This window comes from Hippocampus guttulatus, chromosome 5 (genome assembly GCF_054856545.1).
Source record: "Hippocampus guttulatus isolate MCC_2025c chromosome 5, RoL_Hgut_1.0, whole genome shotgun sequence".
NCBI classification, from domain to species: Eukaryota; Metazoa; Chordata; class Actinopteri; order Syngnathiformes; family Syngnathidae; genus Hippocampus; species Hippocampus guttulatus.
The window spans coordinates 1928725-2068765 of record NC_141265.1 but is presented as its reverse complement, the minus strand read 5'-3'; the positions used below and the strand labels follow the sequence as shown (position 1 = coordinate 2068765).

At 43.5% G+C, this 140041-nt stretch overlaps 13 protein-coding genes across 17 annotated transcripts; 8 read left to right on the top strand and 5 right to left on the bottom strand.

Moving 5' to 3' along the window:
• The first annotated feature begins 3736 nt into the window (after positions 1-3736).
• npr3 (natriuretic peptide receptor 3) lies at positions 3737-31795 on the top strand. 2 transcript variants are annotated; one of them, XR_015101031.1, is made up of 9 exons: positions 3737-4749; positions 17560-17682; positions 17838-18013; positions 25704-25839; positions 26282-26376; positions 26458-26575; positions 26676-26760; positions 30401-31573; positions 31615-31795. XR_015101031.1 is itself a non-coding variant. In XM_086112409.1 (8 exons), exons 1-8 carry the CDS (start codon positions 4089-4091, stop codon positions 30510-30512), a joined length of 1506 nt encoding a protein of 501 aa, XP_085968535.1. In that variant the 5' UTR covers positions 3737-4088; the 3' UTR covers positions 30513-31795. The 2 variants fall into 2 exon arrangements, 1 of the variants encoding a protein (XP_085968535.1); XM_086112409.1 differs by having other exon boundaries at positions 30401-31795.
• Positions 31796-41626: 9831 nt separating this feature from the next.
• hmgcra (3-hydroxy-3-methylglutaryl-CoA reductase a) lies at positions 41627-56010 on the bottom strand. 2 transcript variants are annotated; one of them, XM_086111942.1, is made up of 20 exons: positions 55881-56010; positions 54072-54248; positions 53023-53134; positions 52847-52934; positions 52654-52738; positions 52441-52546; positions 52122-52228; positions 51919-52038; positions 51645-51805; positions 50849-51102; positions 49157-49314; positions 47936-48130; positions 47702-47860; positions 46644-46801; positions 46444-46549; positions 46134-46304; positions 43805-43945; positions 43571-43729; positions 42888-43042; positions 41627-42666 (listed from the first exon to the last, which is right to left on the bottom strand). In XM_086111942.1, exons 2-20 carry the CDS (start codon positions 54234-54236, stop codon positions 42612-42614), a joined length of 2655 nt encoding a protein of 884 aa, XP_085968068.1. In that variant the 5' UTR covers positions 54237-54248; positions 55881-56010; the 3' UTR covers positions 41627-42611. The 2 variants fall into 2 exon arrangements, with proteins under 2 accessions (XP_085968068.1, XP_085968069.1); XM_086111943.1 differs by having other exon boundaries at positions 49157-49305.
• A 590-nt stretch (positions 56011-56600) lies between these two features.
• LOC147204625 (uncharacterized) lies at positions 56601-70262 on the top strand. Its single transcript, XM_086112540.1, has 13 exons — positions 56601-56696; positions 58102-58205; positions 58392-58468; positions 59029-59172; positions 59265-59407; positions 59578-59737; positions 60044-60108; positions 62584-62671; positions 63595-63661; positions 65479-65711; positions 67527-67648; positions 69496-69613; positions 69864-70262. Exons 2-13 carry the CDS (start codon positions 58189-58191, stop codon positions 69995-69997), a joined length of 1368 nt encoding a protein of 455 aa, XP_085968666.1. The 5' UTR covers positions 56601-56696; positions 58102-58188; the 3' UTR covers positions 69998-70262.
• Positions 70263-70650: 388 nt separating this feature from the next.
• On the top strand, positions 70651-73540 carry gcnt4a (glucosaminyl (N-acetyl) transferase 4a). 3 transcript variants are annotated; one of them, XM_086112545.1, is made up of 3 exons: positions 70651-70895; positions 71722-72759; positions 72849-73540. In XM_086112545.1, exons 1-3 carry the CDS (start codon positions 70831-70833, stop codon positions 72925-72927), a joined length of 1182 nt encoding a protein of 393 aa, XP_085968671.1. In that variant the 5' UTR covers positions 70651-70830; the 3' UTR covers positions 72928-73540. The 3 variants fall into 3 exon arrangements, with proteins under 3 accessions (XP_085968671.1, XP_085968670.1, XP_085968669.1); XM_086112544.1 differs by adding an exon at positions 71229-71380 and having other exon boundaries at positions 70656-70895; positions 71722-73540; XM_086112543.1 differs by having other exon boundaries at positions 70656-70895; positions 71722-73540.
• A 9737-nt stretch (positions 73541-83277) lies between these two features.
• Positions 83278-96303, bottom strand: LOC147204620 (uncharacterized). Its single transcript, XM_086110459.1, has 5 exons — positions 96042-96303; positions 95464-95565; positions 90286-90375; positions 86358-86673; positions 83278-85898 (listed from the first exon to the last, which is right to left on the bottom strand). Exons 4-5 carry the CDS (start codon positions 86668-86670, stop codon positions 84850-84852), a joined length of 1362 nt encoding a protein of 453 aa, XP_085966585.1. The 5' UTR covers positions 86671-86673; positions 90286-90375; positions 95464-95565; positions 96042-96303; the 3' UTR covers positions 83278-84849.
• Positions 87216-89236, top strand: LOC147204623 (uncharacterized). Its single transcript, XM_086110458.1, has 2 exons — positions 87216-87540; positions 87757-89236. Exons 1-2 carry the CDS (start codon positions 87462-87464, stop codon positions 89088-89090), a joined length of 1413 nt encoding a protein of 470 aa, XP_085966584.1. The 5' UTR covers positions 87216-87461; the 3' UTR covers positions 89091-89236.
• On the top strand, positions 89581-92368 carry LOC147204622 (uncharacterized). Its single transcript, XM_086110456.1, has 2 exons — positions 89581-89790; positions 90288-92368. Exons 1-2 carry the CDS (start codon positions 89694-89696, stop codon positions 91874-91876), a joined length of 1686 nt encoding a protein of 561 aa, XP_085966582.1. The 5' UTR covers positions 89581-89693; the 3' UTR covers positions 91877-92368.
• On the top strand, positions 92888-95113 carry LOC147204621 (uncharacterized). The gene is made up of 2 exons (XM_086110457.1): positions 92888-93085; positions 93236-95113. The coding sequence occupies exons 1-2, from the start codon at positions 92992-92994 to the stop codon at positions 94621-94623; spliced, it is 1482 nt and encodes a 493-aa protein (XP_085966583.1). The 5' UTR covers positions 92888-92991; the 3' UTR covers positions 94624-95113.
• Positions 96304-97319: 1016 nt separating the features above from the next.
• On the bottom strand, positions 97320-101356 carry LOC147204619 (uncharacterized). Its single transcript, XM_086110455.1, has 2 exons — positions 101127-101356; positions 97320-100465 (listed from the first exon to the last, which is right to left on the bottom strand). Exons 1-2 carry the CDS (start codon positions 101233-101235, stop codon positions 98703-98705), a joined length of 1872 nt encoding a protein of 623 aa, XP_085966581.1. The 5' UTR covers positions 101236-101356; the 3' UTR covers positions 97320-98702.
• Positions 101357-102031: 675 nt separating this feature from the next.
• On the bottom strand, positions 102032-104378 carry LOC147204618 (uncharacterized). The gene is made up of 2 exons (XM_086110460.1): positions 104155-104378; positions 102032-103932 (listed from the first exon to the last, which is right to left on the bottom strand). Exons 1-2 carry the CDS (start codon positions 104252-104254, stop codon positions 102962-102964), a joined length of 1071 nt encoding a protein of 356 aa, XP_085966586.1. The 5' UTR covers positions 104255-104378; the 3' UTR covers positions 102032-102961.
• Positions 104379-105270: 892 nt separating this feature from the next.
• On the top strand, positions 105271-107205 carry LOC147204617 (uncharacterized). Its single transcript, XM_086110461.1, has 2 exons — positions 105271-105427; positions 105975-107205. The coding sequence occupies exons 1-2, from the start codon at positions 105412-105414 to the stop codon at positions 106961-106963; spliced, it is 1005 nt and encodes a 334-aa protein (XP_085966587.1). The 5' UTR covers positions 105271-105411; the 3' UTR covers positions 106964-107205.
• A 9-nt stretch (positions 107206-107214) lies between these two features.
• fbxo21 (F-box protein 21) lies at positions 107215-114097 on the bottom strand. The gene is made up of 12 exons (XM_086110454.1): positions 113831-114097; positions 113345-113480; positions 112928-113037; positions 112658-112779; positions 112292-112438; positions 112072-112211; positions 110681-110817; positions 110424-110603; positions 110089-110221; positions 109757-109947; positions 109515-109672; positions 107215-108724 (listed from the first exon to the last, which is right to left on the bottom strand). The coding sequence occupies exons 1-12, from the start codon at positions 114085-114087 to the stop codon at positions 108534-108536; spliced, it is 1902 nt and encodes a 633-aa protein (XP_085966580.1). The 5' UTR covers positions 114088-114097; the 3' UTR covers positions 107215-108533.
• Positions 114098-114864: 767 nt separating this feature from the next.
• nf2a (NF2, moesin-ezrin-radixin like (MERLIN) tumor suppressor a) lies at positions 114865-130166 on the top strand. Its single transcript, XM_086112009.1, has 16 exons — positions 114865-115349; positions 115825-115950; positions 116410-116532; positions 116742-116825; positions 119142-119210; positions 119293-119375; positions 120859-120934; positions 121101-121235; positions 122636-122710; positions 122880-122993; positions 123506-123628; positions 123861-124078; positions 125722-125824; positions 127269-127387; positions 128076-128235; positions 129547-130166. The coding sequence occupies exons 1-16, from the start codon at positions 115236-115238 to the stop codon at positions 129595-129597; spliced, it is 1773 nt and encodes a 590-aa protein (XP_085968135.1). The 5' UTR covers positions 114865-115235; the 3' UTR covers positions 129598-130166.
• Positions 130167-140041: the final 9875 nt, after the last annotated feature.

The window sequence follows — 140041 nt, the reverse complement described above, 5'->3', positions numbered from 1 at the left end:
TACAACAATACTGTATTTTAATGTTACTCGAGTATTTTTTCTGTAAAAAGTTGGATAGCCATTGCTCTGAATGACCAAAAGTCTTGGGAAAATCATTGGGTTGGGCTGGACTCATTATTAACTCCCGGTGCACGAGACAAGAGCGGAAGTGACGAATGCAAACAAATGGCGATGTAGAAAGCACGTATATGTTTTGCGCATTTTTTATGATTCTTGTTGCACGCACATTGATGGCAAAAACAGAAGAAAGTGAAGAGGAATCCATCAGCAGGAGTCAGGATGGGCCACCCTTTTCATACCTGTCAACTCATACGGTTTAGCCATAATTCATACGGATTTTGTGGTGAATCTTACGTATATGGCCGTATCGCACAAATCATACGGATTCTGAAAATTTCCGTTCCCCCCCAACAGGTAGTTCCGTTTGCTTTTGCCCATAATGGTGCTAGTCTACTCGAATGCTTTCATTTCCGGTAACTTTCCACGGTATGTCTAACCAGACATTGTATTATGGAGATCTACATTAAATATCATTGAAAATTTCGTGGGGTTTTTTCTGCCGTTATTTTGACATATAAAATGCTTTGGTATGTTATAAGGATTTTTCGCTCTTTATAAGGATTTTTTTGGTAGTTTATACAGGTTGGCGCTCCGAAAAGTTGAAAGGTATGCCTTTTACTTATCTTAGGTGAGATTGATTTACCCCTTCAACTCCCACCCCCGAGTGCTTGACCAGATTGAGCTGAGCAAAATTGTTGTTGTGCACTCGTGATATGTAAATATCGCTGAGGCGTCGGTGGCACAGAGCATGTCCGCCTCACAGGACAGAGGTCCAGGGTTCGATTCCAGGCTCCGATCTTCCTGTGTGAAGTTTGGATGTTCTCCCCATGCCATGGTGGGTTTTCTCCGGGTGCTCATGTTTCCTCTCACATTGCATGGCAGGTTTTTGGAACACTCTTAATTGCCCCCAGGTGTGAGTGTGAGCGCGGATGGATGCATGTTTCTGTGTGCCCTGCGATTGGCTGGCAACCAGCACGGGGTGCACCCCGCCTAGAGCCCGGAGTCAACTGGGATAGGTTCCAGCGCACCCGTGAACCTTGTGAGTATAAGCGGTTCAGATTATGGATGGATGGATGGATGTGTGGATAATTTGTCTTGTAATTGTTGAATGCTGATCCAGTTCCCACTGGGTCGCAAATATTTACATCTCTCATTCAAAAAATGTACTGCCCGGGCACTTCCCTTAGCAACATTTTGCCACTTTTCCGTGTCTGGCGCTGAAAAACAAAGAAAAGGCAATATTAAACTAATGACAGGAAATTTCAGAAACAAAGTCACAAATTCTTTATTTATCCTTGGAGGAAAATACTGTTTGTTCGTACAGTCGTGTCCACACCAAACCAAGATGCCAACACTCTTGTAACATGTCGGTTGATACGTACAGTAGAGTTGAAAAAAGTGTTTGCCCCTTCTGATTAATTTTATGCATGTCTGACACACTTAAATGTTTCCCAAACGTATTAAACAACATTTAAATATTCGTCAAAAACAACACAAGTCAACCAAAAAAATTGTAATTAATTAAGATTGAGAGGCACGGTTGTCAAATGGTTAGCACAGCCGCCTCACAGTGGAGTTTGCATGTTCTCCGCATGCCTGTGTGGGTTTTCTCCGGGTACTCCAGTCCCCCCCCCCCCGCCTTCATTCCAAAAACAAGGTCAATGGAACACTCTAAATTGTCCCTAGGGTGTGATTTTGAGTGTGAAATGTGGTTTGTCTATGTGTGCCCTGCGATTGGTTGGCAACCAGTTCAGAGTGCAACCCGCTTAGTGCCTGAAGTCAGCTGGGATGTGCTTCAGCACACCCGCGACCCTCGTGAGGATAAGTGCTGTGTGTGTGTGTGTGTGTGTGTATATATATCTATATATGTACTGTATATATAGATATATATATATGAGAGAGAGAGAGATGTTCGTAATGAAAGGGCATATGTCGTGATTCTGTTTTTGTTAAGATTACATTTGGATTTGTTTCTTAGTTTTGTTTCCTCATGTGCTTTTGTCTTCCTCATTTGGTTTTGTTTCCACCTGTTCTTGTCATCCGGGTCCTTTTTGTCAACCAATGAGCTCCCTCAACCCTCTGTGTCTTGTCCAGGTGTTCCTTGTTGTTTCGACAATTAGCCTGTATTCCGTTCCCTCGGTTCTGTCAGTTTTTGTCGGATCGTTGTGTTACTGTCATGTTTTGTTTCTGTTGATGCCATCTTCTGATTCTCGTAGTGAGTGGTGTGTTTTAGTTCTTAATGTTTTGTCATTTTGTTCTTATCATGACTTTATTGCTTTTGATTTTGTTTTTCCAGTGTCCCCCGGAAAGTGTTTTTATGAATACATTTGGTTCAGTACTCACTGGTTCTCCTGCCTCCCTGCTGTTTTGGCTCCACGACCATCACGCAACTGTCTGACCAAAAATTGTCCCTGCAGGACCAGATGCCTGATCCCATAGCCATCCTATTCCAGCTGTGCACAGCCTGCAGCTGCTACTCGTCGTCTTTGTTCCAGAGGCGCACGTCCTGGAGCCGCCACTACTTGACTTTGGGATGTCTGGGATCTGGAGCATTGTCATGATTCTGTTTAGTTGTTTTTTTTTTCATAGTTTTGTTTCCTCATGTGCATTTGTCCTCCTTGTTTGGTTTTATTTCCACCTGTTGTTGTCATCCGGATCCCTTTTGTCAACTAATCAGCTCCCTGAACACTTTGTGTCTTGTCCATTACCATCACGCAACATGACACAAAACAAAATGTATTAAATTACACCCTCCCACAATACCACTGCCCCATTTGTAAACCAGCATATTCATTCATTCATCTTCCGTACCGCTTGATCCTCACGAGGGTCGCGGGGGGTGCTGGAGCCTATCCCAGCTGTCTCCGGGCAGTAGGCGGGGGAACACCCTGAATCGGTCGCCAGCCAATCGCAGGGCACACAGACACGAACAACCATCCGCGCTCACACTCACACCTAGGGACAATTTAGAGTGTTCAAACAGCCTGCCACGCATGTTTTTGGGATGTGGGAGGAAACCGGAGCACCCGGGGAAAACCCATGCAGGCCCGGGGAGAACATGCAAACTCCACACAGGGAGGCCGGAGCTGGAATCGAACCCGGTACCTCTGCACTGTGAAGCCGACGTGCTAACCACTGGACTACCGGGCCGCCCCCAGCATATTCATTCATAACTAAATAAATCATGACATACAATACTTGATTGTGTACATGTGTGTGTGTGTGTGAGAGAGGTTGTTCACGTTTTGATCATTCGGTTTTAAGAATATCTGCGATTGGCTGGCAACCGATTCAGGGTGTCCCCCGCCTACTGCCCGAAGACAGCTGGGATAGGCTCCAGCACCCCCCGCGACCCTAGTGTGGATTAAGCGGTTCGGAAAATGGATGGATGGATGGTTTTAAGAATATTTCACAGATTAAGTTTGACATTAAGAAAATATACAAAAATGCAAAATTAAATATCTATTAATTACAGTAATACAGTAATCAACTGTTAGCCACCACCTATTTTACCAGGAAGGCTAACAGTCGAATAAGGAGAGCACCCCGCCTGCGCCCCCCCCCCCCCACACACACACACACGTCACACAATTCTAACAGTACTGAGTACAGGTTTTGTCGGGTTGACCGGGCACTGCTGCCTTGTAGCTTTAAGAAGGAGGTGGGGAGCGTTCCAATGACGCACGACGGAGCCCAAGATGATGCTTCAAAACTCCAGGCCACAGTCAGCGTGTGCGGACCACTGGCTGAGTAATCGGGCAAGGAAAAAGTGGAGAGAAGACCATTTGAAAACAGGTTGAGGAGTTCTCGATGGACATCTAAATTCAAAATAAAACACGCACTTCGAAAGATTTTTTTTTTTTTTTTTTGAAGAGTAAATTCTAACTGAACTACTGTATTTCGTCACCGTGGTTCTTTCAGTTTGCGTCTGCAAGTGCACTGGGCAACTGGAGCCTTGAGGGGAAAGCGGTTGAGTCAACAATTTTTTTGGTTTCACAGACTTGCGACTTGAAGGCGCGCGTCGCAGCATGTCACTTTTCAGCACGCTGTGGGTGTACTTTTTTTTCTTCTGTCACCAAGCTCTGACCAATATCATGAGCGATGAAATAGACGTGGTGGTATTTTTGCCCAAAAATGACACTTATCTTTTTTCATACGCGAGGGTCGCCCCGGCGATTCGTTATGCGCAGTTGAAGCTGAAGACTGCCGGAGCCCCCTACTCCGACTTCCATTTCAACATCCACTTTGAAAATTCCAATTGTGTCAATGATGCGCTCTTCCACTTGGTGGACAGGTCGTGCGTGAAGAAACCCGATCTGATTTTGGGTCCGGTATGCGAGTACGAAGCGGCAGCGGTGGTGAGACTGGCGTCACACTGGAATATTCCGGTGATCTCAGCAGGTGCCTTGGCCGCAGCTTTCAGCAACAAAAACACCGAATTCTCCCACCTCACGCGCATCGCACCATCCTATGTAAAGATGGCAGAGACCTTCAGCGCAATTTTCAAGCACTTCTCATGGAAGACCGCCTTGCTGATCTACGAAGACGACAAGGAGGAGCGGAACTGTTACTTCACCGTGGAGGGGATATATCATCTAATGACTGACCTAATCAGTAAAACATATGCTTTTTCCCATGATGACCCGCTGGACACTGACGACATCATCCAAAGCATATATGACACTCAAGGTAATGCACCAATTCGTTCTTGAAGAAAAGAAAAATACATATCTCGACCTCAAGAATTGTGACGCAATCTAATTACATTTTTAATTCATATTTCACCGTATATTTTGTGCATTTTATTCTAAGTGGACTATATTTGATTCCGGTGTAAGCCGAGTGAGATTTACACTTGGAAGGAAGTAAAATATTCAGTCAATTTGACCCAAAGTAAAGTGGATTAGTTGTACTCCAAACTATTTCAACCAACATTTATTTGATGAGAACAGAGGTTATACCTCCTCACGCACATTTTGCAATGGTAAGAGTCTTATGTCTTACTCTGATCCATTCTGATTTGATTTCTGAAGACATACTCCCGCTTTAGTGATTTACAGTGAATATTTGACTCCCCTTTCACTTGTCTGTTAGTCTTTTAAGAGTAAAGTGTAGTCATTAACAATGCCTTCACCAACTGATTATTACTGAGTAGTATTGTAATGCCACAGAATCGAATCACCCCTTGTAGAGATATATACGGAATTGGCTTTGATTGGAGAGATGCATACCTCTAATTAAGGGTGCAATGGATTTAAAAAAAAAATCCACTTTTGGATCGTATCACAGTTTTGAGTCATGGATCGGATCGTTTTTTTCGAATCAGCCTTAAAAACACACATAACAAATAGAACTTTTGTGTTTATTTATTTTATAAAACACCGTTAAAAGAAAGTCAAATGGCTTATAACCGTTTACATTTAGAGAATACATACGATCCCAATATGAGAGCAATATTATCATGCTTGGTACCTTCGTTGGGCCATAAATGAAAAGGACATCAAAGTGCAATTTAAGCACCATCAGTTTCCTTTGACAGGCATGAAAATATAACCACTTGTCAGCAAAATTCAGAATTTTGACACCCAAATAGGTAACCTGCTTGAATCGTGGAGCGATTAATTTTTTGGGGTTATGGGTGAGACGCGAAGGTCTAACAGAATTTATCATGGATCTTTGAACATGTTTGAGTGTCTGGCGAGATACTGGAGTTAAAAAAATAAAATAAAAATCAGCCTTCACTGCAACAAGTGGATAAATTGTCATCATGTAGAGTAGCTCAATGGACCGCCTGACTCCAATCCCGCAGTCGTTCTGAGCAAATGGTTCTGATTCTACTGTCAAGGGGAGTTGCGGGAACTGAACTGAAGCAATGGTATTTCAGGGACAGCGGTTACTACAGTAGACATCTTATCATGTGAACAAGATACAGGTTCTCATTATTGGTGCATGAAAGGGTTTAAATAATATTTACAAAGTAGAGTTTGAGCTTTGACTTGTCTGTCAAGAGTCCTCTGGCGCTGTGCTTTGGTGGCCCTGGTTGCATGCTACCTCACCGCTAATGTGAGTTCCACTTCCTTTCCAAATCACACACAGATTCACTGTTTAAATTCCATAAGTGTCATATCATAATTAGTGTGCGTGTGTGTGCGCGCATTTGTGTGTGTGTGTGTGTGTGTGTCAAATGTTGCCTTCATAAGCTCAATGTGTCCAGTTTTTCCCATTTCACACATTGTAACAAAAACAAGCAAGCAAATCGACTTGCCCTCATCGGATGGATGAAGCATCTACTCTATCTATCACTCCATCCAAGCTTTGTCTGTCTCTTGTTTTTATTGAATTTTTCTTTTAAAATGCATCAGAATAATGCTTTAAATGAGTGCCCATTACATCGATCGCGATTGAACCAGTAGATCGCGGGCTGGTCCCAATTCAATCGCGAGGGGCGTAGAGGAGAGAAAACAAACAAACAACCATTTGTGTGTCTTTGTGCATGTCAGTAATATAGTTTTGTGTGTTAATATAGACTGCGCCCGAATCATCCTATCGGTCTCATTTTCACAAAAAGTATTTAAAAAATAAAATAAAATAAAGCAGGTAAATCTTTAACCTACGGCGGTGCGTGACCTGTGTCACCGCAAGTTGTGAGCGCTCAACAGTCTGCAATTACAGCTTGTGATCAGAGCTCTTGCGCTATCTTTTATCGTTATCATTATTCTCATTCAGAGTTTGTTTCGTGTACAATTCACCGAGGACACGGGCAAAGAATAGAAATCTAGAAGGCCGAGGGAAGCACAAAATAAATTCTATGGGGGCGTTTGCGAACTCACAACAAAGGAATTAATAACATATACAATTCTGAGACAGTCCAGTCTCCTACATGCATACAGCATGTATTTCCTTCATTGTAAGTTTTATAGAAGGCTTTTATTTTTTTGCGGCTCCAGACATATTTGTTTTTTGTTTTTTTTGTCCTATATGGGTGACCAAACGTCCCCTTTTGCTCGGACATCACCACATTTCTACACTCTGTCCAGGTGTCCAGCGGGGCTTTATACATTCATGGAAATATCTAGCTTGAATTGGTTTTCACGGGACCAATTTTATGCGTTTAATTTGACTGATGTTTTGCATGACAAATACGGTAATAGGATTTTTTTTCTTTTTTTTTCTCTCAGAAGTAGTGGAGTGCACCGTTACCGCCGTGTGTTAATATGTATTTCTCTCATTGCATAATAACATAATAATAGATCATCATAATGAAACTGGCTGAGGGTGTTAGGTGCTGAGGTGTTGCATAAGCAGCTGATTTGTCCTTCAGAAACGGTAGACTACAAACATAGTAGTGTTAGTTCAACTCCTTTCTTCATCTCCCTTTGCAAGTATATGTCACGAACTCTGAGAGCAAACCACAACATGAGATTTTATGATTGATCCAAGCACACATGCCTTTTTGTCTACTTTAAGTGTATTTTTCTCTTCATATCATCAACACAAACCTTCTTAATCTACACCATTAAAGCAATATCACTGGGTCATGAAAACTTTTAGCCAATGTGGCTAACCCAGGGGTGGGCAAACTTTTTGGCTCGGGGGCCGCATTGACTTTTAAAATTTGACAGAAGGGCCAGGTCAGCACGAGCTATGGAACATTAAAACAAAAACTGCATTTGTTGACAGTCCATATCAAACATCAACAGAACAAAAGCATGAAAGTACGGTATTAATATACTTTTTTTAAATGACAAAAGTGTTGTTGACCTATTTTAGCCTGTGCATCGCTGCAGATGGGTTGTGATCAGACCAGTAGAAGTAGAGCGATACAGAGGTACTAGGTGGTCGAAAAGATTGCCCCGCCCCCCCCGTGTTCTGCAACTTCAAGTCAATGCGCCACCTGGCGGTGAAATGCCTGTCATTACAAGTCCAATTGAAATGAATGCAATCATTCACATCGAACCTTAATTATGCACCAACCTTCGGCGGGCCGTATTAAAAAGACCAACGGGCCGGATTCGGCCCGCGGGCCGTAGTTTGCCCACCACTGGGCTAACCACTATATTAATCTCCTCGTCACACTGGTGTGTAGTTAGCCGCAACATCACGTATTTATGTGGCGGTGGTGCTGCCTGTTTCTCTGATATCTTCCGGCATGCGCTGCTCATTCCACACCGCAGAAACATTGTAGCCCAAATAAAGAAAAACACATAACACTTGGGCGGCCCGGTAGTCCAGTGGTTAGCACGTCGGCTTCACAGTGCAGGGGTACCGGGTTCAATTCCAGCTCCGGCCTCCCTGTGTGGAGTTTGCATGTTCTCCCCGGGCCTGCGTGGGTTTTCTCCGGGTGCTCCGGTTTCCTCCCACATTCCAAAAACATGCATGTCAGGCTGATTGGACGCTCTAAATTGTCCCTAGGTGTGAGTGTGGGCGTGAATGGTTGTTCGTCTCTGTGTGCCCTGCGATTGGCTGGCAACTGATTCAGGGTGTCCCCGCCTACTGCCCGAAGACGGCTGGGACAGGCTCCAGCACCCCCCGCGACCCTAGTGAGGATCAAGCGGTTCGGAAAATGGATGGATGGACATAACACTTGAGGGAAAATGTATATTTTCGGGTTGTGGGCATAGCTTAATAGCTAACTGCGTGTTGCAGTGGTAGAATTGGGGCAAGTTGTTATCAATAAAGAAGCGCCGATTGCGCCAAATGGCCACAGAAATTAGTCAAGTCAAGTCAAGTCAACAGTATTTATAGAGCACTTTCAAACAGCCATCGCTGCATACAAAGTGCTGTACATGGAGCAATTTAACATGCACAATAAACAGTAAGACAAATCGGTAATAAAGGCGGTAGAAAGCACCAAACAGTAAAACCAAGAACAAATCTAAGTCATGCTGAGTCGAATGCCAAAGAATACAAGTGAGTTTTGAGGAGGGTTTTGAAGATGGGCAGCGAGGAGGCTTGCCGAATGTTTAGTGGGAGGTCATTCCAGAGAGAGGGACCAGCAACAGAAAAGGCTCGATCCCCTCTGAGCCTCAGTTTAGTTCTTGGTACTTCTAATAAAGTCTGGTCCACAGACCTGAGGCGCCGGGCGGGTGCGTAGGGGCGGATGAGCTCAGAGAGGTAAGGTGGCGCGAGATTATTCAGAGATTTGAAAACAAATAAGAGGATCTTGAAAATAACTCTAAAATGAATGGGGAGCCAGTGAAGGGATGCCAGAGTAGGAGTTATGTGCTCCCTCTTACGAGTACCAGTCAAGAGGCGAGCGGCGGCATTCTGGACCAGCTGAAGGCGCTTAATGGAGGACTGGCTGACTCCAAAGTAAAGGGCATTGCAGTAATCGAGCCGGGATGTGACAAAGGCATGAATTACCATCTCAAAGTGTTCATGTGAGAGGAGAGGTTTTATTTTGGCCAGCTGTCTAAGGTGAAAGAAGCTGGATTTAACAACGGCACCAATTTGCCGATCGAGTTTGAAATCACTGTCCAGTTTAAGGCCCAAGTTTGAGACTGTTATATATTATTATACTGTTATAAATTAGGGCAGTTATATAGTGGGAAGGGGCTCATCCTGTTCCTTGGTTGCATTAGGTCGTCCTCGTTTTACCCTGCCACTCCATACCCCCCCAAAATAGCTAAATTTAAAAAGACGGTGACAACTGAGAGGGTGAAAGAGTTTCACAGTATCTCAGCATTTCAGTTCTAAATTGATCTGAGTCTTTGCACGTTTTCAACACTTATCTTCCAATATATCGTATTTTACAAAAAACACAAACGTAAATTTAGGTTAATGGGACACTGTACATCTCTAAATTATCCCTCGATGTGATGGTAGGGTGTGAATGATTGTTTGTCTGTGTTCCCTGCAATTGGCTGTAGTACTCCACCTACTGCTTCAGCACGCCCGCGGCCTTCGTGAGCACACCCAGGGACAAGTTAGAGTGTTCAATCAACCGACCATGCATGTTTTTGCAATGTGGTAGTAAAACTAAATACTTGGAGAAAACCCACACGGGCACGAGGAGAACATGCAAACTCCACACGTAGGAAGGTCGGGGGCCCAGGATCGAATCCTGGACCTGCACTGCGGACGTGCTAACCATTTGCTGACAGGCGGACTACATACAATCTGAATTGGTCACCAGTCAGTTGCAGGGCACAAACAGAGGTGCACAAGCATTCACACCCACATTCACACTGTCACCGAGTGGGAACCGATCCCACGCTGCCCGCACACAAGTCCGGCGAGTGTACCACTACACCATCAGTTTGTATATACAGTATATGTCTGCGCTAGACACATAAGACATTCCCCAGTCACTTCCTTATCTGCACGTGGCCTCACATTTAAAATAAAACATACAGTAATTTGTGCAAACATTCACATTGAACATTGGAACTTTATTTTCTAATTGTCAAACTTATGAGTCGTGCTGTGTTGTAAGTAAAGCTTCCTGATTACAGTCGTATTATTTAACAATTAATAAAAATCAAAGGATGGAGCAAACACATATTGTCGCACTCCCCTCTGATGTTACAACTCCAGAATCTGCACTCCTATACACCTTCTGTTGGAAATCTTGCGAAGTTAAAATCAGTAGCTTACTTTCATGGTAAACCCCATAACTTGCATGGTACTGCCTAGCGGGCCAAAGACAGCAATATCATTCTGCACATACAGTAACGATAAACAGGAAATGCATCACTCAACTTACCCAGCAGTCATTCGGTCAACACTAACTGAGACGGAATAATTTAAAAGCTTTGCACCGCTTAAATGTCTTTTCTGTCCTCTGTTCATTTGGAATTCAGCAACACACTGTACATCCTTGTTTTAGGACTAATGATATTACAAATTGGTACAACAGTCCTTTATATCAATAAACTCTTGTGTTACAAGTTCGAAACCAACCCGGCACTTGAAATATCTCATTCACAGTCAATTGGTGTACCATGTGCAGCCAGTGGAGACAGTTTCGAACTAGTATTGATGCTCCGGTAAAATGGAAATCTGAAAGTTTTGAATGATTGCCGGTTGCCAGAGTTGACCCATGGAATACCTTACAGAGCATACACAGGGCGAGCTGTGTGTGGAGAGCTCAGTGTAATTAAAGGTGCTGTAGTGCTGGCAGGACTGAGGTGAAGTTTGTCCCACTGACTCAAGGCATATTTCAGGAGGTGTGTTTAAGTGACAGAGTTGTGAGGAATGTTCCAGCCAGAGTCTGAATCTTCCTTATTAATGCTAAGGGTGTGAGGGGTTTTCCATAGCTTGGCTTGTTTGTGTCTTTTTCGAATTGATTTATTTATTTGTTCATATATTTCTTTCTTTATTTAATATTTATTAAATGGCACACCAAATAAAAAGGTTTATACTTCAAAAAATAGAAACGGTTTTATGCTGAACCCTTTCATGCACCCTGTAACCTGATAATATGATAAACTGTCCACTGTCGTAAACGCTGTCCCTGAAATGGTTAACATAGGTCAAAATGATTCTGTGGCATGGTGCAAGTTTGACATCTATTCAGTTTACTTGTGCAATAGCCTTGGAATGAAAAAAGGCCTGCAAAAACTAGCTGATTTGAATACGGCATTGTTGTGATTATTCCAGGTCCCGCCCACTTTTTGGTTGCTCAATTCAGGCAAAATGGCTGAGCAGCGACAATGTAGCTGCACCCTGTGCAAAGCTAAAACTTTGCATCAGCTACCAACCTCAAAGGAGTTGAGGAATTAACCGCTTCAATTTATTTGGGGAGAATCTTCTCATCATTTCTGAACCAGAATTGTCCTGTGTCAGACATTTTGTGCAGGATGGCTTCGTCAACATAAGCTGTCACGCACTCAAAAAAAATTGGTTTCATTTTTTTAAGCAACACATACTGTACACACATACAAACATACACATTGATCACTCAGCCTCAGTGTGTTCGCTCAGCAGCTACAAAATGACAACCAGCAGGGTATTGTGATCATGTATGGATGGATACATATGGTTGCACATAAGTGGTGTGCCGGTGCGCATGAACACTCCAATTTGAATATTGTGCTTCCGTTCAAATCCGTCACCGAGCTTTTGCGCACCGTAACAATGCAATTCAGTCTTTTAGCTCAGGCTCTGCAGCCTTAATTTGAAGTCAAGTCAGCCGCCACAACGATTGATTCCGAGGATCAACTTCAAAATAAAAGTGAAGTTAGGCGTTGCTATCCATGTCCGATAATGCATCAGAATACGTCCTTGCGGTCCTTGGTCGAAAAAAATGATTGGCCACAGGGTCCCATGCAATTCATATGTGTTAAATATGAATTGAATGTATTTTTCTGAAACTGTATATTTTATTGTTTTTATAACCTGCCATTGTGTAGTAGCCCCAGTAGCCTGTTGTAATTAGGAAATAAAAAGTGAAAACTGAAAACAAGTTTATTCAGTTCTATTAAAATGACATGTCCATCCATCCATCCATCCATCCATCCATTTTCCGAACCGCTTGATCCTCACTAGGGTCGCGGGGGGTGCTGGAGCCTATCCCAGCCATCTCCGGGCAGTAGGCGGGGGACACCCTGAATCAGTTGCCAGCCAATCGCAGGGCACACAGAGACGAACAACCATCCACGCCCACACTCACACCTAGGGACAATTTAGAGCGTCCAATCAGCCTGCCACGCATGTTTTTGGAATGTGGGAGGAAACCGGAGAAAACCCACGCAGGCCCGGGGAGAACATGCAAACTCCACACAGGGAGGCCGGAGCTGGAATCGAACCCGGTACCTCTGCACTGTGAAGCCGACGTGCTAACCACTGGGCTACCGGGCCGCCCGATGACATATCCACACATATTAAAAATTAACCTTGCCCAGATGTGCCACAAGGCTTTAACGTCGTCCAAGACGTCGGTGAGTTGGGGAAAAAAAATTGAGTTCGAAACAACAACCTCTGGTGCTCATGTAAGGACCACGGGACAATTTTTTATGTATTAAAAAAAGGATACGTTCTCCCAGTGGTAATGCGTGCCCTACTCGTGAAGACTGGACTGGCCGGGTGTGGAAATTGAAGTTGGGTGGATGGAAATCTGTTGATGTGATTTGAAGCAAAACAACCCATCTGCTGAGTGGAAGCCAGGTGGAAAAAAAACAAAAACATTTGTACTCACAATCACACCAAAGCTTTTTAACTCAGCGGCGCAGTAGATCAATTAAACTCTATTGGATTTAGGGATTTTGACTCAGCTCAAAAGTAAACCAAAATGGGTCAAACATTTCATAACCCCACACTTGGGTGGATAAAACTACCCAGGTTTTTAGTATGTACCCATTCAGAAATAATTATATTATGATGATCTAGGAGCAAGTCAGTGAATCATTGAGAGGGGTCTTGAATTCTGGAATACCATTTGTACCAATTCTTGCATTCATTTGACATTGAAAAATGACTATTGGACTAGATATCAACATTCCAGGTTTTATTTTCAAAATAGCACAGATAGATAGCATTGTTTGGAACAAAGTGCGTTCCAGAACTGGAACAGATACACTGCATCCAAAATACATCCACGGTGCTTCACCACCCCTCCACACACACACACACACACACACACACACACACACACACACACACACACACACACACACACACACACACACATACACATTTTGTGAAATTATAACCTTATTCCAAAATGTAATTCATTTATACTTGTTGGTGAATACTTGAAGCCCTTTTTTCTCTTCTTATGCTCTCCTGCCACCACCTTTTCTACACATAATCAATGCCACCTCTGTGCACCTGCATCCGCTCTTGTCAGTTATTTGTCTCTCTTTTGACAATTGAGGTACTCACCACAGCTGTTCATAGCAAAATTCACTACCATTTGCCTTTCCAAGCTCCTTTCCTTCATACTAAACCTACCCACCACCTCCTAGCCTCGATGCCCTTCACCAACATGCTCAATGAGGTCTCCTCCAATCAACACTCTCTGCCCTTGAGGACTACTCTCTATCTCCTGATCCAACTTACTCCAAAATGTCTCCTTCCCGTCCCAACTCGGGGGGGCATCACCACTGACAAAATTCACGATGACGCGTTCAGTTTCTGGCTTGACAACCATCACCCCTCTCTGAGTTTCATTTCCCCTCGGTAACATTCTTTACATACTTTTCTGTCAGAATCAAGCTTGCACCATTCCTCTCTCTATCCAGACAGTGATAAAACAGTTTGAACCCAACAACCCGCACACCCTTTTCCTCCTCATCACATCGGCCAGCTCTCGACTGACATTTAACGTTCCGACTCTCAAGACAACATATGTTGTTCCTCCTAACCAAAGCACTCTAATGACCAGTAAGTATCGTAGATTGAATGCGTGGAAGGCTCAGTTGTCTGTTTCTCACACCGACGCCATTGCATGTCGTTTTTTTTCCCCCTCTAAATTAGCCCACAGAAAGGTGCAAAAGAAAGCAAAGCTTGCTAGCAATAGTGTTTTTCGGAAACCTGATTGCGTTACAGTACTTTCAAAAAAGAAGGAAATAGCTCAACAAGGCAGTGGTGTTCATGTTTGTGATCAGGATTATGAATATTAGATTGACCAACCACATTTTTATAGATCCCCAATTATGCTAAACATAGGTACACACAAGCAAAGAGACAAGTAAAACAACAAAAAAACCTTGCACTTCGGTGGATGCAGCAAGGCGAAGTTGGCCGCCCTCAATGGCTCTCTCTCTCTGTGAAAGGAGGTGACACTAGCCAGCAATGGCAAGCTTGCAGGCTCAAGGTTGCACCCGTGTAAAGCAGTCAGTGGTCACCGCAGCGAGAAAAGGTTCCATCTTTGACCACTGTATAACACAAACTGTGTTGTGTTGCATTGGTGGACAACAAACATGGACGGTGTTTGTTTGTTTTTTCTTCTTCTTTCTGCCTACATTCTTGCTGCTGGAGGCTATAAATTTCCCCAGTGTGGGACTAATAAAGGATATCTTATCTTATCTTATCTTATTGTGGGATGCAGTGGCCATTTCGGGCCAGTAGATCGTCATGGCGAATGTACGTACACAGAAAGGCTAAAACTTGGCACAGTTATTCGCTAGCAAACACAATGTGGTATTTCTTCATAATAAAAGTGTGTTTTGACTCATTTCTACATTGTACTGTCTCTATAGGGGTGTTCACACGGCACACATTTGCTCCGGCGCTGCACCGATGTATTTTGTTGCGATATATTTTGCACCGCAGCAAATTGTGTGGAGCGTTCACACGTACAAAGCCGCTGAGCGTGTCTGCACCGGCACAGCGTCGGTGCAGCCCCACTTGCGTTCACGCGGCAATTTCTGCAGCGGGGCAAAACGACAGAAAACAAATGAGCTGTCGTGTTGGTTCTTTTTAAAACGTATACACAACTCTGGTCAGGCACGTCCTTCTCCTTCTCGGTCTCGGTGCCTTCTGCTCGAGAGTGACCGCCCCCGAGAACGTAAATCAACGATGACTTCAATGACACTCAGAAAAGCAAACACGTAATGCGCCAAACAGAAAATCAAGAGAGGAAATCACAAAATAAATTATATGGGGAGCGGGGGGTTGTGAACACACAACAAATGAACAAACTACACAAACAACTCCGAGACAGTCCAGTCTTCTACAAAAGGGAAGATGTTACCAGCCAAGTCTTGTGTCGTTATTAAACAAACACATGGCGGAAGTCCGACAGAGCACGAAAGCAACGCATTCTCGCCGTACGTAAACTCTTCACAAGCATTTGCTCTGGAGCAAATTTTTAAACCGCCTCCCTGAGGTGGATCAAATTTGGTCCGGTGTAAGCTGTTTTCCGGGGCTACGCCGGAGCTAATTTGCACGTGTGAACGCTCTACTGGGGCAGCCCCGGCGTAGTACCGGACCAAATCTTGCCGTGTGAACAACCCCTTGTTTTTAACCACACAACTAGAAAAATAAGGGAAATATGCGTTTGTTGTGGGGCTGGAACAGATTAATTACATTTTCATTCATTTCGATGGGGGGAACATTACCCCAATTTTTGAACGTTTTGGTGTGTGAACGGAACACATTAAATTCAGAAACCATGATTCCCATAAAATTGGTCAAATTACAGCCTCAAGGTTTGTTTTTGTTTGTTTGTTTGTTTTTAATAACGCCACATTTTGCTCATTGTTCTTCGCAGCACTTCTCAAGCTCCATCAGGTTGGATGCACACCGTTGGTGCACAGCCATTTTCAGATCTCTTCAGAGATATTCAGTCGGATTCTGGTCTGGGCTCTTGCAAGGCCACTAAAGGACATTCAGAGAGTTGTCGTGAAGACACCTTTTTGATATATTTGTCGTGTGCTTAGGGTAGTTGTCCTGCTGAAAGATGAGCCAAGTCTGAGGTCAAGAGCGCTGTGGAGCAGGATTTTATTCCGGACGTCTCTGTCCATTGCTGCATTCATCTTTCCCTCAAATCTAAATACCGGTAGTCTCCCAGTGACTGTTGCATCCCTAAACACACTGACATTGTCATTATGAAGTGTTGTAAGTATAATTGTGAAAGGAAAAATGGTTTATTTTGGATTATTGTTGCAATCTAACAAAATAAAGAAAACGTGAAGCGGCGAGAAAATTTTCTGGATGCACAGGATTACAAATTACAAATGATTACAAGTTGCACATAGTTTGCACAACAGCAAAAAAGAACGAGATTACTTCCGAATTATTTTTAAGTGGCACATTTAAAAAAAACAAATATCCCCCCCCACTTAATATTCAAACCAAAATAAAGGTTTTCAAAAACAAAATACAGCCAAATGCCCAATACACCAAATCAATCAATCAATCAATAAATCAATAAAGTCAGACAGAACTCCCAAAACAAAATCAAAACCTGTGCTATCTTCTGCGACTTGCCGGGCTTGAGCCCCGGAGCCCCCGCCAGAGAATCCACTCTTTCCGAGATTGGCCCTGAAAATAACAAACTAGAATTGAAGTGATGCCTGACAAAAATCACAGCACACCACAAAAACCCACTCCTACTCCCACAAATTCCATGGCTGGTTCAGACCCCGGATGAGCCCCCAGTTATGACAACCCTTCCTTATACTGGCAACAAGAAAGGGTGTAACAAATACTCACACAAAACTTGGAGTAAACACTCCCAAAACCAACTGCCTTAGTGCAGCGCAAAAATGAAATGAACAAATGAACCAATGGTTGTTATTGCGAAGGTCCTTGACCACACAAATCAATTAAGTGGCTAAACGGGTGAACTAATGATCCTAATTTGATGCACTTAAAATCAAAAGACGGTGGTACAAAAACACACAACGAGACAACATTCGACACAGCCAGCCACCCGTGAAAGCAATGGAGTGATTTTTAAACTGTGGCAATTGATGAGTGTAGCTGGTGGCACACCCAGAAACCAAGAACTGATTAAGTCACTCTCGCCTACACTGATTGGAAACGACTCCCCCCCACCCCCCCACCCACACACACACAATTTTGATCATACTTTGTTTCTTTGTCTTGCAGTGGTGATCTTGTGTATGGAAGCCAGAAAAATTCGAGAAATTATGCTTGCTGCACACAGGCGTCGACTGACCAATGGCACTCACATGTTCTTCAATATTGAACTTTTCAATGCATCCTCTTATGGTAAAGCCTCCGACATTTAAGATTCTGTCGAACTGATACACGCAGTTCATTTTTCGAGATCATGTTTTTGTGATTAATTTAATATCCAAAATGTGTCAAACATACATCATATTGTTTGTTGCTTGTTTTCGGGATGTTCCTAAACTGTGTTTCAGGCAATGGGTCATGGAGGAGAGGAGACAAATTTGACAACGAAGCAAGGCAAGCCTATGCATATTTGAACACTGTGACGCTGCTTCGGACAGTCAAACCGGAGTTTGAAAACTTCTCAATGGAAATTAAAACGGCCAGTGAAAGTATGGGACTGAACAACTGCCAAGACTGCGGAAGTGTAAGTATCTCCTTCCCGTCCCAACTGTACAGTTTATTCACTGTATCAGTGAATAAACCAAATTGTCATGGACTGTATACCAACCGGAAAATATTACCGACTCTTTTGTGGTAAGTTTACAGATGCTTTGCTGCTCACCTGCTCAGCTGCTCGCTGGCCTGCAATGATTTGGCCTTTAGCACTTTTACGTACATCATCAATTTGGCTGGATTTTCACTGAAGTTCCCATTTCTGATGTCGTGTCTACATTTTTTTTTTTTTTGTTAATATCTGAAACAACCCACACACTACTCAAATGCATGTCGACAACCACAACTGCATAATTATAGTGAATAAATAAATCAATCAAATATTTCATGTTTTCGTTGGACTGCACATTGACTCATTGGTTTACATGCGGGTATTGTTTATTTAATTCATTTTCCACAGGAGTCAGAAGATGTTCTATAGTTGCGTTACACTGTTCAGTAAGTGTGCAGGTCCATGTATAGGGCGCATGCAGTGCTTCCATCTGCGGTTACAAATATCCCAAGTCAATTCATCATGTCTCTTGTGAAATTAGTTTTGTGATCATTGCTTGGTACAAAAAGTGTTGGTGATGTTCAAGCAACCGGATATAACCTCTCATTATCATTCCTGTACTCATCTAAATGCATGTTGGGCTCTATTTTTGTGGACAGTATGTTAAAACTGGGGTATCTTGATTTTGGTACTGGCGCAAGACTGTTTTGCATATTTGGGAATTTTGCAGAGTGTGCTATTCTATTCTGGGTATTCTTGCGGACTAAGGGCATTTTCTTTTATACAAGAAAGTTGACTAAAGGTGGTGTAATGCTGTTTTGGTGTATTTGATCAAGGTGCATGCTCTCTGGATATGTGAGGTGGATGTCATCTTCAGTGTGCATTCAACCCTCCAAATTATTGTAGAACTCAACTAACTGAGTTCCTTATGATTGTCTTCATATATTTTAAATCACTCTCCTTGGTCGTGGCACAGCAATGGAGGAGGGTGGTGGTGGTTTACACAATGACACATACGAGTGGGTTGGTTTTCACTTCACAGCAGTGATCTGTGATTCCCAACTTTATATCGGCCATCCATGGAGGTCTGCTTGGTGTTCCTTATCAACATACTTTGTGGACTTCGATCTTTTGTATGGACTCCAAGGAATCTATTTCGACTTCCGCAATGTCAAAGACTGTGTGCCTTGAGTACGCTGACTTTATAGAAAATGAGAGGAGCCGCTTCCATTGACCAGAAGGATAGTTGGCTGTGTTCACGCCCTCGACGGCGATAACGGCCATTTCCAGGTATGCTTTTCTGCAGGAATACCAAAAGAAGGGAAATTCTGTGGAGCTATGGCGCAGTTGCTAACACGTCTGTCTATGGATCAGAAGGCGAGAGGTTTGACTCCTGGCCAGCTTGTGTGAATTTAGCGGCCCGGTGGTCCAGTGGTTAGCGCGTTGGTCGTGGGTTTGATCCCGGCCTTCCTGTGTGGAGTTTGCATGTTCTCCCGGGGCCTGCGTGGGTTTTCTCCGGGTACTCCGGTTTCCTCCCACATCCCAAAAACATGCATGGCAGGCTGAGTGAACACTCGAAATTGTCCCTAGGTGTGAGTGTGAGCGCGGATGGTTGTTCGTCTCTGTGTGCCCTGTGATTGGCTGGCAACCGGTTCAGGGTGTGCCCCGCCTACTGCCCGAAGACGGCTGGGACAGGCTCCAGCACCCCCCGTGACCCTTGTGAGGATAAAGCGGATTGGAAAATGGATGGATGGATGGATGGAAAATTCCACCCATGCAAGGGTGTGCAAAGCACAGGAGATGCCTGGGGCGAACGGCTAGTTTTGAGGCCTCCTAATTTTTTGGGTGGGTCGACAGGGGTAGGATGTGTGTGGTGGTTTTCAAACATAAGCAGATTTTCAGCATTTGCGTTTTTACTCTTATGGAACCTGCACCGCCGGTTCAGGATCGCAGAGTAGAGGGTGACACAGGACTAGATTTTCACTCCCATCACATCCCCCTCCCATTGAAAAAATCCTGTACTGTCCCAGTCCTGGACCTTTTTTTTTTTTTTTAATGGCTCCTATCCTGTCCTGCACCTGGTCAAAACAAACTCTCACTTGGCTCCCGTACAGAATGGTTCCCACCGCCATATCACTCCCATTTGGGAGGTCAGCTACCGTACATTAAAAACGGCTGTGCATCTGTCCGAGGTTTTTATTTTATTTATTTATTTTTAAATACTGGATCATCCTACTCTCGTTTGCTCCCGTGAATTTTTTATTCTGTGTCATCCCTATCCCACGATTAAAGGTAAAATTAACTCCCACGAATCGTGGAATTCCCCCAAAAATGTCAACCTCTAGTGCAGCGCACTAACCGCTGAGCTGAAATGGTAAAAATAAAACAGTGTATTACAAGGTACTGTACATGAAATAAGCCTGCAAGATGACATCCCATTAGCCTTTTTCACACTGCATTTAGCAGGGCGCTGCGTGCTGTCGTCAAACCCATTCATTGTGTATGTGGTGAGGAACGGAGACCACAGAATGGAGCGTTGCTGGTGGTACGAAGAACCGCGACAAGAGGACTTCTGTCGTGAGAAAAAGTTCAACTTGAGAGCGGCATCAGTGACGTCAGTAAACAACCTCCAATTGGAGAGGAGCTGGCAGAGTGATGTTGTGTTATTTGGGCAGACCTATTTACAAGTAATGGCACGATTACATGATCCAAGTTCCCAAAGAGATCATTAGTTTTTGCTGCTGTTTGTGTCCCTCTTAAAATAAGAAAAGGCAGGTTCTTTTTCTGAGACAATGACAGACACAATCTTGTCGAAGTATGTTCGAACCAGCGGCTAAATCTCAGTTTTTATTTTCTGGTAGGCTGCTACATCAGCACTTCCAAATATGGGCAAGCTGGCAACGTGTCATGTCAAGTTGCTGCGTAACTCTTTCGCATCAGAATCAGAATCAGAATCATCTTTATTGGCCAAGTATGTAGAACACACAAGGAATTTGTCTCCGGTATAACACGCTGCATTAGTATCATCATAAACAAGGACATGACAAATAGGTATGGAAGGACATTTTACGTAATGTAAGTGAACCGTAGTGCAGTGGTACCACCCAGTGACAACTGTGAGACAATGTGCAAAGTATCAAGTAGAGCTAAAGTGACCAGTGGTAGAATACAATACTATGACAGTTGTACAGTTGGTGCAGAAAATCATTGAGCCATTTTAGAGTGACCAGTAGCAGTATTTGTTGTACAAGAAGAGTGACTACGTCAGTGACTGTTTAGAGAGTTAATGGCTAGAGGGAAGAAGCTGTTTAAGTGTCTGCTGGATTTGGTTCGCATGGATCTGTAGCGCCTGCCTGAGGGCAGTAGCTGGAAAAGGTGGTGGGCAGGGTGCGGGGGATCCAGGAGGATTTTCCGTGCCCTTGTTTTGATTCTTGCAGTGTGCAAGTCCTCAAGAGTGGGTAGGGCGGTGCCAATGATTTTTTTTCCGCCGTCCTAACTGTCCGTTGAAGTCGGTTTTTGTCCTCTTTTGTGGCGGCCCCAAACCAAACTGTGATGGAAGAACACAGGATTGATTCGATGACTGCCGTGTAGAACTGACGTAGCACCTCCTGTGGCAGGCCATGCTTCCTCAGCAGCCTCAGGAAGTACATCCTCTGCCGGGCCCTTTTCACGATGGAGATGGTGTTGACTTCCCACTTCCTGTCCTGGGAGACTGTGATACCCAGGAACTTGAAGGTCTCAACGGTTGACACGGGGCAGTTGGATAGTGTGAGGGGCAACTGTGGTGAAGGATCGATTGAATGAAGTGTGAAGAGGACTTAATCGATCACCCCAAATATTTTCTTATTTGGAGGGGAATGGTTGTTTCTTTATCCTAGCAGGATGACCCTTTGCATTAATTTATTATCAACGTGCACCTAATACATTTATGTCAACCAGGCGATTGGGGAGGGGTGCTGTGGATGCCCCCTGCCAGGTGGGTGCCCCTCCGCCCCCACGTTGTGCCCACCCTCCGCACACCCCTGCATCCATGCACACAATTGGACCACTCTTGACACTACACTGGCGTTGAGCATGCTGGGCGGTGGGCGTTATATCTTGCTTCCACTTTTCTGTGAAGTACAGGCCCCAAAACATTTACAGGAGGAAAATAAATAACTAAAATGAGCTTGCAGGCCAGATCGGTAAATAACTTTAAATATTGTATTTGTCATTCAGGTGATGTGTATTTCTGTTCTGTGTACCTCCTGTTTTGGCTCCAATCAATTAATTTGAACACATTGGCACATCACCTGCAGGTGCATTGCCTAAAAGTGCGACTCCAGTAAATTGACTGCATGACAGTAAATGACTACAGTCGAGCACATGACTTGGATAATTCAAGTGTTGTTGGCTCCCAAATGAATAATTCTTTGTCCAATTTTATATTTATTGCCCCAATTGATATGGAACCGATGATGAACTGTCCATCTGACAAATTAAGGACGGATTTGTGCGACATTGGAACCTCCAGTTACGAACGTAATTGGTTCTGTGAGCCTGTTCGTAACTTGAAATGTTCATGAATCGAGGTCATATTTCCCATTTAAATGAATGGAAATGCAGCTAATCAGTTCCAGGCCCCAAATTAAGTTAGATTTTACTGTTACTTCCAAGTTTTACCAGTGTGTGGTAAAAAAAATATATATAATACAGAAAGAAGTGAAAACACACACCATTATAAAGAAACAAACCACATAAAAAACATAACTATTACTCATTAACTTTACCAGATTGGGGGGGGGGGGGCTACAGTTCCTAATTGAAGAAGGTCGTTTTCCAAAATAACATGGAAGAAATCTGATTCAAGTGGGGCGTCACATAATTTTAAAGATACATTTCTTTTTATCATTTTTAATTTTTTTTAATTGCCTCACTCATGCTCTCACCATCGAGTGCTTTCTTAAAACTTATTTTCATTCTTTGGCTTTTGACTAGGCATGAGTCCGACTTGCTTTTTATTTTTACTGTTTTTGTGCTTCTGTTGTCCTCGTTATTAATTTATTGTTTTATGGTTTGTTGTTGTATGACTTATTTTTGCTCCATGTATTGCACTTTGTATACAGTGGTGGTTGTTTTGAAGTTGCTCTGTAAATATAGTTGAGTTGAGTCATTTACAGAAACTTAATGGTAATCCCATCAGACAGCGAGTATATTCGGAGGAGTCGGATCGTCTCGTTATCGCTAGCTTTAGCTGAGAGACCAGAAGTTAGCGTCCTAACGTTACCCAAATGGGAAAATGAGGGATGTTTAGAGGACATGATGTTAATGTTGATGTTATTGTTGAGCTGAAAATGGGAGTCGTAGGAGGTATGTCACAGATAAGAGTTCACAAACATACTTCTGTAAACTGCAGTACAAGTGTTTTGGAGGATAAACAAGGAATCCAGCAGCCCACACACGTGGAGCATACAAATCAGTCATTATATCCATGGGGGAATTGTCAAAAATACCACATTGTTTAAATATAATAATGTAATGAAAGTACAACTTTTTCACAAATGCTAGGAATCAGGTAAACAAGTATGCTATGTATTAAGTTTCATATTTTCCCCAAACCCTATCCAGATACCGTGGTGCATAGTCTCCTGTGTTAAATAATAATAATAAACAATCCAACATTAAATGTAGTCTAAATATGGTACATTTACGCTGCATCTGGCATTAAATAAGAATAAAAATGAATTTGCTAACATCACCTATTTTTATTCTTGTGTGTTTGCAATTACCTGTTTGTCTAGTTTAAAAATGTTTACAATTTTTGGCTTACGATTGCCTGCGATTGGCTGGCAACTGATTCAGGGTGTCCCCCGCCTACTGCCCGGAGACGGCTGGGATAGGCTCCAGCACCCCCCGCGACCCTAGTGAGGATCAAGCGGTTCGGAAAATGGATGGATGGATGGATGGCTTACGATTGCCTTTTTCGGGCATCCCAGTGGTTGACTAGTCAGCACGACACCCTCACAGTGCAGAGGTGCAGGGTTCGATGGCCTTCTTGTGTGGAGTTTGCATGTTCACCCTGTGCCTGCGTGGGTTTTATCCAGGTACTCCGGTTTCCTCCCACAATCCAAAAACATGCCCGTGCCCATGCATGTTTTTGGATTGTGGATAGGTTAATGGAACACTGAATGGTTGTTTGTCTGTGTGTGCCCTGCAACTGACTGGCAACCGCTTCAGGTTGTCCCCCGCCTGCTGCCCGAAGACAGCTGGGATAGGCTCCAGCACTCCCACGTGACACTTGTGAGGATAAAGCGGATCAGAAAATGCATGGATGGTTGGATTACATTTTTCTTGTTTGATTTGTGTGTGTGTGTGTGTGTGTGTGTGTTTACAATTACAATTACAATTACCTGTTTTGTTTGTTTGTTTGTTTTTATTTTGTTTTAGTGTTCTTTACTTTACCTTCCCCATTTGTTCTGTTTTTGTTTTTGTGTTTGCAATTACCTTTTTTGATTAAGATTTGTTTTGTTTTTGAGTTTATGATATGAGTTTAGTTTTTGTGTTTGCACTTCAGGGATTCCGGCTTTCATAAAAATGCTTCTTTAGCTAAATGAAGACTCTATCAAAACTGCTGGGAATGTCAGCATGAGTGATTGTTTGTTTATTCAATAGGGGCCCAGTGTGTCACTGGCAACCAGTCCAGGGTACGGGTCCATCTTGGATTGGCTCTGACACACCCTTGATTCCAAAAAATAAAAAGTAGAAAATATATTAAAAACAAATTTGTCAACAGATTGGTGATCGACTGGTTAGCACTTCCGCGTCACAGTGTAGAGGCACAAGGTTTGGGGTTTGTATGTTCTTCCCATGCCTGCGAGGGTTCTTTCCGGGTTTCCAGTTTCCTCCCACGTTTCAAAAACAAGCATGGCAGTTTAATGGAACACTCCAAATTGTCCCTAGGTGTGATTGGCTAAGTGTGCAAATGGTCATTTGTCGATGTGTGCCCTGCCATTGCCTGGCAAACAGTTCAGGGTGTACCCCGCCTACTACCCGAAGATAGCTGGGATAGGCTCCAGCATACCTCCGACTCTGGTGAACATAAGCCGATTAGAAAATGAATGGAGGGATAATGCTTATGTGGCCTGTAATCTTTTTCGTGCCATCTTGTTCGAAAGAAAACAAGACCCATAGGCCTAGTTCAAGTCAGCACTCGTGCAGCAGCATTCTGGGTCCGCTGGAGAGTCTCTCAATCCTTGTTGCAGCATCTTTTTAATCTGATAAAATATACTTGGTATTTATCTTTGAAATATTGTATGTTTGGGACCTTGGCGATGTCAGAAAAAAAATGGAGTTGGTCTCTGGGAATGTGACAGGGTTTCTAAATGCTCAGTTGGTCAAAAAGAGGCTTGATGTTATCTCTGATTCAACATTTGCACAATTTCCTCTTGATAATTGAATTGGATGAGCTTGTCCTCATAGGACCCACTGACAAACCAAACATCCATCCATCCATTATCTGAACCACTTATTCTCACGAGGGTCGCGGGCACGCTGGAGCTCATCCCAGCTGGCTTCAGGCGGTGGGCAGGGGACACTCTGAACTGGTCGACAGACAATCGCAGAGAAGCCAAACAATAAATTAGAAATACTACCGGTACATCAAAATATTCTGTCTCATTTGCCATTTTAGGTCAACATGTTTGTTGAGGGATTCCATGATGCCTTGCTGCTTTATGCTGTTGCTTTGAAGGAAGCCATGAAAAGTGGATACAATAAGAAAAATGGATCCGAAATCACATCAAAAATGTGGAACAGAACTTTTGAAGGTAAAATGTGCTTTCATGACTGAAAGTTGTCATTTCACCGTCTGTGATAAATCAGCTGGACATCTCCTGTCGAAACTGGTGCTACAATACAGTTGTTTGAAATAGCTCCAGATTACATTGTAACGTGGATCTTTACGGTGACAAGTTTAAAGTATAGCTCGAGTGTGGAAAGTTTCATAAAATAGTTGAAAATGCTGATTAACCTGTTGCTAACATTATTGAGCCTGTTTTTGAAAAAACGGAATTTATTGGCCTCCCTCCTTGACCTCAGTGATCACTTTTTTTAACCATTCCAAAATGACATTTCAATTTCACTTCATTCTTGGGAGAAATGCTAGCAAACTCATTGAGGAACGTACAGCAAATGATTTGGAGATAACCTCCAGCATGTCGAAAGGTGAGTAATATCTCAATTGTAGATTGTGTTCATTGTGGCACACAGGAATTGCTGGGCAGGTATCAATGGACGTCAATGGTGACAGAAATGGAGATTTCTCTTTGATGGCAATGACCGATGTTAATGCAGGAACATATGAGGTAAGAAAAAGAAAAAACATCACCTTTGCAAGTTTGAAATATTGTATGTACCCCTGTAAAATTTTCATTCCATCATTTCAGGTTGTGGCTAATTACTTTGGTGTGAATGGAAGCTTTCAGCCACTGTCAGCCTTCAAGTATGACCACTTCACTCTGCAAGGAATACAGAGAACACATGCAGAGATATCAGACACATCATGTAAAAAAAAAAAATCACTACCTCACTGCGATATTCTTGTAAACTTGTACTTATATGTATGTAACGTGTTATGGTCAATTATTATTGTTTTTCTAACCAGGTGGGCTCGGAGTGTCAGCTTTGACTGGAGTCATAGTGGGAGCTGTTCTGGGAACCGTAATGCTTACAGCATTCTATTTTTTCAGGTAATTACAGTTAAACATGTTGTGATGCCTCGACGGACAATACAGACAGCATTGCAAGGACCCTTGCAAAAATGAATGAAAACAAGATTTTACTCTTCTTGACTTGATTTTCAACAAGACATTAATCACGTGGCACATGAAGCTGCACAAAGAAAAGAAAACATCACCAAATGGAGGAAAACTGGTGTTTATAGATAAAAGGTAAAAAAGAAAACGTGTGCACTTGAAAAGCACAACTCAAACATATTGGGCTTCATATTCATAGACAGCACAGTTGTGCTTGCCCATAAAAACTGGCATATTTTGATTTTTGTGCCGGTGTAAGCCTTATTTTGACTGTATGGGAATTTGGCAGAGCACCTTGCACCATGGTGGGCGTTCTTGCATAATGACGGCATTTCCTTTTACGTGCGCCCGGCGCGCCTGACAATATGGTGCCTGAAAGTCAACTAAACTTTTACACCTGCTGGAATGCATGTCAAGCTATTGGTGTTGGTTGTGTCATGCGAGTTTGCCGAATTTGATCAGCGCACAGGACGACAGATTATCCGCTCCTTGCATAATTATTATTACCATCTTAATTATGTTTTTAAAATCACTCCCTGGGCTGAGGCAGAGTGAGAAGGGATCGGAGGTGGTCACATCCAGACACGTACAATAGGGGTGCAGGACGCCGGCCTCCAAGTGCCCAATTCATGGATTTGTGCGGTAGTCTGTGATCTCCTTCGGCTGCCTGTGGAGGTCTGCTTGAAGTTCTCCTGCTTGGACTCCAATAAATCCGTTTCTACTTTCTGTCGATTTTAAAGGGACTGGGGGGAGCTGCTTCGATTGGCAGCAAATCCAACCGGCTGTGTTTATGTCCACAATGGCACAAAAATATCAAACTAGGTCTAGCCCAGGAGTGCTCATCCAGTCGATCGCAATTGAGCTGTAGCCCGCAGATTGGTCCCAAAATGATCACGAGGGGTGTAGGGGGGAAATGAAAAAAAAATGCATCTGTGTGCATGTTATTAACATTATATTATTTTGTCTTAGTGCACTGCAGCCTAAGCATCCTATCAGTTTCACAAACAATTATTTCTTTTTAAGAAAAAAAAAAGCAGGTCACTGCTACTCTATGGTGGCGCCTGACCTGCATCACCGGAAGTTGTTAGCGGTCAGCAGCCTGCAATTGTAGCTCGTGATCAGAGCTCCTGCGATATCCTTCTTTAAAATTCTCATTCAATTCTTTCAAAATGGGAATCTGGAGCGCCAAGAGAAGCATTTTAAAACGGGGCCATTATGGCTGTCGCTCATCATGGCATGTGCGCGTATGCGCGTGTGTGCATGTGTGTGTGTGTGTGTGTGTGTGTGTGCGTGCGTGCACGTGCGGTGGGCAGGTCGATTGGGGGAGGTGTGTTGCTTTAAAAGTAGGTCTTTGGTCAAAAGATTGGGCACCCTAGGTCATTGTCCTCATCCCCACTATCATGCGAAACTGAAAAGATATACTATACAATAAATCAATGATCCGATATGTATTATTATTATTATCATTATTATTATTATTATTATTAAACGCCATCTGTCTCCATAATGACTTTTGAGCACAGTGGGAATATATTCCGAACAACTTACTTCATTTTGTTTTGCTGCTGAGGCTATATCGCTTAATTTTGAAGTTCTACTGTGTACATACTGCATCAAAGAAGGGATACTGAGTCCTTTGTTCTCAGAGTAGCTAAATATGGTTTTCGTGAAAATAACAATTTGGAATGGCAATACGGGTACTCCGGTTTCCTCCCACATTCCAAAAACATGCGTGGCAGGCTGATTGAACGCTCTAAATTGTCCCTAGGTGTGAATGTGAGCGCGGATGGTTGTTCGTCTCTGTGTGCCCTGCGATTGGCTGGCAACCGATTCAGGGTGTCCCCCGCCTACTGCCCGAAGACAGCTGGGATAGGCTCCAGCACCCCCCGCGACCCTAGTGAGGATCAAGCGGTTCGGAAAATGGATGGATGGATGAATACTAACCATTTGAAATGGTTTCAAACCGTAATACATGTCCAAACGCCTCACCATCATTTAGTATTTTGATTCCAAGTTTTTAAACTTTTGCCAAACTTTCGAAGTCATGCACTGTCTTTGACCATGTTGTTCACCTTCTTCCTACACATCACCACAACATTGCAGTTATAGCCAATCGACCTAATATTTTTGGTAATGCAAATTATCAAAATTATCAAAATACAGCTAAGACCCCCACAGCGACGCAGTCCTCTCTCTTGCAGATCCTCTGTAAAATTACAAACCGCCGCATCTACGCTGGTCATGAAAGAAAGAGCCCGATTTCTTTTAGAGACCATCCAGTACCATAAAAGGACGATATTTTACTCTTAATATCGGCCAGGTTGCAATGCGGATTGCAGATCCGTCAGGTCTGAATAAGCACAGCTCAGCGTTCGTCTCACTTTACTTTCTGGTCTAAATCTCACATGATTTTCCCACGAGATTATCCAACACTGCTTTTAAAGTGACAGTTCTCCATTTATCAAACGAGGCAGCGTTCACTACAGCAGTCATAGTATTGTTCACCTGGTTGCATATGCCAAAAGAAAACCTCCCGAAAGATATTGTCGTGAAAGTTGACACGAAAGCGTGGATGGTAGAAAGCCTAATGAAGGAATGGTTGATCAAGTGTCGCGACAGGGAACGGGGCCTTTTTTTTTTTTTTTAAACCAGCCGCGTGAGCGCTGTTTTACTGCCGTGCTGCAGCATTAACAGGCAAAGAAAAGTTAAGGTTAAGTTAGTAAATGTCGAAACCTCTTTCTGTGTCCCAACTATTTTTGCAAATATCTCATGTTACATTATGGCCACCTGCGGCTTATAGACAGGTGCGGCTTGTGTGTGTACAAAGTGGTTTATAATCAGATGTGCTTAATCGTCCGGAAATTACGGTATTTATTTAGGCTGGTGAACTGGCGTCCGTCCCTTAGTGTCGCAACATTTTTATGAGAATGAGTACAGACATACAGTACAGGCATCCCCAATATATACCGTATATTGTATATTTGGACAGACCTGGGGCGCTTGTGTTTTTTGCGCCTGTAATGGGCAGCATTTTTCACAACCCCGTTTTGTTCAGTGGAGATGTCGGCGCTGTCGGTCAGTCGGCGTCGGTGCGGCTGGATGGATGGCTGCTGAAGTTGAGGATGAGGAGAGAGGAGCGTTGGCGCAGAGCGCCGCTCCATGGGACAGGAGAAGTGAACCAATCTCTTTTTTCGTCAATGGATGCTACAGCTTCTTGTTGACTGAAACTTAGCTTGTCGCCGACGTGTGCACATTTTGAGCGAGACGTCTCTGATCCACTGGTTAAAGAACACTTTGATTCTCTCCTCTTTTGTCTCAAACTGCTTCAAACAACAAAGCGTGTGACGGAAAAGCGGTTAGGACTGCACGACTCTCCGTGTTTTATGTTATGTGTTGTGTTTATTATTTTACTTTACGCTAACTGTTTTGTTAAACGCTTTGTTACAGCTGCCGCTGTTGTGAAAGCGCCACATAAATCAGCATGTATTGTATTGTATCGTATACTGTGTTCACATTTTATGACAATTGAACTGCAACAACAGGGATGCCGTAAATATGATTTACTCTCTTTCAGAAAAAATTACAGGATTACCATCGAGCGTCGAGCCCACAGTGAAGAGTCTACCAGCAGGAAGCACCGCCAGTTACGAGAGGACTCCATCAGATCAAACGTGTCAACTGCTTAGTCAGCAGCAGCACCAAAACTCTTGGAACAAACTTACATCTGTGTGGTTGGAGATTATTACGGCTGTCAGTGAGGAAATGTTTTTAGTATTAGATGATGTCGTGTTTTTAACTGTTAACTGTTTCAAATGTTTCACTTTCAAATGTATTATGACTCAGGACAACTGTAACTGTCTCAAAGCACCACTTGGATTTTCTTTTTTACAGGTAAAGATTTGTGTGTCCATTTTCTTGTGGAGAATTTTATAAAGAATTGCTTTTTGTAATACACACACAATACACATTTTATGGCTGTAAAGAATTGATTGCATACAATCGTACTAAAATTTAGTATGATTGTATGCAATCAATTTCTTTTTCTTGCAAATGATTTAGTTATGGCTGTAAAGAATTGATTGCATACAATCATACTAAAATTTTGTATGATTTAGTAACTAAATCATTTGCAAGAAAAAGTATGCAAACACTTTGGAATTCCCTGGATTTCCGCCTAAATTGGTCATGAAATGTGTTCTGATCTTCATCTAAGTCACAGCAATAGATAAACAGTCTGCTTTAACTAATTCCTCACAAACAATATGTTTTCATGTCTTTTTATTGAACACACCATATAAACATTTCACCATGCATGGTGGAAAAAGTATGTGAACCCTTAGGCTAGAACTAATTGGAGTCAGAAATCAGCAACCTGGAGTCCAATAAATGAAACAAGATTGAAGGTGTTGGGTAAAGCTGCCCCGTCCTATAAAAAAAAACAGACCAGTTTGGAGTTTGTTATTCTCAAGACGCATTGTCTGATGTGAACCATGCCTCGCACGAAAGAGCTCTCAGAAGGCCTACGGTTAAGGCTTGTTGACATGCAGAAAGCTTGAAAGGGTTACAAAAGCATCTCAAAAAGCCTTTATGTCATCACTCCAATTAACTCATTCAGTACCAGCCAATTCTAGACCAAGTCTGAAAAGACGTTTAAAAACGTCTTTGGGAGTGAATGAGTTAATACAGAAATCCAAGTAGTTCCAAAGGGTTCACATACTTGCAACTGTATCATAAAATATACATATCAGTGGGTATTCAGTGACCTTTTTTTACACCTCTTAACAACAGAAGGACGTTACAAAATAATGTACAACCCCCGCAAGATAATGGCTATGTTCACACTTCAGAGTGTTTTACTTAACTGTTCCTAAAAACAACTTTGCAGATTCACAGACGTTACCTGTACAGTCTCCCTTGAGGAATTGATGAACACAATGATATCATGTTTAAAGTTTTATTTAAGACAATCCTTCCTGAGTCGAGTCTGTTTGTTCAACTTATTCGAGCCAAATCTCTGACACACTCTCACCTGCATGCATTGCATACACGTTCGATTTATATACACATCCAAAAGAGTGGCATTAAAGAGCATTTCACATATTTGAGGATATTACCAAAAGATAAAAAACAGTTTATCTTCCAGTACATCACCTCAACAACTCCAAACCTCTATAGTACAATATAATACTTCACAATCAAACTTTATCAATATAAAAAAACATTCAATAAATAAATGACATTGTACTCACCACCGAGTTTAATGCGGAGGCTACTGCCTGTCTGTGTATGCGAACTGTTCCACTCATAACTAATTTGAAAGTGTCTCATAAAGTCATATTTTTCTTGAAAAGTGGTCCTCAATATAAGCCAGGGATGCCAACCAGTCGATCATGATCAACCGGTAGCCCGTGGACTGGTCCCAAATTGATGGCGAGGGGTGCTGAGGGAAATGGAAAAAAAAAAAAGACATTTGAACTATGATAGTCATGTTTGTGCACTTAACAAAAGTGTGTCCCATGCCATACATACGTCAGGTCTCTACTAAGGTAGGCAGTGATTTCCTTTTCACAAATTCTCATATCTACTTTGTTTTTCCGTTTTGTTCATGTTAGGGGCCCGTTATAGCTGTTGCTCATGATGGTGTGCGTATGCACACGTGTATGGGTGTGCACACGTGTGCGTGTGTGTATGTGTGGGTCGATGGCAGGAGGTTGGTTGATTGAAAAGTAGATCTTCTGTCAAAAAAGCTTGGCACCCGTCATCTAAATCAAGCTTCGGTAAACACGATAGGAGCTGAACCAGTGAGAGGATGGAGAATGGCAGCAGAGAAGACGTAAAGAGGCAAATCTCTGATTGGCTAAAAGAAGAACGAGCGAGTCCAGTGGTGTAAGTGTCACCAATGCCTGCACTCGAGATTCTGAAGGCGTTGGGCAAAGTAACACGCATGGCAACACAGAAGCTGAAATCTAATAGGACCACAAAAAAACCCCACACACACAAATGACTAGAAGTCGCGCGGTCAAGACACACGCGATGAAATGAAGACAAAAGACTGTTGGACATAAATTATTACCACTTCATTTACCGGTATGTTGTAAATGTAGATTTGTGCTTCTGATAGTGGAGAGCGGTTCACTGTAGGGGTTTTGAAGGCTCTGAAGGCATGCCGCTATGATAAAGATGGATGGATGGGTAGATTGATAAATAAATGATGAATTGACAAAAAAAGGAACAAAATGCAAAAGAGATTCACCACCGGCAGTATGAGGTGCATCTGGCTATTGAGATGATGAGCATGGCTTCTCAGAGTAGCCAGAAATTAATCAAGCATAACATACTGTACATCCATCCATTTTCTGATCCGCTTTATCCTCATAGAGGCTGGAGCCTATCCCAGCTGTCTTTGGGCAAGAGGCGCAGGACACCCTGAACTGGTTGCCAGCCAATTGGAGGGCTTGCTGAGACAGAACAACACCTAGGGACAATTTAGAGTGTTCCATTAACAAGCCACGCATGTTTTTGGAATGTGGGAGGAAACCGGAGTACCCATAGAAAACCCACGCAGGCACAGACAGAACATGCAAACTCCACACAGGAAGGCCGGAGCTGGAATTGAACCCGGTACCTCCGCACTGTGAAGTTGACGTGCTAACTACTCGACTACCGGGCTGCCATCCCGAATATATGTACAGTATATTGATAAAAAGACTGGACCACTATACCTAGCATTGGTCTAAGTAAGACAGGGGTGTCAAACTCATTTCACATTGTGGGCCACATACGGCCTCGGTAGATGTCAAGTGGGCCGGACCATTAAAAATGATACCATACTTTGCTATAAATAACCAAAATAATATGTCTTTCCTTTGTTTTGGTCTAGAGAAGCACAAGAACACTAGGAAAATGTTGACATTTAATGAACATATCTTTTACAAAACATTTCATGAAGCACCTAAGATTTCCTTAGACAAATGTGCAATTTAATTTTATCATTCACATATACGCATTGCAACTGATCCCACTGACTGTACAAAGGCACAAAACCTTAACAAGTAATTGGTATTGAAAAATATAGTAATGCACTTTTAAGATTAAACGAGATTTATAAAGAAAGGAATTTTTCAACCATTTACACGAGCATATAAAATCTAAATGTAATCCCTGCCTACATCATACAAACTAAGGAGAGTGCTATAATATGTGTAAAGAATAAAGTATTCAAATGTCCTTGATAGCGTCTGCTGTGTTGGGTCTGTTTCAGTGACAGACTGAGGCTGCTGTTGTCTTCTTCGGTGTGTCCATGAATTGCACCTTGTTTAAAAATATTCATTCCGTGTCTTTTATGCATTTTTTCCCTTTTAAATGATCCTGCGGGCCTGATCAGACCTCCTTGTGGGCCGGTTCCGGCCCGCGGGCCGTATGTTTGACACCACTGGTCTAAGAGGTCAATGCTGCCTCCTTTCCAGGCTCATCAAAGGTTTTCACCAACTTGGCCCCTCGGCTTATCGTGTTTACCATTGGAAGAAAGAATTTGGAGCCTGGCTTCATCTTACAATCTCTTTTTGTGTGTATTCAAATTAGAGCGTGTTTCATCATATACAACTTGAAATGAGTTTAAAATACACACCCTAAAAATATAGCTAATTTTGCTCTCATCTTCACATAAGGGCAAAACTGTTTTCAAAATTTAAAAAAAAATTCATGATCCACTGAACTGCACAAAACAATTGTGGTGTCCCCACAACGCATGTGACTCGCACAAACAATGTGAAGCAGGTGCTTGCATGACCTGTATGAGACCACCATGCACATCGTGTCGGCTTGGGCGACAAGTGCAAGTAGAACAAGGCGGAGAGGCTGAAGCGAGTTGACCTGTTAATTGTGCATTGCAAAGCCCAACAACCAGCCAGGCAGGAGCAGAGCCGAGACAGACCTCCGGTCACACATTAGTTTGACTGGAATCAATGCAATGCCGAAGAAGTCACTCAGGGTAAGCCTCAACAAAGAATCCTCCTATCAGTCATTTCCCTTTAAACATATCAGTCATTTCCCTGTAAACCAATCAGAAAGTGGTTTGTTGAATGCTGATTTGGAAAGTATCCATCTGGCCACCGTCTGTTGATTTGAATGACGTCAAAAACATTTTATCAGATAGAATGCTCACACTCTACACGGCCAAGCTGGCAATCTGCAACGACTGGAATGCCTTCCCTTTCAGCTATGGAAGAAATAGCTTCCTTCCTTCTTTACTTTATACTTCCTCTCATTACTTTGTTTGACTTGACTGCAGCACACGATGTTACTTGCAGTGTTTTTGTTGCATTTGCATCACCAAAATATCTCATTGCACTTTATTTTGTTAAGGTCATCTGTAAAAATTGGGTGTTTAAAAAAATAAAATAAATAATCATTGGATCGATCAATTCATGCTTTAAAAAGTGATACGCACGTACCAGTGTTCAGGTTTAGTTTGTGGATTATTCTTCTCTCCTGATGTTGGATTCACCTGGCGCTTTAAGAGGGGCGGGGCTGCCACTGACAGGTGACCGTTCGCGCGACGTATAAAAAGCAGCATCGAATTATGTTACGTTAGTGAATACACTCGCTTCGTCGTCGGCATGGCCCAATGGTAAGCTACGCGTGTGCGTTTCTTTACCAGATACTGTATGTAAAGTTAGCTTTAGATTCGATCATGATCGGTTGCTTTGTTTGTCTGGTTTGCATTGTGTCTGTTGTGTTTGCAATCACATTCAGTTACCGTTCGCAATCGGCAATTTAGACAGCGTGGGCTAAAGTGTTTCTAGAACAGTGGTGTCTTTATTTAGCTCATTTTTGCATAGTTGTTGTGTTTGTCCAGCTGCAATTTGATGTTTGAACGAAGTAAATTGCGTTGCAGCTGGGTTTAATCATGCCGGCGCTCCACTTCCGGGTTGGACCTTTTGGGACTTGTAGTTCTTTTGTTCGAGTCGACTTGATATGTTTGTGATGTATGGTTTCTTACGTTTAAAATAATGACGATAATAATACATAGTGAAATCATGGTTGATTAAAGTGTTTAAATGTATTGTTACAATAAAAGTATTGTCAATTCTATAAATATTTACATCGTGATGCAGAAAGATAGATATATTCATTTTTTACTGCATTTGTGTGCTTTAGGTTATTACCTGCTTCTGATACTGCAACTACTTCGGTTTCATCTGCTACTACGACTACTTCTGCTGCAAAGTGTTCCAATAAATGTATCAAAAGTACAGAGAGTGATCCTTTCATGCTGGCCGATGATCCCTATTCAGAGGGCTGTGAAAAACGGAATTAACTGAACACCTGATCAGATGTCTCCAAAATATTGTGAAGACTGATTGTGTTATTGTGCGGTGTATGTTGAGAGAGAGGTCAGCCCCTCCACTATGAAATCAAAGCAGCACAAGAGTCGGGTTCAGGCGAACAGTTGTAACAGTCAAACGTGATCATTTTACAATTGCAATCCCAATGTGTGACGTCAACTCCAAAGTCAGCCACGCCAATGACTAATCGTAATATTAAATGTAATGATAGCCAACTTGGAAGCCACCTGTCGCTTGTGCTTTTGCGAGACACAAATGGCGGAACAACTGGTTGTGTTCCCCCCAAGTCATTCCGCATCATAAAAATGAGCATGTATGTAGTTACCGGATAAGTGGTATCTGCTCAGGCCCTAACAATATCAATAATATTAAGAAGAATTCCTACAAAAACAACAGAGACCTCTCGGCGGTCACTGCTCAGGCACCAAATATGGACTCATGAGACTACGGCACGCTTTGAGTCAGTCTGTCTCAGATGAGCTTGGATGCAGGAAAGCCTGCGGCATTTCAGAGTGTTGTTGATTTACGGCTTTCGCTTTGCATGGTAGAATGTTAACTTGCGTTTATAGATGTACGTAGCGAGGAAGTGTGTTCACTGCCAGTGGTTTTCAGAAGAGTTCCACAACAATGCCGTTTTTGTAGGCAGTGCCACTTGAGGTATCGGAGGTCAGGGGCACTCACTGTTGGTTTTTCGGCCTTGCTGCTTTCATGCAGAGATTTCTCCAGATTCTCTGAACCTTTTTTTATGAGATGGACAGTAGATGATGAAATCCCTAAATTATTTTCAATGGTATGTTGAGAAACGCTCGCGTAGTTTTTCCCTAGCTGCATTCTTTCTCAGTCGCCTGTTTCCAAATAACCTGTTCAGCTGAAGAATGTTACAAGCAGCCGTTTTGTGAGTGTTCTAAGTCTTCTTTGTATTTAATCAGTAAATCGTTTTTTTCCGGCAGTTTCTGCTTTTCATTTAAAATGTTTTAGAACAGATCTGGAGGTCACTTGAGGTTGATAATTAGTTTTATGTGCACAGTGTTTATAATTAAGTTACTTTTTTCTTTCTAATTTTAGTTATATCCTTTTTTATTTCCAAATAGTTCTAGAGAAATACAAATACACAGGAAAAGAGTTGAATAAATCAGACATTGATGATACTGCACTCTGTTTTAAGCCCCCCCCCCCCCACCCATCCACAATGACTGGATGGCGGGTACTTGGCTGGAAAAAAAAAAATCTGTCAAGGGGGTACATATTTGAAAGAGGCTTAAGAACCGCTGCTCTATGGGATCTACATCTGGAAGTTGTCTCTTTTCATTTTGAAATCTTCTCCAAACAGACTGTGATAGCATCACTCCTGTCCTCTGGGCATTGTTGCTATTGATTTATTTGCCATCTTCTTTAAGCTTAGCAAGTGCTTGTTTTTCATGTCGGTTTAATGATATGCGGATTACACCGCGAACTGTAATGGAGTCTTCAGGCAAAACCCCAAATCGCCGTGATGACATTCGGTGTCATTTATTGCTCTCAGATTGTCTCGTATTTTTCTGTTTGGATTTCAAAGCCAATGTTTTCAGCCGACAGAAAAAAAAAAAGAAAGAATTAGTCTTTAAACATCCTCATTAGCCTTAGAACATGCACCCGCACTTCCTCATCCTGTGAATTGAAACAGTTTTTCCTTGCTGCCAGCCCAGGAAAATCAGCTTGCACACATCACACATCACGCACAATGCCAACTATGTCTGACCTGAGATTGATTCGGGATACACCAGCCTAAGTGCCTGTTTTTTTCCTTTCCTGTTGTCTCCAAATGTTGAAATGACGTCTGACCATAAATTCTGGTTACTTTGGATAAAGTAAACACAACTATTGTCCTCTGTGTTGCGACCTGGAACTTCTGCATATGTTGCGATGACTGAGTGATGAGAGCAAGCGGTGAATAAGGTCAACAATACACTCTTTTGGCTAATATTTCGGAGTATCCTTTCTTGGAATCCCAGTTCCAACATTCGATTACACCAGGGGTGGGCAAACTTTTTGGCTCGGGGGCCTGCATTGACTTTTAAAATTTGACAGAAGGGCCAGGTCAGCACGAGCTATGGTACATTAAAAAAAAAAACTGCATTTGTTGACAGTCCATATCAAACATCAACAGAACAAAAGCATGAAAGTACGGTATTAATATACTTTTTTTAAATGACAAAAGTGTTGTTGATGACCTATTTTAGCCTGTGCATCGCTGCAGATGGGTTGTGATCAGACCAGTAGAAGTAGAGCGATACAGAGGTACTAGGTGGTCGAAAAGATTGCCCCGCCCCCCCCCCGTGTTCTGCAACTTCAAGTCAATGCGCCACCTGGCGGTGAAATGCCTGTCATTACAAGTCCAATTGAAATGAATGCAATCATTCACATCGAACCTTAATTGTGGACCAACCTTCGGCGGGCCGGATTCGGCCCGCGGGCCGTAGTTTGACCACCACCGGATTACACCATTGTAAGAGAGGCCATTGGTTTCCTCCGGTCAGTTAGGATTTTCTTGTCCTGCGTGCTGTACGTTATGAACAGGCATACTGATCCTGCACGAACAGGCATCATAAGAAACGTAGCTTATGTGCCATCTTCTGATGAGACGACTCCTCTGTCGTGACACCACGCTACCATTTTGTAAAGCCCCCCCCCCTCCCAACCTCTTTTTCGTACTGCACATTTCCTTTTAGTTGCACATTTGTCTTTCATTTTGATTCATGGCATCATGTTGTTTCACACGCACAATCAGTGAAATAATATTCACATTTCGACAGCATTATTGCATTCATAAACGGCGTCATATGGCATTTTATTGTAGTTTTTGGCAGGGTGTGTGTTTACTTAAGTCTGCTAACTGGGACTCAATCTTCATAAAAGTACAAACCAAACATTTTTGCAGCCACGTCATCGATCCTGGGATTCTTCATTCAATGAAACAAAATAAATCAGCATAGTTTTTGGCCATAAGTAATTATTGTTAATAACCAGACTTGTTACTATTTAATCGCACAAAAGCTGTTTCACTACAACAGCATGCATCCTACCTTTCATACAAACAAGATTTGATGTGACGCTGCTATTTATGTAATGGTTCTAGCTAGCCGCCACATACAGTACAACAGGTGGCACGCTCGATGAATAGTAGTGGAGAGGAGAGCATTAAAAGCTTGGGGGGGGGGGGGGGGGGGGGTTCAGCCTGACATTACTGTGTGACTGCCTTTGAGAAAGTGCACACAACAGTAAGTGCCTGGGAAATGTCAACAGTGTGGCCTCGTACTTTCTGGACCGCACTAGTAACTAGTCAATTCTATTCAAACATTTACCAGCACGTTTTTCTTCACAGCAGGCTTCAAGATGATGTGAACTTTACTCTGAGCCATTGTGTTTTCACAGAATGGTCTTTCTATTTCAAAGTTTCTGGGAATTGCGTGTTATTTTGTGCGTGCTTATTTGAGCTTCATTCTATTTTTTTTAACTCTTAAAATGATTTAAAAGTAAAGAGGAAGCGTCTTTGCCACTTACGATTGTAAATGTAAACTGTAAAAAGTAAGTCCGTTGAGCTCTTGGGTACTTATTTACAGTGTCTTGTTAAATAATGAAATACACTGATGACTTCATGATTTTGTGAGTTAGACAATGCTGCACAAACCTTGTCATGAAAATTTCTCTCACCTTAGTGTAGGCTACTTCTCCCACATCTTAGGAACGATCTAAACCACGCAAATCGGTCATCACCAAGCAAACCAAAAGGAAGAATTTGTCAGCACATCATCAACACCACAGTGCCATCCATCGACAGTTGTCGAACACCACTTTAGTCCCTGCCTCTGTCCTCTCTCATGTTGCTTCCCTTTCTGCCTTTGTTCACCACGTTGTTTGCACAACGGGTCAAATTCCTCCACCCCCGCACGTTTGTGTGCAGAGCTAGTAAAAAGAGAATAAAAGTGAAAAGAAAAAGAACGCATCTCTTCTTGGAGTAGACTATGCAGTATGTTACTGTATTACCATATATATTTAAAATGCTCATATAACATCGATGTGAAATTATAAATTCAGTTTTAATACATTTAAATGAAATGAAATCCTCCTAGTAATAATATGCGGTACATAGAAAGAATGGATGGTTGAAATTTTTTTTTTTTTAAATATACTTGGCAGCTGAAGCTGGCTCTCGGAATCTGGAACGTCACTTCTCTGACAAGAAGGAAGCCTGAGCTTATGCGAGAGGTTGTCAGAACTTTGACCATGCCATGCAGGGGACATTGAATCTTAATGGTCTACCTTTCTTGAGGCAGCTGAGCAGATACTGTATGTAGCCATAATGTTGTCAGTGGCGGTAATTCCCTAACTTGTCGGTAGACATTGGCTGTGAGGGTTGCTGTCCATCTGAAGGCGTCCCAATGAGAATATTTGTGACCCCAAAGGCAGCTGATGGGAACAGGCAAACCAAGTGGAAAGTGGCTTTGGTGGTTGCCACGGCTAACATGCGGGCAGGAGAAGAGTGTGGCGAGGCCATGGACAATGACCTCCCAAAACCTGCAAATCAATTCTTGTCCATCAATTTAAGAAGAAGTGCACCATCAACACTGGTGGTAGATAGCCGCCGGTTTAATGCAGCCCCCACATTTTTGCACTGTTGTTTTCCAGACCAATATATTTTAAAAAAAACATCTTATGAGCAGTCACAGCTCAAATGCATTCGCTTTGAGCGAAACCTAATTCTGAAGCGACACCAAGTGGAAGGAAACAGTCCTGTCACCCCATCCCAAAATGTCTTTTTCAAAATCGACCACAAAGAGGAAGGCTGGTTACCAACAGGCAAAAAAAAAAAAAAAACAGTTTTTTTGGGGGGGTTGTTAAGCACAGGAGCTCCCCAACATGTTTTTAATGCACAGAGAAAGTGGCGGTGCTCAATAAATCGGATGTCCTTATTCAAGTATATATGCCGAGGAGGATGCAAATTAACAGGGAGATGAGAGCGAGGACAGGGTATGAAATTCATGTTCTGAATGTTACGGGCTGTTATTAAAAAAGACTGAGAAGATTATATCAGATATACGTGAACCCATTTTTTGTACTTGATGTGGCCCAGACACACTTAAAACTATCTCCAGCAACACACACACACACACATACACGGGTAATTGAGTTTGAAAGCCCAGGTGTGTATGCTTATTTTTAACACTTATAGAGGAAATGTGTAAGAGTAAATTAATGGGATATAAATACCTATCATAAATGTCATCTAATTGTTAAAGAAAATGTGGTTCCTTGTTGATCATTGCATATTGCAATAATTGTCATTGTACAATTGATATTTGCGGGTGAACTGCTGTATTCCTAGTTAAAAGAAAATAAAACGAAGCAAAACAGAAACTTTGAACCTGCTACTGCAGTAGCAACAGTATTTCGAAGACACAAATGATAATTGATCATATGGAGCAAAGTTTTTTTTTTAATTACAAAATATTTGGAACAGGGAGACTGTGTTATGAATTTATAACATTGTTTCCCAAATATGAAACAATGGAGAGGTGAGATGGAAGTGTCTTTTCTACAACATCCACACATTTCCTTTGCTATGTCACCCGTTAAGGTTCATGAGAAAGCTGTAGCCCATCCCAGCTGGCTGCACCCCGGACTGGTCAGTGAATAGCGGGGCAAGTGAGAGACGGTCATTCATGTAAACTCAAGACATGACATGACATGGCAACTAGTTGGTTGCCGCCAGTTTACAAAACGTGTACTGCAAGTAGTTTGGTGCTAGAACATAAATATAAAATAATACAAATGAGTGCTGTGGTATCTTACAATAATATATTGTGGTGCAATATTAAAATGTTTACTGTATGATATAACTCTCTATCGCCATTTTTGGATGTGGGGTATGAGGTTCTCTCCGGCGCTACTCTAATGATCTTTGTGCCTCGCTCACCAATTACAAGTAATGAATTCAGGCTGAGTCCCACAGTTAATCAAATGCATCGATTGGATTAAGCAAGAGAAAATGAAAAATTTCCCATATCGCACAGCACTCAAACAAATGGCATTCCTTCATCATGTTTCAGCCCTTTGCAGTCTTTGATGCATACGGTACCTGTACCTGCATGTGGAACCCACGTTCAACATTCAACTTTTTTTTTCTTAGTTTTTTTTTTTAATAAAAGTGAGGATGTGCATTTTTTGTTGTTGTATGATTTTATACAACCTCAATTCACATGGAAATGAAATCATTTCATGGTAAAAATGAGACAGCAGCTTGGTCAGACCAACTACGTGCGTGTTGTTGTTTTGTTTGTTTTTTTTAAGCACTTTTAAGTCGGTCTTCATTTCAGTCCCTTATTTGCCCATACGGTACTGGACAAGCTGATTCGGCAAGTGACAGGGCACACGGAGGGGAACCATGCTGCCTTCATGGTCTCAGGAGGCTTGCTTGGTGCAGGTTCCCACGCTCTCTTGGAGGTTCATCTTGGATCTAGAGACAGAGTCATTTTTTTTTCTGCACCTCCTTAACATAAGTTTAGGATTTAGCTGGGAGGTGCCTTGTGATATCCAATCACTCTCAAATCAAGTCTTACAAGGTCTTTTAGTGTGCTATTTCAATCATGGATTGAAATACAACTAAAAATGTTTACATTTCAAGAGAAAACTACTCATATTAAATGATAATATTAGATATAATGACCCCCCGATTACCTGTTATGTGTCATGTGACTCTTGACCAGGTGGCCAGCTGCCAGAGCAGACATGAGTGACAGCTCTCCAGCCAGCACGGTGGCACACACCACTTTGGCAAGCTGCCTGGCATTCTCCCCCGGACAAACCTGACTGGCCCCCTGTACTCCCAGCATCTGGACGCACGCACAGACAAAATTCCTGACTCAAAGATTTTTTTTTTAATGACTACCTTGGGCAAATCATGCATCGGAAAAAAGAATCCACAAAAATCATTTTAAATGATGAAATGGTCAATTGTGCTGCTCCAAATTCTATATGCAATCGTTCTGACCATCACAAACTGTCATTGTCAACATCGGACCAAAGGTTGCTTAGAAAAATATGGATAAAGTCCCAATCCAACTGAACACCATTTGTAAACTACTCTGACAAATTTCACATTTTAAAACAATCACGGTGCGCTAGCGGTTTTATTGCGAACCTGTATCTAGTGGGCATGTCCCTATTCTGTCATTTTTAAGGCTGCTACGTGTCTGAATTCACTCTAGCGATTTTGAAAAACAAAAAGAAAGGACAAACAACAAATCTAGCTACTGTTTAAGCCGGTGACTGCTTGCAAAGGAAACGTATCCCAATATTTCAAGATTCATACTTATTACAGCTACCCTGTTATTCCTCATGGTCATGGCATGTGAGCATACCTGCAGGCAAGCTTGTTGGGGAGGCAGGTTGGTTCCGCCCCCTACAGTGCCGAGCTCTATGGAGGGCATGGTGCAGCTGATGTAAAGGTCTTCCCCCGTCGGGCCTGAAACCTCCATCAGGGTGATGCAGTTACTGCTGCTCACTGACTGGGCGGGGTCCTGACGTGCACACATACAGCTACGTTGTTACGTTGGGGAACGCAATGAAAATGAGCAGAGATCGAATGTTCTTACCTGTCCGCAGGCAATGTATATGGCTGCTACCAAGTTAGCCGCATGTGCGTTAAATCCGCCGATGCTGCCAGCCATGGCCGAGCCCACCAGGTTTTTATTGATGTTCACCTCCACCAGAGCTTCTGTCGAGGTCTTCAAAACCTACAGTAGAGTACCCAATATAAGTCAACGGCAACACGTCTGTGTGAGAAGCTTGAGCTTTCTTTCGGCAACCATTAGCATCCAACCATTCGCACACGCACGCCGCCGCAGAGCAGGATGCGTCCTTTGCGGAGGTGTCCGAGTGAATGAGAACTACTTTGATAATCGATTCATCGTTAAGAGCCGTTGTTAAACTTAAAATTGTTCACATCTTCTGGGTTTAGCCTCTCAACAGTTAATATCCTGAGATTTCTGGCATTGCGTCATGAAGACGGACCTCATACATTTCATCTGCATCTGTCATTTGTTCCCATTTCCTGACATGTTACAGACTAAACCAGTGACGGAATCTTCATCAATTCAGGGAAAACAATAATAGTTTAAACTATTATAAAAATAATTATTTCCAGCTTGTAGTATGAATAACCTGTAATTGGCATGTTGAACCCGAAGCAGCCCCAACTAGTAGCTTTTCGCATTAATCGGTACCCAAGAAGTAGCTTTCGGTTTCAAAAAGTTTACAACATCACACCCTCTCGTGTGATATTGCTTCAATGTTGCTGATTTGGTTTTGTTTAATCATTAAACAATACCAAATGAACAACAATTCGTGAATAAACAAGAACTGTGGGGAATATATATGTATTTTTTTGCAATAAACCTTACTGCAAAAAAGTAATTGAATTATTTCCTCGGGTAGTCTCTGTGTGTAATTAAAATTGGTTTGATGAACTGGAACGGGGGTCTTTAGCGCCGCCTTAGTGGCTCCCCGACGCTTTCTCAAAAATGTTTGAAAATGGAAAATGATGGGGGTGGGAAATATATTTTTTGTTTTAATATGGTTTATGTAGGAGGAAAAAACATGACACAAAAATTCTTAATGTTTTCTAATGCTGTAAAAATGCGTAGAATAAAATTTAAACGTCAACATTTCTGTCAACGAAGATCTGCGTCATAGCTTGCGACACATGTTTCTAGTAGCAGAGCGGGATACCAGGCAGGTGGCAGTTGCAAAAATAAAAATAATAATATAATAAAACGTCTTTTCAAAGTGCGTTGAATGCCTCCTCCGCGTCTGATCGTGCGGTAACGGGTCGATCTCGGGAGGCCGGTTGATCGAAAAGTACATCTCCGGCCAAAAAAGGTTGTGCACCCCTGCTCGACGGGATGCAGTGCAGGGAATAAAACATTTTGTGTAAAGGCTCATCGTGTATTGTAGCCAACTTAGTCATTTTGATAGTAGGCTATACATACGGCATTTGTTGCCTTCATTACAAGGCTTTTGTTTGTTTGCGGCTCCAGACATATTGTTGTTTTTTTTTGTCCAATATGGCTCCTTCAACATTTTGGGTTGCCGACCCCTGAACTGGAACCTTTGTATGTGATAAATATGCAAATAACAGTGAAATCAGGAAGGGGGAAATTGTTTGTGTGGGTGGTATCAGTTGAAGCAAACGATGTTGTCCGTAATGTCTGGGGCTGGGTTTAAAAACACCGATGAATTGAATTGAATTGATTTTCCTTTTCATAGCCCAACATCGATTCATTAAACCATCAAATCGATCCTTTTAATATGTCTTTTTCCCATAAATGTGTGTGCCATTTTGCATCACAAGAGATCTTGTGACTGCGCAAGAGTAGCGTATCAGAACAACATCGCGGATGCACTAAAAATCAGCGACGACAAGCTTGAAGGCAGATGTCTGGAAGTTAGGTGGTTTTAAAAAAAAACACAAAGACAGTCAAATTTTGCGATGCAGGCTGGAACATGAATATCGTGTGTTTTTGCCATTTTATTTACGACAATTGCGCTGTGGTTGGAATTGATTGAAATCATTATATAATGTTCTGATGAGGTAATGTTCAATAAAACATACATGTTGCATGTAACGGCATTTGATTCAATTCTCAATGTAAATATTCATATTTTTAAGAATAGAGTAAAAGATTTCCAGCATTGCTCCTTCTGAGAATGTCTTCCATTGAGAGTAAAATTTTGTCCACGGGGTTGAATCGAATCGGGCCCTAGTGGATCAAACTGATTTTGGAAATCTGAACGGATACCCAGTCCTAACTACGTCATCGATGAAGCTCAGAAATTCAGGTAGAGCAATTTTAAAGGTGTAACCTACATCTTGCAACAAGAGGTCTGCTTCACAAAATGTCTCACAAACGGACTTAAACTTACCTCTCTGACCACACGAGCGGGGATGGTGGCCTCGCAGACTGCTGATTTTCCTCTGCCTTCTATCCAGTTGATTGCAGCTGGTTTCTTATCTGTACAGTAGTTCCCGCTGACTGCCAAAACATGCAGCTCTGGAAAGCGCTGCTGAAGTTTGTTCAAAGCTTGCTCTGTACCCTGCAGCGCCAAACGACACACTTTCAGGATGTGTGGTACACTTGATTTTTTTTTTTTTGCCAAGACTTTTAAACAATGCCAGAACAAGACTTGAGTAACACCGACATCATGAATCTCATCCAGTTCTCTTGTTAATTACCTTCGAGATCATATTCATTCCCATTGCATCACCGGTCTCCGAATGAAAACGAATGTAGAGATTTCTTCCAGCCAGACCAACAAGAAGCTTCTGGAGCCGAGCAAACCTGCCAAAATGTCAACCGCGGATGTGCCTCATCATGGCAAAGAAATCATGTGGACCATTCATGCACATGTCAACAAGCGTGCTGCTCGGTTTACCTGCTGGTGCCGTCAAAGGCTTCTTTGATTGCTTGGAAGCCATCATTGCTCTCGAGCCAGGCTTTAACCTCGGCAGCCTGGCAAGCGGAAGGCAGCCTCACCACAGGCCCACGGGTCATGCTATCGGCCAGGATGCGACTCCTGGCTCCACCTCCGAGCTACAGAGTACAGAAAACAAAGCCACTCAGACGCACACAAAATGGAAAAGTAATATCTGGCTCCCTCCTATTCTTTCATGGTTCAAACAATTGTGGTGTGAAGACGAATTCTTTTGCAAAATTACTGGATAGGATATAATAATAATGCATTTTATTTATAAGCGCCTTTCAAGACACCCAAGGACACTTTACAATAACACAAAACAATACGGGTTGAGCAGCGGCAGCCAAAACGCGCCAGCGTTATAACCGTAGTTAAACCTAAGGTACCGGATCGCAGTAATCCTCCCTCTATTGTAGGCTTCGAACAATGTGAGTGAATTAGAGAGGGAGAGAGAGATCGATCCCAGGGGAACCGCTGAAAGAAGTGGCTGGGGAGAGGGAAGTCTGGGCTTCCCTGCTAAAGCTGTTGGCCCCACAACAAGATTCCGGATAAGTGGTAGAAAATGGATGGATGGACACACACACACACACACAGAAATATCATTCATTCATTCATTCATCTTCCGAACCGCTTCATCCTCACTAGGGTCGCGGGGGTGCTGGAGCCTATCCCAGCTGTCTTCGGGCAGTAGGCGGGGGACACCCCGAATTGGTAGCCAGCCAATCGCAGGGCACACAGAGACGAACAACCATGCACACCCTCACTCACACCTCGGGACAATTTAGAGTGATCAATCAGCCTGCCATGCATGTTTTTGGAATGTGGGAGGAAACCGGAGTACCCGGAGAAAACCCACACAGGCCCAGGGAGAACATGCAAACTCCACACAGGGAGGCCGGAGCTGGAATTGAACCCGGTACCTCTGCACTGTGAAGTCGACGTGCTAACCACTGGACTACCGGGCCGCTCACAGAAATATCAGTCAGTGTTTATATTTTTAAAACTACAAAATTCACCGCAATTGCCCGACATCCTCGATTCGTGCTCGCCACAAGGCATCCCTCGGTTGTCGCCATGGGAACTTGGAACTGCTTCCCATCCAGATGTAGCGGCCCAGCCACGCCCACCGGCACTGGTATATATCCAATGACATTCTCACAGCAGGTGCCCATAACCTGGCGGACGCATTCATAGCTTTGCATTACATGCACCAAAGGATATTTGTGTTGACTTCATGTAAATCATCTCACCTTGGAGTAGTCATAATCTGTGAATGGCAATGACGAGAGTGCAGAGGGAGAGGAGAGCTTTTCTGACAGCATCCGTCTCCGTATGGCCACACCTCTCTCAGGCTTCTCCATGACACCCTCCAGTTTGTAAGCGGGAATGTGTTTGGAGTCGACCAGCATCATCACCTCAGCATCACTCAGGAAACGAGGCCCCTGCTGCAAAACAATTGTCTCGTTGGTGTTTGGAAAGCAGATATAAAATGTGTGAGAAAAAAAACCAAAGCTGGAACATGGTGTTGGGGTGCAAAAAGCATTTCTGTGAGGTGAGATTCACCTTTTCTATGTTTGTTAAACTTGCTTGTGTTTCCCCCTGACATTTTCATGATTGACTGCACTTGTGACAACGTTCATTGAGAAGCCATGTTGCGACGTCATCCCCCCGTCCCTCTGCAGTCTCCAGGCGTAACAATTCAAACCAAGAAGAACCAAACTTTCATTTGTGTAACGGGTGCATCGAGTGGAAATCAATTAGTCAGGCCTAGAGTGAAACACTCGGCTGCTAAAAGAATGGGAACGTAGATGGCTGAGAGAAGCATTTTAAACGCGACACGTGAGCTATGATAGTTGACGCTGCAAAAGTGCGTCCCGTGCCTTGATCATCTTAGGGGCCGTTATGGCTGTTGCTCATTACGGCATGCGTGTGTATGCACGCGTGCGGTAACGGGTCGATCGCGGGAGGCTGGTGGATCGTAAAGTAGATCTTTCGTCAAAAAAGGTTGGGCACCCCTTCTCTAGTCTACAGGATGCATCGCAGGGGGAAAAAAAACATTTAATTATGAAGGCTAATATAGATTCATACAGCTTGTATTGCCTTCAATGTAAAGCTTATATAAGGCTTTTAATTTTTTGCGGCTCCAGACATATTAGTTTTTTGGGGGGGGTTTTTTGGTCCTATATGGCTCTTTCAACATTTTGGGTTGCCCACCCCTGGTATAACATATCTGTGGCATACAGTGAGTTCATAATTCATCTGTGCTGTATGTTTCACATACAGTACATTTGACAATAAAGTTTAATCCAATCCAATCCAATAACCTCATACAAGGCAGGACAATGGGCCAATCATCAGTCGCCCGGGGCCAAAGCTCCTTAAAACGCAGCTAAACGACTGACTAACCATATACGATGACGAGATTTGCCGACACTGTCTTTAGATTTGAAACTAAGTCGGGGGTGCCTTACCTGTGGATTGTTGAGAATGGCCACACATTCAAAAATGCCTCTTGGCTTCGTGCTATCAGATTTGGTCTCTTCTTCTCCTTCACCAAGAATGAAGTCATTATGTGACCCAGGATCATTAAGAGGACTGAGCAGGGGCCGGATAACCTCATCTGGAGAACCTCATCAATGAGAAGAAGCAAACTGAGATAGAAGCATGGTTGTCCTGTGTCATCGGAATGAAAGTTTCACTGACAAATCATGCTAAAATATTAAGTTACTGGTCAGTTTTACAATTGTATTCATTCTTGTGATTTTACTGGCAAAATGTGTGACGTTTTAAAAGGCTTAAGAAGTGTTTCTAATTTAGCAATTTTGTCATTACATCCAGAATGCCGCCCGCCCGCCTTCTCGCCCACACCCGCACACATGATCGCATCACCCGTCCTTAAAAACCTCCACTGGCTCCCCATTCCTCAGCGTATCCAATTTAAACTCCTCCTACTTACCTATCAGGCCCCCTCCTAACTCTCCGACCTTCTTCACCCACAAACTCCTCGCCGCAACCTCCGCTCCTCAAAGACAAACCTCCTCGCCATCCCCGTGATCAGGCTCAGAACATGGGGGGGACCGAGCCTTCTCTGTCGCCGCCCCCCCCCCCCCCACCCTCTGGAACTCTCTACCACAACACCGCCGCAACTGTACTGACCTCTAATCCTTCAAATTATTTCTTCCGCACTGCTTTCAACACCTTTTAATCTCTTTTACCTATTTCTGCTTTGTTTTTCTTCCTCTAAATATGTTTGTTTTAAATCATGTATGCTTGGCTTTATAGTGTATATTTCATCCCGTTTTAAACTCCTCTAAAGTGTCTTTGAGTACGATGAAAAGTGCTTTCAAAATTAAATGTATTCTTCTTCTTATTATTATTATGCACATAGTGGGCATTTGGAACGAGAACATCTTCATAAAAAGTAACAATGCAACTAGCAACTTCTTCCTGGTGTTCTTGTAGACTTTTAAAGGCTCCGAGACTCCCCAAAAGTTACAGTCAGATTGGGAAGATGTTCAGCCGCTACTCATCCAGACTGCAAGGTGACTGATGTAATATGACTTCAGGGTTGCTCCAGCCATTTTTTTGTTAACTTGCAAATTCGTTCTGCAGGCTGGATTAGAACAAGCAACAACAAAAATGACTGAATGTTGTTGATGTTCGCATCCATTCAACAACAAAAACTGCTATATTTCGCAACTTTTCCAACCCCTCCAATAGTTTTAATTGAATAATGTTATCATGTCAATTATTTTTAGTTGATTACATGATTTAATTCCATTGATGTTTTCATATAGTCTTATCCCTCTTAGATGTAGCGCTCTGATCATTGTCATTTTAAGAACATTTTGTGGGGTCTTCCATGCATTAAAACTAATTGGATTGGATACAACTTTATATACGGCGCAGATGAAATTTCTTCCCTCGCAACATAAAATCACTTCCGTTTTTGCTGTTTGCAATTTCAAAATAAAATTTGCTGCAATGCTCGCGGTGATTCTATCTGTGATTTTGTCTTTGTTTATATTGAACCTGTTTTCGCATGAACATTGATTTTAGTGATATTGCGATAACGCCGATACATGCGATGATTTCGGTCATGATGCCGTACTCGGTATCTCTATCTAAGACTGCGGAATAACTGCAACTGAGCACAGACATACCTATATCTTCCCCGTTGGATGGTGTGGTGGAAGGCAAGCTGGGAGAGGGTGTGCGGTGTTGGAGAAGCTCAAGTTCCTTCCTGCAGCAAGTCTCCATGGCCTGCCGTGGAGCCAGGGGCAGGTTGGACATGGTGATGGGGTTCCTTATTGATAGGGTCGACTCCGTCTCCGCTTGCTCAAAGAAGATGTACTTGATGGCCAGAAGCAGAGCCAACGACAAGCAGATCACCTGCTCAATGTCCATGGTGACCATTCTGTCAGTAAAAGAAAAAAAAAAAAAGGAAACCAAAAGCATTTTGCGTTATACCTTTTGTCAATCGATTTACTTGCGATCTATATTTTGCAAATGAACAAAGGCTTACAATTACATTCAAATGAATCTAGAAAAAAGGGTGGAAAACTAATCGGATTCTTCGATAAATCACAATTCAGACGCAAATGATCTCTGGTCTCCGACTGCTGGTCTGTGAAATAAGATGCAATCTATGAGCAAAAAGGTGTATCATTACAAAAAAAAAAAGGGTATTACTACAAATTAGCAAACACTATGCCAAAATATCAAGCCATCTCAGTCGATATCTCTTGATATTAAATTCTACCCATCCAATTTCTATATCGCCTATCCTCATTAAGGTCACAATTCGGCTGGAGCCTATCCCTATTTGCCAATCATTTGAATACACACCTTTGAAACACCGTTGCTGACTATTTCCAATGCTGAGAAACGTTTTTGGACGTTGATTTTTGTCCTGGTGTGTTGTTTAAGACAGAAGCTGGATTTTTCGTGTCCACTCACCTGGTAAGGTAAAAATGCCACAGAGGTATCTCTGGTTCGATCCTCCTGGGGGACGGGTGTTCTTCATCAATGGCACCCTGTGGAATTCCCACTGTAGCATTGAGCAACAGGGGCTCAGCAATCCACCTACTGTGAGCGTGAACCATAACGAGGCCCAGAGACTGCAGACAACAGAGATGCACAAATCATCAAGCACATTCTCCGAATGAAAAGAAAAGAAAACAATACGGGTGACACGCCGAATAAACAAAATAAGGAAATATATGAGTATTACCATAATCATTTTTACTCTCTGGGTGACAGGATTTGGTTTGTTATCCTGCTCTTCCTCCAGCACCCGAGAGAACTGGCTCAGCTGCCAAATCGGATGGCCTTCCTGACTCTCGCGAGAAAGCTTCAGGAAAATGCAGGCGTCATAAATACAATTGCAAACACTCTGAGTACATGAAAACCGACTGAGATAAACGCAACTCTTACCTCCAGAACAAGTGACACACATGCGGGGAAGAATGTCATGAAGACAAAATAGTTGGCCAAAATGGACATGCAGCCAAAGCAGCACATTATTTCTAACTGTCGAACACCTGAAATATACAAAGCGACGTTAGAATAAACCATTTTTGGGATGTTTTTTTTCTTTTCTTCTATTGACTAATAGCCTTTTGCCACCCGGCACTGACTGATCAATCACACATGAAACTTTTTTTTCAAATTAAAAACAACGGTCAATCTCAATTCTTCAGTTATGTATCATTTGTTCTGTACACACAATCTAATAAACTCAAAATAACAGTACCTGACATGGTTCCCACACCGATCACTAAGCACTCCACCAGAGCATCTAAGGTGAATGTAGGTCCCAATACTGCCATACCTCGAGCAATATTTTCCCTAACTTCATCCTGGGGGGAAATGTTTTTTTTAAAAAAATCAATGTCCCCTATGTTCATCCTGAAAGAAAAACTATTCGATCAAACATTTTCTGGGTTCCACTGGACATGTTTTGTACCTGAGAATTGGAGCTAAGGGCAAACTTTGCAAGGGCGCATGCTTTGGACAGGTCGATCAGGAGCAGAAAGAAAGGTAGCGCCTCGCTGGAAAACGCGCCAGAGAAATAATAAACCACTGATGTTTCTCAAATGGAGACAGTGACAGCACTAAGTATAATAATAATCATAATAATAATAATAATAAAAACCTACTTAAGGCCAGTCAGCTCTTTATCAAGGAAGTGAATGACCACGGTGCTGAATACGAAGCTGGAAAAAATCGTGAAAAGCCCTGCAATGCCTGAAGAAAAAAATGGATGAATCAAAAATCACATACAGAACTCATTTCAGTCATTGCCCTTCTGCGTAATATCAACAAATGTTCATACCTAAAATATATTTGGATCCCAGTTGTCTTAAGTTCTGGAACTGGAAGTAAATGTAGACGATGGCAATGCAACGTGTGATGGTCAGGATGATGATGTCACTGCTCAGAATTTGCTGTCAAAAGAATGTGCAACACAATTAAAAATTAAAAAAAGGAATGAGCTGTAAAAAATAAAATGTTAAGATACGGTGCACAGGGATATGCTACAAATAAATAATGTATCTTTGTACCACATCACGACTCCAATAAAAATGAAAAGCATGACATGAAAAATGCAGCATGGCAGACATCTGAAGACTTTCACATAATGAAAGAGTACACAGTGGTACCTCTACTTAGGAAATTAATGGGTTGTGGAAGAAATTTCTCAACGAGAAAATTTTGTAAATAGAGACGCGCTTTCCATGTTAATGCCCTAATTCGTTCCAAGCCCCCCACCCCAACCCCCAATTCAGACATAAATGGTTCCTAAAGCATTAAAAACGCATCAAAATATGTAACAAATACATGTTACAATTAGATTATTGCACAATAAGTGAGAGTTGTGCACAATGTAAAAAACAAAGAATAAAAACGATGGTCATTTAACTTTTAACTGCCTTCCTCGTCATTTTTTTTGCCATTTTTAGTTCATGTTCTCTCTCAGAAGTGGTTTTTGCCTGCCGTTTTGTAAAGAACTGATCCATGGACATTTGCTTTTGTCGACTTTTAACAATCCTTTGAAAATGTCCAAGGCAAAATATCAGCATAGTGAGCGATCGCCCGACTGGTGAACACTTTTTCCGGGTGATTCACATTTACGTAAACTATCGGAACACCTCATGGCCCGAGGGGGCGAATGATGACGACGCTGCGTGGACACACATCTATCCATCTACACACATAGACGCATTCGGTCTGATAATTATGCAAGGTTGGAACTTGTGTTTTTTATATTCTTGATTCATGTACATATGATGAGGTATCAAGCCATTGATGTGAAATCTCTCCTAATTGTAATACGGTTATCACAGTATTTGAAGGTAGATTGCAATCATTGTATTCACTCACCTCATCTGTTTTAGGGCAATCAAAGTTCCAGCCGCAGATTTGGTCGTTTCCAGTGAACATATTCATCGACATCATACAGACCGTGAGGGTGACGGTGCCTACGATGACCTCCCATGGATGGGAAGCCACCACATGGCCGTGAATACGGAACAAGTGGGTCAGCATGGTGGACAAGCACTGTTGAATACCACAATAGGAGAACCACAACACTTTGAGAAGAAAAATCAAGTGCAATTTTCCAAATACTATATGAAAAAGAATTACTGAGAAACACAATCTGAATATATAGCCACAGTAGGGAAGTAGTAACAATGCTCAGTGTTCCCGAATCAATTGCGTGATTTAAATGTGCTTTAGTCGTGAGCAGGTTAATGAAAATTGTCCTGCCAAACTTTAAGTAAAGATCATTTCCCATTTCCATGAACACTCCATGTCTTTTATGCACTCTTTCCTCCTGGCTCGCCATATTGCTCTATATTGCTAGGTTGGGTGGTAACTTCCCCAATTTTCTGAATTGTGTGCGTGTAATTGAAAAGAAAAGGAAAAAAAGCTCCAGAGATCAACCAAAAATGTTCCAAAAATGTTGAGACAGGTGGCAAAAAAGTAAGTTGAGAAGTGCTCATCAAACACCCGTTTGGTACAGGCTAACTGGCAACAGATGGATGCCGTGTCTGGGTATAAAAAGAGCTTCCCTGAATTCGCAAGCATAGATGGGGCAAGGTTCACCTGTGGAATAATTGAGGGAGAAAATCGTCAATCGGAATTTAGGGATTTCATCATTGACAGTCCATAATATCACCAAAAAGTTCAGGGAATCTGGAGAAATCGTTGTGAATGCCAAAAACCAACATTGACTGCCCGTGACCTTCAATCCCTCATGCTGCACCGCATCAAAAACCTACATCAATGTATAAAGGATATCATCACATGGGCTCCTTAACACTTCAGCAAACCAATGTTAGTAAATGCAGTTGGGCACTCGATCCACAAGTACAACTTAAAACGCTACGATGCAAAGCAAAAGCCATTTATCAACGACACTCAGAAACGCCACCAGCTTATCTGGACCGGAGCTCATCGAGTGGGACTGTTGCAAAGTGGAAAAATATTCATCACCTGAGTATTTTTGCCGATTTTCGGTGTTTTTTTTTTTTTACATACTGTATCGGCAACAATCAGTGTGGCGTCCGTAATGACGGAGCGTTCAGTGGTTTCCGAAAAAAAATAAAGCCAATGAGTGACAGTTGGCAGCCCTGCACTTGTAATTTTTTTTCGTCCGCTCTAAAAAAAATTTTTCATCCAATTCAGGTGTTTAGATTAAATGTCAAATGATGTAAAATGTTTTACATTAGTTAGTTTTACGTTAATTACATTAGTTCTTCATAGGAGCTATCATGCTCTGTCTGCATCATTCAGACATGCATTTAGGGAAAATGTAATGATGGCATTATGCATTTTAATGTACATAAAAATATTTCTATATTTTTATTATTACAGGATTCTCAATCTTTAGTGGTGTTATTGGATTTTAAAAACACTTGTGTACTTAAATTATTCAGATAACACTCTACTTCCAAGATGTCATAGAATTGCTTTTGTTCAATTTGGTTTGCCTAGCCACATTTGGCAAGCAGCGTTTACTTATACAACTTCTTTAGTTGTACCTCTGTAATCAAAGTATACGTTTTTAAGGGTGCTTAGTCTCGCGTGTACAGTGTGTTCAGCTTTGTAATATGGTCGTGGAACACGTAAACAGTCCTTGTCTGCGATGCATAAAGATCTCTACAAATACTAATAAACGTGACTTACCTGTGAGGGTGAAGACAGTGGAGTGCGACAGAGGTTTAGCGATAAATTAAGAGGAGAGGGAGTGGGCTGGACTTGAAACTCCCGACATCAATTTCATCCAAGTTGAGCGGATTCTGCAATTATGCGAGACCACATGGAACCATGGCACGCTACTACATCATACGAGACCTGGGCCAATCACAGCGCCTAGCTCCTTCAGTGACGATTATTCCACGCCCCGTTTCCTTAGTGACGGCAGTGTGGGCGTGACCCGTGTGAAAGCACCTCATCGCACCACTAAAATTCAGTGATATCACTGTCAGGTCAGCCCAGTGAATTGTTGAAAGTGTGAATTCTGAACACAGGTCGGATTTTGGCACATTACAAAAGTAAATACGTAAGACGGTAAAGAAAGAAATGCAAGTCTCTGTGTCATTCTTGAAAGCATTCCTATGGCTCATTTAGTTATGCCACTAATATGTCTCACAGTTGAACACACTCGTGCTGTGTGTGTGGCTCACTTTCACTTCATGGCTCTCTGACAGACGGTTGTAATCACGCCAGTACATTACCACAACTTCTCCTATGACAGAGAGAGGAAAGACAGACGTTGATTCACTGTACTCAAAAGTTGAGTACTGTAAATGAAAAAAAATCACACGCTTTGTTGGATGGTTGGACGGTAGATTTCCTGTGCCCATGCGTAGTGAGTCTGAGCTATTGATTTCGCGCCACTTGATGGCGACATTGTCCTCCTAGTGGACATCATCGACATCGACATGATGTTTTGATTTGCAGTTTGATCTTCGGTGAAGGACAAATCCGTTAATTTTTCAGGTAATTTTAGCTAATAATATCCCATATTTCCCATACACTAGGTGGTTAAAACAGATTAAAGATGAATAGCCGAAAACTGAGTGAAAATTGTCTATTTGTATTTTGCTAGCAAGCTAGCTTGTCTGCACTGTAAGTTGTACGTTTTTACATTTTTTTATACATTGGACATGGAAACAGAGCGTTCGTGTCTTTTTAAAAATATGTACTATTATATATGTGTCTGGAGTTTACATTTTAATTAATTTACACAAAACTATGAATCTTAAGATTCTAACTTTCATAAGTCTCTAACTTTCATTCTATTTTTGAAATGGCTGGTATCGTTGCAAAGTTTGGTAAACACATAAACGAGAATATATAACCTTGGTCCTAGTTATTAGTAACTAATTAGTACTTTTAGCCGCTATTAATCAATAGAAAAATGTCAGGATACGACCATTTGGACTGAAAGCCGACTTGACGATAACTTGTGATATGAAATGAGATGTAGCCAATCATGGAAGCTCCCTGACCAACGAAGTAGCAAGCAGTGTTACATAAAACAAAATATGTACGTCCGGATGTTGTGTCTTGTGTAAAAGTGGGTTTTCCAGATGGCGAGAAGTCTTTTCCAATGCAAGCTTTTTCTCGCCGACTTTGCCGCCTTATCATGTTCCCGCCTCATGGCAACCATTGGCATTAAAATCAATTTTACTTAAAAATACCATGCAACTAGTGCAGATAAAATTTTTCATGATGATAGAACTGCAGGCTGTCCAAAATTAGGCAAAGGTGGATGCAGATGCCCCCAAATTTTGTATGTGGGAAAAAATGATCACAGGTACAGTATATGTGTATGGTGACCTAATCAACCCCCTCTCCAGTAACCTTTTTTCCTTCTTGTAAATCCATAGCTAAATGAACTGAAAGGGAGCATTGTCACCACTTTATATTATAGACATGGTCGTAGGTGGCCATAGATAAAATGTTACCCAGTGCATCTAAATGGAGACTTCACGGAGAGATGTGATGATGTAGAGAAACTGAACTATGTCAGTAACTCAATTCATTTGAGCATGTAAACATAGTCAATGTGTTTTTCGAGTCATTCATCTTAGAGCTGTTTCACTATCATTTGCTCAAATTGGATTTTAAACTTTCACTCTGTTCTCTTGGATAAGGTTGATTTAGCACCATTGTCCTTTCTATACCAAGGGAACAAGATCAAATATTTTTATTAAAGGGCCTGTGATGTCTGGAACCAATCCAGGGTCCATCCACTTTCTTTCGAGTTTATCCATATTAGGGTTACACGGAGCTAAGCATGGTCATCGATCCCTGAGTTCCAAAGTCCCTCCTTCGCCCCTGCATTTAAGTGTAAATAGCAAAGTGTTCTGGGACTTTAATTAAATTTATTTCCACAAAGGTTGCTCCAGATCAGCAAGTAACTGAGGTCCATCATCTGACAAATATCACTGGCATTCCTTCAAGTGGCCGACATTCTGCAAGGAGCATGACTACAAAAGCAAGGTAGGCGCTTGTAATCGTCAGTAGATTGTCTTTTGTCAATTTCAGTCTTTTAATGGGGTTAGTAAATATGACACATTTTACTGTCTTATGAGTCATGCCATGTCTCAAGATCAAGCGAAGGAATGATCTGCCATTTTTAAATGATTTAAATGTTTTTTTTGTTTGTTTGTTTGTTTGTTTTTTTAGAAAAATTCAAATGACTGAAAAGAAAAGAGCTAGTGCTAGTAAGAAAATCCTCCCGGCACCAAAGAAATCTTTAACAGGTATACATGGTCTCTCAAAGTGCTTTGTATGTTATTGACTGTTTCTTCATTTCCTTTGTCCTGATAACGTAATTACACACAGCACAAAAGTTCCCCAAACTATTTTAGTATGTGATATGAAAATGACTAAATATACGCTGTTAGGGCGATCCGGTAGTCCAGTGGTTAGCACGTCTGCTTCACAGTGCAGAGGTACCGGATTCAATTCCAGCTCCGGCCTCCCTGTGTGGAGTTTGCATGATCTCCCCAGGCCTGCGTGGGTTTTCTCCTGGTACTCCGGTTTCCTTCCACATTCCAAAAACATGCATGGCAGGCTCATTGAACACTCTAAATTGCCCCGAGGTGTGAGTGTGGGTGTGGATGGTTGTTTGTCTCTGTGTGCCGTGCGATTGGCTGGCAACCGATTCAGGGTGTCCCCTGCATACTGCCCGAAGACAGTTGGGATAGGCTCCAGCGCCCCCCGTGACCCTAGTGAGGATAAACCGGTTCGGATAATGAATGAATGAATGTTATTTGCTTCGATAATTTTTCTTCCCAATCCACTGACATGACATGCACAGGCACAGCTTTGACACACCGAGATGTGAACCGGAGGAATCGTTTTGGCGAAACTCTTCTCCATAATGCCGTACTTAATGGTGGTATTCAACTGCTGAAAGACATTTTGAAGCTTAGACCAAATGTCAACATGACTGACCATACAGGTAAGGTGCAGTGTAAAGTCAGACTGTTTAAAGCAGTCCATTTTGTTCTATTTTATCTTGGTCATGGTTATATGTCCCTTTCTCGTTCCCAGGACGAACAGCCCTGCATGAAGCTGCTCTCCGTAATAAATATGAGGCTTGTCGTTGTCTGATTAATGCTGGCGCTCTGGTCAACATTGCAACCCACAAGAAAGTTACAGCTTTGCATGAGGCCATCACGTTTGGCAATAAAAGGGTACTTAACTCGTTCAGTACCATCCAATTCTGGACCAAGTCTGAAAAGACGTTTAAAAACGTCTTTGGGAGTGAATGAGTTAAAAATACTACATACCGAAAGTAACACTGAAAACAAACTTTCGTTTGCAATTTCCTGTAAATGCAACAGCTGATTTTGTTTGACGACAGATAGTGGAGCTGCTCCTGAAACATGGCGCAAAACCACCGCTGAAAACCAAGGAGAAAGAAACTGCATTTGGCACTACTGGAAAGCGTCCTCGTCAAGTCAAGGTGGCTAAAACAAAACCTAAAAGCAACCCGCCTTTTGACAGTGGAAGAGAAATAGTAGGTATGATTTCAGACTTTTTGTTTGTTTGTTTTTGTTTTTAATGACCATTGTTCAGATTAAGAGCGTGTATAACGGTGTGTATATATATATATATATATACTGTAGATACAATATTTTTATATTCATTGAAATATGTATGTATGTAGAGGAATAGATAGATATTCATTCATCATCGTGACCGTGGCTGTTTCTTGGCCAAGGGAAGCTTGGGCAAAGAAATTAAATGACACATTTAATTGCTTCAGGGAACATTGCTTCAAAGTTTTTCAACATCTGTATTTCAACATTTCTTCCTTGTGTTTGCAGGAGAGAACACCAAACAACATGAAGATGTGGGAACGGAAATTGGTGGAGATGTGCAGCTTGGAAATGTGAGTAGACACAATAACAAACTGCGAACAACTGTACTGTTGATGAATAAGTTGTTGTAAAGTGACGCTGATAATTTTGTGGGACAGAGATTTGCCGGGAAAAAAAGTCATGTTTTCATTGTTTGAAGTCGACTCTTCGGGCCCTATTTTAGTAGACTGGTACCTGTGCGCTCTGCATAAAAACAGCCGTAACTGTATGTTCATGTTAGCACAAGTCTAGTGTAGCCTGTTTGAGGCCTGTTGCGCCCGTCTGGCTGTCCCAGCGCATGAAACAACATGCCCCCTATGTACCTCATAAATTAGTGACAGAATGTAAGTAGTCTGCTCTCTACATAAAAAATGGGCGCACTGGCATTTTCGTGCCGCGGCAGTGACATAGTTCAGCGTGTTTGTGAATTTGGAAGACCTGCTTCACCTTAGTGGGTGTTAGTTCTGCGCATACCGGTCGGTTCATCTCGCAATTTGGTGACAGAAAGTTGACTACATTTTTAACTGGCTAATGGCTGGTCTATTTGGCAGCGCAGATTGTCTAACGCAATTTTTTCGAGGTGCAGGCAGACAGATTCTGCGCGCTGCGGATGTGCACGGTGGACCTCATGGTATTCAATTCATAACTATGACACCAGCTTGAGACAATCCCGCTGAATTCTTGTCATAATCAGTCAATTGAAGGAATTATAATCATTATCATCTTAAAAATATTTTAGCAGCACCTCCAACACTATTGGGGCTGGGTGGTAGGGACGTGTGTCACACCTGGACACACAATTGGGAGGTGTAATACCTGTACTCCAATTGTTGTCCACATCATACACATACAGTTACATTATCTGAAAGGGATGATGATGTTGTTTACGTGCCAATGTTATGCACAAACTCCAACCAGTCGAATTTAATTTTCTGCAACGGCAGGCGCGGCGTAATTTCACGTGTGCTCATTACCGCCCTGATTTTGATGCAAATGAGGGATGCCGCAAGGATTACCCAGGAAAACACTACCTCCCATTCCACAATGGTGTGCAACTATCCTGTTACACAGTTCTACCAGCTCAAAGTCAAGCAAAATACCAAAAGAAAGAAAACTCCACCCATGCACACAGTTAGATTGCGCTTTGCACAAGACTCGCGTCCAGAACGAAAATAAGGCCCCAATTGTCATTGTGAAGTAGAATTCCCCAAGCGTTAGCTTCTATACCCCTAATAACAGAATATGAGCTGGGATTAGACAGTGCTTGGACAGGATTAGTTGGCCAAACCACAAAATGGGCAAGTACTTGAATAATCAGTAGCGTATCTACATCGTAATAACACCAAAATCTGCTAGGCTTTTTTGGTTGCCTTTTGTGTTTTAAACGCCTATTGCATGCAGTCCACAAACTGCATAGATTTCCAATTTAAACAATGTCACAGACTAGACATGATATGCATAAAGCAGTGGGACAAATGGATTTTGATATTAGGCTACCTTTAAATACAATACAATACATGCTGATTTATATAGCGCTTTCACAAAACCATACATATACCAGAAACTACGATTTCAGTCTTGAATGTCATTTCAAATTGATCTTACTAAAAACCCTAAGAAATAAATGGTTTACAGATTATTTGAATTACAAAGTATATACTGTATATCAACACACACAAACACACAAGTGCGAGAGAATATACATGCGGCAAAGACTCTCTAGTAACTTTTTCTCCCTGACTAAACTTAACTCTGCCTAAGCATACAAAGTTTGTCTCTCAATCTAGATGAGTCACTTCCACATACAGTGCTATGAAGTCATATTTGCCCCCTTCCTGATTTCAGTGTTCTTTACATCTTTATCACATGCAAAGGTTTCAGTTCATCAAACCAATTTTAATATGTCACAGAGACCACCCCGGGGAAATACAAATTGCAGTTTCTAATGTCTAAAAAAATCCAAAACGACCTGTCCCTAAGTGAAAAAGTAATTGAACTTTTTGGAAGATCTGCGTCCCGTAACGTCGCAATCAAATCCACCAATATCACATTGCATTTCATGTGCCACAACTTGAACAAGCTTTTTCCTCGTCTAAATTGTCATCTACTTTCTGTCACCACGCTGCGGTGGATCGCCCAGCGAGTAGCAACGTGATCTGCCAAATTCCCAAACACGGTAAACAAGACTTAACGAGCCATGAAAGTGAGACTGCACCAGTTTTCACACCAAGCACAAGCGTAGTCGACTTTCTGTTGCCAAATTGCCAGCTGCGCCACAGCTTGTGTAATAAAAAACACCCTTGGACTGCCACAACAGCCAGCAAGGCCCAAAATGGTCTGCTAAATTCCCAACCACAGTAAACTGAACTTGCCACGGCTCGAAATGAAGATGTACCAGGTTTTATACCGAGCGCACGTGCGCCTCTCAATGTAAATAGGGTCCTGAATGTCAGACATGTACCTGACTTGTGAACGTATTCTATAAAAAAAACAATTGTCTGTGATAGGAAGAAGATGTCCAACATGGAGATTATCAACCAAATCACAACAAGACTGGAGCTTCAAAAAAGAACCAGAAGAAGATATTGACTACGGGTAATTATAATAGCAAGTATAATGAAGTTCTTGATTTGTAGTGCTATAATTTGGACAAATAATACAGTAGTTAGTGGAAACACATATATGAATTACGTGTCTCTCTCATTAGCACCTTCACAACCCAATGAGCTTTCTCGCCCAGCAAGCCTGCTGTTTTTGACCCAGGGCGATGCTAGCTTGTGTCAGGGCTTTCCAACAGAAGAGGACACAAACAGTGACCAAACTGTTGACTACTTGGGAGAGAGTTCTGATGAGTCAGTGGACTGGGCCATGAAAGCCACACAAGAATTTCACTTATCTCCAAGCATTGTAGAAGCTGCCGATTCCTATGTCTTCCCCACTGAAAGGTTTTAAAACAGACATATTCCATACTGGTTTGCAAACATTCCTTCACACATTTTATGAGCAAGTTGGCTTTGTTGTCAATTAATTATTTCTTCAAAAGAAAACTCTAAACACCGATAAGCATGGAATATTAGTGTCCCTCTATTGTCAGATTTCACTGCATGTATCGCAAGAGGTTAATGGTTTAGCAAATCGGATCGCTTCATGTTGAATATGGTTCTGCGATGATTCAGGTGAATTTTACTCTAATAACTTTGTTGGAATAGTTTCATTGTTGCTGTATTATATTCATGTTTTCTTTATCAACATGTTGAAGGCAGATCATTAAAGCATTTCTCACAGCAATGAAGTGGTGCATGTAATTATTTAAACACAGTGAAACAATCCACACAGAAGTTTAAGCATAAAAATGAAGAAAAAAATCGTTGACGAATAATTTTAGAAATTCTCTGTAATCTTGGTTTTAGGTACATTCTGATTTTGTACGTGGTGCGAATCACACACCTTGACAATTTCTTGCACTCCACTGAATCAAAATATTTTTTCAGCTTAAGTTCTATTTGTTTGTTTTCCAGGGCCAAATGTACAGAAGGAAACCCGGTCCATATTTGACCCGGTCAACAGTATTTGTTGTACCATTGGGTGAGTGTGATGTAATGAAACATATTTATACTATCAGGTTTAGTGACACATCACAAATGCTGAAATGGTATTTTATTATTGGTGCGCTGGTCAGTTTTTATACCGTACCCTGTCATTGATTGGTAACGAGTTGTCCGTCATTTGCCCAAAGCATCTTCTTGTGACTGTTTTGGGACAAATAGATCAACAACATCACAGGCACTCAGTGAATCCATAAAAGGAATAACAGACTCAACTGATAATAAACATACAATTAACATATTCACTGACCCCATGAAGGCTTTTGACACAACTGATTACAAAATATTATAAAATAAACAGGAGAAAATTGGTGGAAGAGGCATTGGAATAGACGGGATCACGAGTTATTTGGACAAATGTCACCAGTTTGTAAAGCTGGGAAACTATCTCAAAACGTTTGGACATTGCTTGTGGCGTCCCCTAGGGGTCAGTATTGGGGCCAAAAGTTTTATTCTTGACATTAATGATATCTGGTAGACAATAAGTATCAAAGCTGCTGTCACTGGTACTTCTTGCAGATGACACAAATGTTTTTTGCTCTGGCAATAATGTGGAAAAAGTATAGGTTGAACTCAATGAAGAATTGAATAAATTGATGGGAACAAATTATCTTTAAATGTGAGCAAGGCACGTTTTTTGTTATTTGGAAAGTATGGTATAAATGCACAGGTACCGTTAGAAATCGATGGGTTTGCCATTGATAGGGTGCATGAAAACAAATTCCTTGGGGTGACAATAGATGACAGATTTAGCTGGAAACTACACGTTACACACGGGAAGTACAAAATATCTAGAAGTATAGCAATCATAAATCAAGAAAAGCAGGTGGTTCTGCATCATAAGTCACTCCACACTCTCTACTGCTCTTGAGTCTTGCCATACTTACAATATTGATTGGAGGTTTGGGTTAATAGCTATAAAAATTCTCTCCAGTCATTAATCATTCTTTAAAAAAAAAAAAGCAACAAGGACCATTCACGAGGTAGGGTACCCGGAACACACTAATTCACTATTTCTGCCGTCATAATTTTTTAAAAATCATTCACATAGTTGCATTATATATATATATATACACACAGTATATGTAGATGTCTTTTTTCTTCTTTTCTCATTTCTTTTTTGCTGTAATTTTACTTTGATTTTCATTTCATTTCATGTCTTTTTTCCTCATGGCCAAAGTGCAAAAAAGTTTGTCTTAAATTGAACTTGAAGAAACTTATAGGAACCCAGAATGACAATTTTGTTGACAAATAATACTACATGTAGCCACAGTGGAGAGTTTGGGGTTGGAAGGATAGATAATAATTGAAGTGCACTGCTTTACACAAAGAGTTCATGATTAATCCAGAACATGCCAAAATAATTTAATACACTGCAGCAGTAGGCAGCTCTGTAGCACCTGAGTTAAGTGCATTGCTCAAGGGCAAGCCCTTTGGTCACAAGCACATTCTTGATCATGACTTCAGGCGGGGCCAAGAGAAAGAAACACAATCAACTCATGAGTTCACATGAGGCACACGATTTCACACTGATATTTGATTTTTTCTTTCAGTGTCAAAAATCATTTTCTTTCGATTGTTGGACAACAGCAATCAGTTTCAGCTCAGTAAAGATGTCTGTCTCAACATGTGCCCTGTGATTGACAGGCGTTTCGGCCTAAGTCAGCTAACGACCCTTCGACCATTAAGAGATTATGGGTTACAAAAAATGGAGAGACCAGAGATTTTTGGAAATGTACAGTATAATTACAAGCATTGTTTCAGAAAAGGGTTACATTTGACATTTTTCTTTTGAAGAGAAACAAGTGACATCTGCGATCAGGAACATGAGACTTCTGATGATGACTCCATAAGCCTGTTACATGGTATTGAGCCCATCGAAAGCAGAGGGATGATAGCAGGCTTGGAAAAACATCATTTAGCTTTAGAAACCATCACCAAGGAGCAGGAAAATAGGATGGAGCAAAGTCCACGAAGGACTCCTTCAGGGACGGAGCAGAAAAACTTGTCAGAGTGTGAAGCAGACAGTGGTAAGTGATGTCGAATCAGGCATATCTGAGATGTCAGTTTACAGCACATACATACATACACACGGCACATATACTGTATATCATCGCTGTTGGGCATCAAATCCATATTTCCAAATGTGTCAAATTTTATATTTTTTCACAAAACAGTACTATTGGTCTGTCCCTACTTCATCTGCCTTTTCTGCAATGTTAACTCATTAAAAGTGTTGGAAAAACGAAGCAGTGGCTCGGGGGATGATTGGTTAGCACTTCCGCCTCAAAATGCACAAGTCCTGGGTTCGATTCGGGGCTCCGGCCTCTTGTGTGGAGTTTGCATGTTTTCCCTCGTGCCTGCGTGTTTTCTCCGGGTATACCGGTTTCCTCCCACATTCCAACAACTTGCATGGTAGGTTGATTGAACGCTAAATTGTCTGTAGGTGTAAGTGATTGAGCACAGACGTTTAATGTGGTTGGCTGGTGCTGGCGATGTGTTTGTATTATATTTATCAATGACAGCATAATAAATTAGTCATTTTTTAGCATATTGAATGACATATTGAACATGATTTTCGGGTTTTGGTGACGTAAGTGTGCAATTATATTTACAGTGGAACCTTGAGGTACAATTATCATTTTTTATGAACTTAAACAAAAAAAGACAGAAAAGAAACTGCGCAGCAGCAAGCTGTTAAGTGTGGAGCCGGAAAGTCCGTCTAAACGCACGCTTTTTCCAATCACAATTCTAACAGAAGCTGTCTTACCATCATTACCGTGGCAAAAAAGAAAAGTTTACCTGGATTGTTTTTGTGCCCCCCTCACCCCCAAAAAATAAAAAATAGACAAAGGAAAACCATCGGAATAAAATTGTTATGCTATTTGAAAGTTGAGGTAAGTTCGTAAATTGAGGTATCACTTTAATTGCAATGTAAAGTACTGTGAAATAATAACGAGGGTTTTACTGTTCGGTGCTTTCTACCGTCTTTATTACCGATTTCTTTTCCTGTTTATTGTAGATGTTAAATTGCTCCATGTACAGCACTTTGTTTGAAAGTGCTCTATAAATACAGTTGAGTTGAGTTGAAGCAGTGTTTGAGAACTCAAGCAAGATGGCAGGTTATTTTCTCCCTAAAAGTAGTCATTTATACAAAGATTACGTCCGCCTGTTACGATACGTTGAAGTGTTTTTACATAGTTTTTGCTAACTTTAATTTTCATTCATCCATCCGTTATCTGATCCGCTTATCCTCACGAAGGTCCCAGGCGTGCTGGAGCCTATTTCAGCTGTCTTGAGGTAGCAGGTGGGGTACACCCTGAACTGGTTGCCAGCCAATAGCACGGCACACCTAGACAAACAACCATTTGTGCTCACACACTTACACCTAGGGACAATTGAGCACGTTCAATTCACCAAAGGTGCATGTTTCTGGAATGTGAGAGGAAACCAGAGTAAACCCACGCAGGCACGGGGAGAACATGCAAACTCAACAAAGGAAGGCCGGGGCCAGAATCGAACCCTGGACCTCTGCACTGTGAGGCAGATGTGCTAATCAGTCATGCACTGTGCTGCCTACTTTAATTTTTATGATTCAAAATGTTGGCATTTTCGCAGAAAATGTCTTAAAATATGAGAAAGCTTTCAGCAAGAGACAACTTCACAAGAGAAATTCAAAGGAAGAAATGGTTGCATGCAGGAGAGGAAATGCGGCTTCTGTCAAAGACCTCATTCAAAATTGAAGATAATGCTGCTCATTGAAGTATTAATCTTTAATATCTGATGTTTTTGTTAATTTTTTTTATTAATTCAACTGCAATTTGTTAAAACGTATTTTTTTTCAGGCTGGACAGCTCTTAATGTGGAAGAGGTTGGTGAACCATTGAATGCTGGAGCCGATGTTAATGCTTCAAACCATGATGGTTTCAACCCCCTACATGATGTTGCAACATCTGGACATTACCAGGTGATGGAGAGAAATCAAATGTTTCTCCCTAACTGTGACATTCAGAATTGTTTATCATACTTGGCCTCACCAAGAACTGAATTAAGCCCCTTTTGCATTAATATTGAAAAAAAATAAGTCCCTTGTGGTGGAGGTGAGTTGGTACTAAACCTGTTAAATTTATAAATTTTATTCATGTTTAGAAGTTATTCAAATAACTTATTATAATCTACACTGTCAGAAAAAAAAAAAAAACGTTCTAAATTTGTACCAAAAGGGTCCAATGGCTTGGCACAGGACTTTTACCCTCAACGGTACACCAATTGTACCCTTGAAAATTTTGTTTGGCAAGCCTTGGTGAGAACAACTGGAGCATTTTTGCCAAGCCATATCTCTGAGAAAAGAATACCTTCCAGATTGTTTATGATTTATGACAAAAGTTGTGTTAAAAAGAGAGCGCACGTTCAGCACGGCTAGATTAATGTTTGAGCTGGACGTGCGGTCAATATCGCAGGTATGGGAAGTGCTAACATGCGCATGATTGTCATCGTGAAAAACGCTTTGTTTGTGAGAAGGGGGTGGAAATGTCTGCCTGTGATGGTTTGAATGAAGAAACTGTCCGGTGGGGGTGGTATTGATAGTGGGCGGCCAGTAGGGAAAGCTAGTGGAGGAAAGAGTGCTGAGAGCAGCTGGTATTGGCCGGTAGGTGGGCGTAATGAGATGATTGTTGCCGTGGTTAAGGGTTGAAGTAGAAGCGGGGACACACATTTAGTGATTTGGAAAGAAGAGTCAACTGGGAATACAATTGATGACAGCATGGTGGATGTTTGCAGCTAGTATCGAGCTTCCCAGAGAGTTTGGATAAACACCGTCTGGCTTGGATGAAATCAGAAGTGAGGCTCGTGTCCTTATTTCCTTCTGCCAGAGTATGAAGAAGCATTACACCTCCTGTTTTAGAAGACAGTGTAAGTGGTGAGTGTTTTTGTCACCCACAAAAGTCAACGATGCTAAATAAAAGGTTGGTGGTCAAGCATCCACCATGTCAATGGTGAAATCAGATCACATCGTTTCAGCCCTTGGCTCCTCTCTGGCAAAAGCTTTGCACTAGTCCTTTCTTGACAGCCCAGTCGTCTTTGTTGGCTTTCAGAACGCCATCATACCCATGACCGTCCTTTTTTTTTTCTTTTTCTTTTTTTATGTTATTAGATTTATTGACAAGACGTCGTCCTTGCGATATTTATCGTACCTCCTGAGTTTCCGGAGTGTTTTGGGACAGCACTTGACATGGGTGTGCGCAGGACATGGAGGGGTACTGGAGCTTGGTGAAGGAATACATGAGCCATTGCTTCAGGTCTTTCCTGTGCACTGCTGTTGATATTGCGCATCCATAGTGGCGCAATGCTGCAACTGCAGTTAAAATACAAAGCTGCTGCAGAGGGATATCAATCCCTCCATTAGCACAGCTGGAGCTTTACGCTGTGTTGAGCGATACGAATCGGTCTGGCTGGGGGCGGCAAAAAATTAGCTGGAGGGCGCTGCCATGCCATTTTGAACGGAGGAAAACCCCTGTGTGTGTGTGTGTGTGTGTGTGTGTGTGTGTGTGTGTGTGTGTGTGTGTGTGTGTGTGTGTGTGTGTGTGTGTGTGTGTGTGTGTGTGTGTGTGTGTGTGTGTGTGTGTGTGTGTGTGTGTGTGTTAGAAACACTGTCGAAGGCTTCCTGGTTCTCAGTGTGGCTAAATGTCATTTGATCTGCCTTGGGGTTTCACGTGTCCTATTTTCTAGTCTTTCATCAATAGGTTGTTTTATTTTGTTTTAAAAACTTTGTGGTGTAAATAGGTGTTTTTGTCATTTATTCCTCTCGTTTACTAGGTGATGTTCTCAGAAAAGAATTTCTCTTACCCTCTCGATAAGAGGGCTGATTCCAGATGCTCTGAGATGGCTGTCCGTCATTACAGCACTCGTTCTACTCAGGAAACACTGACCACAGGTCTGTTGTTCCAATCTGCTGACATGTTTCATTCTGACTGCTCCACTCACTTCCTGTCTTTGTCACTTCCTTTTGAGGAACTCAAAATAATTTGATGAAACTGTCAAATATTTCACAAACATTGAAGTGAGCATTTCAGTACGCAACTTACCTCGCCCCGCTGGAGGTTCTTTGACCATATCCAGTGATGGCATTATAATTGTCTCTTTTCTTGTAAATCTGTGTTCGTGTCATATCTTTCGTCTTGCAGTGAGGAGCAGCCTGACTCATATCATGAAAATTAGGACAGTTCATTTGGTGGCTGATGAAGAACTGATACCAAATGCTATACTTGACAGCTACTGGCAAAGCCTCTTGCAGGGTGATCCACGATTAGGATGGTAACCTCTCTCCACGGTCTTCTAAGATTGAGTTTGAGGTGCCTCGTGTAATAAGCATGAATTTTAATGTGTTTTCTCACCTCTTGGTATAAAGTTATGCCATTGCTTTAGGTTTGACATTTTGTCTCTTTCATTTTCCATCTATTTTGTTATCAGTTCTTTGAGGTAATCCTATGTGTTTTCACAGTTTATTTGGATCCTTTCATGGAGTTAAATACGCTACAAAAAATATTACAAACAGAATGATGCACTAAAAAGAAATGTATAGAATAAATAAAAAACGTAACTGAATTATGGGTATGTCGTTTTCATTGCTTGCCCTACACAGGTATACGTAATGCTTTGGAATCTTGCCTGAACAGTCGCATCTATGATGGTCACTTGGATCGGTGGTCTAAATAATAGATATGCACAGCTGAAGATAATGGAAGGTTTACTTTAGCAGGTTTAATCATTTGAAACACCTGGATGAACCTGCACTTGGATTGACCCATGACATTATCTAAAAAATAGCAGCACAAACAAAAAACAAATGTAATGCAAATGCACCGACACATATGACCCAACCCAGTTTCTGTGCGGGGAGGGCTCTTGGGTTCTCACCGGCTGAGGTAGTAAGAGCATAGTGAATGTGTAGTAATAGTGTCGGACACAGTTCTGTGGTTGTGAGAGCCAGTGGGCGGGCTGTTCCCGAGACTCCTTCCCCACCTACTCCGACTCCCTTCCCCTCCTACCTTCCGTCACTCCGCCCAAAACGGCCTCCAGTCTACGATGGAGCTTCAGACATAGCACACAGGACACACACTCACCCTTTTTCTGTCGAAACTTTCTTCACACATGGAGACCTTTTTCCTGCTGGTTCGCCTCCCAATGTGCTGTAAAACCAACAGACCTCGTTCAAGGTAACATAACAAGACTCCCTTTGTTCAGTATTTTACAAATGTGTTTGTCTGGCACTGAGACTTACCATGTGACATGTTCATCCCATGTGAAAGTACTCAACTCAACTTCAGAGAGCACTTTCACAATTGCAGCTATAAGAAATCACTTTACAAACAAGATAAAGCATTACCATTAATACAAAGTACCAACATGGCAAAATAACATTTTTCTTCATTCCTACATACTAGTGATGGGTCCATGAGGCCTCATTAAGCGTGTTGACACAATAACACACTGTGTTGATACTGTGTCGCTGACCACTGACACCTGCTGGACTTTCAAAATCCCTGCAGGCAACCCACTTGACAGACTGAACACACACACACGGGCGGCACTGGTTAGTGCATCTGCCTGACAATGCAGAGGTCGCGGGTTGGAATCCGGGCTCCAGCCTTTCTGTTTGGAATTTGCATGTTGTCCCCGTGCCTGCATGGGTTTTCTCCAGGTACTTGGGTTTCCTCCCACATTACAAAAACATGCATCATAGGTTAATTGTGCACTCTAAAATGTCCTTTGATATTATTGTAAGTGTGTATGGTTGTACCCGCCTACTGGCCTCAGACAGCTGGGATAGGTTCCAGCACACCCATGATTCCTGTGAGAATAAGCAGTTTGGATGCTGGCGACAAACTATACAGTATATACAAACTTACGCAAATAATGAAACATTGAATTTGCGTTTCATGTACTGTATTGTATGTCATGTCCTCAAACAGGCACTTGAAAGATCGAATTTTTCAAATGCTTATCTTTGTGTGCTTTTTTTTTTTCTTTTACTTTTTCTAGAATGAAAATAAAATGTGGCTGCTCCATACATAGATTGAGACACATGTGCTTCCTGTTTCTTGTGTCTCTGGTGGCAACGTGTTTCCTGAAGCTGGTCTACCTCAAAGTGACAGTGGGGGAGAGCATCTACATTGACTCGCATGGAGTTACCGGCAGGCTATCTGGAATTCACAGCCACACGTATGATGTCAACTGCACTGCTATCTACGAGCTTGACCCAGTGGAAATAGGCAAAGCTCTTGAGATCAAACAAAAAGTTCTCGTTCCAGTGGATGATGAAAGCACCGTGAGTCTGACCTCAGACTGTCCAGCTTTTATGAAAACAAGACATTATAATGGTGTTCTGATTTCCGAGCTGGAGCACAACTTTCCGCTGGCTTACTCCCTGGTGGTACATAAAAATGCACCCATGGTGGAGCGCATTCTTCATGCCATCTATGCACCACAGAACATCTACTGCATTCACTATGACCAAAAGTCTTCTCCGGCATTTATTAAGGCCATGGAGAACCTTGCCCGTTGTGTGCCAAGTGTGTTCATTGCCTCAAAACTGGAGTCGGTTAAATATGCCCATGTCAGCAGGCTCAACGCCGATCTCAACTGCCTCTCTGACCTCCTGCGGTCAGAGGTCAAGTGGAAATATGTGATCAATCTCTGTGGCCAAGACTTTCCTCTCAAGTCCAACAATGAACTAGTCAGGGAGCTTAGGCAGCTGAATGGCAGTAACATGCTTGAGTCAAGTCGCCCCAGCGAACTAAAGAAACAACGCTTCAACTTTCACCACGAGCTAAAGACTGTGCCGCATGAGTACCACAGTATTCCCGTCAAAACCGCAATTGCCAAAGATGTTCCACCACATGGAATCATGGTGTTCATTGGGAGTGCATACTTTGTCCTCTCGCGCCAGTTTGTGAATTACATAAGCAGCAGCAAAGTGGTGATGGACTTTCTGGCGTGGTCGGCAGACACTTACTCACCGGATGAACACTTCTGGGCCACCCTTGTCAGGATGCCAGGAGTACCAGGGCACATTCCCAGGTCAGAACCAGACATAACAGACTTAAAGAGTAAGACACGACTTGTTAAATGGAGCTATTTAGAAGGACACTTATATCCACCCTGCACAGGTACGCATGTGAGAAGTGTTTGCATCTATGGAGCTGCAGAACTTCGCTGGCTCCTCAACGATGGTCACTGGTTTGCTAACAAATTTGACCCGAAAGTTGACCCCGTCTTGATCAGTTGTTTGGAGGAGAAGCTGATGGAACTGCAGCACTACGACGCATAAAAAAAATTATACTGAACTTTAGAGCTTGGTGGAAACATGCCGGGAGCTTTTCAAACATATGTAACTATAAAATGTACCGGTACTTGTCATTGTCATGTCTTGTCAGAAATTATTGCAAAAATGAAAAGTTTCGATTGCAACTTTCTGTGTGTACTTCTGCACCCCTTTTGGCAGTAAAAAACATGCAATTGGGTCATATTCGGGTATAATATTGAAATCTTAATCTCTGAACGAGAAAAAAAAAATGCCATATCCGTGTTCTGTTGATTGATAGAAAGAGTTTGCACAGATTGTATATGCAAACGTTTTCAGCATTAGATTATTGTTGATTTTCTCTACAAGGAAGATTTCACTGCAATGTCCACACAGATTGCATTCTATACAGTGTACAGCGCTTTTTCTGAAACATTTATTTATTTTGTGCATGCAACACTTTGTTTTTTTCTTTTCTATTCCCCCCTCCCCCCCAATTTTGCTGCTGTAGACTGCAAATTTCCCCAGTGTGGGACAAATAAAGGTAATCTTATCTTATCTTTTCTTTTCTTCTAAGGGCCACATACAGAAAGATCGGAGGATGGAAGCTCCGCTTTGATGTTAGTTAATTTCAACATTTTTTATATGCTAAAAAAAATCCATCAGTGTCGGTAAGATTTCCAAAACAAATATATTTTGTATTTGTGTAAAAAAAAAAAAAAAAAAAAGACGATGACACTACTAGATAATCAAGCAGAAAATTCAGCTCTTTTCAGGGTTTTGTATGCCAATTGAATAGTTTCACCCCTGTGCTGAGCAGTAGCATGATTATCAAATCTGTACTAAGACGATCTTGACAAACAGCAGTAGTGAAAGTGATCACAATTCACGTTACAGTATTTGCTTCTGATACTGAATTATTTTCATTTTTCAGGGTGTCATGAACAGACATGTTACTATTTTAGCTGCACATGGGTAAACTGTGGCTGCACGGTGGAAGAGAGTTTGGCACATACACCACACGGTACTGTGGTAAGGGGTTGATTCTGGGCTGCAATATTTCCTGTGCGGAGTGTTCTCCCTGTGTTTCCGTGGGTTGTCTCTGGCTACACCAGCTATCTCCCACATTCATAAAACATGCACATTGGGTTCAGAGAAGACTTAATAGTCCTCAGATTTGAACGTGAATAATTGCTTTCTCAAATATGTGCCCTGCGATTGGCTGATGACCTGTTCAAGGTGTACCCCGCCTCTTACCCAAAATCAGCTGAGATAGGTTCTGGCTCACCCACTGATGAGGTTAGGCAGTCTGGAAAAGTGGTGGCTGGATGGATCGTTTCTTTACATGTTCACAAATCTAATAAACATCTATATCAGGGGTGTCCAAACCATTTGCAAAAAAAAAAACCGACCAGATTTTGCTGAGCTGAAAATGTGTGGGTGCAGACCATTCCGCTTCCACTTTGAATTTTCCACAGCATCAGTCACCTTGCGGTCGTTTGCATGTTTCGTCAGGCAGTGCCTCTTGATACTGAATCCCTTACTCTGGAATTGGATTTCTTCTCGTATTTCATATTTCAACGAACAAAATGTCCATTTCCACTTGTCCTTAAAGCAACAGCTCTCTCTCTCTCTCTCTCTCTCTCTCTCTCCACTTTCCTTTTCTTTGTTAGTCTCCATAAAAAAGCTGGAATGCGTTCAGAATTTTTTTTTTTTGGTACATGTATATTTTCTACTGTGGTTAACAGCACTGACGGGCCACATTAATTCTATGCTACAAGCTGCGGGTTGGTGGAAATTTGAACAGTGGCAGCAGTTAGCCCCCCAGGCAAAAGGGGTTTGGCTGCAGCCACCATTCCTCGCGCAGCCTCCCCACACCTTTGCAGCCACTGTCATTCCGGAAATGTCGTCATTCATGCATGCTTAAGAGATGCTCATTTGAACACTCGTGGAAGAAAACAGTAAGTGATTACACTTCATATACAATGTCAGCCTAGAGCAAAACGGCTGGATGTGACTTCATTTTGTGCATCTTGTTCAGAGTTTCAGACTTGCCTTGCTTGGCCGTGAAGGATAGATAACTTGAGCATTGAAAGGCTAAAAACGCCTTACCATCCATGGTTGTTTTTTTTGGCTAAAAACGACTTACCATCCATGGTCGTTTTTTTCGGCTAAAAACGCCTTACGATACAAGGTCGTTTTTTTCGGCTAAAAACGCCTTACTATACAAGGTCGTTTTTTTCGGCTAAAAACGCCTTACTATACATGGTCGTTTCTTTGGGGCTAAAAATGCCTTACTATACAAGGTCGTTTTTTTCGGCTAAAAACGCCTTACTATACATGGTCTTTTTTTAGGCTAAAAAAGCCTTACTATACATGGTCTTTTTTTTTTTTGGTTAAAACGCCTTACTATTTATTCATGGTCGTTTTTTTTTCGGCTCAAAACACTTTACTATTCATGGTCGTTTTTTGGGGCAAAAAAACGCAAAAATCCTGTTGTGACTGAGATGGCTGATGACATTTCAGGAAATGTCCTGTTGTGATTGAGATGGTCAGATGACATATCCCCTTTCTCCGACAGGAACAGGTGGAGAAGATCGAAGCCAAGAAAGCTGCACAAGAGCAAGAAATGACAACACAGAGAGAATTAAGAGTATCATGACTTTTAATGTGTTGTGTTGATCTTTTTTTTAATTTTTAAAAAGTGTTTTATGCTTTCATTTATACATTTGAGTGTGACGCTGGGCTGGCTCCGTGGCCCACTGGTTAGCGTTGGAGTGTGAACGCAGAGGTCCAGGGTTCAAATCCAGCTCCGGCCTGTCGCTCTTGCGTTTTCTCTTCTTGCTGGCATGGGTGTTGTACGTCCACCCTCCCATCCATTTTCTCATCCCCTTGTACTCACAAGGGTCGAGGTCGGGGGTGTGTGCTGGAGCCTCCCTCTGCTGTCTTCGGGCCATCGGCAGAGGGGAGGGGGCACCCTCACCCGGCTGACAGCCAATCAAGAAAACCATTTGCACCGTATTTTTTCGGCTAAAAAAGCCTTACTAAACATGGTCGTTTTTTTTCAGCTAAAAACGCCTTACTACAAATGGTCATGTTTTTTGGCTAAAAACGCCTTACTAAACATGGTCGTTTTTTTCGGCTAAAAACGCCTTACTAAACATGGTCGTTTTTTTCGGCTAAAAACGCCTTACTATACATGGTCGTTTTTTTTCGGGTTAAAACGCCTTGCTATACATGGTCGTTTTTTTCGGCTAAAAACAGCTTACTATACATGGTCATTTTTTTTAGGCTAAAAGCGCCTTACGATACGTGGTCCTTTTTTTTTCGGCTAAAAACGCCTTACGATACGTGGTCCTTTTTTTTCGGCTAAAAATGCCTTACTGTACATGGTCGTTTTTTGGGGGCTAAAAATGCCTTACTATACATGGTCGTTTTTTTTTTCCGGCTAAGAACGCCGTGCTATACATGGTCGTTTTTTTCGGCTAAAAACGCCTTTCTATACATGGTCGGGTTTTTTTCGGCCAAAAACGCCTTACTATACATGGTCGTTTTTTTGGGGCAAAAAATGCCTTACTATATACATGGTCGGGTTTTTTTCGGCCAAAAATGCCTTACTATACATGGTCGTTTTTGACGCTAAAAATTCCTTACTATACATGGTGTTTTTTTTTTTTGGGCTAAAAACGCCTTACTATACATGGTCGTTTTTTTGGGGCTAAAAACGCCTTACTATACATGGTCGTTTTTTTCGGCTAAAAACGCCTTACTATACATGGTCGTTTTTTTTTTTTTTTTTTGTTAAAACGCCTTACTATTTATTCATGGTCGTTTTTTTCGGCTCAAAACACTTTACTATTCATGGTCGTTTTTTTCGTCGAAAAACGCCTTACACATGGTCGTTTTTTTCGTCTAAAAATGCCTTACTATACATGGTCGTTTTTTTTTTTTTTGTTAAAACGCCTTACTATTCATGGTCGTTTTTTTCATCGAAAAACGCCTTCCTATACATGGTGGGGGTTTTTCATCTAAAAACGCCTTACTATACACGGTCGGGGGTTTTTTGGGCTAAAAACACCTTACTCTACATGGTCGTTTTTTTCGTCTAAAAACGACTCATTGTTCACTTCAAAGAGCCGAAATCCTCAGCACTGCTCCTAAATTATTTAAATTTTTGCAACATTTGTTTATAATTGTATGTATATGTTGTTGTTTGTGTTATTATCATATGCAATTTATTAAGTAGACCATTTCAGAATTCGAAATTTGGGACTCTCTCAATGCATAATGGGACTCATACTTTTCTGATCAGCGAGTCCCTGGGACTCGCTGCCGGTAAACTGTAAAATTATCACTGCAGATATTACCGCTTTTTCTGCACTCAGTGATTGACTTCTATGCAAAGTCATTTCTCAACTTGTCTTTCGTGCCATGTCATGCCTGTTGAGTGTTGATTTACTTCACATTAAGAAACTACTGCACTAAAACATTAATTCATAAATGTATATCATATGCTTTTTTGTTCTCAGTATAAATAACACGTACCCTAACTGTTCTACTCTTTGAATAAAAACACTTCATTCAAGCGTTAGGGAGTGCAAGGGGTTATGATGGAGGGGTGTTGCAAATCATGAAGATCTGCCAAGTGGTATGATAGCATTGTTTTATACATGTCCTCGGCTAGGTCTCAGCTTCAAAATCAGTCCTTGGTCCCTGGCCTTGGAGGCAAGTCCTTGGTCCTTGGCCTTGGCCTCGGAAAATTTATCAAGTCCTTGGCCTTGGCCTCGGGTTGCCAGTTCTTGGACACACACTGGTGTGTGTGTGTGTGTGTGTGTGTGTATGCATGCGTGTGCGCAATCGGGTCGATGACGGGAAGTTCGTCGCTTCAAAAGTCGTTCTTAGGGTCAAATATGTAGCAAGCTGACCCAAGTAGTAAGTAACTACTGCAGCTTGTGTGTGTGTGTGTGTGTGTGTGTGCGCGCGCGCGCGCACGTGTGCCATGTGGCTCTTTACAGGAACACAGTAAAGAAATTGGCTCTTAGTCTGTGACTGGTTGTCCACCCCTGAACTAGACCATTGCCCCGGCGCGAACATTTTGGTGTTTTTCTGCCGAGCGCATACTTCTTACAAAATTATCAGATGAGTCAGGGGCAAGGTATCTATCGATCGCCGAGCGTAGCACACCAAGGCCATAAATAAAGTCGACTAGACTTGGGGCAGCATGAAAATTAAGTGTTCACGGTCACCAGTCTATCAAAATTGGGCCTTTAGTGTGTACCAGGCACAAAGGTGCATCAATCATGTATTCATCCTGTGATGGAAATTAGATTTTCACAGCAGCAATATTCACAATTACAAAAAAGCATTTGAGGGGGGAATACATCCATCTGAGCCAGAAGAAAAGTCGACAAGGATTTCAAGTGTAACCTTTTGAGCCATGGCAGTATTAAATCTAAAAGTAGAAATATATTCCAATTGCAACTTCAACGGCCAAACGACTGGTGCCCATCCTAAAGCTGTTCAAGCCCTCCCAGGCACCTCCCACCTTCTCTCAGACCTGGCAGCAGCCACATGGCAACCCAGCACCTCTCCATGATTTTCTTTGTCCTTTTGTATGGCTCGTTGCAATAAACACTGTCCTGTTCTTACTTTAGTGATTTGCTATATTCCTCCTTATGAGCCAGGACAGAACAAAATCCAAATTGATCCTCTTGATTGTCACGTCTTAGAACATAACTGAATTTCTCTTCGGGGACTTCCAGCTTTGTGGGCCAGGTTGCATCAGGGGACTGGAACTATACTCTCTGCAGAAGCAATCATAGTCTGTGACATTGCTACCTGACTTCGGGGCCTAATGAATGTCAATGATAAATTATGAATGTCCATCCATCCATCCATTTTCCGAACCGCTTGATCCTCACTAGGGTCGCGGGGGGTGCTGGAGCCTATCCCAGCTGTCTTCGGGCAGTAGGCGGGGGACACCCTGAATCGGTTGCCGGCCAATCGCAGAAATTATGAATGTGATTGGGGAAAAAAAAAAACCCAGTAGTGTCCATTGAGGTGTTGCATCCTCTCTACCATACTATTCATATGTCATCACTCGTCAAATAAAAGACACTGAAATAAACGTTGACATCACAAAATGAATCATTTTATTAGACATTATGAACCTCGACACCACCGACCTTCCCGTTAGCCTGTCTATTTTTGCCTGCTCCTCACAATAAACTCAATTCATGGAGGGGGGGCGGCTTAAGGAAGGCAGGTGAAATCTGAATCCCCTCCACTTCTTCCTCTCTGCCCCCAGTCCACTCTCATTTTCTGCAGGTATAAAATGAACAATAACCTTCATTCATTCGTTGCAGTCTGGTATTTGAAAAGTTTCAAGCCGTTTTCTTTCTCTTTTCCAACTTGATAAAGTCGTTCCATGTTGATACATTTATGATTTAACTTCATTAAAGAGCCATTATCTCCCCTTATTACCAGTGGCAGTTTTAGAACAAGTTTATAAGAATGTTGTAATCCATCTAGAGTCCATTGGATGAATGAATATACAGGTTGAGGACTTTATTTTAACTTTTGGCCTTTGTAGTCTGTTTCCATTGGGCAAAGTGGGACAGTCACCAAACACATTCGCTTCCTGTAGATGGCAGTTGGCTCCCACTGTCTTTTTGTTTATTTTTTGTCAAAATAATTATTAACTCCGTATCACTTTTATTGCTTGGGTTTTCTTCGGGTACTCGGGCTTACTCACAGATTTCAATCATCCATTGATCCATTTCCATCATGGATTATCCTGAATGGGGTCGCGGAAGGGTGCCGGAGCCTCTCCCTGCTCACTTCGGGCAAAAGGCGGACTACACCCTGAACTGGTTGCCGGTCATCCGCAAGGCACATCAAGAGACAGACACCCATTCACACCCACATTCACACCATCACTGAGTGGCAATCAATCCCACGATGCCCGTACACAAGTCAGGCGAGTGTACCGCGACACCAGCACCAACTCGGATTTCGATCACATGTTGATGTCTCGAAATAGCCCATAGGTGGGAAAATCTGAAGGCTTATTTGTATCAGTGCCCTTCAATTGACGGGCAACCAGTCTTGGGCGCAGTTTCGCCCAAAAAAAAAAAAAGCAGGGATAGGCTGCAGCTTGCCCACCATGACCCCCTGCGAGGACAAGAACTTAGAATATAAATCGTTGGTTAAGCTCTCACACTCAGCAGCCATACGAGATATGAACGTCATGTATTCATTCGCAAGAATAGCAAACTTTGTAAGTGATGACCAAAATAGAAACTGCCCGTGAACCACTGCTGTCAAAGCATAATGGGGGGGCCTTGTCTGTGCAGACAGCCTTTGGTTGCAACCAACACCTCACTGGATGAGCGAACTGACTGAAAAAAACTGAGTACCGTCTATTGATAATTTGACCTACTCCTCCCTTGCCAGAACAGTACATTCTTTTGAAATGTGTCACATTTGATCATTCACACCCCTCGTTCTTGACAACAATCAAGTAGTCACGTTAAACACAAAGGCATAGGACATAAAGTACACCCCAAATCTTGGTGGAGTATGTATATTTAAAATTATTAGGCATTAACCAGTCACACTTGGGCTGGATTGACAGTGCAAGTCCAAGTGCAAAATACAAAATCTGTTTATAGGCCCACTGTAATGTCCCGTACTTATTTTATAGTTTGGGACTTAGAAATGATGCCTGCAGGAATACTCCCGCGCCCCTGGCCGCCACCCCACGAACACATACAAAAATTGGAAGTGATTTAAGGCTTGTTCCCTGATTTTTGAATGCCCAGTTTTAGGCCAAAAAATGTGTGAGCCCGATGATGTTAATCCATTTTCCGATCCGCTTGATCCTCACTCGGCTCGCTGGGTGAGGATCAATAGATATAGGGTGAGATAGGGTGCTGGAGCCTATCCCAGCCGTCTTCGGACAGTAGGAAGCAGACACCCTGAACCGGTGGCCAGCCAATCGCAGGGCACACAGAGACCAACAACCATCCGCGCTTACACTCACACCTAGGGACAATTTCGAGTGTTTAATCAGCCTGCCATGCATGTTTTTGGAATCTGGGAGGAGACCGGAGTACCCGGAGAAAACCCACGCAGGCCCGGGGAGAACATGCAAACTCCACACAGGGAGGCCGTGGATCATTCAACTATTGTTTAGGTTAGTGTAATGAGGGGTTTGGTAACGAGAAAATGCTTGCAATATCTCCCCTATTTATCACATATGAGAAGTAGAATTCTGTTGTACAGATTTTAGCAATCATTGTAGAAGTTGACATGTTTGATTTGCTTTCGCGGGCCACAAAAAAATGAGGTGGCGGGTCAGATTTGGCCCCCGGGCCTTGAGTTTGACACCAGTGCTGTACAGGATGGATAATGGATGAATGGATAATTTCTTGAGGTCAAATAATATATATATATTTTTTTAAGGTTGATGCTGCCGACTTCTCCAGTTTCAAATGCATTATGTCACCAAAAAAGGATGATTTACCCGAGCAATCCTGATTGGATGCTCACTAAGTCCTGTAGTCACCTTTCATTGCTTGAAATGTGCCTTTTTTTAACAAAACAAACTAAAAAAAAATGTTTTAAGAATTCACAGCTCTTCCAAGTATCGCTCAAGCAATCAAGTCACACTAATGGAGGATACTTTGGTATTCTATGAAGACTCTCAAACATGTAAAAACATTCAGTACTTTTGATGCAAAAATAATGCCCTGCTCTCATCAGTCACACGTACTAAGGAATTATTTAGAATAAACTGATCATGTATATATTCATTTGTAAGTACGAATGTGGGCACCTTAACTCATTCACTCCCAAAGACGTTTTTAAACGTCTTTTCAGACTTGGTCTAGAATTGGCTGGTACTGAATAAGTTAAAATCTTTTTTTTTTTTTTTTTTAATCTAAAGCTGACCATTTTTTAAGACATAGCTGCTGACTGTAAAACCACAGGACGGTGAACAAGATGTTTAACCATTTCTTATTTACGATGTTGCTGCCGGTGGTAACAGACACGCAACGTGAATGTCAAATCAGCAGGATCCAATTCATTTTAAAGGGTTAGAGGGGATTAAAGCGGAGTTACATAAAAGCACCACTGGGCTTGGTGACCCGAGCGGGGCATGCGCATTTCGTTCTATCCACAGCAGCTCGAGCAAGTAGCCCTTTAAACCTTTTAAATCTCTGTTGGATGATTTCGGTTGTTTGACATTTAAAAGACGGAGGACGCTTGACGGTAAGTTTGGTGTCTGAGTGCTGCTCATCCAATGTTATTTTTGTGAGCATCAACAAAGTAAATGTTACTCTATTTTAACTGGGAACAAGGTTTTATGAACAGACACGCAGCTGTTTCTATTTTACTCATCTATCTGTTCACCCCGAAGGCGAAATATTTGGTTCTGAAAACAAGTATGAATTCAATGGCCGAGTTAGCATTTCGACAATTTATTCAGTGATTGATTAATGTGAGCGTCAGTTTTCCCACTGTCAAAACAAATAAAATGGGACACATTTAAAACACGGTACAAACGTATGTTTTCATTTGTTGGATGTCGTTTTGCTCTATGAGGCGTGTTGTCCTCTGCAGTTGATGAATTTTTTACTTGCTGTCCAATGACGCTCGTACGTGTGCATCCCATTCCCCTTTCTATTCGCGAGAACTTTGTGTTCCTTTGAAATTATCCTCTGCTTCGTAAACCGAACAACTCTTAGATATTTGTTGTTGTTGTTGTTTCTCCCCCTAAGTCCATTTTCACAACCTGCAGTCTTCACTGTGCCTGCCTGAACTGGAATGTTTCATATACCGGTAATTCAAGTATAAGGTAGAATAGCGCTGGCGTCAATATTGGTTTGTCCACATTTTTGTTTATTTAATTAACAAATTATTTAGTTTTCATTTTTTGACCAATCAAGACTCTGGAGAACGGCTTGCCGTTTTGTGGTAGCAATAGTCATGATTTTACTGCATTTCCTGAAAATGTATACTTTTGGAGAATTCTATCTGATGCCAGTGATATGAAAATATCACAAATTCTTGTCACTACGCACGATGCCTTATCGGAGGGAAAAGTTGCAAACACTGAAAAAAAAAATTGTTAGTGCTATATTAATATTATTTCGTTCTTCTAATTAAATTGGAACTTTCTCATACCTTACTCCAAAACTGGACGAAGCAATGACGCAGGTGGGTTTTCGTCCGACGGTGTAATTGTCAAGTATCAATGGACCATCCTGTCCGTCGCTGACGGACCCCCCCCCCCCCCCCCCATTTTGATGCCGACCGACAGAAACATGCTTCGGCTGTCTCGTGTCTGTTCGCGGGGCTGAATACAAAGCAAGGTTGCTTCCGTTGACCGTATATGGAAACGCATTGTGCTTCCTGTGCGGCAGGTGACGGCATGCACAAAAGAGCTGTAATCTGACAAATGAATCAAAAATAAGATGATGATGACGATCATAGACAGGAGTAGGATTGCAGGTTAGTTGGAGTGGATTCTACCCTCGGACAAAATGCGAAGGTTAAGGTAAGCCATTTTTAGCTGTACATAAAAACCTTTGCCAATTTAGGAGTTAAAACAGCTGCAGGCAGCCACCAGCGTACTTCTGCTGTACTTAACAGTTCAATAGATTGGGGAAATAACTTTTTGTGTGTGTAAAGCTCAAAGGACCTAAACCATTTGATGCCGATAGTGAGGATGTCATGATAATGGTTTGCTGTGGGCGGGGTTCCTCGGACTTCGATTCAACAGTTTTAGATCATACTTAACAACTTCGAGGGGAATTACAATTACCTGAGAACACATTGAGCTTGCTTATTCTGCTCCATGAAAAAAAAAATGCACTTCTTTCATGAAATAAGAAAAACGGTACATGCTAACGATCGCAGTAATAGTCGACATCCATATTGCCGATATCGTGCAGCCGTGTGTTCGATAATATTGATCCCCCTGAGATCCGGGTGGCAATTTATTTGCTTTTGCTTTTTAAACTCATTTTGCGACCTCCAACGTTTTGTTTTTAGCGTAATCGGTCGCGCGACGGAGAAGCGTGACTTGACGTGAGTCAAGCGCGACACAGACGGATGTAACGGAGAATCCGGTAATTTTTCAAAATAAAACATCTTTCGTATTCCGAAATAAATAAAACGGAATTAAGGCAAGTTCTTTCTGTGCGGCCCGGTACCAAATGCCCTGCGGACCGGTACCGGTCCGCGGACCGGCGGTTGGGGACCCCTGATTTAGGTTACCTTGTAAAGGTCTTTACACACACATAAAAACATTACAAACACGTACTTGGGAGCCAAAGCAATGAATAACGCAAGGTTTTAAAGAAAGTAAGCTTTTCTGCTCGTTTCCAAGCTCGGTAGTTAAATTGATATAAACCGCAGAATATAGAAATGATCGCAAAAGGTTGGTTCTGTATAATCGCTCTCAATTTGGGAAACCCGTGTCACATCTACGTTTCAGGATCTGGCAACTCTAAACGGATTCTTGATTTCATATGAACATTTCAGTATTGATCACCCTGGCCGGTGTTCTGTCTCGTGGTAGTTGCCAAACAGCCACGAAAAGATTCAGCGGACCTAATAGGATGAGCAAAATCGGAAATGGGACGCTTATTGTTGTTTTTGGAAAAAACAAATGTTCAACACGTACGGAACAAGCAACCGAACTTGGTTTGTCTGCTTTGATGGAACGGACGATTAAAGTCGGCGACAAGAAAGAAACAAGTCACGCCGTCAATGAATTATTCTTTGAATGAACGGCCAGTAGGCAGACCGACAACATTGCCTCTTCAGCGATGTAAAAACGCTCCCCTCCAAAACGTTTATTCTCCATCGTGTTTCCTTCCGTGTGATTTCAACGTACTTTTGTAAGCAAAGCTTTTACCGCAAAGGGAGCACGGGAAAGGTTTTTGTCCGGCATGTGTCAGCAGGTGCGATTTTAAACCGTTCTTATAACAAAAGTTTTTACCGCAAACCGAGCACGTGAAAAGTTTTTCTCCCGTGTGCGTCTGCATGTGAGAATTTAAAGTCTCCTTGTAGGTGAAACTTTCAGCGCAAACGGAGCACGTGAAGGGCTTTTCCCCCGTGTGTGTCCTCATGTGTCTCGTCACGCAGTGCTTATAGGAAAAACTTTCGCCGCAAACGGAGCACGCGAACGGTTTCTCCCCCGTGTGCGTGGCCGTGTGCGCGACCAACGAGATCTTGTGAGCAAATTTTTCCCCGCAAACGGAGCAAGCGAAAGGCTTTTCCCCCGTGTGCGTTCTCATGTGTCGACTCAAATGGTCTTTGATGTAATAGACTTTGCCGCAAACCGAGCAAGTGAAAGGATTTTCTACCGTGTGCGTTACCTTGTGGACAATCAACGAGACCTTTTGTGCAAACGTCTCGCCGCAAGCTGAACACCGAAACGTTTTTTCTCTCGTGTGCGTTCTCACGTGTCTGTTCCGATAGGCCTTGGCAAAGCTTTTGCCGCAAACGGAGCAGGTAAAGTGGTCTTCGGGGGTCCGACGCCTGGCGTCAGCCGTCTCCTCCTGGGAGCCTTTTGAGCGTTTGTCGTCACAATGGCCGTCCGCGCCGCTCCTCAAAGGTTCTTGGCGGCGTGACAGTGGAAGCGCCAGCTTGTCTGCTGCTGGTGAGTCTCCACGGCGCTCTCCGCTTGGACCACGAAGGCCGAGCCGCGACCACTCGGACGGGTGCTCTTCGTCGTCCTCAGTCTTCACCACCACGATGTTCAGTGGCAGCTGGCTGACGTCCACTTCCTCCTCTTCCTCTTTGACGTCAGGGGCCCGGGCACGCTCCCGTTCCAAACGGGAGCTCGCCACCTGCGGCTGAGTTGGAATTTCCTCTCGGCGACCCATCAGTTGGTGGATGTCTGCAGGACACAAATCATGTCATTTTGGGCACCAAAGAAATAAAAGGGTTCAATTCACTGCATGTTCCATTGAATGAGAAAGAGCAAATACTGTCTAACAATATATCGCTTGGAGTGATCATTGATGCAAAGCTTTGTTGGAAACCACTTGAATGAAAAATATTGATACTTGCACACATAAATTAATTATTTGCATCATTTTCTTTTTTTTTTTTTGAAGTGGGTCAACATTTGCTTCCAATATTAAATTTATTTTAGGCTGTTCAAACATTGTCGGGGGGGGGGGGATACCTGGGTGTGGGGATGTTGAGAGTCAAAGATCTGCCTGATAAACATCACGAATGTTTGACCTCTTCAGCATTGACGATATTATGGGCGTCACGTGTACCACTAGCTCATACACATGAGATTTTTTTTCTCCCGTAAAGAACATGAATGTGCATCCACGAACAGACAGACCTTGAATGTGCAACACGATGGGCGCCAAGAAAATGTCGTCGTCCTGGCGACGTTGCACGTTCTCCTCGCTCGCTCGACAAACATGCTCCTCGTGCGACGCCATCGTTCTTTCGAGCAATACAAATGTTCCCAATACGAAGCTTTTGTTTATGCACAACCAAAACCCACTTCGCTCTTTGTCTCTCGTCGATCCACGGAGCAGCTTCCGCATTTTCTTCTTCGATGGTACGTTGGCGGCAGCGAAAGCGTCGACGACGTCACGTGGTGGCCATCTTGCGGCGGCACTGTGGCGGGGAGGTCCAAACCTCAACATTTGCTGAAAAATTGGATAGTCGTAATTACATTTTCAATTGTTGATTTTTCGTCCTATCCTGGAGATAATTTGGGGGGATAAACTTTATTAAACAACTTAGACATTTGACATTTGCTTTTTTTGGATGTTTCAAAAATTATCTTCAAAAAGAACAGAAACCACAAAATTGCAAACATACAAAGAGAAGAAGCGTTATTGATAAAGCACAACATTTTGAATTGAGCCACTGATGAGTCGTATCTCAGAATCTGTTGCTCAAACAGCCGAGCTAAAACAGAGAAAGAAACTAGAAAGTGGTCAGCGGAAAGGTTTCCGTGTCAGCAGACCTTGGCTGGGGCTTGTGGCAATCTGAGAGTTGCAAGCAGCTTCCAAATGCCGTCGGTGTCGCTCGGTCTCCTCTTTAGCGCAACAAAGTTGCTCCTCGTACGACGCAATGGTTCTTTCAAAAAGGCCGAAGATTTGGTCGGCGGCCGCAATAAGTCGTTCCCTTACCAACTCTTTCAACATTTTTCTTCTTTTTATCCCCCGGCCCGATTTAGCTGTGTAGCACTGTTGGCGGTTTGCCAAAACGCACACAAACAAGTGTGTGAACAACAAATCACACTGCGCATGCGTGCAACAGGCAGCCGGAAAACCACAAAAGAACCACGAAGAAGAAAAGGGCGGAAGTTGGCCAGGCGAGAGACAAAGTGCGACGTCGAAATTTTGGACGTGTGGTCGCCAAAATAAAACACACAAGAGTTGAAAAGAGCGCAACTAACTGGAATCTTGGAATATTACCACCAAGAAAAATGGCGACGGACCAGGAGCAACTTTGTCGAGCAAGGGAGGAGAACGAGCGACAACATCTGGATGCTCTTCACGGACTACGTGAGAAGAATCAAAGCGAGCAAACTATTATGCACGTATAATGTGTCTACGATATCATATGATCGCTTTTCTCTTATCATTCGTGTGATGAACGAACAAAATAAACCAATGGCAGCCATTTTGATTTTGCAATCGACCAATCGGATAACGATTGGGACAGCCAGCATAATATTGTCTATAATATTCAACTTGTTTGGGTTGCTTTGTGTCCTGCAGACATGCAGCAAGCCACTGCCCGCCAAGAGGAAGACTCACCTAAACTACGCAGACGGAGCTCCTGTATGGAACCCCAAATGAAAGAGGAAGATGAGGAGCCACAGTCCCCTGATGTCAAAGAGGAAGAGGAGGAGGTTGATATCAGCCAGTTACCACTGACCGTTGTCATTGTGAAAAGTGAAGACGACGAAGAGGAAGACCTTCCTCACGTCAGTCCAAGTGGAGGACCACCAGCAGGAAACAACCTCTTAGCTCCACTGTCTCACAGGCAAAACACCGAAGAGTCTTTGAGGAGCGACATCGATTGTGAAGGTGACAACAAGCGCCTGAAATGCTCTCAAGCGGATAAAACGCTTGACAAGAAAACTTCTCAAACATGCAAGAGACGTCACAGACGTAAAGAAAAATTTTACTGCTCAGTTTGTAGTAAAACATTTCCTTATGAGAGTACTTGGAATGAACACATGCAGACGCACACAGGAGAAAAACCCTTTCGCTGCTCGGTCTGCGGGGAAAGTTTTGCTCGCAAAGGTAATATGAACGTACACATGAGAAGACACACGGGTGAAAATCCTTTCAGCTGCACAGTGTGTGGTGATACCTTCGCCCGCATGGTCAATCTGATTGCGCATACAGCAACACACACGGGGGAAAAACCTTTCACTTGCTCCATGTGTGGCGAAAGGTTTTCTTATGAGTACAATGTGAATGCACACATGAAGACACACACGGGAGAAAAACCATTTGTTTGCTCGGCGTGTGGTAAAAGGTTCCTTAAAAAGTCGGTTATGGTTAAGCACATGAGAACGCACACGGGGGAAAAACCCTTCAGTTGTTCAGTTTGCAGCGAAAGCTTTTCTCATAAGCACAGTTTGAATGTTCACATGAGAACACACACGGGAGAAAAACTCTTTAGTTGCTCAGTGTGCGGTAAAAGATTCACTCACAAGCAAAACATGATCCAACACATGAGAACACACACGGGAGAAAAACCTTTCACTTGCTCAGTTTGTGCTGAAAGTTTTTCCTATAAGCATGGTTTGAAATCACACATGCAAAACCACACGGGAGAAAAACCCTTCAGTTGCTCTGCTTGTGGTAAGAGTTTTTCAAATAAGTATGATTTGAATATACACATGAGAACGCACACAGGCGAGAAACCTTTTAGTTGCTCGGTTTGTTGCAAAAAATTCACAGTCAAGCAAAACATGATCCGACACATGAGAACACACTCGGGAGAAAAACCTTTTGCATGTTCACTTTGCGATAAAAGCTTTTCCAGTAAGTCTGACATGAATAGACATGAGAATACACACAAAAGAAAAGCCTTTTAGTCACACAGTTTGCGTTAAAAGCTGTTTCAACTGCACACATGCGGAAACACGGCAGACAATACATGTCAATGTGTTCCTGCCCAATTGCACTAAAATGGTGGTGGATGGGATTTTTTTTTCCCCTCTCAGCAGCCTTTTAAGTTTTCATAGCCACTTGAAGACCACATTTAGGCTGAAAATGTGATCATGAATGAACATTTGCTTCATGTTCTAACAAGTTGTGCATTCAGTGTTTTGACAGTGGCAAGTTCTGTGAGGTTGTTTGTTTGTTTGATTGTAGGGTGCGGGAAAAGGTTTACAGAAGTTCCAACACTCAGATGTTGTGTTCTCGCTGCCCTTGTCCTTTGCAATAAAAAACGAAAGCCATTCTGACCTCTGGGGTCTTTTCTTCCACGGCTCAAATATGGCGCAGTCTTCAATGTGGCCGCAAGATGGCGATCGGTATCTCGCGAGTAAAATGAGGGCAAGATCGGAGAAGAAAAGAAGGAAGTTGACGAGGCTTTCTCAGACGAGGAGGGGAAAAAGAGACTGTTCGTTTTCTCGTAACCGCTCAACGAATCAAACGGTTGCCTAAAAAATAAAACGTGTCGGTTTGAGAGAACGATGACGTCGTCCGAGGAGCAAGTTAGTCACGCGGCAGGGAACGAACGACGACAGCAGGACGCCATTCTCTTCGCTCCCAGCGGGTCCCACGCTGAAGGTTTGAACATGTCGCGAAGCTTTCATGTTTTGCTCTGCACCAAGAAAGTAAAATTCTCACCAAATATTAATAGTAACAAGTAGTAGTAGTAAATATTAAGAGTAACAAGTAGTATTGGTTTGCCTAAGTAGTCAATTGATTTTTTTGGGGGGGTGTGCAGCAGCAGCCAATTAGTTTTGTTCATTTTCAGACTATTATATTTTTTCCTTGCGGAAAGATGACCCATGCTGGGTGACGTGAGCACCGCAGCCCGGCGGCGGTTGACTCGCACATTTGCAACACGAGACGTTTTAATGAGGCAAAACTGAAAATGGATCATTTACACACAGTCAGTGTTTGGCCTGTAGTTTCAAACACAGTCGTGCAACTTTCCATCACTTGTGTGCTCGAGGGTCACATTTAAGAATGGCCAGATTCGGTATACTGTATTTCTTCAATGCATTAATGATAACATTGTGTGAGTTAAGATGTGTTTGTGTGTGTGTCATGACTTACAGAAGTCCAGCGGCTGATTGTGGGGGGCTCCACTTCGGTGCAGGAGCTGCATGCCTTTGTTAAGGAGGAAGAGCAGGATCTTCAGCACGCCTACATCAAAGAGGAAGAAGAAGAGGTCAACGTTAGTGGGTCGCCGCTGACTGTCGTCGTCGTAAAGGGCCCAGACGACGAAGACAAAGAAGCGATTGACGGCCACACTCCGAGCGGAGACGACGGCGGCGGACCGTACAACCTCGCAGCTCCACTCTCACAAAGCGATGACACGGAAGACACGAGCGAGTCAGAGCAAGAAAGTGCTAAACACTTGAAATTCTCACAAAAGGAGACGGGTCCAGACAACGGGAATTCTTCTCAATCGCGCACGAGGCGTGGAACGCGGAACCAACGTTTCAACTGCTCGGTTTGTGGCAAAAGGTTTCCTTACGAGAGCAGTTTGAATGAACACGTGCAGATGCATATGGGAGAAAAACCCTTTAGTTGCTCAGTTTGCGGTAAAAGTTTTTCAAGGAAAGGGAATATGAATGTTCACATGAGAAGCCACACGGGAGAAAAACCTTTCAGTTGCTCAACATGCGGCGATGAATTTGCTCAGAAGGCCTCTTTGGTGGCGCACCTGGCGACGCACACGGGAGAGAAACCATTCACTTGCTCCCTTTGTGGCAAAAGCCTGTCTTACAAGCATGGGTTGAAATCTCACATGCTGACGCACATGGGAGAAAAACCCTTTCAATGCGCCGTGTGCGGCGACGGCTTCTCTTACAAACAGAGTTTGAATTTACACATGAGAAGACACACGGGAGAAAACATTTTCACATGCTCAGTTTGTGCGAAATGTTTTTATGATGAACAGAGTTTGAAAGTACACAAACAGGCGCACACGGGGGAAAAGGCCTTCATCTGTTCCGTTTGTGGCGAAGGTTTTTCTCGAAAAGGAAACATGAACGTACATATGAGAAGGCACACGGGAGAAAAACCTTTCACTTGCCCAGTTTGTGGTGATAAATTCGCTCAGAAGGTCTCTTTAGTTGCGCACGCAGCGACGCACACGGGACAAAAACCTTTCACCTGCCCAGTTTGTGCAAAGAGCTTTTCTTATAAGCACGGTCTGAAATTACACATGCAGACACACACGGGGGGAAAAACATTTCAGTGTTCAGTTTGTGGTGACAGTTTTTCTTATAAGCACAGTTTGAACATACACATGAGAAGACACACAGGAGAGAAACCTTTCCCATGCTCCGTTTGCGGGAAAAGCTTTTCGCATAAGCACGGATTGAGAGCACACATGTGGACCCACACGGGAGAAAGGCCTTTTCGTTGCTCAATATGCGGTAAAAGCTTTCATAACAACTATGACTTGAATATACACGCGAGAACGCACACGGAAGAAAAACCTTTCGGTTGTTCTGTTTGTGGCAAAAAGTTTCCCGCCAAGCAAAACATGATTCGACACGTGAGAAGGCACTCGGGAGAAAAACCTTTCGCTTGCTCACTTTGTCACAAAAGCTTTTGCAGTAAGTCCGATTTGAAAAGACACGAGAACACACACGTGAGAAAAAGCATTATAGTTGATCAAGTTGTGACAAAATAACACGCAGGGAAGATGAAAAAGCTACTCTGCAATTCCAATTGGAGTGTGCACCTGTAGGAACACAACAGAGCGAATGATGGGCAGGATTTGCCGGAATCCATCTCATCCAGGCCTTGGTGGAAGGTGGAAACCTTGGAAACCTGCCAAGTGCAAGCGCTCCCCGCGTAGGCTGAGTGACGGCCACAAGAAAAGTCTCCACTGCTATGCAAAGCAACCTGTACAACTCCCATGGATAACAAGGTGCCAAGTGCCTTGTTAGCTCTCTGAGCAGAATCCCTGATTTGTCCTTGCGGGTGGTTCACGGGCAGAGAGGCGGCTCTCTCTCAAAGTGCTTCTTCTGGCTTTGTTTCCTCTCTCGCTAACGAAAAAAAAAAGAATGCTTGTCTAAACCAGATGCTTCATTTCACACGGACAAACAAGTTGCCACAATGTGTGCAGCCTTCATATTCATTCCAAGAAAATTAAGACATCATTCACTATTTTATGAATGTAATCTCCAGTGTTTTATAAATAAAGTTTCGTTTGAAAAAGATAAGATCAGCTGACTTGCAATGTTTAAGATTAATTTAATGATGGCTATTCAGCCACCGGGTTCAAAAGTTAAATTTACACATTTATGAGCTAAACAGTATTAGCCATTAAAAAGACAGAAAGAAAAACTTTGATCAGTATTCTTTTGCTGGGCGTAATATTTGCCCATAACGAATGTTATTTCCAGATTTTTAAGGTGCGTGTGTATTAGCCACTGAAATGTCTTTCTCGTGAAAAAAGTGTACCCATCACATTACTCAAGTCTCCCATGAGATGTGACAGAGGGGAAAACGTTTGGTTGCTCGGCGACATCCCCAAGCAGCAAATGAATGAAGCGTCGCCATCACACACTCTGCATTGACACATTCAAGATGGCGATGACGTGAACGTACTATTTGGTTGCCAACGCGAGCACAAGTGAAACTCGCTTTCTATTACTCAGCTGCAGCAGTGGAAGTAGAAAAGGCGGAAGTTGGTCAAATGGCCGCGGGGAGACGTACGAGCGCGAGCTCGTCGTCGTCGTCTTGGTGTGCTTGCGGCCGCTAAATTCAAAAAATATTTTCATAAAATAATAAACGAGAGCCATGGCGTCGTACGAGGAGCAACTTTGCCAAGTGAACGAGCGCCAACAGCAACCCGACGCCGCTCTCACGGCACCGATCGCGTTGGGCGTTCAAGGTCTGTCCACATGTTGAGTACTTTTCTGCTTTTGACACCGATTTCTCCTAAACGTTACGTAGTTAATGTGCGTGTAGTGCTTTTATCACCCTTTGCTTTGGAAGTTGAGCACTGCTAAAGCCTCATTTAGCTATGTTGTTGCCTCTCCAGCCTTGCGAGGAGGGGAGGAGGAAGGGGCGGATTCACTGAGCCCACACGTCAAAGAAGAAGACGAGGAGGAGCCGCAGCCCCCACGCGTTAAAGAGGAAGAGGAGGATGCCGACCCTCCTCACGTTAAGGAGGAAGGAGAGGATCCGGAGTCCCCCAATGTCAAGGAGGAAGAGGAGGAGGTTGATGTCAGCGAGTTGCCGCTGAATGTGCTCGTTGTGAAAAGCGAAGACGACGAAGACGAATCACCCGAGTCGTCATATCTTCGTCCTCAACGCAGTCCGAGCGGAGGAGCAGCACCGGACGTTCTTTTGGCGCCGCTGTCAGACAGCGACGACGAGGAAGCTGACGGCAAGCAGTCTGAAAGCTCCGAAAAGACGACAAGTGAGCACGCGGCTCAAAAACCGTTCGGGTGCTCGGTTTGCGCTAAAGTCTTTTCCTACAAGTGGAACTTGAACGCACACATGAGAACACACACCGGAGACAAACCCTTCAGTTGTCCGGTTTGTGGCAAAGGTTTTCCTCGAAGGGGAAATATGGTGAGACACACGAGAACGCACGCGAGTGCGAAACCCGCCCCCGATGCCGCCGGCGATTCGCCGGAGGTCTTGTTGGTTGCGCGCGCGGCGACGCAAAAGCCTCTAGCTTGCTCCGTTTGCGGCGAATGGTACTCTCAGAAGCGCAGCTTAAAAATACACATGCGCACGCACGGCGGCGAAAAGCGCTTCAGCTGCTCACTCTGCGGCGAGTGGTACTCTCACAAGAGCAGCTTGAAAGCGCACACGTGGACGCACACGGGAGAGAAACGCTTCGCCTGCTCCGTGTGCGGCCAATCTTTTACTTACAAGCACAATTTGACGGCGCACATGGCGACGCACACGGGAGAGGCGTTCGCGTGCTCCGTTTGCGGCAAGCGTTTTACTTGCAAGCAAAACGTGAACATACACATGAGAACGCACACGGGAGAGAAACCCTTCGCCTGCTCCGTTTGCCACAAAAACTTTTCCTACAAGTCGGCCATGACCCAGCACATGAGAACGCACACGGGAGAAAAACCCTACAGCTGCTCCATTTGCGGCGACGAATTTGCTCAGAAGGTCACTTTGGTCGCACACGTGGCGACGCACACGGGGGAGAAACCGTTCACTTGCTCCGTTTGCGGCAAAAGCCTCTCTTATAAACACGGCTTGAAATCCCACATGCAGATACACACGGGAGAGAAAAGGCTTCACTGCTCGGTGTGCGGCGACAGTTTTTCTTCCAAGTCCAGTTTAAATATACACATGAGGAGACACACGGGAGAGAAACCCTTCACGTGCTCCGTTTGTCAGAGAAGCTTCTCTCATAAGAACACGTTGACAACGCACATGCGGACGCACAAGAAAGATTGAACATTTTCATTTCCTATGGGGAGGGGGCGTTTCAGTTCTTACAAAAGGGGCTTGGGGAAATTTAAAGGAAAGCGGGGTTGAACGTTTTGAACAAATTGACATTTGCTGTATATACGACGACGTGGCCACACGAGTAGTGACCGTTTGCGACAAGAATAAAGAGTCAAATTTCCAACGTGTCTTGTTTCTCCCTTGTCGCTGAAAGGCTTTAATAATTTGTTGCGCAAAAACAAGCGCAAGTCGGTCCTTCGCTAGCAGGAGATGATGACTCTTGGCACTGTTGGAAAGAACTGTAAGCTTATGTTAAATTGTTCATTATTTTCATTTTATATTTGAGCATTATATTCTTTTATGTTAGAGTCCTCTAAATTATATTCTGTTTAATAATTGTTGAAATATTCTTATGTCGCTTGCGTCTGATTGGCTAAAGAGAAGCAGGAAGTGTTTTCGTGGCTGAAAGGGGGTTGCGTTCTCGTTCATCCGTTCGGAGGTGCAGACGGTTTTTTTTTCTTTCTCCTTTTTAATAAACTGCATTAAAGGATTCCATCTCTCCATCTGTCATTCGTAAAGAAGAGCCATCCACTGAAAAACAACCAACCCCTCAACTTACAGAACTAACGCGGAGAGGAGACCGACGGACGGCGACGACAACCGGAGTGGAAACTGTTTCAAAGTCTCGAACAGCTGTCGTCAAAATATGCTCAATCCAAAATCCGAGTCCGCATAAGAAAATCACAACCCCGGCAACGCCAACACTTCATCTGAGATTGACACCAGTGGCAATGCGTGTGTGGAAGTTGGCAGGTTTGGGGGCTACAAAAAAAAAAAAAAGCCTCCTACCGTGCCGGGGAGGAGGAGTGGCACCCCTGAGAAGTTTTCGTCTGGGGGACCGCGGTGCTGCTTCCTCGAGCTGGCCAATCGCCATCAAGTTGAAAAGCAGGTCTGGCGAAGAGTAGCACACGTCTCAATTCGCATCTCGAATGGTACGTTCATTTCAGCGCGCACATCATTTTAGACACAGCGCTGTTTGTCCTTGAATTCATTTCCAAAGGTCATTTTACAGCAAAATAAATGCTTCGTTGTTCTTTATTAACCCCGGAGAACCCACGGGGTCAAATTTGGCCCCTATAAATTCTGCTACTCAAACACTACCCTTAAATCCCAAAGGGTCAGATTTGGCCCTAAATTAGGATTAAAGCATTGAATATTCGAAAGAACATACATTTTGGTGTTCAGTGAACATATAGCAGTCATTTCGCGTATAATTCATCCTTTTCCAAAGAAGAAAAAGGTTCTTGGGTTCTCCAGGGTTAAGGTGACGTCGTAAATAACATTAGTTGAGCAAGATGTTCCAAACTCAATCCACTTCATTTGAGGTTCCGTAAAAAAAAACGTTCCGCAGTATGAATGCAACGCACCTCATTTCAAGGAAGGCACTGCGATCTCAGTCACGTTGCACCTGGCGTCGTCTTTTCCAAACGGCAGCTCAATCGGAGCCAGATGCTTTCGCACGAAGGCACACACAAACGTTTCCGCTCACAGCGACGACGTGTATGATGTCACGGCGCACGCGTCGGGCTCCTTCCTCCAAAGTCCGCACGGCGAGCGCGTTTGAAAGGTCGACGGGAATTCGACACGTGGAAAAGACAATCGCGGTCATCAACTGATGCGAAACTCGAAGCTGAACTACTTCCGTGTCAAATGTGCACCGATTGGTCGCGTCACCACGTGACGCCACAAGGTGATTGGACAACTGGCCCACCTGACCGAAACAATTCCCGAAAGAAATTAAGAAAGGCAGAAAACTAAATCAAAACAGAATGAAGTTCTACTTTCGTCCGTAGACGTTTTTTTTAATCCCCACAAATATTGGGAATCATTTAGCATTTTTTTTTTGCCAAGGTAAAAAGAGCCTCATTTTGCTCGGCGCTGGTGTCGTTCACAATCGTGTTGCTTTTTTTTTTTTCTCCATTTGTTGCTAACGTCGTTTGCCGGAGTCCTGAAGCTCAACGCCCTTTTTCAGACTGAGAAATGTCGATTTCCTTTTTTTCTCACCCGTTGTTGATTTTCTTTGGATGGTGGCAATTTGTTTTGCAGCTTTTTCATTTCTTCATTTTGGTCAGACGGCTTCTGTTTAAGTGTTTTCTTGATTGTTGGAATCAGGCGAAAAGTCCTCATTTGTTCATTTTGAGTTGGTGGGCGGGGCAGGAACCCAATTGCCTTCTTTCACTGTGCTAAGACTGCAGCTCTGCTTACCTTTTGGATTTGATGATTAGTGCCTCGGCCACTACGCCAACGTTTTTCTTTGGCTCTGCCCAGCATTGTGTGTTGTGACGTTAATTAGCCAGGAAGCAAGAGTGGGGCAAAAGGGTTTTTTTCACATATGCATTTTGCCAAGAATGTATTTAACGTCCCACTCTGATGGGTGGAGGAACTCCACACCCGCATTTATTTGTGCACAAAGGCTAAAAAGTGCATCACCGCCGTAGAAAATTTTGCATTTATATGTTTAATACACGGTAGGAATGTTTACTTAAATTGATGGCAGTATTTAGATCAAATTTGGGTGCATGCTCGGGTTGCAGATAGTCACCTCCACCTCTCCACTTGTTATTGTACAGAGAAAAGCCACAAAAGTTTAGAACTCTGGTTCCTGCCAAGAATGTGAGCGGCGCAAACACAAAATTTGACTGAAGTTGTTTATTGAACTGGCATCTCGCGAATGAATATACAAGAATCTTCAGTGAAGAAATTGAAAACGGAATGCTCCCAAAAATGATCTGGAATGGAGGTAATGTGAACAAAAGCTTTGTAATTAGATTTATGCGGTCCATTCACACTGCATCGCTGTTTTTAAAAAAATATTTGGGGTGTGTTTCGTAACAAGCAAGGGGAATAGAAGAAGACTACGACTAACACTAAAGTGGTTTCTTTGCTTGTTCAAGTGCCGATTTGACTCCTTTACTCCAGTAAAAGTAATAGAGTACAGACATAAAATGACATAATATTCTTTTGGATAATTTGGCACAACATTAAAATAAAAAGAATCATTTCCCTCTTCTGTCACATGAAATAATCCTTTATTTTTGTTTTTTCACCCGCAGCTAGCTAGCGCTGGCTAAGTTTAAATGTAGGGCTGCAACTATTGTTTATTTTCCAAATAAATTCATTTTTCCACTGCTTTCACGGAGGTCGACCAAAATGAAAATATTTACCGCCGAGAGGCGGACATCCTCCTGGTTTGAACAATTTTGTGGTTAACGAGGTCTCTGAACGTTTAAATGATCATCAAAATAAGCTTCGGTTCATTTGATAACCAATTAGTTGCCGGGTAATTCGACATCAATGCTATCGAAACCCGTTGCTATAGCTTTGCTCTCCAAGTCAATCAACTCATAAAAAAAAAAAAAAACAACAACAATAAAAAAAATAAAAAACAGAATTAGCAAATGATAACAACTGGGAGAAACGCACAAAGATTTGTCTTTTTTTCACAGCAGACGTAGATTTTTTTTAAGATGACCACAAAGCATTGATGTGGCCGAAGACAACATTTCCCTTACTTAAGTAAGGCTTCAACATTTCATATTGGCATTTAGTTAAAGTTGGCTTAAATGAGTGAGCAACACAACGACCCCGAAAAAAAGGAACCCACGAAATAAGACAATTTTGTGGGTTTCAATTTTTTTCATTCGTTTGAGCCAACTTTTGCGCTTTTTAAAAAAAAAAAATTGGGTCAGTCCCAATTTGACCCAATATGGGAGCCAACAGTTTTTACAGTGCTGATATGCTGACATATCTGATTAAGTAAAAGATAAACAGTAGTCTGAGAAAGAAATACTCAAGGGAAGTACCATTATCTGAATAAATTACGCTCTAAGTAAGAGAGTATTTGAACTTTGTTACTTTCCACCACAGGTAACAAAGCAGATAAGAGCGTTTGAAACAACTCATTTCATTTAAAATAACAGGAAAAAAATTAAATATTACAGGTATGAAATGCCAGTTGCCTAATCGTTCCCCGCCCTCATAAAATAACAAACAAAAAAACAAACGGTCGCGGAATGTAAAAAAAACGTTCATTCCTTGCTGTGCGTCTGCATGTGCGCGTTCAAGTTTTGCTTGAAGGCAAATTTTTTCCCGCAATCTGTGCAGCTGAAGGGTTTTTCCCCTGTGTGCGTTCTCATGTGCACGTTTAGATTCCTCTTGCTGGTGAATCGTTTGCCGCAGACAGAACAAGTGAAGGGTTTCTCTTCCGTGTGGCCCCGCATGTGCGCAATCAAGCTATGCTTGGACGTCACACTTTTACCGCAGACAGAGCAAATGAAGGGTTTCTCCCCGGTGTGCTTCCGCATGTGTCTGACCATGTATTGTTTTTGCGTGAAGCTTTCGCCGCACTCCGAGCAGCGAAAGGGTTTTTCTCCAGTGTGCGTCCACGTGTGCACGTTCAAATGCTGCTTGGAGGCAAAACTTTTCCCGCAAACTGAGCACGCGCAGCGCTTTTCTCCTGTGTGCCTTCTCTTGTGTTTGAGCATGTATTGCTTCTGAGTGAAGCGTTCGCCACAAACGGAGCAGGTGAAAGGTTTTTCTCCTGTGTGCGCTGCCGTGTGTGCCTTCAGAGAGGCCTCCTGAGCGAACTGCTGCCCGCAAACGGAGCAGCCAAAGCGTTTATCTGCGTGTGTCTGCATGTGCTCGTTCAAACTGTGCTTGTAAGAAAGGCTTTTGCCACAAACCGGGCAAGTGAAAGGTTTTTCTCCTGTATGTGTCCTCACGTGTGCGTTAAAAGTCGGCCGATAGGTAAAACTTTCGCCGCAGACTGAGCAGCTGAAGGGTTTTTCTCCTGTGTGCCTTTTCATGTGCGCATTTAAGGTTTGCTTGTAGGTAAAACTGTCGCCACACACGGAGCAAGTGAAAGGTTTCTCTCCTGTGTGTTTCCGCATGTGTGCTTTCAAACTTCTTTTGTAAGAAAAACTTTCACGGCAAACCGAGCAGCTCACCAGACTTTCCCCCGTGTGTGTCCGCATGTGGATGTTCAAACTGCGCTTGTACGAATAGCTTTCGCCGCAAATGGGGCAGGTGAAAGGTTTCTCTCCGGTGTGCGTGGCCGTGTGTGCAATCAAAAAGATCTTTTTGGCAAAGGTTTCGCTGCACACGGAGCAGCCGTAAGGTTTTTCTCCCGTGTGCGTCCTCATGTGGACCGTCAGATTTTTTTTCTTCGCGAATCTTTTCCCACAAACTGAGCAAGCGAAACGTTTCTCTTCCGTGTGCGTCGCCATGTGCACGATCAACGAGCCCTTTTGTGCAAACGTGTCGCCGCAAACTGAGCAATGAAAAGTTGGCTTCTCGCCCGTGTGTGCTCTCATGTGTCTCACCATATTCGACTTGCAAGCAAACATTTTACTACAAACGGCACAGCTGAAGGGCTTTTCTCCCGTGTGCGTTCTCATGTGCTCCTTCACGCTGTACTTGCAAGAGAGGCTTTTACCGCAAAGTGAGCAGGTCAGATGTTCTTTCGTGGCGCTTGCCAAAGGTCTGTCGTCCTCTGCGGCGCTCCTTGAGGGTTTCTCCAAGTCACCGCCGCGTGGAGGCGCAGCTAAGCGCTGGTCGGCGGGCTCCGCCCCGCGGCACTCTCCGCTGGGACTGCGGCAATGAAGCTGCGACCACTCGGCTGCGTCGCCTTCGTCGTCTTCGCTCTTCACGACGACGACATTGAGTGAGAACTCGCTGACGTCGACCTCCTCTTCTTCCTCTTTAACACGGTGCGGCTGCGGATCTTGGTCTTCCTCTTTAATACAGTGGGGCTCCGGATGATCTTCCCGATGACCGATCGGCTGCTGGATGTCTGCAAGATGCAAGCAAAACAAAATAATTGAGCACATGCGTCAAATTTTACGAGCAGTGGCTGACCTCAAGGCATAGTATTTGGGTTGACAGGAGCTGCTGATTGATGTGAGCTCTCCATCGTATCAGTTTTTGTGACTTACAACGCTGTCAAAAGGCATTTGCTCTCTTCTGAAAAAATACAAAAAACTGGGCCCTGTGAAAGCGCCCCCCCCCGACCCCCATTCAAACCTGAATAAACTATGGCTCATCCCATTTTATGATAACAAAACATTTATTGATCTCACAACGGAGACATTCGCAATTTACAGCAGCAGAATTTGGAGGGAAGAAAGTAGAAAAACAAAGTATTTGCATGCACAAAATAATTTTGAGGGTAAACAGGTTCGTTTTGACTGAGCAAGCCCAAGCCCAATTCGATCCACAACTGTTCAGTAAAAAAGTCACTTCAGCGCTATATTAATATGAATAACCTCTTATACATCGTCAAGATAGAAGATAGGGCTTCCTCGTTGACTGTTTTAACATGTATATTGTACAGAATTTTGTAGTATATTGCCCCTTTTTAGTCATTGGCAATTTTACTCATCCTAATCAAAACAATGATACTTGTGTTTCGACGTTGGAATAAAGCAATCGATGATCTATTCAAGGGGCCAAACCTCGACTGTGCAGTGAGGCACCGGAGGCAGAGAAAATGGCGGCCAGTTGTCGTGCTTCTCCATCCTTCTCCTCTCTCGCTTGACAAAGTGGCTCCTCGTGCGACGCCATCGCTTGCACGTAGTCCGAGTATTTATTTTGTAACTATTTCAACAATTGCACGTTTTATTCGAGCGAGCTGCACAAGAACAAGAGCTAAAACGTGGCTGCTTTGTCACTCGAACGCCAACTAAAAAGCACACCAACTTCCGCGTTTTCTTCTTCGACGGTGGTTTTACGGAAAACATAGCAGCCTTGATATTACGCGGGCGCCTCTATGTGGCGGTATTCAAGAATGCCCCAAAAAAGAAGAAAAGGGGACGCTGAGGTCAGTCAGTGACTTTTTTTATGGAAAATAAGAGCAGCCACAACATTTGACTCGTGACGGTTCATATTATTTGCCCTCTTTCATGCGTTGCTACATAATTATGAATATACTATGAAAATGTCACTGTATGATATTTTCACAGTAAAAGGGCACAGGATTGTGTCATTGAGGGATTGCCGCACACGGTTTTTGTCCCGTGTGCGTTGCTGTGTGCGGCCAACACAACCTGGGGCTGAACAGTCAAAACGGTTAGATAGTTGCGGACCTCAGGAATCATCACCACAGCTGGCCCTGGTGCCGTCCAACTGCCTTATGTCAGCTATCGGGACCCTCAAATTCGTGGGAGGTACAGTCTCTCAGGACTTCAAGTGGAAGGTCAAAATCAACTCCATCCTGGAAAAAAAAAAAGCCCAAAAGGACCCTCCACATCTGGGTCACCACCTCTTCCAGCTCTGTCCCTCAGCCTGAAACTTTTCAAGACTACACAAAAAAAAAACAAAAAAACGTCATTATGCAACAAATTCAAGTTAGACACCCTCATCGTGGTTTAGCTCATTTATGGTGATGGCACGACAACTACACATTTTGGCACAGAGAAAGGAACATTTAGAAAGTAAAGATAATAATAAAAAAGAGCCGAACATTTCCAGGGCTCTTGGGGTGCCGTTACACGAGGCAAACGAGGGCACACAAACCAAACAGTGGTTGTTGACACATCTGTGGTGCTGGGCTGATAACGTTGATACAGAAAAAAAGGGGATTATAAATTGTGACAAACTGAATTTAGTTGGGTCTTATTTTTAGCTCTCTCAGAGTGGCCCTCCAATGCAGTTGGTGGCAATAACGCACCTGAATGTAGCTGAGGTCAAATAATGTCTGAAAGTATTCGAACTGGCATTTTAAAACAGACACAGCAGCTCAACACTCTCTTGGCGAAGCTGCAAACACAACACAAACATGACGTAAGCCTGAGCAGTGAAGACAACAACATTCCGCGATGAATTGAAGAGTAGCGCAAAGCATAATGGGACATTTACACGTCTGTTGGGAGAACACAAGTGGATGAAACCGCGACATGGAAGCAGCACGGGTCAGCTGTTGGGGAAAAAAAATGATGACGTGAATTTGGACATTCCATTTTTTTGCTATCCAGGATCAGGTAATCCGTCTGACTTTTATGCCGTTTTTTTCAAAGCAACGTTGTATTTGATCACCCTGATCCCGATTCACAGTTTTCGGTATGGCTGAATCCGGATGAGCGGGGCGCTAAATGGGACAACATAACCCAACATGGGCTACCACCACACAAGAGCCAACATGGGGTCACTTTTGACATTTTTGCTCGTTCTTCAAATCTGTTTGGGGATTAATTTCATGGGGACGAGATCATTCTTATTTTTATTTTACTTTTACTTTGGTATAATGAAAGGATTTAGCTAGCCGATGTCTACTTCCCTTTGAATGGGACATTTACTCTTTGTGGTGCATCCGCTTGTGTGCGGTCAAATTTGCCCGCTGAGCATATCTTTCGCCGCATAGCGAGCAACGAAAAGGTTTCTCTCCCGTGTGCGTCCTCATGTGCGTTACCACGCAGGACTTAAACGCAAAGGTTTTGTCGCACAGCGAGCAACCGTAAGGTTTTTCTCCAGAGTGGGTCCTCATGTGTGAGACCATGTTTGGCTTCAGAATGAATCGTTTGCCGCACAGCGAGCAACCGTACGGTTTCTCCCCCGTGTGGATCCTCATGTGCGCCACCATGCTTGAATTTTGAGTGAACGTTTTGCCGCAAACGGAGCAAATGAAAGGTTTCTCGCCCGTGTGCGTTCTCGTGTGGGCGACCAAACTTTCCTTGTGAGAGAATCGTTTCTCGCACAGGGTGCAGTTGAACGGTTTTTCCCCAGTGTGCGTTCTCATGTGCCGGACCATGTCGGACTTATTTGTGAATCCTTTGCCACAGGCGGAGCAAGTGTAGGGTTTTTCTCCCGTGTGCGTTCGCATGTGTCTGATCAGAGGTCCGTTTAGAGCAAATGTTTTCCCGCAAGTGGAGCAGCTGCCACCCGTCTTCTTGTGGAAGGATTTCCGCGCTTTGTCGTCACCTTCGCGGTCTGCGTCGCTCGCATCGCCCATGTCGTCACTGTCCGACAGGGGCGCCAAGCGTTTGTCGGGCGACGGCCTTCCGAGGCGGCAACTAAGCGGAGTCGACTCGGGTGCGCCGTCTGCGCCCTTCACGGAGACAACCGAGAGAAGCAACTGGCCGACATCGGTCTCGTCCTCTTCCTCCTTAACGTGGAAGCATTCCGGATCCTCCTCTTTATTCTTCAGATGGGTGTCAGGTGGAGCCTTTTTTTCCTCTTTGACGTGGTGGGGCAGTTCCAAACGGGAGCTCCCAACCTGCGGCTGAGGGCTGAGCTCCTCTCGATGACCAATCAGTTGCCGGACGTCTGGAGGACGCAAGCAGCACAAAGAACATGTAAGCCGAATCACAGTAAGCCGTATTTCAGAAATTAGGTTTTTGCCATCATCAACAATCTCGTAGAAACATTCTTTTGACGGACCCCCAAGAAACGTCATTGTGCCTTTTCGTGTAAACATTTAAAAGTCAATCATGCCAATCGAGAAGCGGAAAGTGCTGAAATGAAATGGGGAATCCGGCGAGCGTGCACCTCGTTTGTGCAGCGTCGTGCCAGCAGCAGCTTCTTCCACCCGTGGTCGCCACTCGGTCGCGTCTCGAGCGCGACAAACTTGCTCCTCGTGGGACGCCATCGCTCTTTCGGAAAGCTTTGCTTTGCTTTGTTACAACGTTAAATTTTTGCCACCAGTACGGCGTCGCTCCTTTTGGCCTCTTTGCTAACGTCCGCTTTTCTTCTGCTTCTTTTTGTTGATTTGGGCTTTGTGGCACCGAGCGTTTGGTGTACGTTAGCGTCACCTACTGTGCTGGAGTGTGGCTCGGGGGACGTGCAGGACACATTCCAGGAAATTCTGTACCGGTGAAGGGCGTGGGGGTCCTGGAAAAAAACGGCGGGCCTTCTCCCTCGAACAAAGACTGAAATCTCACCTGAGAATTAATGCACTGAAAAAACGCTTTCCGTGCGGTTTGATTTTTTTTATTGGCCATCTTTGGGGAAGGCTATTGATGGACATTGGCGATTGTATGTGCTGGTTTTTGATTAAATATAAATTTTTAAAAACCCCTGGCTTGTTTTCCTTTTCTGTCCCTTTGTTTAGGTGTGCTGCTCTGGGTACTTCTTTATATTAAGACTTTTTTTTTCCAAGTAGCGACCATCGACTGAAAACAAGCCCTAGACTAGAGTCATTAGTTACGACGCACATTGTCTATTAGTTTGCTTCATTACTCCCCAACTTTTTGTATTTCATGAAATATTTAACATGTAGACTGCGCTTCTCAAATAACGGAACCGATCCAGACATTTTACAAATAGGCTACGTGAAGTATACATATCTACAAAATAAATATTTACTCCATTATTTACTATTATTAGTTTCAAAATGGTGCCGATACTTTTGTCCAGTCCATTTTTGGAATTGTGTGTGGAATGATCAGATTTGCTCAGCCCCGCTTTTTTTTAACCTACTGTACCAACGCAAACCAACGAAATAAACTTGTATTTGGTTGACATAAGTGTCACGTTTTTCAAAACCTATACATGTCGTTTGGTGAAAAACAAACCATTGTTTCAAGGTTTATGTGTTCGGAAGCGGAAACAGTTTCGCAAGTTATTGACACAGGAAGTGGGGAATCTTTAGCTGGTGCACACATCCGGTTGCAGGCGCGCGACAGAAGATACGAGACAGTTCAAGTTAGCAAGTGCGGGCGAAGGTCCTTGGGTACAGTATTTGTTTTTTTTCGTGGTCATTTTGTTTTGGACGAATTCTGGGCTTTTGGACTCACTCTTTTGGATATGTGCAGCTTGGGAGGTATTTATTTGTGTTTATTGAAGATTTATGTAAATTCATTACGCCTGGAAGTTTATTTCTCCATCGTTTTATTGCGTTTGTAACAAACAGTTCGAGGATGGACTATTGAGGCATGCAAACACAGAACGGGGGTCGCCATTTGGTCGCGGGGCGATTTTTTTTTTCCTGTTAATTTTATCGCTGGCCGAAATGACATTTTTATCAGGCCAACCCCGCTTTCCCCTACGAAAAACATCTGATCGTCAGTTGAGATGTGATATGAAAAGGTTTGGTTTTGTCGCAGTACGGTCACGACATGATATTTATTGCGATTTCCTGTGAAAGCTCACCGTATTGCAGACATCTTCAAGTATATATATATATATATGTATACATATTACCCTAAACTACAATCCTCAAATGATCTTCCCCACAGCTGTACAGCAATACCAGAGTAAATAAGTTAAACATGAACCCCGAAAGCTCATGTACGATGTTAATTAGAATGATTTTCTCTATGCCAGTAATTGCAGTATCGTAACAGAAATTACCTCCTCGTGTGCTGCAGACGTCCATCAGCTGATTGGTAGTCAGGTAGAAGCTCCCCCTCATCCACAGAGGGGAAGTTCCAGTTCGGTTCAAAATGGTCCAGGCCCAACCCACGTGAAAGAGGAAGAGGAAGATCCACAGCCCCGCTACACTCAAGAGGAAGAGGAGCAAGTCAGCAAGTTGTCACTGAAGGTTGTTGTCGTGAAGAGTGAAGACGATGGCGACGAAGCACCCGACAGTTCGCGGCTTCATCGTTGCAGTCCGAGCGGGGAGCACCGCGGAGGAGCGTCACCGCATCAGCTCTTAGCGCCGCCGTCACACGCCGACAACACAGACAATGCGAAAGGCGATGACAAACAGTTGGAAAGTTCCGAAAAGCGGACTCCAGCATGCGGGAGACGCCTCAAACGACAAGAACTTTTCAGCTGCTCCGTTTGCGGTAAAACAGCTACTCAAAAGTCCAACATGGTCAAACACATGAGAGTACACACGGGAGAGAAACCCTTCAGTTGCTCGCTTTGTGCGAAAGCCTTCGTTGAAAAGGCAAAGATGATAAAGCACATGAGGAGTCACACGGGAGAAAAACCCTTTGGCTGCTCAGTGTGTGGTAAAAAATTCACAGATAAACAAAATATGGAGTCGCACATTAGAACTCACACGGGGGAAAAACCCTTTAGTTGCTCGTTGTGCGGTAAACGATTCAATAAAAAATCGTACGTGACAATACACATGCGAACGCACACGGGAGAGAAACCCTTCAGCTGCTCGGTTTGTGGCCAGGAGTTTGCGCAAAAGTCGGATATGGTGAGACACATGACAAAACACACAGGAGAGAAACCCTTTAGTTGCTCCGTGTGTGGCAGAACGTTATCTCGAAGGGCCAACATGGAGTCGCACATGAGAACCCACACGGGAGAGAAACCCTTCGGCTGCTCTGTTTGCGGCAGAAGCTACACCAATCGAAACAGTTTTGCTACGCACATGCGGACCCACAACAAAGGAGACTAAATGCCCCCCCCCCCCCACCCCGGGCTTCAGCTCGTCTGCCGCTTGTTCTGAGAGACAATACAGCCCCTGGTGAAGCAGCTGTCTTGCTTGTGACATTTTTCCCCACCAGTCATGCCGTTTTTGACATACTAGTACACAATACATTTTACTAGCAAACTATTGTCTTTCCAACAGGTAAGCACCTCTCTCACACACACAAGTAGCTTCTCTGTCAATGGAATAAATGCACAAAGAATTTTCCATAGAAAGTGTGACGTTGTCTTTTCATAGTTTTATTGTTTTGTTTTGTTTTTTCGTGCTTGGGCAGATTATGTCACAGATAAAAATGTGCATGGGGAAAGGTCATTTGGCAAACGATTTTTGATGCTTTCCCACGAACATTGCTTTGTTCTTTCTAAGATGATTGACAGCACCTGGAATTTACTGTCATCTTTCCATTTTGTCTGAAACACGACCATCTTTTTTGCATTGAACGCAAAGCAGCCGAGATATTTTATGAGGTACACCTGCAGAGTCTCAGTGGGCTCTATGGTGTCGTGAATGGGGTTACACCATTCATTGTTGGGCATATTTGGTAAAACAGGACGATAAAAGGGGGAAAAAGGCCTAAAATCAAGGAGGACAAAAAACTTTTTTTTTCTAAATAAAAAAAGCCACAGACGTTAATTTGCTGTTGAATGTACTAAGGACGTTTTTAGCTGCAAAGTTATTTTTTAGTGTGTGTGTGTGTTTATACTCTCATATGCATATATATATATATATATATATATTGGTTGTACTTTTACATTTTTATCATCCTTGAATTCACATTCTAATAGATCATAGTCAATACAATGACAAATGTTTTTAATGAGATGTTTTTAAAAAATCATTACACTTGTTCTAATCCTAGAATTTCCTTCCAGAAATTACAATGAAAATAATTAAAAAGATATACAATTATTTACATACTGTTTCAAATCCATACAATTAACTATGATTCTGGAATTTCCTTCAGGACTGCTTGTATTTATTTATTTTTTTGAAAACATTTATTAGTCATGATAATCGGTGAAATTCTCCTCAGGATCACAACTGAAATAACGAAGAATGACCAATTTATTTCTACACTTGAGCATATACATTTTAAGTTTGGCATTATAATGAAGTATGGCCACCTGTTTTTTTATTTTTTTTAATTAATATACTGTAACTAATCATTGAATTTCCCTCCAGGATCACAATTAAGATCATGATATTTTTTTTTTTTACATTAATAGTAAATGTGATCTTAAGGATCATAATAAGCATAATTTAAAATGTGGTTGGATTTATTTTTCAAGAATGACTGTAATCCTGATTGTTGAACGTCATCAATAATATTTTGGCTGCTTTATTTCTCTACACGAGCAGGTCGAAATATTCAAAGCGGCTCTCACAGTGACCAAAACAACCGCATGATTAAACGAGTCCCTTCAAACAAAAGAGAGACTCTGCGCGGAGGACGTCACGAGCCAATGCGGGTGTACCTTATAAAGTGGCCGGCAAGCTTTCCCATCTCCACGTTGGGACGCGACGGCAAACGTTGCGGCTACATGGGCGTCGGCGGGCGCGCGTGCGGGTAGAGGTGGCGCGCCGTCTCCTCCGTCTGGTCCGAGTCATCAGGGTAGCGCGTTCGCAGCTCGTCGTTGGCCACGTAGTGCGTGTGGGCGAACTCGCAGAAGTAGCGGCCCACCTCGGGATGCCCGATCTCCAGGGGGTCCGAGTGGGGCTCCAGGTTCTCTGGAATACGTGCACAACAAATTGTTGTTATCCAAAGTAGAGTATCGTAATTCCGAAGATGCGCTAATCGGTTCATTAAAAAAAAAAAGTTTTCATATGAACATGCACTTATCATTTTTTTCATTTTTCTTTTTTAAAATCAAGAATATTTTTGAAAAGTAAAAGACCAATTACTGCCAGCAAAAATATGGAACTTTTTTTTCATTTTAAGTTTTTCACAATAATAGTCCACAAATAAAAATGTAAAAAAAAAAAAGTTTAAAAATTTGTACTGTAATAATGTGAATTTTCATGATAGTCTTTTCCCCCCCCACCAATTAAAAAAAAAAAAAAAAAGTAAAAATGTCTTGAATCTGAAGTCTTCACAAATTTGCCCTTTTTTGTGTTTCCAAATAAAAAATATACTTTTATGCTTTGAATATTTGTTTTTCAGCCATTTCTCCACTGAATAAAGATGAACACTTTGTAACCTCTTCCTCCCACTCTGCAATCTCATCAGGATCGGAGAGGCGGTAGCTAAAATTCTTGAGGATCACAAAACTTGATGTTTTAGAATGGAAAATTTTCATCATTTACGTCCTCATTCACTTCATCGTTTAGGAATTTGTCTCTCTCTACCTTTCATTTCTATTAAAAAAAATAAAATCTACATCAACAAGGACGACAAAGTAAACCAAAGGTGGTTGGAAGATCCGTAAAATACGTGTCACTCTATTCCACTCCGAGGTGCGGCACTCTCCCGATACGCCCGACATGAAATCAGATTTTGGGTTTCATTGGTCGGCCCCACCTTGCGCTGCGTATCGGCAGGTGCCGTCCTGCACCAGGACGTTGTAGAAGGGCTGCTCGGCGCCGTCGGGCAGCTGGTGGACCCTCATGGTGGTGATCCACTCCTGGCTCATGGTGCACTTGGGGTCCCAGCCGTAGATGACGCAGTTGTAACCCGACCTGGGACGCAGGAGAGGCGGCGAAGTGGACATACGGCGGGAGGACAGCTGGGGGGCGGCGACGGGGGGTCGCTCCCAAACGCACCTTTTGTGTTTCATGACGAGACCGACGGAGTAGCGGACGTCCCGGTGGTCGGCCGCCCCGCGCCGCTTCACCTCGGGCGCGGCGGGATGCTTCTTGTGCTGGATGTGCTCCAGCGTGTGCTGCACCAGGTAACCCACCGCGCCGTGCTGGGACGGGTCCAGCGCCTGGATGTGCTGCAGGATGTCCAGAACCTGCCGCGACCGACCCAACGAGCACCGACGTCAATGCCGGCCGCGCGCGCGAGTGTGGAAGGGGTTCGGTGTGACGGAATGGTGAGAGCGACCGAGTGAGACTTAAGAGTCCTTGCGGCGATTACGTGTGAGTGGGAGCACCTTTTCGGGCCAGATGCCGAGGTGGAAGTAGAGCCTGGCCTGCAGCAGAAGGTAGGGAACATTGTCGGGGTTGATGGTGAGGAAGAGGTCCAGCGTGTCCCTCAGGAGCTGGTACGACTTCTCGCTACTTTCCCTCCAAAAACAAAACAAAACAAAACCATCTGGTCTCCGTTCCTTCTCAGGCTAGCGTCAGTTTTGCGTTTCGCGCATGCGCGGCCCCCTCTAGTGGCAAGGCGGGAGGCTGCCGCTCATTTCCCAAGGCTGGAATTCTGCATTACGGCAGCAACAACGCCCTCCCCCATGCGTCGCTCTGGCATGCACATGTAAACAGTTACCCCCGTTTGCCGATGTTGAGCAGGTTTCCCACCATCCTGAGCAACACGTCGGTGGTGCCGATGCCGCCGTAGTAGTCGGCGCTGGCCTGGTGCCCGATGAGGTACTCGCACTCTTTGGCCGTCATCTGCTTGCCTTTTCCGAAGGCGTCGATGTACACGTGGTCGTAGATGTCGTCGCTCCTGCGGGGGGCGGGCCCGCGGCGACGGTTAACCGAAGGCAAAATGTGGGCTGACAACTAAACGTGGCCTTTGAGTACCCGCGTTCGTTTTGGCACCAGCGCAGCAGGAAGTGGCTGGGGAAGTTGACCGGCTCCAGCTTGACGCCCAACCTCTGGGCCAGCGTCATGTAGACCACCGAGAGGCTTATGGGGATGCCCTTGCGGCGCAGCAGCACCTGCGAGACAAAATCCTGGGTCAGAATGGGCGTGAAATTTACACCGATACATTTCTTACACAATTGACAAGAGGAGTCGTTTCGGGACACTGAAGTCATTCCGTCAGCACGCTTATTTTATACTTCATTGGAACACATGGCCATAACTTCATGAAGAAGAGTTTCAAGAAGTCAACAGCTTTGCGACTTCCTTTCAGTGGGAACAACTTAGCCAGTGTGTGTGTGTGGGGGGGGGGGGGGGGGGGGGGCAGGGTAATGCAGTCATGGAGATACAAAACGGACAACACTTTGACCACCACGACTGACTCCGGAGGCAACGTGCTCTTTGTTTGATGTTTAGTTTGACAGGAAAATTAAACCGGGAGTGGCAACAAATACAACGGTACTTCTACTAACGAAATTAATTGGTTCCGGAAGAAATTTCTTCACTCGAAAATGTTGTAAGTAGAGACGCGTTTCCCATGTAAATGCCCTAATTCGTTCCAAGCCCCCCCCCCCCCCCCAAAATTCAGACATGTTTCCGAAATATCCATCCAAATATAAAACAAATAGATGTTACAATTTGATTATTGCACAATAGGAAAAGTAATGAATAAAAAATGATGATCATTTCACTTTTAACTGCGTCCTCATTGTTTTTTGCCCTCTTTAGTTCATGTTCTCTCTCATAAGTGGTTTTTGTAGAGGTTGAGGTCCCTCTTCGCCAGTGGGTTGCCACAAAGACGCCAAGTAATAGCCAATGGCAGAGCAGCTCTAAGTATGTTGCGTTCAGCGACTTGCGGCCCTGACTGTATTTTTTTTTACCTTTCTTTCAGCATGACGTCTCTGATCCACTGGTGAAAGGACACTTTGATCCTCTCCTCTTTCATCTACAACTGCTTCAGACAACAAAGTGTATGCAGAAAAGTGGTGAAGATTGCACGACTGTCTGTGTCCAATGTGTTGTGTTGTGTTATTTTGACTTCAAAATGGCGCCGCCAGAGTGGCTGCCTTTCCAGCAGCGCCTATATTTTGTTGTTCTACTTCTTCCTTTCATAACTTTGCTGCTGTGAATTGGGAATTTCTCCATTGCGAGACTAATAAAGGTTTTCTTATCTTGAAATTTCTTTTGTAACAAGAGGCAATATTCCCCCGCTGAGGTGTTTTGTAACTTGAACATTTCGTATGAAGAGACGTTCGTAAATTAGAGGTACCACTGTAGCTTGAAAGCGCTTCATTTTTTTTTTTTTTTGTACAAAATGTCTGCAACTCAACCTGGTGGATGTAGGAGTTGAGCGGGTTATAGTAGTCCAATTGGTCACCCTTGTACTGTAGCTGGTCGTACAAGACGGCGTTGAGGGCGCAGACGACCTGCCGCTGGAGCTCCAAGTCCTCCAACGGAAGTCGCTCGCCCCCTGCAAGATTTTTGAAAAAGTGGGCATCGGGACTCCAGGCCGGTTGCTTTGACGGCTTTTTTTTTTTTTTGCCAAGTCACCTGGAGCCGCGCGAAGGCTGGGGTGGGATGGATTCTTCACCCGCAGCGTCTTCTTGACCTTCTCCGCGATGTCGTCCAGCTGCGCCGATATCCCGTCCAGCGCGACGTCGGCCAGCGGATTGCAGTAGCGGTCGACCAGGACGGCACCTGGAAGAAACACGCACGCTGTAGCCGACGCCCATCTGCACACGATTAATGTCTTTACTAACGTTCATGTTGCAAAGTGAAATGGGCCTCAGGGGCTGAATTTCAAAAACTCTCCAGGTGGAGTTTGTCTTTGGAGGAGCCCCGGAAGCAACATGCCTGACTTTTTGTGCATTTTCAGCCATGGCTACTTGAGACTTGCTCCAAAGGTTGTTTTCTCACCTGCGAGCGCCGACTGCTGCTCGGGCGGCTGCTCGAGGAAGCTCTTGAGCGCGCGCAAGATGTTCTGCTGTCTCAGGAAGTAAAGGATCTTCTTTGCATAGTACTTCAATGTCAGGCTTTTCCTTAACAGACAACCACAAAAAAAAAAAAAAGCAATCACAAATTTTGTTACTTGAATTGAACAATGAAAAATAGCACTTCTCATAGCGCGAGTAAAGTCAAGGATGCTTCCTTCCCGCCGCCAGTTAGAAACATGAAGAGCTGCCTAACCTCTTTTCGGCTTGAAGGATAAAGAGCAGCTCGTCCTCGCAGAAATGTTCGGGCATCCCCAGCGACTCGATCTCGGCGAAGGTGTCGCCCAGCACCTGGCCGATGCATGGCTGCAACAAAATTTGGTTTCCAAATCCTTTTTTTACTCAAGTTTAGTGAAGTACAGCGTTCCCCCACTATCGTGCAGTTCACTTTTTTTTTTTATTAAACAAAATGCTTAATTTTCTATTGGTGTATCCTCCGTTTGTATGTGTTGCTGCTCCATGTGTGTTCAAGTAGCAGTCTTTTCAAAGTGTAGAATTAACTTTGTTTGCCCATCTATGGCATTTCAAATTATGTGTGAGATTTAAGGCTGTGAACGTTTGTCAAAATGCGGTTTAAATATGCAACGTTTAATTCGCTTCTCTGTCCACTCACCACTTCCATAAAGAAGCGCTTGGAGATGGACCCCACCGTCCTCCGGATCTGGATGCCCACCCGATGGCGCGTTTTGTACTCGCGCAGCCAGTCGCAGCTCTCGTTCTGCGGGTAAAACCTCTGCAGTCGCGGCCATCTGAAAAGTGGAGAGGAGCAGGTGGATGAAAGACAGATCCCATAAAGCTGGCTGACTCCTGATCAATTTGATCGGTTCACTCTGAAATGATCCCTTCCAATCCAATGTCATAAATTTATATGTGTGTTAAGTCTGGATGCAATGTAATTCTAAATAAGAGTAATAATAATTCAGAAAGGAATCAAGAATAGGATTCAGCAGTCCACAATAGTGAAAAGTGATGCATCATCGAAACGGAAAGCAATGAGAATTGACTGGGCAGTGAATCAGGAAGAAGACACGAAAAAGACACCTCAGATTGAGAACATGACTGACGATAATAATAGTCACCTAACTACAATAATAACGACCTGAGTTTGTACTGGTGCCCCCACACCTTCCCTCGGCCGTGGCAAACGTCGCGCAGGCGCAGGCAGCAGCAGGACACATTACAAATGTCGACGTGTTCGAGCACCGGCAAGCACAAAATGTGTTCCAACAACTCGGTGGGCAAGTCGGTTAACTTGTCGCCGCGGTGGTTGCGATTTGCGCCCCCGGCATCACTGCCGCTGGCGGTCCTGGTCCCGGTCGGGCTGGACAGACTCTCTCCAGCGACAGACGCCGCCATCTTTTCTGTTTACCCCGATTACCTCAAAGTCGCGGCCCCGCCCACTTATGGCGCAGGGGGCTGGGTGAGAGGGCAGGGCGGAGGCAAGTGGTGTTCTCTAATTGGGTGTTTGCCGAAGAGGGACGTACAACGTGCATTTCGGCACTCGAAAAAGCCAATCGGAGTTCAAACAAAACAATGTGCCGCAAATTATACAGCAGTCATGAATTGGTAATGCTTTGACAATTGGCCTTTTATGTGTTTTCGATGTAAAATGTAATATTGCAGATTTAATGTTTGAGCCCGTTTCAACATTTTCCATTTGTGTATGAACGCACCACACGGGTTAGCCAACCCATTTTACTAGAGCCATTTCCTGATTGGTTGTTCGCCAAAAGAAGGTGAGGTATGATGCCTTTATGATGCTACACTAAGTACCGTGATTACCACCACGTAGTTGAAATACGCGAAAATGTGTCAAGATTTACATTCCCAGAGCTACATTTGCATCAAATTAGACACCACACAACTTTTAAGATTTGTTGTAAAGTACAATTCAGGATACTATGTTCGTTTGTGTCACTACAGAATTCACAAGACTAATAATCAATTAAAATTCATCCTCAATCAAAATTGAAAGACATTAAAAGGAAAAACAACAAGACGTGAAAATGACAGGACATTTAATTTTCTTATTTTAAAACAAAACACACGAACCCGTGACTCTAAACGTCCATTTAGTTTCTTCAGTGTGTCGTTTTTTCAATGAGATAGGAACACGTCCCACGGGTACCTGAATGTAGCGTCCTTTCCCTGGCTGGACATGAAGCTGTTTAGCAAAAGAGATCGGTCTTGCTTTGCGCTTGTTCAAAACAATGTGAGCATTTAGCACTTCTGCGGAGGAGAAGGAATTATATTGTATTAACAATCGGCAAAACTCTGCAACATGTTGGATATCTAATCCTGGATTATGATTGTGTCTACCTCACCTATATTTCGCTCTAACTTTTGGCTCGTTAGCTTGAAAATAGCATGCGTGGAAACTGGATTGTCCCACACCGAAGTCGCCTTGATGTGCTTAAAATGGCTTGACGGTGCATTCACGGACTCGTTGGGAGAGTAGTAGACTCTTGGGTTGTCGTTTGTTTTATGTGACATTTTCCGTGGCCATGGCAAGGAATTTGGCGGCCAAACTGGGATGGAACTCTCTGGTGAGGAAACAAAACAGGAGCTTCAACGTCAGGATCTGTACCATGGAGTCGGACATGGAGTTCAGCTGCGAGGTTAGTTGACAAACCCAGAAAGAGACGAAAGGAAAATGAACAATTTCTCACAAACCAAAACACAAAAACGCCACAGGTTGATCAACATTCGACACTGAGGTGAAAGTCTCTTGCAGACGCTAGATGGCAGCAGAGAGCTGTGGATGCTATAATAATCATCATAAGGGCAATACTAATGTTACAACACCCACGGTAAAATATATTTCATATTTTTTTGTGTTAGTAAAATAAAGCAATGGCGACGCGCAATGATGTTTTTATTATTAAATTAATATACATTTTTTACGTCATCTAATTATTCTGCCTATCATGATATGTTGCCGTCAGAGGGAGTCGACTGATTTCGTTATTTGGAGTTAAACAATCCTTTTGGGTCCCTTTATGAGCCACCGAGCTGTCTCGTCCAACTGGCAAAAGTATTTGGTCATGCGCCTTTGGGAGTAAGCGTGGAAGCATTTTGCGCTGTGTGATGCAGACGAAGTGGAAGGGGAAGGAGCTGTTGGAGCTGGTGTGCAGAACGCTGGGGCTGAGGGAGACCTGGTTCTTCGGCCTCAGGTACCACGTCAAGGACACAGTCGCCTGGCTCAAGATGGACAAAAAGGTGAGGTGGCCTCAGCAAAAGGCCGTCCAAGCATATCTCACCAAAACGTACAAAATGACAGTTAAACTCACGAGTGCTCGGCTCGCAACGCGCGCTCACATTTCGGGTAAACTTACCAAAAGTGCCTCTGAGAAATTTCCACAGGAAAATGTCACAAATTTAGAGATATTTGCGGAGCCATGAGACCGAGCCTTCCCGCCAATTGCGAAACTCTGCCAAGTATTGCACCTCGGCCCCCACAAACTCAAATCAAAGCACGACTTATATCGAAAGGAAACCCCTCCATTCACGTCAACACACTTCATAGGCAATGGGATGCCACACTTTTGGCTACGTGGAGCTCCTCAACCCACTTCGAGATAGTTCCTTGTCACAGAGATGCCACAAAGCGGCCAACTTTCAACATTTGCGAGGTCTCTTTGGCGCCGCGAGGCTCACGGCCATTTTGTGTGTCGTCAGGTGCTGGATCAGGAAGTCCCCAAAGAGGAGCCCATCACACTACACTTCCTGGCTAAGTTCTACCCGGAGAATGTCGAAGAGGAGTTGGTGCAGGACATCACGCAGCATCTCTTCTTCCTGCAGGTTTGCTGACAATCTTTTACTCGTGTGTGTGTGTAAGGAAGGAAAGAGGGAGAAAGGGAGTTATGGAGGAAGGATGGCAGGAAAGAAGGATGAAGGAGGGAGGTAGGCAGGAAAGAGGGAAGGAATGGAAGATGAAAAGTTAAGCATCGGTCTGAAAAAAAAAGTGGTTTGGAACATTGCTCATGTTTCCTCTTTGAATCCTTCCGCAGGTGAAGAAGAAGATCCTCGAGGAGGAGATCCACTGTCCTCCCGAAGCCTCGGTGCTGTTGGCCTCCTACGCCGTACATGCCAAGGTCAGGATCGCTTTGCAGCCGAGACTTGGTGAAAGATGAAGTTGAAAAATGAAATATTTGGCAGACTTAAAAATTCCCCGAACTGCTTCCTGGGACAATTTAAAATATGTTTTTGTTTTAAGGCCCTTTGTAGTATTTTTTCTTTTCTTTTTTTTTTTTCAAGGGAGTGGTCCTTTCAAGAACAAACTCCCAATTTTCTTTGTTCGACAAGAATCAAGAATCTTAATCAAATGCTTCACTTAACCGTAACAACCTGCAGTTTGGTAGAAATGTCTATCTTGTGTCATTGACTTCACCAATTGTAGACGCGCTAACTTGAGTAGCTGGTGGCAAACGTTCATTTCAAGACGGCCTTATAGGAATATAGCAATGTTTCCTTGGATTTATCGTGCGGTGACAGGTGGCGCTTTTGTAAATGGGATGTCGGATTGAAGGTTTTTTTCAAAAGCGCCACACAGTTCAGTGAGCTCCCGTGATTTCAACGCCACAAGGTGAGATGTTGACAATCCCGCGTCTGTCTCGTCGTTTTCAGTCATAGCCCGCCAACTTTGACGAGCTCTGGTATGGGGGGGGGGGGGGGTAGATGGATCGTAAGTTTGCGTTACGCGGGGGAGACGTTGGGCTTGAGTGAGCCCTCCTGGCTTAAGTTGACAGCGAGAGTCTTTTTGACAGGTGGACGGGGTCCAGAGAGAGCCGGGGAGCTCTACCTCGGTAACGACCCTCCACAAGCTTGCCAATTTAACGGCCCGAGAGAAGCTGCAGTGCGGATCAAGAAGAAGAAGAAGGAGAGAAAAAAAAAGCACATACGCTATGTGCTTTCCCACAGTCAGAATCCAGCAAAACGTCGCCGCTGCACACTCGCGTTTGCCTTAAGCAGCGGCCGGCTTTGATTAGAGATTTCCTGTCGACGGCTCCTTGTTTGGCTATCGGCTGGAGTTGTCTCTCATTTAATTTGATGACCTTGGCCGCCGCTCGTCGATTGTTACGAGACGCCGTCGAATGTGTTCCCGGGACTCCTCGAAGGAGTTTGATCTTCGTGATACCCTGAAATCTGCTTCCTGTTGAGCACAAAATATATATGAAGTCTATGCCCCCCCCCCATATATGAACAAGAAGTTGGGCAGGGGGGACGGCCTCGAATTGTTTTGGCAGCGCTCAGCATTTTTCGGGTAATGGCTCTTTGCGACAGAACTCATCTTTGCTTTCCACCTGCGTCGTATTTTGCAGCAAATAATCTCGCTCTAGCAATAAAAGATGGTCGATTTTGGTCTTGCCGCTCTCATCCTGCCTCAGCGGCTTCTCCCCGCTATTTTGTATTCCGAGAGCGCGCCGCGCCGCGCCTCAAGTGGATTTTGACAGGGCGCTTTGGAGATAAAGCCGCCCCAAGGGGGGCAGAGGGAATCGACTCTCTAGCGCAGAGGCCCGGTCGAGCGTGAGCCGGGCGAGTCGGGGCCGAGCGGGAAGCGAGACCGCCGGCTCCGAAGTCAGACGGCGAGCTCGCAAGTGGCCATCACGAGTCACAATCGTGGGTCAGGTGACAATGTGAAGAAGTCGGAGAGGGGAAGCCAGACAGTCACACACACCCCCCCCCCCCCCCCGGCATCTGCACTCTGTAGGCAATTACAACAGCCGTCCACTCCTTCCAGAACCTTTTGGGCATGGGGAGGGCTGACCTCGAGGCCGTCATATTCTGCCTCTAAATTTAGCGTCGCCAATCTGTCAAGTGACAAAATCTCCCGAGCACTTTTGAGGGATTCCACTCACAATAGACACGTCGACCGAATTAGCCCCACAATGGCTGTTTCAAATGAAAACGGCGGATATTCTCGGACTTTTCTTGGGCGGGTCTTCTCACGCCTGCCAACATTTCATGTTCCGCGGTGACTTTCAAAAACTCTCGAGGCGTTGATCTTTTATCGAATCTCTGGAAAGTGTCCTAGAATGGCTGCTTAAAACCTTCCCCCCCAAAGGATCACATTTTTGCTAATTGTCGTTCATTTGCCTTTTTGACCCTTGGGCGATAAGTTGCCTCGGTTATGCAAATCTCCCGCGTTATCTTAAAAGAGCTCGAGCGCGATTATAAGCGATGGCTCGGATCGGCTTTTCGCAGTCACGTGGCCAACATTCCCAATTTGAGTATGCGGAGGGGATTGTGATCATCTGAGTGGCGTATGGCAAAAAGCAATTGAAATCTGGAATACAACATTGTCAAGTGTTGCTGTTTAACCGCATCCCGTTTATTCACATGACCGCCTAACGACTTCTTTTTCCTCATTAGACAAAAACAAAAAATTTCAACTAGTCATTATTTTACAGTACGGCGACTACAACTCGAACGTTCACAAGCCTGGCTTTTTATCTCAGGAGGAGCTGCTGCCTAAAAGGGTGAGTGGTTGGCTAGCATCCGCGTGGCGTTTTACCGACGCAACGCGTGGCTCTGATCAAGGTTTTTGTGGATGCGTTGCAGGTCATCAATTTGTATCAAATGACAGCAGAAATGTGGGAGGAGAGGATCGCCGCGTGCTACGCCGAGCACAGGGGGCGCACCAGGTACGAGTGTTCACATGCATCGCGGTGAAATCATCCGCGCACTTTGATTTAAGGACGGGTATGAACAATCCGTTTTGAGCAAGTGGAATTCGACCACGCAAACCTGCCATTTTAGAAATCTTAGCCATTGCAGATCTGATCACATTTGGAAGTAGGCCAGGTCATAAAAAAATTAGATTAATGTCGGGGCGCCTAAATGGGCTGTGGTAGTCATCTAAAAACAAGGTCTCAAAAGGAGGGAGAGATCTGATCTATTTTCTTGTGCGGTCGCCCAAATGGTTGTGGCAGGAAGTGAAAAATAAAGTAACAGGAGGCGAGTTCCAAGAAAATCGGGGCCACATTGCAGCCTGAACGGGCAGAAATTGAAGACTGCAGTAACAGTTAGAGAGTGGTTGCACACGTGATTCAGATTGCTTCTCTGGCAGGAGCTGAAAATGAACATCCAAAGCGCAAACTCACATCTGCCTGCCTAAACAGACTGCCGCAGTCATCTGCAAATGAAGTAATAAGACCCGAGGTGTAGAATTGAAAACGAGTTGGTGCTGATAGCGCATAGATTGAACATTTGGTAGCAATTTCAATTGAACTTGAAAAAAAAAAAACGTAACTTCCTTGGCCACCTAAACGGGCTGTGGTGGGAATGTAAAAACCAAATCGCGGGAAGAAGGTGTGCTCAAGATATTTTCCCGAATGCCCGTTTGGAATTGAAATAAAAATTTAAAAAACTAATTCAACATGCTTGGCAGCTTAAATGGGCTGCGGCAAGAAGCCAAACAAAGTTTCAGAAAACACGTTGTGACATGTCTCATCCAGATTGCTCATTTAAAAGCAATTCAGCTTAAACTTGACCCATCAAATTTAACGTGCACGGGCCCGCCTCAACGGGCTGCGGCAGAATCTTGCAACCGATGCAGCAGAGATGTACCTAGATTGTGGTTATCACAGATCACGGTCGAAGAGGTTCCAGAAGTCAGACGAGGGAATCAAGGAGTGAACGAATTCGTTTCTGAAATGAGCTGCGAAAGGAGACGCAGCGAGCGAGCTGGAGGACGGACGGGCAGGGGGGGGGCGGCGGCGCGGCCGAATGCTTTTGCTTCGGATGGCCGGTCGAGTCCACTCTGGCCATCGTAAATGAGTCGGTCGCTGGTGCCCATCCATCATCTTTTCAGGGGCGCTGGAGGGGAGAGGCTCTCCATTCTCCGTTGAACAAAATCATTCGGCGCTTGGAAAGACGCTCACAATAGGGAGATGATTGCCTGCCAGCCCAGCGCACCGGAGGCGGGGTGTGTGTGTGTGGGGGGGGGGGGGGGGGCACCTTCCGCTGAGGCTTCACCAATAGTCACGTACTGACTATCTGATTCATGTTATTTACAATCTTTAATAAAAAAAATAAAAAAAAGTGGAAATCTCGGGGCAAAAGTTGTCTTGGAGTCGCCATTTTGGCGCAAACGTGACGGGGTGCCGCGGTTTCTCTTGCTGGCAGGGAAGAAGCCGAGATGGAGTATCTGAAGATCGCTCAGGACCTGGACATGTACGGCGTCAATTATTTCTCCATCCGGGTGAGCGTCTCTCTGGTATTTTGACCCATCTGCGCTAAACGACGCGGTGAACGCGTGTGTTACCAAAAAGGCCGGGACATTTTCAAATGCCCCCAAGGGGGTCGTATGGATTGGATGTGTGTGGCGCTATTTCCGGCTTCAAAATGTTTTGATTTTACACTTTTAGAATAAAAAGGGAACGGATCTTTTGCTGGGCGTGGACGCCCTGGGCCTGCACATCTACGAGCCGGACAACAGGCTGACACCCAAGTGTTCCTTCCCCTGGAACGAGATCCGCAACATCTCGTACAGCGACAAAGAGGTGCCCGCGCCACTCCCTCTCTCTTTTTACTTTACGCGTACAATCGTCGTGCCAAACGATACGAGTCGTCACGCTCGTAACTTGAATCGCACCTTTTTTAAATCAACTTTCCGCAAGGTTTAGTGGGCGCGCAACATCCATGCTAGTTTTGTTCGCCCTTCAATTGCGGTTTGCATTGTTTGTTAGCATTAAGCTAGTGGTGGGAAAAAAAACCTTTTACACAAAAAATATTGTCTCCCCAAAAATTGGTGCATTGAATTTAAAAAAGTTCACTGGAAATGATTCTTGAAACTATAATTTTTTTTCAAAAATGTTTTTGGGGGGGCGGGGGAGGAATATCTCTCGATTAATGCTAAGCGCTAGTTGAATTTTAATCGATTAATCATTTGCACCTACACTCATCTTACCTTTCTCCAACAAGTCTTTTCTCCCACAAAATTCACTTTGTTCTTCTTTTTAAAAAAGTGCGACTTTATTCTAAGTCAACATAGCTCTATCCAAAGTTTTTCACATTTCTTTCCTCATCAGCATGCAAATTGAAAACAACAGGCCCCTCCATTTCAGCCGTGCCTATTTCCAAACCAGCGGCCTTTCAATGGCAGTTTGTGCACTTTTACAGCAAATTTCATTTCAAGTACACGCTGACATTTTGGCAAAAGGTCAAAAGGAATAATGCCCACCAGCGAGTTTTGCCCTCTCCGTGCGCTTGATTATGAAGTCAATTACGCCAGCGTGTTCTCAGGCTTTTGTCGCACCCTTCAATTGAACTCCACGCGGAATAGGAAAATATTTACACTTTGACGTCATGTTTTCCCACAAGCCTAGTTTAAGTATGGTGTGAGAATTAGGTTGTGTTTTTATTCGAAGATAAACCTTCATTTGGAAGTTTTATTGGGGGTTTTTTTTACGAATAACAAAATTTGACGGATAGCAAATATGACCGTTCTCCTAAGATACTATTTTGATACTTTTTAGCTTTCAAATGACTTTTGGCGCAAACAAAATTCGATACACTATTTGAGCTACAAAAAATATATTTTTTTAAATTGACTTCATCTTCATATGATTCTTACTTTTTTTCAGAAGCAGCCGTGGCTTTTTATCTTTCAAAATTTTGGCTTAAATGTGTAAGATTATGACCTTGTTTTTCGTTTTTTTAAAGCATGATTAGACTGCAACTTTTTTCTTGAAAAATTGTTCTTTTTTTGTGCAAAACTTTGACTTTTTGAGAAAAGATTTAAAATATTTTTCAACTTTGTTTTGGAGAAAATTTGACTTCAATGACCAAAGTGTAACCTTTATTTGAGCTTTTATTTATGTTTACATTTTGTTTTTTTAAAATCTAAATGTGTGACACTATTGCGGTCCCATAATTGAGTCAACTCTGATTTTGCTTGCAGTTTACCATCAAACCCCTGGACAAGAAAGCCAAAGTCTTCAAATTCAACTCGTCACGGTTGAGAGTCAACAAATTGGTGAGTTGCCATCGACACGACTGATCAAGTAACTCAAGTACTTTGTTTCTCGACTTTACTTGAGTCTTCGTTTTTCCGATGACAAACGACGAGCTTCCATTAAATTAAAATACAGTTTCCGTTAGTTTTGGTGAACTGCGGGAAGCTTGATTGTGACGTTGCCCCACAGATCCTGCAGCTGTGCGTGGGCAGCCACGACTTGTTCATGCGCAGACGACGTGTGGACTCCCTGGAGGTGCAGCAGATGAAGGCCCAGGCCAGGGAGGGGAGGGCCCGCAGGCAGGTACGCGAAACCATGCGCTCTCCCCGCGCACATTCCCTGAAGCCCCCCCCCCCCCCCCCCCATTTGCGCTCGTGCTTTCATGTGCCGTTCCTGTATGGCGTTTTTCATTCCGTGTTAGCATTCGGCTAGCAGACTTTTGTTCGGCCCAATTATCCGTTTTTTTCCCTCAATGGATAGTATTCATCCATGGCGTTTTTGTGTTAAAATTAGCATTAAGCTAGCAGACTATTTAGATAATTCATGTGATTTTATTTTACGTTGTGGTGTTTAGATATACAGATATACCCCCCCCCCCCCACTGTCCGTTTGTAACTATCATAACATCAATGCTAATTTCTATGGGCCCGTGCTTGGTATTTTGTATTCTATGTTAGCATTAAGCTAACAGAGTTGCAATAGACAAAATGATGTGAGCATTTTGTTTTTTAAAAGTACATTGTGGCCTTTTGCGTTAGTTAGCATTAAGCTTTGGTCTCATTGTGGCTTGGACTCCGCCCACCCGCACTGTCCAGGTGGAGAGACAGCTGTTGAACCAGGAGAAGCAGAGACGCGAGGAAGCGGAACGCATGCGAGATGACCTGGAGCGACGGCTCGTTCGGCTGCAAGACGAAGCGCGAATGGCCAACGAGGCCCTGGTGGGTTGCAAACAACCGTCTGGCCTTCGGCATCATCGAAGCAAAATCCGCCCGGATTTATCCATGTCAGGGGGCGGCCATTTTGCCACTCGCTTTCAACTGAAAATGACATGACAGTTACTCAGGGCTCAGCCAATCACGAGCAACTGTGATGTCATTTTAAGATGGATTTTCATTGATATTCCACATACGCAACATGAATCAGAATCCCGTATTTCCAATCCCTCTGCAGTTGCGCTCGGAGCAGACGGCGGACCTCCTGGCCGAGAAGGCCCAGATCGCCGAGGAGGAGGCCAAGCTGCTGGCCCAGAAGGCGGCCGAGGCGGAGGCGGAAATGAAGCGCATCAAGGCCACAGCCATGCGGGGTCACGAGGAGAGGCGGCTCATGGAACACAAAATGCTGGAGGCCGACAGGATGGCGCTCAAGATGGCAGACCAGTCCCAACGCAGGTGACAGCTGCCTTTGCGTATAATTGCAAATCCGCCTGAACGGGAATCCCATTTGATGAAAATGCTACGTAGAGTGCACTTATATCGTGCTTTTATCGTGATTCATTGTTTCCAAAGCCACATTCGCTCATCTCACTCCGACCCTGGCGTGTTGACGCAGTGTGCAAAGGTTCATCTTTTTAGTTGAAAAGAACTTAGCTTGACCTCCACGATCTCGCGCCAACAACCCCCGGGCCAAAGGGGGAACGCGGGATGTTTTTCAACTTCGGTCCCATTTGAAATCCATCTCAGTTGGTCCAAAGCTCATCCTAGCTCGCGCTAAACTAGTTCATCTCTCAGATCCGGCGTCCAAGTTTGTAAATGCCTTTTCGTTTGTTGCTAGCATGGCGTTAATCGGGCAACAGCGAGGCGCTAGCTGGGCAAATATTCCAGTTGCTAGGACAGCATTAGCCATAGCCGTCAAATAGCGAGGCATAATTCTGATTTCGCCCTTTGTTTTTTTCAACGACCAGTTCGCAGGTCGTTTCGAGTCATCACCCAATTGCGCGGGCGCGCGCACACACGATAATTATACACACTAAACACCATATGCAGTGACATACACTCAATCTAATTTTCAGTCTGTGCACCCACATACGCGTACCAATGAAAAGAACAAAAGGCCCATTCTTTATTTCAGTTTATCGCCTCGCTCGATTTTATTCTGCCGCGGGTCAGCGCGGCGGCCTTTAATTTACGCCGGCTAATCGTATGAATCGACGACGTGACCCTCTCTCATCACATCATCTGTGTTGTCTCACCCAGCTCCGCCAAGGCTTGAAATGACTTTTCATCTTTGGCTTTCGACACACGCACTCGCACGCACGTACGCTCTCATTACAATTCCATTCACACTGTGGGGAATACCTGCTTCAAGTGTTGACGACGGTACTGTGGCCTTATTACTCCATTTCAAATCGTATCGGGCAATCATTTGTAATCGGTCGCCTGTAGCCACTCGCCAGTAACTGCAATTGAGCCTGGGCTGTCAGACGAGCGTGGTTGCTGAATGTAAACGAGCACCTCCGGTGTAATCAAATAATCTGTTCTTTGGGGTTAAAGGTTAAAATCTTTAACACAGTGGTAACTTGACTTCTCTTGTGTGACTTTTACGACGTGTCCAATCAGTTTTTCCCCATTGAAACAAACTGAAATATCATTGATTCCATTTCAGCCCCCAAAGATCCACCATCATTTCTTTTGTTTTGCGTCCTTAATGGAGAACAAACACCACCAAACCTAAATAATCAACCAAAGAGAATGTGTACTAATAAACTGGTTATGTCAAGTGCAATGATTGGATATTGGGACAAAGCCAAAAGTCGCGGCAGCAGCGGCCGTCGTGTTGGACGTCTTTAAGGGGTGTGGTCGAGTGAGTGACATCCCAACCTGGCTGCTTTGTCCACGTGTGAGCATCTGGGCGCGAGTGGCGGTCTACTGCAGCTCCTCCCGAGTGTTTTCATTTTTGCATGTGTTAGATTGTTCCGTTCAATAAACGTCTGAAAGCGCATCGACGACTTTGACAGTCCTTTTTTCCCCCCCTTGCTTCACTCGAGCGGCGGCGCGTTCCGAAGCTCGCTCGTAACCCTTCTGTTATTTGCCAGGGCCAAGGAGGCAGAGCAGCTGAAGCAGGACCTGCTGGAAGCCAGGCAGTCCGAGCACAGGGCCAAGCACAAACTCCTGGAGATCACCAGCAGGGTGTACATGGTAATGCGCTTACGATGGAGAAAGCCAAGACGGTAACGTGGCGCTCTTCACTCAGTGGAATCCCCAAGAACTTTGTTCACGAGCAGATGGTCAATACCACAATAGAAATCTTGAATGATGTCACGCAATGAAATCAACTAATTTAATACACACAACAAAACGGTCTAGTTTTTGTTCACAAGTGACCTGAGCAGTCACCGGCTAGCTATAGATGCTAATGTAAGCGTTTACCTGACAATAACCTTCACTTTTATCACAAACAGCTGGTCAGTATCGGTTAGGAAGTTGAGTGGCTAATTAAAATGGTCACACAACGCATTAAACCTCTGCTGTAGTTTCGGTTCACACATCAAGTACACAATTTTTATTCACAAGTAACCTAGCCAGTCGAAGGCTAGCTGTGGAAGCTAATGTAGCATTCTATGTTTTAGTAAATGACTCCCTTGCTCACACACACTTGGCCAATACCGGGGTTGTTATAGTTTTGGATGTTTCAGTATCGTTTTTATTTTGTATGGACTTTTGTACATTTTAATTTGGTTTTAATTTTGTTAAAATGCATAAATGCATACGCATGGCACACACGCATGCCATGATGAGCAATGCCCTCGATTTCCCCCCCGACACCCCTTATGGTCGACCACGGCTGACTGGTTGGACACTCCTGATCGAAAGCTGGAATCCAACAATTAAGAGTTTCATAAACGTAAGATGTAGTTTCAGTTAGTTTTTTGTTTTTAAAAGCATTTTCGTTTCTATTTGTTAAAAGTATACATAAGTTGTTTTTTTTTTTTAATTTTTACTTTATTTTGGTTGTTGTTAACCATAATAACTTTGGGATTAGCCAATGTTTTTCCAACGTGTGTATGGGAATAGGCAGTGCCACGTTCAAGTATTTGCCCCTGCTGGTTAAAATTATCACTCAACTAAATAAAACCGTCAGGTCGTTCAAATTCACCCACATAACATGGAATCTTTTGTTCACGAGTGACAGTCGGCACCGAGGTGTCAAAGCTAACGTAGTAGTCAACCTAATGGACTGAAATGCACGTAACCTGTCATGGAAGAGAAATAAAAGTCCTTTGTTCCCCCTTGACACACACACACACACACACACACACACATGCATTTCGCATGCAGTCAAATGCGTGTGACAGGGCCCGAACACATGCACTATTGGCTCTCAAATTGCCTTCTCATGCTCTGCCAAGATGCGTTCACGTCGCCTGCCCGCCGCTTTGCATTGACAAGTGCAGGATTTCCATTTAGATTGTCTATTAGGAGCAGACACGGCTTGGCACGCGCTTGAATTCTTGTCTTCCTCCACTGTGCTGCCAGCATGTTTTCCGTTTGCTTTCGGATCCTGTTGGGGTTTTGTGTTTGTTTTTTTTTGTTTTGTTTTTTTGGTTTGTTTTTGTGATTCGTCCTCCTCCTCCTCCGCCAGTACCCCACGCCGCCGATGGACTGCATGCCTCCCGAGCTGAGCTTCAGCAAGGAGAACGTGAGCTTTGACTTTAAAGACACGGACATGAAACGACTCTCCATGGAGATCGAGAAAGAGAAGTGAGTCGCCGATGACATTGGCGAATAACCTTGATGGGTGCTGCTTCATCTCGCATCCTTTTTGCTCTTCTACGTCTCCGCTTCATAATTCTGCTGCTGTAAATTGGGAATTTCTCCATTGTGAGACAAATAAAGGTTTTCTTATCTTATCTTTCGTATCCCACACTTTACCCGTTTGAAAATCTATCCACAAAATGCCCCTCGTGGCTGTCATACATCCCATGCAGTCATGAGCAGGGCTTTTCCACACCGTGACAACGAGGCACTCCAAGGCGGCCATGCCAACTCTGGAAGCCGCTGTCCAAATGTATATACTTTTGACCATTTATTCAAAATAAATAAATGCATATTCTTGTTATATACTAGGGTTTTTTTTTTTGTCTCAGCCATCAGAGCCAGCACACCTCCATCCCTCATGCCGCCAGTTTAACGTTTCGTTACAACAATTTTACATGATACAACTGCTTTTCTCCAAAGGTTTTTCCTTCTGCGCACCCACTTTAACACACCGACAGAGTTGCCGCACCCCAACCCTTGGAAGAAAAGACAAACAAAACACATGCCCCCGTTTAGCATAGAGCTTCACTGATTTGATTGTCGCGGAGCAGCCGTCAACAATTTTTTAAGAAGCGCACCCCCTCAAGCGCCCTGTCAGAGTTGGCCAACCTATCCTCTCCCCCTGTGCTAGGGTGGAGTACATGGAGAAGAGCAAGCACCTCCAGGAGCAGCTGAATGAGCTGAAGACGGAGATCGAGAGCCTGAAGCTGAAGGAGCGCCAGACCCCGCTGGACGTGGTCCACGACCACAACGCCGAGCAGGGAACTAGCAAGCACAGCAACCTAAAGAAGGTATCCTCACGCTAATGCTAAAGCGACACCTTGAGAGCTTTTCAACTGCTAGTGTGCGTTCGACTCCGCTAATCTGATTACGCGCGGATTAATCCGATTACACCTGCCGGCGCCCTGTTTTTTAGCCATTTGACAACAAGGCGCACACGTAGCGGTGCGTTACGCGCTATTTTGACCAGCAGACCGTGTCCCGTCTCGACCTCTGCCAAGGTTTTGCTATCAAGAACCTACTCTGCAGATGCTCTAATCACACCTCGACAGTGGCCACTGGAATAATGTCGCGTAAAACGTTTCGAACACGATTATGAACGGTTGGCCGCTAGCTAGTTATCAGCGGGCACAAGATGCTAACACAGCGGACTACACATTTGCTCACTCTCTTATAGTCGAAGAACACAAATAGGAGGAGTCGACGGCACATCAAAAACAAGGGAGGTTGCCAGTTGAACACTCGACCTTTTGTTTACATGCGTGGATGTTTCTAACGTCATCACAACTAGCCAGTCGTTGCCGCTAAAAGTGAAGACTTAAAAAAAACGTAGCCAAGTCCAAAAAAGTGATTCATCAAATACAAAAGAAAAAAGTCTCTTCTATTTCCAAATTGTGACATACTTGCTCGCTCCACTTTTTTTTTTGTCTTCCTTTATCTTTCCGGTTGGATTATCCAATTTCTTTTTCCTCAATTATTTAAAAAGGAACAAAAAAGAGGACAAAAGAAACTCTGCATCCACGCTTATTAGCGGAAGCTCGAGTTGATTTATTTCAATCGCGGGCAAGCGGCAAGCATTCATCTTGCTCTCCAGGAAAACGGCCGGCGTTTGAACAAGAGTTTCATGTCCGGAAGGTGAGGACGAGCTAAAGTGGAACAAAGCACAAAGCCCGCAGGCAGGAAGGCACTCGGGATGAGTAATGAAGGCCTCTGCCAATGCCCAACACCCCCATTCAGGACAGTCGGAAGGCACGGCTGTCAAAATTGAAGTCAGATGAAACATTTTTACTGATGAATTGTTTGAAATAATTCTTATGAATGGCTCGATATGTTTGAAAACAACAAAAAAAAAAAAATTTGAAAAATGATTCACAATCAATTTGAACAAAATAATACCATGGGTTGATTCATTCATTCGAAGTAAGTGTGCCAAAATAATCTGCTCAAAATGCAGTTTAGAAGTTGCTGGAGGTCATTGACACCATTTCTACTATTTTGGGGTCCATTTCTGGCCAACCTTTCACGCACGATAACGTTGCGAGGAACCACTGACTGATGGCGACGCCGTGGTTTGGCGCCACCTTGTATGATTTCCTCCGCAGTTGACACTACAGAGCACCAAGTCCCGAGTTGCCTTTTTTGAGGAACTCTAAGCAAGTCTTCTCCAGTCCATCTACATCAACAGGGACAACCAAGACCACTACTACGGCATCTTCAGGGGCCTCGCGGACACACAAACGTGGATGCTCATTTTCCCGCACCTTTTTCAGGATTCATATTTTTATATTTCATAACGATGCAAAGGCATATCTCTCGGTAGACGCCGGCCGATGTCCACCTTTCCTGTTCGGAAACTCACTCACGCTGACCAAAGGACTCACGGACAGGTTTCTTTAAAGTGTGTGGTGTGGCGGTGGTGTTCGCATAAAATGTCGATGAAAACAAACACAAAGAGACGTCGTATGAAAGAAATCCTCTTTTTCAGGAATTTTTTCCCCCAAAAACTTTTGCCCTGTTCAATCATGGCTGCTTGCCTGCATCTGGCTAAGTCAATCATTTTTAGGACAACGAACTAACTACCATCATTTCTCCAGAATAGCACACACTCAAATATTATATGCACACTGAAAATGTACAGTGTAAAAGATGCCAATGTCAATTCCTCCAAATATGCACAAACACATGTTTTCCCTTTTTCAAATAAACTCCCAGGTCTCTAGCGTGTGTGACTGCTGTGTTTATTTTGCTGCGTTTGGGCTCCCCGGGGCCGACGACCCCCGCAGCCGCCACACCCCCACAGGCAAGGGTGCAATGACGTCAAAGCCACTGTGGGGGTGACAAATTGCTGGGAGAGAAAAGCGCCGGTCGTCTCGGGGATCGCGCTTGACGTCACGCGAAATCTCACAGCAAGGTTCAAATGCCACGACTGGCGCACGTCCTGGAGCAGTTCAGAAACCAAACCGATGGAAAACCGAAACGCCGCAGTCACATCCGATCATTACGCTTGCTTAATTGCTTGCTCGGGATTGTGCGTTTAATTAGTTGGCTGTTCTCTAGTTAGTTCGATGGTTACTTGCTAGTGAGCTAGCAAACAGCTAGCTAGTCAGACTGTCAGTGAGATACTTGAGGTTTTGGGTTAATTACTTGGGTGCTTGGTTAGTTATTTGAATATTTGTTGGTTGGTTCGTTGTTTCTGTTAGTTAGTTCGTCACACACTTCTTTCCTTCTTCCTTTCGTCCTTCACACCTTTGTGTGTCCTCCATTAAGCGCCTTCAGCTGGTCCAGAATGCCGCTGCTCGCCTCTTGACTGGTACTCGTAAGAGGGAGCACATAACTCCTACTCTGGCATCCCTTCACTGGCTCCCCATTCATTTTAGAGTTATTTTCAAGATCCTCTTATTTGTTTTCAAATCTCTGAATAATCTCGCGCCACCTTACCTCTCTGAGCTCATCCGCCCCTACATACCTGCCCGGCGCCTCAGGTCTGTGGACCAGACTTTATTAGAAGTACCAAGAACTAAACTGAGGCTCAGAGGGGATCGAGCCTTTTCTGTTGCTGGTCCCTCTCTCTGGAATGACCTCCCACTGAACATTCGGCAAGCCTCCTCGCTGCCCATCTTCAAAACCCTCCTCAAAACTCACTTGTATTCTTTGGCATTCGACTCAGCATGACTTAGATTTGTTCTTGGTTTTACTGTTTGGTGCTTTCTACCGCCTTTATTACCGATTTGTCTTACTGTTTATTGTGCATGTTAAATTGCTCCATGTACAACACTTTGTATGCAGCGATGGCTGTTTGAAAGTGCTCTATAAATACTGTTGAATTGACTTGACTTGACTTGTGGACGTAGAGAAGCACCGTCGCCCTCCCTTGGGAATCGTTGCTGTGCTTGCTCGGCTCTCATTTTGTTTAGAATCCCTCTTCCCTTGTGTAGTGCCCCCCCCCTCCCTCCATACACACGCACAGAGTACTATCATCAGCGTCTTGTGACCAAATTGTCTTTTTTCACCCCCCCCCCCCCCCCTGGGCACTGAATGGCAATGATTCCTGCCAGTCATCGGTTGATGGGGAAGTGTGGGTGATTGCGCAGCAATTGTTGCCCGCAGTTTGCGAGCATGCAAATGAGTTTATTTTCAGATGTGGTGGATCTGGCTCGCTAACGCTCCCTGATGAACACCACAGCACTTCTCAACAGGCTCGGGACAGAGCACCTTCAGAGACGCAGTGGGTTCTTTGTAGATTTGTTTCCGTTTTTAACCTGCGCAACCCTTAGGAGATGGATTTTTGTCATTATGTGGGTGAATCGCTGCCTGGTTGCTTCCGACCTCAGTGAGTCGGTTTAGCAGTTACTTGATGGCTGAGGTGGTTGATTTGCCAGCGGCTCAGTTTGGTGCGCTTTGTTGATTGCTTTGGAAGTTGGTTCATTCGTTTGCCTTTTAGGTTGTGTGGTTGATTAGTTAGTCCGCTGATTCTATACTGGCTTTGGTTTCATATTTCTTACACGATTACTGATTTTATTTCTCAATTTCATCTGTGCAGCTTTTATGAAACCTTGAGTTTGAAATAAACATTTGAATTATTTAAATGGGTCCAAATCGCTTGTCAATCTTCAGCCCAAGGTCGTCGGACATCATCGGCGCTTTATTCACGCTCACGTTGGTGCCCTGCTTGACACCAGCAAAAAAAAAAATGTAGCATCTAATTATCTCATTTCTTACCTGGAATGAATAATACAATCAATTGAGCTATCGATCGGTCTGTCGAGTTAGTTTTATTGTTCCATTAGCTGGTTATGTGGTGGTGGGGGGGGGGCTTATTGGTTTGTGACTTACCGTATTTTCACGACCATTCGACGCACCGTATGGTTGGGCGCAGTCTCATTAATGGGTGCTATTTCTGTATTTTACACATAGACAAAACGCACTGTATTATTGGGCGCAATTTTAAAGTGGTAAAACATACGCCAGCTTAAACATACGGCATGCATGCGCGCACGCTAAAAACACGTTAGCTTGTAGCATACGGTAGCATGCCAAGACATACAGATACAAGCTAAAAACACGTTTTTAAAAAGGCAACGGAAAACTGAGTTCCGTTGTATTTTATTTAGCCATCGTACAATATACTCACGTTTTTCGATCAATCATCACCCAGAAATCCATCAAAGTCCTCATCCTCTGTATCAGAATTGAACAATTGTGCAAGTACCGGTAATCCATCAAAAACGCCGTGTTCCCTCTCGTTGTCAGTCACTCTCATTGCCATGTGGCTCCACAGAAATGATGCCGGCTTTGCCAAAAACCCGAACAACAGTGCAAGCAGACACGTTCGTCCAAGCAGCCACAATCCATTCGCAAATTGTGGCGTAACTCGCCCGGCGCTGCCTCTCACTCTTTGTAAAGTTGTGTTTGCCATCGATCATTCATTGTTCCCATGACGTTCGCAACTTTACTTTGAACGCCCGGTTGATGCCGATGTCCAGCGGTTGGCGTTCTTTAGTTAAGCCTCCGGGAATAACGGCAAGCTCAGAGTTCATTTGCTTGACTTGGTTTTTCACCGCTGCTGTGAGATGGGCACGCATGCCAAAAGCATAACCGATGGCTTGAAGTTTGAACTGAGCTTCGTAGGCGTGTCTCTTTGTAGAATTTATTTTCGGGGGTTCTTAGAAACCAAAACCGAAGTTGTTTTGCAACAATGCACATAGCCACACTCTATACAGGTGTTGGTACCTGCTTGTAGCGTCCCTTTAGCGTCCACTTACACGCCCAGCCTTCACTGATTGGCCGACTTCTTCCCCGCATGCCTGTCACTCACGTCTGCCTTTTCTCTCTCTTTCTCTCCATATATGTATATATATACACGCCCACCCTTCACTGATTGGCCGACTTCTTTGCCGCATGCCTGTCCACAGTCACTTCCGCCTTTTCTCTATATAAACAGCGTGTCGGCTGTCAGTCAGGTTTTGGAACTCAGCGCATACACGAGACGCTCCGCATCATAAGGCGTCCTGTCCATTTTGGAGAAAATTTTAGACTTTTAATGGCGCCTTATAGTCGTGAAAATACGGTAATTTGTTTTTGTGTTTCCCAACGACTTTTGTGTTTTATACACACATTAATTTTGAAAGTGGAGTCGCTTGCTTCCCACGTATATTCATGCAGACTTCCCTTCACCGATTTGCAAATGCGACATTGTGCATCTTAGCACTTCTTCAGTTATCGTGCGTCTTGTTTGGAAGAGCTCAAAATAGCACAGGGGGGAGTCCTGCAGGTATTCATTATGTTCTGAGTGAGCTTCAGTCACCGCTCATCCCTCTTTACCCGCGAAACCGACCCGCTTCTGGTGGCGGTCCACAACCCGCCACAATGCGGCATTTTTTTGTTTTGTTTTGGGTCGCGCAAATCATCGGAGACCCACTTAGGCGGAAAGCATCTCGCTTCCAGCCTCCGTGCTCGGCTCATTCATTCTGAAGGCAGAAGAGCAGGTCAATCAGCGTATATTTTCATTTTAAAAGCACATTTATCTCGGAGAGGTTTAGATTTATTTATTTTTTAAAAAGGCAGAAAAATCATTTGCAGGCAGCTATTGTCATCCCGAGCAAACCTCATGTTGCTAACTGAAATTGGCTTTGTTGCTAATTGTGGAGGCATTCGCTTCTGAAGGACCCAACAGTTGCCCTCAAATGGCCACTATAAGCCAAAATGTCTGACTTCCAATGTCGCCATATCAACGCAACAGATTGGCAGCTGGCTTTTATTGACGTAAATGTGTCTCTGAGCGTCAAGAATATCGCAAAAACTCCCAAGTAGGCCAACGGGATTGACTTTGATGTCATCCGACATTATGTAAGCGGCGCGGCGCACCGCTAACGTCAGGATGCCCCCCCCCCCCCACACACACACAGCTTCTGCAAAAATGAGCTCCAACTGCCGTCGCTTGTAAACTCTATTTTTAGCCTAGTGAGGTGCCGTTAGGGTGTGTTATTATTATTTTTAATATTTGTGTGGCGGGGTTGGGGGGTTCTTCCTCCATGCATGACGTTTCCATTCTGGCTTCCATGCATCAAAAACAACAGACTAAACACCGTAATGTGACTCATTTAGCTGCTGGAAAACACACGATATGAGATGATGGGCAATTAGCATATACTTGGAAGACTACGACTTGTAATTCTAAAAAGTATGACAACAACCCCATTTCTCTCTCTCGCACTTTATCTCTCTCTCACTCACTCTGTTTCCAGAACAGACTGCTTTGGCCCTAGTTAGTTAGTTTAACCCCAAGTAGTCGCATAGTCAGTTTTAGGCCAAGCTAGTTCGGCGCAGGCCAACTTATCTTCGTCTTAATTATTTTTCAAGGCACGTTAGCGTCAGGGCGTGTCAATTTCAGAACTAGCTGCTTCCGGATGAGTTGACTTTCGGCCAAATGAGCTTGAAGCCAAGTTGGTTAGCCGCAGGCAAGGTCAACGTCATGTTAATCAGCCTCGTTAACCAAAGGTCGAGCTAGTTAGCTTCAATTCAACTCTGGTCTAGTTAGCTTCAGGACTAGTTGACTTCATTTCTCGTTTATTTAGCTTCAAGCTTAGCTAGATAGCTTCAGGTCTGGTTAGGTTCCTCTCACTATCATTCGGTCTTTTTCCACATGTGCCAAGTGAGTAAATAAAGAAGACTGTCATTGGGTTTGAATGGCAAAACAAGGAAGGTGAAAGCGGCATTTCAGCTCCAAGGCTCTCATTTTTATTTCCTTCTCCGCAACACATGAGCACTTTTAATTTGGGAACGGCGCCGCCGGTAAGGTGCTAAGATGGGGGGGGGGGGGTTTCCCGCCGGCGTAATTTCGTTGGCTCATCTGAAATTGTCTCTCCGTCTGTTTCCATCAGCCTGCGAGCGGGCGGAAACAGCGCCAGCTGATCAATGACGAAATAAAAAGTGAGGAGCGGGAATGACGCCCCTTTGGCACTTATGCTCAGATGTTAATTTTTTGTGCTCGCATTTGATTTTGAAATGGACATGTTGACTAGGTTACAAAAAAACATGGAATATTTCGATTTTTTAAAAATCAACAATTTTAAATGTGTATGAAAAATTGTTTAATCAACTCATATTTTGGGGGTTGGAATTATTCACAAAAAATGTACGAAGGTAACCCCTAACCCAATTTGAAACCCTATCCATGACCAAACTACTTCAAAACCATCTTGACAGCTTTCCTTTGAAACGCTAAGCTTGATTTTGAAACCCGAACATTGACTTCACACCCGAACTCTGCCTCAAAAAAAAACAACCCTGTCTTGAAATCTTAATATGAATGCCCAACCCTGACTCGGAACCCTAATTTAAAACCCTAATATTACCACGTTAATAGTAACAGGGTAAAATTATTCTGATGGGAAAATGGGCTCACAATTAAAAAAAAAACAAACAAAAAAACAGGAGCATGTTATTTCTTTTTTTTCTCACTTCTGCAGTCACAATTTGGGGGCGAGGTGGGGGGGATAGTGGGGGGCTTCCGCCTTTCCACAGCCAAACAAGCGGCAAATGTTGCACTTGCAGGGAAAAGGAGATATGATGAAATCAAATAGGAAGCAGCAATCAGTGTCTGTGTGTGTGTGCGCTCACACACCAGCTGTTGGAGGCAATGCGTGATGGTAATGACTTTTTTTTTTCCAGCACAAAAAGAAAACACACACAAATGCTCCTACTGTGGTGATTTGTTCTTTTGTTCCTCTTTCCTGATGTTCAACGTTTGACTCCATCGCATTTTATTGTCCTCTGACTACAAAGTTGCTCTGAAAATGTTGAAAAAAAGAAAAAAGTTAATTCTACGACAAAAAAAAACCCCATACATTTTCGAAAGTCTGAATTTCTCGAGAATTAACATTTTTTTGTAAATTGCAAAATAGATGTGCTGCTCAATTCTAATAAATGAAAAGTCACTAAAAACAATTTAAGCAAGAAAGAAAAAGTTGCAATTGTGTGAAAATATAGAGAGCTTCTTCCGTGTCTAAAATGGAAATTTTTTGAGAGAATAATTCCAGATTTTGGGGGGGTTACATTGGAATTTTATGAGAAGAGAGTTGGATTTTTTTTTCCAGAAAAAAGTGGAAATCTTGTATGGATAAGTGATTTTTTTAAAAGAGAAAAAGTCATAATATAGCAAAAATAAAATAGATTAAAAAATACATATACAAATATATATATATATATAAAATGATAGAATAATGAAGTCAGGATTTGGGAGAATTAACAACAAACGTTTTGCAATAATGTTAGATTTTCCTTCAAGCTTAAATTGAAATCAATTAGAAAAGGTCACGTTTTAGCCGTGTATGTAACATTTTGGATTACATTTTTTTCCCCCAAATTTAAAAGAAACCAGGGAAAAAAATTTTTTAAAAAAGAAGAAAACCTGTTCTTTTAAAAATTAACAATTCAATTTCTTTTATTCTTGGAAGACAGTTGTGTTTTTGAGGGGAGGGAATCTAGTCATGCAGGAAAGGTGGGACAAAACTGTGACGACGATCAGATTACTGGGCGTTCACAGATTTTTTTCTCTGTTTACGGGCTGCGGAATGAATTTCATCTGCAACACACACACACACACACACAAGCGTTGTGCGTGCACAAACACATCCACCGATAATGTGCACAACACAAAACGGCCCGTAAATCACCCCTGGTTGCTCGAGGAGAAAAAAAATGTGTTTGGTGCACTGTTAGCCGTGTTTCATTTTGACACGAGCTGCATTAGCGCGCCCATCAACGTCAGGCCAGATCAATATCACCCCAGATCAATCAGGTTTTGCTTTTTGGCAATTGCTACGAGTTGGAAGAGCTTTGGCCACATTTTGGTCCTAAAACCACGCGTTGACCTTGACAATCAAACAGCATTGACATTTCATTCCTTCGTTCCAAATAGATTTGTTGTGTAAGAATTAAGTCTGCATGTTTTTTTTTCACTATCATCTCATGTTTTTAATACAATACAATACAATACATGCTGATTTATATAGCGCTTTCACAACAGCGGCAGTTGTAACAAAGCGCTTAACAAAACAGTTAATATAAAGTAAAATAATAAACACAACACATAACATAAAACACGGACAGTCATGCAGTTCTAACCACTTTTCCATCACACGCTTTGTTTGTTCAATTTAAATGCTATATGTCATTATTTTGGGACGAATTGGTTAATTTATTATGTATTGGTCAATTTATTGAGTTTCTATTTATGATGATTATTCATACTATTAATGTAAGTCTTCTTTTTTTTCCACATAAAATTATAAAGTGGCCTCTCAAAAAAAATGTAAAAGAGATTTAAAGCTGTATCTTTATGAGAAAACATTCCCAATTTATTTCGTCGTGATTTTACAAATGTAAAGTTTATCAGAAAACAATAACATTGAGAATATGGGGATAATTACATCTTTTCAATGACGCAAAAGTCCACAAATTTATTACAGGAAAAAAAATGAAAATGCAAGTTTCCTTTTTATTGATTTCATGAAATCCTTGTTTAAGTCGACTCAGTGAAGCAACCTTTGGCTAGCTTCTTAAGAAACATGACATTATATTTTTGGCATGGGCCATTAGCAATTTGGGACAAAAACCAAAATCATTTTTAGCATTGTCAAGGTTGGCTAACATTTAAAATGAATTGGCGTGGGCAGGGCACACAAATCGACTGAGTTAGCAAACGATAGCTAAGCCGATGCTATCTTAAAAAAAAAAAAATAAAAGTCAGTGAAAATGTTAATTCGTGGACCATTCAGAATTTTGTGCTAAAACCAGAAAGGTTTCGTCTTGACAAGATTTTACAAACATCTAAAATGAGTTAGCATGGGCACGCAAGCCAACGAGTCATCTTAGCCTCGCTTTTGTCATCCTGAATGAAGTCGATTGGCAACCTTCTTCATCAAAGTCAGACCCGGGCGTGAAAATCCACGTGACAGACGTCGCCACATGCCAACGAACCGGCCGCGCCAATAAGTGAGCCTGTGATTGATCTGCCTAGCAGGCGGCCCCGTCGATAATAGTCCCGACTCGGCCGGCCGGCGCTGCCCAAATGAGGCGCGAGCTGTCAGTCAGCGGACGACGGAGACGAGAAATCGATCAAAAGTGTCCGGCCAACGGACCCTCGCCGCGATGTCGTTTGTCGGCACTTGGCAACTGTGATGGACAACCTGCGAATGCATTAAACACAGAAATGGCGCCCACAACTGACAACGCGCCTTTTAGGACACGGCGCCGAATGGTGGTGAAGGTACACCGTAAACCTTGCCTCTTTCAGATTAGAGCGCACAGATGCAAAACGAATTTCATCAAGCTGCACATTTTGTCCCCCGAGTGCGGCTGAAGTCAAGAGATATGAACTGCGATGGAAAAAATATAAATAAATAACTAAATAAGAATAATTGGTGGAAGCTAATTAGCTTTAGCGCCGTCGGTAATTGTGGTGGCCTTAATAGCAATGAGCTGGCACCACGTCGGACAAAATGACGGTGCGGAAATGAAACTGGAGGCTCGACCTTTGGAGTATTTTGACTTGACTTTGAACTTTGTGGTGGAGCGGTACGGCGGACGTTTTTACTCTTCAGGCAGGAAAAGGAGGACGCCGTCAAGTCCGCTCCGGCTCGCACTTTGCGTCAACTCGGCGAAGGCGGCAGCGGTGCGCGTTCCCGGGAGAGAGGCGGGAATAATGGATTTTATTTCCTCGCGCCGAGGAGGTGATTCAATAGCTGCGATGATCCTCGCAACTTGAGGGAAAGTTAAGGAAGGATATGGTGCGTGAAGTGGGGCTCTGCTGGTGACAAAAGTGCCCCCGCCCCCAAAAGACTTGAAATCTCCCTGTCGTGGTTCCTCACGGTTTCTGGGTCACGAGGCGTTTTTGATGTGCCGCAACATTTCTGCCTGTCAAATAAAGAAATGCGGTGCGCACACACCGTGAGGCAGCCTCCTGTTCATCTGATGTGCTGCCAAGCAAGACACGGTCTACCGGGGGCATTTTCCCCTCAAGGGGGTGCGGTGCGCAAGATTAAAAAAATCTGTCAGAGTGCTCTGATATCATAATTGGTCGTGTCTCGAGAGCAGCCTCTCTCAAACCTGTTTATTGCACACACAGCCCCTCATACATATCGACAGAGCTGGCGCACCCCTGAGGATGCACAAGATTTAAAAGCCAATAGCAATCTCATCTACTGTAATAATTGCATCTGTAGAAAAGTTTTTACCAAAGTTTTGAGGTCCCTTGAACAAAGTTGGTGCGCCCTCAAACAAATATTTCAAATCCTGTTCAATCATGGCGGTGCGAGACTCTCTTGAGCAACCTTTCTGCAACTTTTTAACCCCATTTAACGTCCTGACATAACTGCCATACACCCGGTAACCTGCATTCACCCCCCCCCCCCCCGGTAAACCCCCCCCGTCATTTTTACATATGGGGATGTGTTATATGTAAAATGTAACCTGGAATTTATGTAATAGCGACTATTTTTTTCTGAAGCAGCCGTTCCCCAAATGTTTTAATCCAAACACACCCTTTGAAAAAGTTGGTGCACCCCCTCTGTCCCATGTGCATCCAAAAATAAGAAA

Coding starts and splice junctions, on each gene's coding strand:
- LOC147204625 (XM_086112540.1), top strand. Junction 60,109..62,583: donor GAGATGTGCAGCTTGGAAAT/GTGAGTAGACAC, acceptor TGTCTGTGATAG/GAAGAAGATGTCCAACATGG. Junction 65,712..67,526: donor AGAGTGTGAAGCAGACAGTG/GTAAGTGATGTC, acceptor ATTTTTTTTCAG/GCTGGACAGCTCTTAATGTG.
- LOC147204618 (XM_086110460.1), bottom strand. CDS start 104,254: ATGGCGTCCCACGAGGAGCAAGTTTGTCGCGCTCGAGACGCGACCGAG. Junction 103,933..104,154: donor CACGACGCTGCACAAACGAG/GTGCACGCTCGC, acceptor TGCGTCCTCCAG/ACGTCCGGCAACTGATTGGT.
- npr3 (XM_086112409.1), top strand. CDS start 4,089: ATGTCACTTTTCAGCACGCTGTGGGTGTACTTTTTTTTCTTCTGTCAC. Junction 4,750..17,559: donor AAGCATATATGACACTCAAG/GTAATGCACCAA, acceptor TTTGTCTTGCAG/TGGTGATCTTGTGTATGGAA. Junction 17,683..17,837: donor TTTCAATGCATCCTCTTATG/GTAAAGCCTCCG, acceptor ACTGTGTTTCAG/GCAATGGGTCATGGAGGAGA.
- hmgcra (XM_086111942.1), bottom strand. CDS start 54,236: ATGCTGACCCACTTGTTCCGTATTCACGGCCATGTGGTGGCTTCCCAT. Junction 48,131..49,156: donor CCATTCTCAACAATCCACAG/GTAAGGCACCCC, acceptor ATTGTTTTGCAG/CAGGGGCCTCGTTTCCTGAG. Junction 46,550..46,643: donor GCCTTTGACGGCACCAGCAG/GTAAACCGAGCA, acceptor ACATTTTGGCAG/GTTTGCTCGGCTCCAGAAGC.
- gcnt4a (XM_086112543.1), top strand. CDS start 70,831: ATGGAGACCTTTTTCCTGCTGGTTCGCCTCCCAATGTGCTGTAAAACC. Junction 70,896..71,721: donor ACCAACAGACCTCGTTCAAG/GTAACATAACAA, acceptor TACTTTTTCTAG/AATGAAAATAAAATGTGGCT.
- LOC147204621 (XM_086110457.1), top strand. CDS start 92,992: ATGGCGTCGTACGAGGAGCAACTTTGCCAAGTGAACGAGCGCCAACAG. Junction 93,086..93,235: donor GATCGCGTTGGGCGTTCAAG/GTCTGTCCACAT, acceptor TTGCCTCTCCAG/CCTTGCGAGGAGGGGAGGAG.
- LOC147204623 (XM_086110458.1), top strand. CDS start 87,462: ATGGCGACGGACCAGGAGCAACTTTGTCGAGCAAGGGAGGAGAACGAG. Junction 87,541..87,756: donor GGATGCTCTTCACGGACTAC/GTGAGAAGAATC, acceptor TGTGTCCTGCAG/ACATGCAGCAAGCCACTGCC.
- fbxo21 (XM_086110454.1), bottom strand. CDS start 114,087: ATGGCGGCGTCTGTCGCTGGAGAGAGTCTGTCCAGCCCGACCGGGACC. Junction 110,818..112,071: donor TCAACTCCTACATCCACCAG/GTTGAGTTGCAG, acceptor TTTGTCTCGCAG/GTGCTGCTGCGCCGCAAGGG. Junction 109,948..110,088: donor TCGGCATCTGGCCCGAAAAG/GTGCTCCCACTC, acceptor CGGTCGCGGCAG/GTTCTGGACATCCTGCAGCA.
- LOC147204620 (XM_086110459.1), bottom strand. CDS start 86,670: ATGTTGAGGTTTGGACCTCCCCGCCACAGTGCCGCCGCAAGATGGCCA. Junction 85,899..86,357: donor CATCGTGTTGCACATTCAAG/GTCTGTCTGTTC, acceptor TGTGTCCTGCAG/ACATCCACCAACTGATGGGT.
- LOC147204619 (XM_086110455.1), bottom strand. CDS start 101,235: ATGGCGTCGCACGAGGAGCCACTTTGTCAAGCGAGAGAGGAGAAGGAT. Junction 100,466..101,126: donor TGCCTCACTGCACAGTCGAG/GTTTGGCCCCTT, acceptor TGCATCTTGCAG/ACATCCAGCAGCCGATCGGT.
- LOC147204622 (XM_086110456.1), top strand. CDS start 89,694: ATGACGTCGTCCGAGGAGCAAGTTAGTCACGCGGCAGGGAACGAACGA. Junction 89,791..90,287: donor CAGCGGGTCCCACGCTGAAG/GTTTGAACATGT, acceptor CATGACTTACAG/AAGTCCAGCGGCTGATTGTG.
- nf2a (XM_086112009.1), top strand. CDS start 115,236: ATGGCAAGGAATTTGGCGGCCAAACTGGGATGGAACTCTCTGGTGAGG. Junction 116,826..119,141: donor CCTACGCCGTACATGCCAAG/GTCAGGATCGCT, acceptor ATTATTTTACAG/TACGGCGACTACAACTCGAA. Junction 125,825..127,268: donor TCACCAGCAGGGTGTACATG/GTAATGCGCTTA, acceptor CTCCTCCGCCAG/TACCCCACGCCGCCGATGGA.